Genomic DNA, 144,179 nt, shown 5'->3' on the forward strand with positions numbered 1-144,179 from the left:
GATGATGATTTATGGCGGAGGGCGGTAAACAGCTAGGTCATCAGCTCCCGGAACAGGAAGTCCATGAACGGCTGCAGATGGTCTTCAAGTAGCCGAACACTATAATTTACAGTCAATGATTGGTTCATTGGGACCTGAGGACTCAATCCATTCCAGAGTGTGCTCCCTGCCGCCGTTGGATAAGCAGCTGCAGCAGCAAGTCGTATAACCCTAGCTTACTTATTTGTTACATAGTTTAATTAATTTCTTTGCGTGTTTTTGGGTACTTGCATTGTTTAATTCGTATATTTCGGGCGTATTATAGTATTTGAGGGTTGTAGCATCGCGCCTTAGTACCTGAATAGTGCAAATTTGCGTAGTCGTCTGTCTTCTGTTTTTGTTGTGAACGGCCAGAGTCGGTTGGCCAGTCAGTGTGCTCCCTGCCGCCGTTGGATAAGCAGCTGCAGCAGCAAGTCGTATAACCCTAGCTTACTTATTTGTTACATAGTTCAATTAATTTCTTTGCGTGTTTTTGGGTACTTGCATTGTTTAATTCATATATTTCGGGCGTATTATAGTATTTGACAGTTGTAGCATCGCGCTTTAGTGTTTACTTCGTAGATTCTTATTCAAATTGCGTGTGAGTTTCGTATAGGAGGTGCAATTTCGAGTTTTAGTTACTGTAATCGTAAATTCAGCAGATTGTAGTGCAGTCGTTAGGCATTTGTACAGGTTAGTTGATACATTCTTTGCGTGTTCCGCTTGCGTTATCTAGGCACCGACTCGTGTTTCAGTAACTGTTGTTAAACATCGATTAGAATGGACAGGGACTGCGATTGCTGTGTTCGGATGAGGGCTGACTTGGCATCCCTTCGCTCACAGCTGCAATCGGCGCTGACTTCGGTCGCGCAGCTTGAGGCTGTTGCCAATGGGCACCACTGTGGGGAGCCGGACTCGGGTATCACGGGGATGTCAACCTCATCCCGTCTGTCCCCAGATCGGTCTGCCGCTGTGGTTGCCCCGGTTGCTGCCCGCAGTGGGGCTGAGCCCTCGCCTGTGGTTGATTGGGAGGTCGTTCCAAGGCGTGGCAGGCAGCGAAAGGCGTCCCCGGAAGCTGACCAGAAAGCCTCCCCGGTGCGTCTGACAAACCGGTTTCAGGCACTGTCTCTGGCTGAGCCAGATGCAGCTGCCTGCCCTGTTTCAGAGGATCATTCTCAGCCTTCAAGGTCCGGGCAATCGCAGAGGTTGGGCTTACTGGTAGTTGGGAGCTCCAATGTTAGGCGCGTAATGGGGCCCCTTAGGGATATGGCGGCTAAGGAGGGGAAGAAATCCAGTGTGCACTCCGTGTGCATTCCGGGAGGAGTCATTCCTGATGTCGAAAGGGTCCTTCCGGATGCCATGAAGAGCACAGGGTGCAGCCAGCTGCAGGTGGTGGCACATGTCGGCACTAATGACGTGTGTCGCTTTGGATCTGAGGAAATTCTCTCTGGATTCCAGCGGCTATCTGATTTGGTGAAGGCTGCCGGTCTTGCTTACGAGATGAAGGCAGAGCTCACCATCTGCAGCATCGTTGACAGAACCGACTGCGGACCTTTGGTGCAGAGCCGGGTGGAGGGTCTGAATCAGAGGCTCAGACGGTTTTGCGACCGTATTGGCTGCAGATTCCTTGACTTGCGCCATAGGGTGGTGGGGTTTCGGGTTCCGCTGAATAGGTCAGGAGTTCACTACACTCAGCTGGCGGCTACACGGGTAGCGGAGGCTGTGTGGCGTGGACTGGGCGGTTTTTTAGGTTAGAAGGCCTCGGGAAAGTGCGGGATGGGCTGCAATGTCAAAGGGTGCTTGGCAATTACAGGACGTGCTTGGATCAAGGAACAGTCGGAATTATAGTTGTAAATTGTTGTAGTTGCGCTGGAAAAGTCCCTGAGCTTCAAGCGCTAATAGAAAGCACAGAAGCTGATATCGTTATAGGTACAGAAAGCTGGCTAAAGCCTGAAATAAGTTCTGCAGAAATTTTTACGAAGTCTCAGACGGTGTTCAGGAAAGATAGATTAGGCAGAATTGGTGGTGGAGTGTTGGTGTCTGTCAGTAGTGGTTTATCTTGTAGTGAAGTCGAAGTAGATACTCTGTGCGAATTGGTGTGGGTGGAGGTTATATTTAACAGCCGAATTAAGTTAATAATTGGCTCCTTCTACCGACCCCCAGACTCCGATGATACATTTGCGGAACAGTTCAGAGAAAGTTTGAGTCTCGTAACAAATAAATACCCCACTCATACGGTTATAGTTGGTGGGGACTTCAACCTACCCTCGGTATGTTGGCAAAAATACTTGTTCAAAACCGGTGGTAGGCACAAAACGTCTTCCGAGATTGTCCTAAATGCATTCTCCGAAAATTATTTAGAGCAGTTAGTCCACGAACCCACGCGAATTGTAAATGGTTGCGAAAACACACTTGACCTCTTGGCCACAAACAATCCAGAGCTGATAGAGAGCATCATGACTGATACAGGGATTAGTGATCACAAGGTCATTGTAGCTAGGCTCAATACCATTTCTTCCAAATCCATCAGAAACAAACGCAAAATAATTTTATTTAAAAAAGCGGATAAAGTACCACTAGAAGCCTTCCTAAAAGACAATTTCCATTCCTTCCGAACTGACTATGCGAATGTAGACGAGATGTGGCTCAAATTCAAAGATATAGTAGCAACAGCAATTGAGATATTCATACCTCATAAATTGGTAAGAGATGGAACGGATCCCCCGTGGTACACAAAAAAGGTCCGAACGCTGTTGCAGAGGCAACGGAAAAAGCATGCGAAGTTCAGAAGAACGCGAAATCCTGAAGATGGGCTAAAATTTACAGACGCGCGAAATTTGGCACGTACTTCGATGCGAGATGCCTTTAATAGGTTCCACAACGAAACATTGTCTCGAAATTTGGTAGAAAATCCGAAGAAATTCTGGTCGTATGTAAAGTACACAAGCGGCAAGACGCAGTCAATACCTTCGCTGCGCAGTGCCGATGGTACTGTTATCGACGACTACGCCGCTAAAGCGGAGTTATTGAACGCAGTTTTCCGAAATTCCTTCACCAGGGAAGACGAATGGAATATTCCAGAATTTGAAACACGAACATCTGCTAGCATGAGTTTCTTAGAAGTAGATACCTTAGGGGTTGCGAAGCAACTCAAATCGCTTGATACGGGCAAGTCTTCAGGTCCAGATTGTATACCGATTAGGTTCCTTTCAGATTACGCTGATACTATAGCTCCCTACTTAGCACTCATATACAACCGCTCGCTCACCGATAGATCTGTACCTACAGATTGGAAAATTGCGCAGGTCGCACCAGTGTTCAAGAAGGGTAGTAGGAGTAATCCATTTAACTACAGACCTATATCATTGACGTCGGTTTGCAGTAGGGTTTTGGAGCATATACTGTATTCAAACATTATGAATCACCTCGAAGGGAACGATCTATTGACACGTAATCAGCATGGCTTCAGAAAACATCGCTCTTGTGCAACGCAGCTAGCTCTTTATTCGCACGAAGTAATGGCCGCTATCGACAGGGGATCTCAAGTTGATTCCGTATTTCTAGATTTCCGGAAAGCTTTTGACACCGTTCCTCACAAGCGACTTCTAATCAAGCTGCGGAGCTATGGGGTATCGTCTCAGTTGTGCGACTGGATTCGTGATTTCCTGTCAGGAAGGTCGCAGTTCGTAGTAATAGACGGCAAATCATCGAGTAAAACTGAAGTGATATCAGGTGTTCCCCAGGGAAGCGTCCTGGGACCTCTACTGTTCCTGATCTATATAAATGACCTGGGTGACAATCTGAGCAGTTCTCTTAGACTGTTCGCAGATGATGCTGTAATTTACCGTCTAGTAAGGTCATCCGAAGACCAGTATCAGCTGCAAAGCGATTTAGAAAAGATTGCTGTATGGTGTGTCAGGTGGCAGTTGACGCTAAATAACGAAAAGTGTGAGATGATCCACATGAGTTCCAAAAGAAATCCGTTGGAATTCGATTACTCGATAAATAGTACAATTCTCAAGGCTGTCAATTCAACTAAGTACTTGGGTGTTAAAATTACAAACAACTTCAGTTGGAAGGACCACATAGATAATATTGTCGGGAAGGCGAGCCAAAGGTTGCGTTTCATTGGCAGGACACTTAGAAGATGCAACAAGTCCACTAAAGAGACAGCTTACACTACACTCGTTCGTCCTCTGTTAGAATATTGCTGCGCGGTGTGGGATCCTTACCAGGTGGGATTGACGGAGGACATCGAGAGGGTGCAAAGAAGGGCAGCTCGTTTTGTATTATCGCGTTATAGGGGAGAGAGTGTGGCAGATATGATACACGAGTTGGGATGGAAGTCATTACAGCATAGACGTTTTTCGTCGCGGCGAGAGCTTTTTACGAAATTTCAGTCACCAACTTTCTCTTCCGAATGCGAAAATATTTTGTTGAGCCCAACCTACATAGGTAGGAATGATCATCAAAATAAAATAAGAGAAATCAGAGCTCGAACAGAAAGGTTTAGGTGTTCGTTTTTCCCGCTCGCTGTTCGGGAGTGGAATAGTAGAGAGATAGTATGATTGTGGTTCGATGAACCCTCTGCCAAGCACTTAAATGTGAATTGCAGAGTAGTCATGTAGATGTAGATGTAGATGTAGATAAAAACATTATGGAGCTACCATGAGCTTGCATAGTTCCTTGTTAAGAACTTGAGTCCACGGCTTCTTGGGGTCAGCTCGATATTCTAATCCTATCAACACTTAACAATTGAAATGATGACTTACCTGACCAGTGCACGGTTTTTCAGTCCTCTACAGTCCGACCGATATTGTCACGAGCCCACCGAAGGCACTCGCATAGCTCGTCTGCTGCCATAACACCAAATTTCGCCGCACTAACGGACATGTTTGTCCTACGTCGCACAATGATTTTTGCGGTTATTTTAAGCATTTCTGCTTGTCTCGTGACAGGGACAACTCTAAGCAAACGCCACTGCTTCCCCTCGTTAAGTAAAGGCCCTCGGCCACTGCGTCGTCTATGGTGAGAGGTAAGGCCTGAAATTTGGTATACTCGACATACTCGTGACACTGCAGACTTCGGAATACTGAATTCCCTAACGATTTCAGATATAGAATTTTCCATGCCCCTAGCTTCAACTACCATTCCGAATTCAAAGGCTGCGCTCATAAACAAGCCGGAAACCTTTTCACGGGACTCACCTGAGTACAAACGACAGCTCCACCAATGTATTGCCCTTTTATACCTTTCTATACGCTATACTGCCGCCATCTGTATATGTGCGTACCGCTGTTCCATGACTCCTATCACCTCAGCGAATCTCTTTTCTTGTATACAGCGCAAAGAGTTCTTCGATCACACAAGAACAACTGCAGATGGTTCTCTGCTTCCCAAGCTGCAGGTGTCGAGTGTCCCCGAATACATTAGAGGCATTCAGGCGCACCTGGCTGTAGCGCTTTGTGGTAACCCTCGCCCCCTCTCGGCGGTGTCGCTAAGAGGCCCTGAGAGCTGCGACGGGAGTGAATGGGCCGGGACTGCGCCACTGATTAATGACGCCCGAGGAGGCGATGCCGGGGCACAGTGTTTGGCGCCGCCTGCCCTCCTCTCTCCTGCTCCGGGGTCGCCAACCACCAGAGGGCCGCGCCCTGGGATCCACTCGGTGACTAATGGACGCGCCGGCGCCCGTTTTAATTGCCCACAGCCTCATCGGTCTCGCCCACTGCGCCCACCGGGCCCCTGTACTCCAGGCCCGTTAGCAGCTGTGCCCACATGCGTCTCTCATGTTGCAAACATCTCGATTACGTGAACAGCAAAGGAGCTATAACGAGGAGTACCTAAAGGCTATTAGGCAAAAGCGTAGGCTATACGACAAAAGAACTTTCTTACCCGAAGACTGGCGTCTTACTTCAGTACGGTTAAACTATTCAAATTATAGACGTAAAAGCTTAATGCTTCCCACCTTTGAAGATACAGAATTTTCATTCTCATTATCATCATCATCATCATCATCATCATCGCCTTCCTTTCAAGGATTAGGACTGTTGCCTGTTCCAAACTTGATACGAAAATTATTCCCAAGTCCTTCGAGGTCTCCCAATATCTCTTTTTCCACTCGGCTTGTAGTTCAAAATCTTCTGGGGTGTTCTGAGACTTAGCGTTCTCATCAAATGTTGTCTCCAATCCACACGGTATTTTTTATGTTTAATTTAATTTGAAAATATTTAATTCTATTCTAATATGTTCATTTCTAATCATGTCTCTTATTGTACTGCTGTCCGTCTTCCTTAGAAACTTCATGTCTGCTGTTTGAATCTCATCTTTTGGAAATTTGTGGTAAGGTCTTGTGAAACCAAACTGCAGAAGTCAACGGTCCCTAAGCTTATGCACTATTTAATCTAACTGAAACTAACTTAGACTAAGGAAAGCACACACACCCTTGCCCCCTCCGACAGGAGGAGCTGCATGGTCCGTGACTAGACGCCCATGGCCGCGCGGCTGAATTTCATTTTCACGTGTTTTTCTTCTTTTTATGCGGTAACCCAGCTTTCGCTTTCGTGGGATAACAGTGGAACTGCCATCATTCTACAGAATTTCATGATGGTCCGTTTTTGTTATTTATGGCCCAGTGTTATCGGTATCACAGACAGCTCGGAATTTTTCTTTTTATTTTCGGTATCAGACTCAAAATAAAAGCTTATAGCACAGTCTAAATAGGTGGTTTGGGTGACTTCTTCTAAAACTGACTTTTCCAAACGAATTTTTGATCCGACTGGATATTTTCCTTTGATTGCCTTTATTTCCGATTTATTGCTAGAAATTTTAAAGTTGTATTTATTGTGTATTTCGTTCAGCTCGTATGCTGATCGTTGGAGATCACCTTCGTTCCTTTGAATAATAATTATATCATCTGCAAACAGAAGCACATTCTGGCATTCCTCATTCGATATCTTAATTCCTTTGCTTCCTTTTCTTTTACATTTACGAAGAATGAATTCAGTGCAAATATTAAGAAGTGTACGCGATAGTCCACACACTTGTCTGACGTCTTAGTTAATAATCATTTTTTCTAATCGATTCCAGCCTGTGTGTATTACAATGCGTGTATTTTTGTCAAGACTTTTCACGGCTTCGTTAGGTGATAAGGGTAACCACAATCCAATCAGGCGTAGTCTTACATAGGCTATCACGAGTCACACAGTCAAAAGCCCTCTTAAGGTCGATAAAGGCTATTAGAATATCTGTATTAAAATTTCCTTTTTTTAAAGTAGAGAAGCATATTTTTTTTTTTTTGCATCAGCGACCTAACCTAGATCCGTTTTCTTCTCTAGAAGTAATAGCTTCTGTGGCATTTATTATGTTAGAGAACAGTTGGTAGCCAGTGTTCTGCAGACTGATGGCACGATAGTTTTTGCAGTCTTTACGCTTCCCGTTTTTTAAAGGAAAGATTACTTCTGTTGTCTATACCAAAGATAATGGATCTTGCACTTCTTCCATCATTCATCTATTGTCTGTACAAGTCTTACATCTATTGATATCCTTCCATATTTAATTAGTTCTGTTTTATTCTAACTGTTACAATAGCTTTTCTATTCATCATACCTTTCAAAGGTTCTTATTGCTTCTACTTAGTAAGTGGCTCTATTGTTTCCATGTAAGTACTTTCTCCAGTGTATTCTGTGTACACCATAAGCCAGTACACTGATTAATCCGTTGTTCTTTGGAAATTAAATTCTGTGAGGAGAATCCTCTTTCTCCTTGTTCAGCACTTTCATGGCTCTGTATGCACATTCCTGTCTACCGTGTACGTCAGTTCTAAGTGGCTTATGAATGTGCCCCAGGAGTCTACGAGTCTCGATGTACTTCGCGCATTATTCTTTTTTTCCATCGTCACTTGTTAAAAAAAAGGCTCTGAGCACTATGGGACTGTGGTCATCAGTCCCCTAGAACTTAGAACTATTTAAACCTAACTAACGTAAGGACATCACACACATCCATGCCCGAGGCAGCATTCGAACCTGCGACTATAGCAGTCGCGTGGTTCCGGACTGAGCACCTAGAAACGCGAGACCACCGCGCCCGGCCGTCACTTGTTATTTTGTATGTTTTACACCTCTCTGGGTCTTTTGTCTGTAGGAACTACAAATAAGCCTTTTGTTTTTGTTTAATGGATTGTTTAATTTCTGTATTCCAAATTCTGAGTCTCTTTTCCCCATCTGTTTTGTTCCTTTTCCGAAGGGCTTCTGAAGCTGCTTCGATGATGCAGATCTTAATATCACTCCATTCTATATCGATGTCATTATTGACAGGTAGTGTAGCAAGCTTTCCTACGAGTCTGCACTGATAAATTTTTGTAGTACAATATTCCGACAGAATCGCTGGGTATACACCACACGATTACTGTAGCCGAATGTGGCGACGACTAGGGCTGAGTCCCATACTTCCAAAGTTTTGGAGAGACACAACACTGTTACTTATGGCGTCCTTCAGCTCACTCCTGATAGTGTTTGAGGGAAGTCTAAGATCGCAGATCTCATGCGATAGAACCATGGCTCCATTTTTCAACACGATATTCCAGTCTACATATACTACGTGTCTCTATGAGCTGCTTGTATGATGCTGCACTACTTCCGTGGCCAGTTAAGTCCCCAGATCATTCCCAAGTAGAGCGTCTATGGAACCAGGTCTCAGTGACAATATTCGACATATCTAAGACCAGTTCAAGGGCCGGCTAGCTTGAGATGTGGATACAATGGTATTGTGTCACCTTCGTCAGCCAAATCAGCGCATGCATCCACACCACACGGAAGCAAGTTCATACTAATAGGTGGGCATATACCGCCACGTTCTTTGTAAATTTAGTTTGTTTTTCTAATCACTGAAATAACATCTCTTAATCTCTCAGTCCCTGAAGTTTTAATCCGTGTCCTCTCCTTCTTGTTGGTGCTTAACATTTCTTTCCGGAAGTGTAATTACTTCAGATAAAAATATTATTACTCTATAGACCTGCTATTGTGCAAACTGGCTGTTAGTTAATGTACGAGGGTTGGAACTTTAATAGTGGCAACTATTTATTTCACGTTCCCAGCGATGTTGTGGAAGTCGTAGGATACTCTTAGCGGTGCCAGTTGCGTTGACAGCTCGAGCGACGAGATCAATTGCCCCACGAATTTGTAGCAGTTCTGAAGCGAATATTGTGAAGTTTTTCCTTCAGTTTAGAAATCGAGTTGAACCCACAAGGGTTTAGGTCAGGGGAATGCAGTAGGTGGTATAGCACGTAGCAGCCCCATCAGTCAAACAAGTCAGTAACAGAGTGTATCGTATGTGCTTGGGAATTGTGCTGGAAAACGATGGTCAGGTCCTGCAGAGAGTGTCATCACTTCTGCCTCTAAGCTGTCCATTTTTGGAACACAATCTACGACCAGCTTAGAGATAGAAGTGATGACACTTTCTGCAGGACTTGACCGTCATTTTGCAGGACAGTTTGAGTATGACATACATAGTCGCCGTTCGCTGATGGGATTCTTACAGATCTAGTTCTATTATAAGAACATGCTCTCAGGAAATAGTTTCCAGTTAATCATTATTAAGTGCGACGACATTATCAGTTTATGGCATTGGTATTTAGTAAATGAGTACATCATACCGGCATCCCTTTTGAATGTTATTCCGAATAACGTAGGTTTCCGCTTCTTTACTTGGATTGGAGGACTTAGAATTACTTTTTACAGAGAACCCGACGTCGCTGATACTGCTTCTGCGAGGGACATAAACTTGAGCTTCACAGCAAAACAGATACAAATAATCCTACACAACGACTCTTTAAGAAAGTCCAACGACGGATTGTCTCAATCTCCGTAAAACTCAGATATACAAATGGCCAGACTGAGACATTTTCGAAGGTTTGGTACAAGTGGGGGGCTCTTGCACACCGTCTCACACACGTAGGCGGCGTCATCGCATTCTTCACAGTGATTACTTAACATCTGAGTCCTTTCACGCTCCTTGTATAGTTTACAGATTCTGGTAACATTGCTACACCCAAACACACACACACACACACACACACACACACACACACAAGCAGCCGTTGATCTGTCGTTGTGTATTTCAACTTTTAATCGTTTACGTACCTGCCGGTTGTGTCTACATGTAAGAATCATGCCTCATGTATGTGCTATTTTCCACTTAAAGTGTTCATCGATATTTACACGTAAGAACATCATTTTGTAACCTGTGAATTATTTCGTTGGTGTATTAATGTCATTAGAGGCACAATGTTTTTAACTGTAAAAAAAAAAAACCCTCACGAGCTATGTTTTCTTTAAAATTTGAAGCAAACTGTTTGTGCAAAACCAGTCCAGTAACTTTCACATTACGTCATTTGCTGTTTTCTCTTTTTACGCTTCTTTGCTCGGCTTCTTAACGATCACCTGCAATTCTACCTCCTGATGGAAATTTCTACATTGGCACCCGTCACCGACCTTATAGTACATCAGTTCAAAAAGACGTAAAGGTTAAGCAACAACTGTATTGCTTTCCATTCGTTTTGTGCCATATTATTTGTGTATTAGAGGTGAAAAACATTTAATGGGAACTGGACTTTAGGTCATTAGAGACGCACGACTTCAGTTCTGTTAGGAAGGCTGATGGAAGTGATGTGAGCCTTGCGGCATCTTGCTCCTCTTTCTACCGATAAAGAATTGAGACCCTCACCTATTCCTCGCTTCAGTCGGTACAAGAAATAACAGAAAGGGCTTACGACATCGGAAAGAACGCCACAAAAAAATCCTACTACACTACGAAATTCACAGAAAATCTGTTGTTCATGTTGTTAGGAATTGTGTCGCAATTGCAGACGTACCACTTCGGATAATCGATAGGTTTTCATTATAGTGAATGCTTCAGTAAGACACGAGATGACGGCAAGGTTGCGGCTTGGCTTAACACGACTGAAGGAAAAACCTCGGGGCAGTGTCGCAGCTAGAGAAGCCAAGCGGCAACACCCCAGCACAAAACAAGACGGAGGAGAGAGGGCGAAAGAGGGAGGGAGGCAAGGCAGAGACGGCGGTCTTGGTAGTGACGTCATCTGGAAGAAGACACTTTAATTAAACTGGGTGGCAGTGTGTGCGACTGCAGGCTACAGCCGAGCCCTGCCGGCACGCTAGTCATCTGGAACAGCCCCAGGAGTTTCGTATGAAATGTGCAACAGACGCAGCTAGACACTTTCCAGGGTTCTGCATCAGTTCAGAGACGACGTAGCCGTTGACCACAGAGAGACAGCTAGAGAAAATTTGGGACGTGTGTTTCATTAACAAGACATTTTTCCAGTTTGTGGCTGACTTAGGAGTCTATTGACAGGGTGCTGTGTGGTTTCTGAAATAAGAAAACAAATCTCATAAATTGGGAATAACAGATAGGAATTTCAGTTTCATTTTTTAAATGCATGAGTTTATCACCGTTATAAGTATTTTACGTCAGATAATTTCAGTAGGCGCAAAGGCAAATTTACGCTTACACACCCTTCTAACCAACAAAGACAAATGCACTACGCTCTCTCTCTCTCTCTCTCTCTCACACACACACACACACACACACACACACACACACACACAAACACACGAGTGGGCGCGTAGCATTGAGGAAACCGTGTATCAAATAATAATACGTCAGTGAGGGACCGTTGCCTAACGCTATAAATCGCTCCTATAGAAATCTTGAACGATTGTTCATAAATTCCTACAGGTTATGGGTCACGGATCGTCCGTAACAGACAGTCGTTCATATGAGCTAAAAAGGTCTTTTAATGTCGTAAGCTATTGATGGCAAAACGGTAAAGTCACATATTCAATTTACGGATTTTCTTTGTGAACTTGGACGTTCTTAAAAATTTACTTGAGGAGAATGACCATACTGCTACACTTTAGTAAAGGGATTTCCACAGAACTGGGTAAATATTACGTAAAGAGAGAGTAGCAGATGTTTCTACAGGTAGTTAATGCGCTCACGCAGGGTTGCAATGAATAATGAAGGCCCTGGCAAGTTGCCGCTTACCGCATCTTGGCCATATGTAGCACGCGTGCAACACCAGCCCACTCTGCTGCACTTCCTTATTGTATGCGAACCCAGCTCCACTTTCCAGCGGAGACGCTGCATGTGAGGCAGCACCCTTTCAAGATGGCTCGGCTAGCGGTCCATAAAGCAACATACATTGTTGCAGCTAAAGGAACAGCCACGGGGGCTGAAACCCGTAGTGGCTGTGGCTGGAGAACTTACTAGCGAGGGCGGAGGAGACCCGTCCAGCACAGAAATTTCCGCTAAGGGAATTTCTGTGGCGAATTAAAACTGAGTGGAGTCGCAGTGTTGGAACACTGATCTTGGCAAAGTGACACGGACAACGAAACGAGTTTTGGTCAGAAACGCGGTTTCAGAATTACACGAATTCTCTTAAAATTATAAAATTTAACGCAAGTATGAACCGTTGAAGCACTAAAAGGTACCACAAAGGTACCTGCTTTAATAACAAAGCACTTAAATTATACTGCTGAAATTTAATGAGCTATCTTGGTGCCAGAGAGTGTTTCATTTCTCTACTATTTTGGTACAAGCGAGACGCTGACATGCTGTTATTGTAACTACCGTTGTTGTAACTAACCAGCAAGGTGATACTGTATTGCCTGAGTAAAACATCAATATTCCCAAAACAACGTCCAACGCGTTTAGATAGTAAGGGCGTAATCATCCCAAGCTTCACTCCAATCAGTTAAATACAATCCGATCGAATGTGGCCGGCCGGAATGGCCGAGCGGTTCTAGGCGCTACAGTCTGGAACCGCGTGACCGCTACGGTCGCAGGTTCGAATCCTGCCTCGAGCATGGATATGTGTGATGTCCTTAGGTTGGTTAGTTTAAGTAGTTCTAAGTTCTAGGGGACTGATGACCTCATGAGTTAAGTCCCATAGTGCTCAGAGCCATTTGAACAATTTCGATCGAATGTGGTGAAAAATATCCATAATATGTCCCCGTCGAAGTAATTCCGGAGTACATCGAAAGACATCCAGCGGTAGTCGACGTAAAAAGACAGTTATAAGACAAAGGTGGCTGGTCAGTAGTTACTTAGGACTAACTCCAGGTCGCGGGTCTAATTCAGGTCTCTTTTGTCACCTTCCGAGTGTGCGGTGCCTCCTGCGTTGTGTTCTGTTTCCATACCTCCATTTTGGCAACGTGTATAAAAGGCACACTGACTTAGTAAACGTTAGACGCCATAAAAAAAGAAAAAGAAACAGATAGTAAAGGGTTTTGTAGTGGTCCAGTCGAAACTAGATAGAAAACTGCCAACACTTTTTTTAAAGATAGAGTAACTCTACAGGATGTGACAGTTCTCTATTTTTTCCTAATTTTATGTGATGGCGGTCGCGTAATTAGTAAAACGAAATTAGATACAAAGTTAGAAAGTAATGGACTAATAAGGCAATGAAATTCTAGATTATGGGGATTATTAAACAATAAAGACGTAAACTAGAGAATCAACGAATAAGTTCATCACCCTATAAAATGAAGATAGTGTTGATGTTGAGAAAAGCGGAAATTATTTAACAAAGGTATTTACAGAAACAAGAGAAAAATGTGTTAGTTTAAAAAAGGAAGGTACTGCCCAGTGGGTCAGAAAACTACTACACATAATGAATATGTAGAATTAAACACAAGTATGCGAAAAATATAGCAGAAACTTAAGTTGGTGAGGTTCAAATGAAACTAAAGCGAACATGGCTATATTTTCGCCAGTTGTCGCAGTAGCATCCATGAGAGATAAAACTGCACACATCTTGGATGGTTACTTCAAAATTCTGTATTCAAGAGATAATAAGCAACATTGATAGTTAATAATGGCCACAGTGACTCTCTGGAAGTAATACTTGGTAAGCCACTCGACATTTTAAGTAAGAAAAACTAATAGGGCTGGCGATGCTTCAATATAGACCTATAAAGCTGAAGCAATAGTCAGTTCCTCAAAACTGGATGAAAGCTGTAATTGTTTTATTTGTAAAGAAAGGTGGGAACACGTAAAACCTGTCTATCAATATCGTCAGCGTAAAGTACAACATATTCAGTAGCGTAATGTGCAACATATTCAGTAAAGCATTATAAACTGCATTCAGAACATCGTTGTACTTCAGCTAAGAAACGAGTTCGCTTTAGAACTGAATGCGGGTTAGTGGACCACTTGCCACCCCAAACTAGATTCTCAAACAGAGCAATGGAACTTACTTTTTCGAACATTATTGACTCAGGTTGAAGCCAATCTGTACTTAAATCGTTTGGAAAGCGAAGTAGGGATTCAACCCTTTGGTAGAACAGTGAAAAATACTCGCATCAGTAATGCAGCTCCCATTACAGACCGTAAGGGTATTATCTTATTCAGAGTCAGGAGTCAAGCAAAGAGATGGAGTATCACCAAAATTATGGTTGATAGCTCTGATGAGATCCGTCTGAATCTGATTCAGGGATATATACGCAAACAAATAAAGTGAAGCACCCAGTGGACATGGTCGGGAGTTAATGTAATTTTGTAGACATACACACGCATGTTATCTCAGGGCTCCTGTACTCGTTGATACTTTGATGCGGTTTTCCCTTATAGAATGACTGATTTACGAGGAAGGTTCATGCAGACTGGTGGAACTAAAATGAAGTCTCCTCAAGCTGTGAAAATGACACGATTGCCATCTAGCGGTGGATGGTAGAAACTCGTTTGGAATAGCGGTAGCTCGAGCGGTGCTCCATACCAATGTATCGTGGCAGACATTGCTCTGTGCCACCGTTACGTGGCGACGGATGTTTCTTACCGACGTTATGTGACAGAGGGTACTCCATACCAACACTGTGTGGAGGAGGGTGCTTCCTTCAAATTCAACGTGCAAGAGGGCGCTTCGTACTGATGCTGTGTAGGAGACGTTGTTTCGTAAAAATGTTGCATGGTGGAGGGAGCTTCCCCGGGCCAACTGGGATGCCCATCGGGAAAACATTGATACCCAGGTCGGACGCCACCCCCTCCCCTACCAGCACCCTGATGACATCATCATACATGCCGCTTCCTTTCTCCACCGGACTTTGTCGGAGGCTGTTGAGGCGCATGTCCCCACCAAAGCCATCCACCCTCACCTTCCTACCTTACCACCACAGGCCTTACTCCTCATCCACGAATCCCGTCGCGCTTATCAGTCCTTCCTCCGTACCCGGGACTGAGACACACTCCTCCGCCACCGGCAACTATTAGAAACTTGCTCGCTGCCAAAAACCGCCGGGCCTGGCGACAGACATGCACCTGTCTTAATGCTTCACTGCCTATCAACTCCTCCAAGTACTGGTCAGCCTTCCACCACCTTACTGGCACGAAACCTTCTCCCCACTGTCCTCTCCTAAACGATTACCACCCTTCCCCAGATGATCCCAGTAAGGGCAATCATTTTGCCTCCCACCTGTCTGACACCCTTTTTGTCCCTGACAATCTCCGGTTTGATTACTCCCTCTTTCCTAACACCCAGAACCAGACTACCACCTCTCTTCCCCCACTGGCTCCTAGCCTCTAGTACTTGGGGTTCACTCCACCATCCAATCTCAACACCCCATAGTTACCCACGTCATTGTCAACACACTATGCACCAAACGCAACACGGCTCCCAATCATGATCGTATTACATGTATTACATACCGCCACCTCAAAGAAGCCCCCCTCTCCTTCCTTACAGTCCTAGCCAACCTCTATAATGTTAGCCTCTCCGCCGGCTTCTACCTCGACCTGGGGAAGTCTTCCAGGTCCTTGTGCTTCCCAAACCCTCCAAACCCCATTCTGTCTCCTCCTCCTGTCGCCCTATCAGTCTCACGTCTGTCTTCAGCAAGGTCCTGGAGTCCGTCCTTACCTGCTGCATTGAACATCACCTCCACCAGCACCGCCTCCTTCACTTGACCCTATGTGGCTTCCATCCTTCCTTCTCTGCCGATGATCTCCTCCTCCACCTGACACACCTCCTTTCCACTCACCTCAATTCCCATCACTCCACCATCTTTGTGTCCCTAGACCTTGAATGTGCCTATGACCATGTATGGCATCTTGGCCTCCACTTCATACTCCGGACTTACGCCCTCCCCATCAACTATGTTCGCCTGATAGCCTCCTTCCTCTCTCACCACCCCTCCTATGTTACCATCCGCAACTCCAACTCTTACACCTTGTACTCCTCTGCAGGCATGCCCCAAGGCTCTGTCTTTTCCCCTCTCTTCAACCTCTTATACACAGTGGACATGACACAGCCCCCACCACCCATCCATCTCCTGCAATATGCTGATGACAATGCCTTCTTTGCTCCTGCCCCCTCTCTCCAAGATTCCGAGCATCTCCTCCAGTCCCACCTTGACCTGTACACCACATGGTGCAACCAATGGCTCTTTAAGATCAAGCCCTCCAAGAGCCAGGTAATCATTGTAGGCCACACAACCCCCTCCTTCCACCTCCTAGCTTTCTACTGTACCATCTATGACCGCCCCTTTGCCCTTACTCCCACCCTGAAGTACCTTAGCATCACCATCAAGCACCACCTTTCCTGGACCCCCCATCTCCTCACAGTCCACTCCAAGGCACATACCCATCTCCATCTCCTCAAACTCCTTTTCACTATCCTCCATACCTATAATTCCCTGATCCGCCCCATCCCATGTTTGATCGCTCCCTCCCCCCCCACCTACTACAAGTCCCTCCAAATCCTTGAACACCATGCATTCCACCCCCCTTGTGGATCCTTTATGATCTGATTCCCTTACCCCATCTCCTCCTGTTCCTAGAATGAATATGGATCCTATATGTTTCCCACAAACTGGATCCCTACCATTCTTTGGTTTCCCCCATCCTCTCCCACCCTAGCCCACTGCCGTGCCTGTACCACAGTGTCCCACCTGGTCTACATACCCTCACCCAAGGTGGCTTCCAACTGCCCCTCCCGGATGATGTCCTCTTGCCTTCCATCTACCCCTCCTACCGGATCTAATCCCTTCTCCTTCCCCTCAACCCTCCTCAGGGCTCCCTCTGCCCCCTTCCTTTCTTCTTCCTTTTCTCCTTTTCCCCTGCTGAACACCTTTCTCCTTTTCACCCCCTCCATCCTTCTAGCTCCTTTCCTACTCCCCTCATACCCCCACCTGGATTTTCCCCTACCGTCTCTTCCCCCCCCCCCTTTTCTTCCCCCCTTCACCTGGTTCTAGGTCTCCTTTGGTGCAGTGATTTTTAACGTTTTCATTGTGGTGTCAGTGTTACTCCAATGACGTGTCCAGTGCTATGTTCTACCAGCACCAACAGTGTCGCCAGCATCATTCATTTGTGTTTCCACTGGTCTTTCTTTGTTTTTTGTGTCGACTCACAGTGGTCATTCTTCGCATGTGCGTGTGGCTCTCGTCTATATTGTTTTTAAATCTACAGTTCATACTCATCTATTTTTTGTCCTTGTTTTTCTTCATCACTTTGTACCATTCTCTTCATGACTTTATACCATTCTCTGTTATATGCTCTTTTCTCATGTGACTATGTTGTTTGTGTAACTGTCTTGACTGAAGAGCGGCGTATTGTGCCACTGCCAACCCACCCCATTTTTGGGAGTGAAATAACAATAAAGAAAAAAAGAGGGAGCTTCTTACCTGAAATATTGGCAGTACTTTTTCATACTGATGTTGTATGGCAGAGGGTGCTTCGTACCAATACAGCATGTTAAAACATGCTTAGAACGAGTGTTGTGTGGCACAGGACACTTCATCCCACTGTAACATGTCTGAGGGTGCACACCACTGATGTTGGGTGGCTGAGGATGCTTCACATCGGTGCAATGTGTCATTGGGTGCTTTATACCAGATTTACTTGCCAGAGGATGCTACATAACACACTGCATGTCAGAGGATGTTTTTCTATCAAATTTGCTTGGCTCAGGCTGCTTCATGCTGATATTTCATGACAGAACGTGCTTTGTATAATGCTGCAGATGGAGGGTGGGTGCTCCGTATCGAATGTGCATGGTGAAAGGTAGTTCGTGCTTGTGTTGCATTACAGTGGGAGCCTTGTAGCGATTTTAAGTTGCAGAGGATGCCAGGTACCAACGTTGCCTGGCAGAGGGTGCTTCGTACTACAGAGGCTCCCTCTTACTAATTTTATGTAGCAGAGGGTCCCTCGTACCAATGTTGCGTGGCAGAGGGTGCTTTGTAGCTATGTTAATAGTAGAGGACGATTCGTGCATGACGAGAGTGCTTCTGACCATTATTGCGTTGCAGGGTTTCCTGCATACCAGCATTACGTTGCAGCCGTTACATCTCACAATTTGGAGAGACAGAAAGTGCTTTGTAGCGATTTTGTGTGATAGTGCTTTGCAACGGTACTTCAATGCAAAGGGTGCTTCAAACAAATAGTAAATGGTGGAGGTTTCCTCTGAACGATTTTTACGTAGCAATGGGTGCTTTATACCAATGCTTCTTGGCGAAATGTGTTTCTTAGCAATTTTACGTGACAGTGGGTGATTCATACCAACGTTGTGTGGCAGAGGGTGCTTTGTACGGATGTTACGTTGTAGAGAGTGCTTCGTGCCGGTTTTGCGTTGCTGAGTGTACTTGTTACCACTTCCACTTGACAGAGGGTATTGTGTGGTCTTGTTTCATGGCAGATAGGTACCTTGGCTATGGAGGCAGTTCGTTATTTTGGGTGTTCACGATAAGCAGAACACCCTGTCTGCTGATTTTTAATGTGGTAATTTGAATGTTGGGTTTTTTCGAAGTGATTAACAGGAATACCATGACAGCATAATATTCTTGATGTTATTTGATGTATTTAGAGTGCCCGAATAGGAGAAAGTGCATAATCTGTTGTACACTGTAGGATGGTTGCAGTGTGCTCTCCTTCGTCATTTTATCTTGAGTTTATTACGTTAAGTGAAATGTGTCTTCACTGCTAGTTACTCGCCAAATGAGCGGGCTGAGGGCGAAAATGCATCCTGTGTTCAGCAGTCTCGCCATCCAGGCCACTCAGATAATCGAGCCTGCTGACCAGTCTCCCTTCGGCCGGGTGGCTCTAACGTATGACTCTGGCGCATCGTTGTGCATCTGCTTCCGCAGTTTGGGTAGCTGTCGGCACCACAGTGATACAACGAACAGTTACAAACCGGTTACTTCAAGGACAAGTCCAGGTCAGAGGCCCTGTAGCCTACATTCCACTGACGCCAACCATTGCCATTTGCATCTTCTGTGGTTTCAAGCGAGAGCTCATAGGAGGGCAAGATGGAGGTCTCTTGTGTTTTCTGTTTAAAGCTGTTTCTGTCTCGGTGGCAGTGATGGCTGTGTGTTGATTAGAAGGAGACCAGCTGTGGGCCTGCAACCAATATGTCTTGGTGCTAGACAGACTGGACCTACACCTGGAGTTTCATATGACAGCAGGAGTGCTCTCGTGGCTATCGCACGGGTCCGACTGCAGATTTGTACGTCACTCTGGCGGTACGGCGTGTTGCGCTGCCATTCATAAAGAGCAGCCCCCCGCTGATGCAACCCATCAAACTCGTCGACGTGTTGCCTTGGCCTCCTTGTTCACCAGATCATGTCTCCAATGGAGCACATATGAGACGTCATCGGACAACACCAGCGTCATCCAAAACCAGCGTTAAGTGACCATGCAGTTACCGATCAAGGGCAACAGCCATGAAGCTCCATCCCACTAACTGACAACTGGCACCAGTACTACAAGAAGCATAGGTTTTCCTGCTTGCATTCAACAGTCTGGCGGTTACACCGGTTATTAAGGTACCAGCATTTCACATTTACACTGTCTCATCTCGCACTTACAATAAACTGTAATCTTGCAATGTTAATGACTTACATATCTTATCTAGGCAAATGTATTCCGAAAATTTCATAAATCGACATTAATTATGTTTTTAGAGTTGCTATTCTCTTCTTTGTGCAAGTATTCCTTGGTGGTCAACTTTCATTTATGATTATACTATGTAAATTATTGAATACAATTATTCTATCTACATTTGCGAAAAGGAGGAGGAGGAGATTAGTGTTTAACGTCCCGTCGACAACGAGATCATTAGAGACGGAGAGCAAGCTCGGGTGAGGGAAGGATGGGGAAGGAAATCGGCCGTGCCCTTTCAAAGGAACCATCCCGGCATTTGCTAACCACTGCGCCACCTCGCTCGGTCATTTGCGAAGATGTCCAATACTGTTAGAGTATGCAGTTGATGGTGAATCACTGAAAAGAGTTACAGCAACAATATACATAGGAATAAGAAAGTGGAATGGTGACATAAAACTGAGTGGCTCCATACTCTGTCGAGCAATAGCAATAGGTGGTAGTGCACGGCCTCCTATTTGTGAATATTAAATGCTGTTCAACCGTTGTTTAAACTATTGGCTATTAAAACTGCTACATGACGAAGATGACGTGGTACAGACGCGAAATTTAACCGACAGGAAGAAGATGCTCTGATATGCAAATGATTAGCTTTTCAGAGCATTCACACAAGGCTGGCGCCGGTGGCGACACCTACAACGTGCTGACATGAGGAAAGTTTCCAAGCGATTTCTCATACACAAACAGCAGTTGACCAGCGTTGCCTGGTGAAACGTTGTTGTCATGCCTCGTGTAAGGAAAAGAAATGCGTACCATCACGTTTCCGACTTTGATGAAGGTCGGATTGTAGCCTATCGCGATCCCGGTTTATCGTATCGCGACATTGCTGCTCGCGTTGGTCGAGATCCAATGACTCATAGCATAATATGGACTCGGTGGGTTCAGGAGGGTACTACGGAACGCAGTGTTGCATCCCAACGGCCTCGTATCACTATCAATCGAGATGACAGGCATCTTATCCGCATGGTTGTAACGGAACGTGCAGCCACGTCTCGATCCCTGAGTCAATAGATGTGCACGTTTGCAAGACAACAACCATCTCCACGAACAGTTCGACGACGTTTGTAGCAGCATGGACTATCAGCTCGGACACCGTGGCTGTGGTTACCCTTGATGCTGCATCACAGACAGGAGCGCCTGCGATGGTGTACTCAACGACGAACCTTTGTGCACGAATGGCCAAACGTAATTTCTTCGGATGAATCCAGGTTCTGTTTACAGCATCATGATGGTCGCATCCGTGTTTGGCGACAACGCGGTGAACGTACATTGGAAGCGTGTATTCGTTATCGCCATACTGGCGTATCACCCGGCGTGATGGTATGGGGTGCCACTGGATACACGTCTCGATCACCTCTTGTTCGCATTGACGGCATTTTGAACAGTGGACGTTACATTTCAGATGTGTTACGACCCGTGGCTCTACCCTTCATTCGATCCATGCGAAACCCTACATTTCAGCAGGATAATGCACGACCGCGTGTTGCAAGTCCTGTACGGGCCTTTCTGGATACAGAAAATTTTCGACTGCTGCCATGGCCAGCACATTCTCGAGATCTCTCACCAATTGAAAACATCTAGTCAGTGATGGCCGAGCAACTGGCTCGTCACAATACGACAGTCACTTCTCTAGATGAACTATGGTATCGTGTTGAGGCTGCATGGGCAGCTGTACCTGTACACGCCATCCAAGCTCTGTTTGACTCAATGCCCAGGCGTATCAAGGCCGTTATTATGGCCAGAGGCGGTTGTTCTCGGTACTGATGTCTCAGTATCTATGAACCCAAATGGCGTGAAAATGTAATCACATGTCAGTTCTAGTATAATATATCTGTCCAATAAATATCTGTTTGTCATCTGCATTTCTTCTTGGTGTAGCGATTTTAATGTCCAGTAGTGAAGTATCGCAAGTAACCATGTGATGTGAACAAGAGGCAGCCTTACTGAGCGCTGGCTCGGGCTGTTGCAGGGTACGGGTCGATCGCGCCGCGGACGGCGCTGGGCAAGGCGCTGACGATGGGCTACGCGGTGCTGGGCATCCCGCTGATGCTGGTCTACCTGTCGTCGGTGGGCGCGCTGCTGTCGCGCTGCGTGCGCGGCGCCCTGGCGCGGACACTCTGCTGCTGCCTGTGCTCCAACTGCGGCTACTGCTGCTACGACGAGGCGCGCATGCAGGAGAAGGAGCGCCGCATGCGCAAGAAGCGCATGCAGCAGATGGAGCTCATACAGGTGCGCGCCTACTCCGCTCGTTACTCTGCCCTATTCTTTTGTTCTATTCTTTCTCTCTCCCTCTCTGCCTTTCCTCCTTCCACCTGTCCTTGAACCCACGTTTCCAAAAGTCGCTACTCTCTATTAGCAATTTACATCGACTAAGCAGGTTGTCTAGGAAACAGGGTTCCTTTAGTCGAAAGCTGCTGAACATTCATTCAAGATCTTGACTGTATTGGCTCAAACTGCCTTACAGTAAAAAAATTCATGCCTTGGTACTCAAAAGATATATACTGATCAAACTTCAACTCAATTAATCAGTAAATGTATTAATCTTTAAAAACCAGAACACGCAGGACTAAGAACCAGCAGAAATAACATTAATGTAGAACAGAGTAATGTAGTCAAAGGGAACTATTAATCTACAGTTACATTTTAAAAGAGAAAAATTTCGTTTAGTTCGTTTGACATCAAACAATATAAGACATAACAACATTAAAACAATTCTCTATGAGTCCCCACCCGCAATACAGAGTTATTGAAGCAAATGCTAAACTGTTCAGCAGAAAATTTTATCAATAATAAACATCAATAGATGACAGTGTTAAAATCAGCTTTAACTAACTGTTTAGCAGTACATTACAGGATATAATACGAGTAAAAAGAACCTAACGTCTAGCCGCGCGGTCTAGGGAACCTTGCAAGGCCTGTGCGGCTTCCCACGTCGGAGGTTCGAGTCCTCCCTGGGGCAGGGGTGTGTGTGTGTTGTCCTTAGAGTAAGTAAGCAGGGTGTTAGTAGGGTGTAAGTAGGGTGTAAGTTTAAGGACCGAAGACCTCAGCAGTTTGATCCCGTAAGACCTTACCACAAATTTCCAATTTCATCACTTAGCGCAGAAGCAACTACTTGAATCGAGTGTAAGGTGAGATTAGCACTATCAATTAAAGCTTTGAAATGTCCACAAGGACTTAAATTCAGAGTCCAACGTGTCTAATTAGCTGCGACGCTAGCCCAGACTCCCAAAATTCAAAGTTGCAGTTCACCGTGGAAACAGGCATCCAAAGCTGCTACCAAACGCCTCGCACCTCACAGGACGTCCACACACTGTTTTTCATCAAAATGAGGCCTCTAATCCGGTTCGCGGTCCTCGCGCACACCGGTAGTCTTCACCGGCGTCCCGTGACTGCATACAGCCACTGCCCGCACCCGCCTTCCGCCTTCCGCGCCACCTCGCGGCCCACTCGCCAACCTCCCGGGTCTGTCCACCACCGTCTTTTGTCCTGCACTCTGCACAAGACCTTTACCTCGCCACGGAAAATGCTCCCTGCCGTAGTCCACCAGTCGTTGGTGTCGATGGCACCTGCGGTGAAATCGACAAGGACACATCAACAACTGTTCCAGTTAAGAATCAGCAAAATATAGCGGGAGGGAGGCTGTGCCATCCTGCCAATGTCGCCAACTGTAACTGAGCTCCAACTGTATTTTACTGATCTTTAATTGAAAGTTTTCTTTGCAGCAATCGGATGTCTCTAAGGGATGGTTGTCAAAGATAACAGGTTTCATACGATGTCTGACTGTCTATGCTGAAACTAGATCGTGTTTCTTTCCTGCACGATTATTAAAGTTGTTCAAATTTAGGTGAGAAAGTTGCTTAAAAGGATAATCATTCATAACATTTACTTCGTTTATTGAGTTCCTAAGTAACACAATACCTATACTCCATCAGTCTCATATGAACCGTTAAATGTAGGTCCAGTTTCATACTGAAGTTTGCCATTGCAGTACTGCTTTTCCAGATTTAATCTATCACGCTATATCAGTTCACATATGCCTTAGTAGGTGTTAAAAATATATAGTCCGCCAACAGATGTTACCGCCTAAGAACGTCGGTAAGGACTTATCCATTTATTTCGTGTGTAATTCCCGGCACCAACCGGAAATAAGCCTATTAATGACCCTCTGGATAAAAATTCTAGCTCAAGAATGCTAACATACCTTCGTTGATTACTAGTTTCTGCTCACTGTAGATCCATTTTCAGATGTTTTGCAGTTTTATAATGTCTCTTAGCCTGACTTGGTATGTTTAGCGATCTTCACCTAGAATTTTTAACCATACGTTTAACATAACAGATAGCCTGTCTTCCGATTTTACAATGTCAGTAACAACATAAATATATCAAGTCAGGCTAAGGGACACTGCAGAAAACAGTCAGAGACCTGAAGGTGGCGTGCCAGTGAGCTGAAACCACAAATCAATAAAGGAATTTTAGCAATATTTACCTAGGATCCTTATCCACACATTTTAACACAGCAGACCTCCTTTCTTCCGATTTGGCCGTGTCAGATAACAGTGTAATCACTGTTTATTTCCCTAACATATGAATGATAATTTCGAAACTCATGTATTACATACATCTGCCGATTTATCGTATACTTTTGGTGTGACTCGACTGCATACGATCGTTCCTCTCGAAAGCTGAGGAACGAGTGGCCTCGCAATTTATGAAAATATATCAATGGTAGTGCTTTGCACAGTTCAAGGAAATAGTAGGACAGTACACTCTGTCGAACGAAGGCGCAATCAGCTATGACTGTTCAAGAGAACCAGGGATGCGTAAGGCTACGATAGACTAATTCCTACGTTTCTCGATATTGGTACCCTTTATGAACTATACAGTCCTCTCTTTAGCAAACACTGCGTCTTCTGTCACAATTATAACCTCTTGGGATTGACTGGATTACTCCCACGTAGGAGGCCAAATATATAGTATAGAATTCATTAAGCAACATTCCAGTTATTTTATTTATTAGAATTTAGTTGCACGTAAGTGTTGCATTTCCTACTTGATCGCAATATGAGGTACGAGAATATAAACAGATTAACCCTTTAAATGCATACGGAGTATGTATCCGTCCACGGCATGCTTATTCTCAGTCAGTTTGACGGATGTATCCATCCAAAGCATTCTGTGGCTCGTAGCTAATGGTTATGACGAATTTCAGGGTGGGAGGCGTTATGATATAATTTTCTCATGTTTGATTGTACGTCTCGTCCGTCAAGATAACGTCTTCTCAGTCAGTTATAAGCTATGACGCTTTAGATTGTTTGTGGAAGTAAGGAGATAAATTATGGCAGTCTGTCCTGAAGATTAGGTAACTTTGTAGTCTGCCGGTCGTAAGCCTCGACTTAACTTGTCGGTTTAATGCCTGATCCCGGAGCGGAACAGCACTTGCCAGACGAAGACGAGTATCTGAAGGCGGATGCTGCACCTGGCTGAAACTGCTGCTAGGGTGGCCGCATCCCTCGCTATCTGAAACCAGAGGGTCGAAAAACTTGGCTTCTCCACCCTACCTAGCGTCCCTTAGCGGAAACAGTAATTGAGCAAAGAAACAGATAAATTTTGATGAAATGGAAGGAGTAGATTGCCAGCACGTTGCATGATGACAGATTCAAGAAGTATATTTGATGAACACAATCGCCAAAAGCCAAGGGTCGTTATGTGTTACAACAAGAATAGAATATGGGAGGTGCAGATGGAAGTGATTCCCAGGTTCAGAGCCATGTAAAGGTCAGGAGCAGACTTAGAAGTGTTATCAGAGGATTTTAGGCCATTAACTGGACGTTACATGCTTCTGTGCATACGTCTTGCGCAAAAAAAAAAAAAGTGGTGGCGAAAGAAGCAGATTGGAACGCATACTTAGACCCTTGGGAACACCTGGCCGTATCCTCTCCATGCCAAAGTTCATCAGTTGAATGCCCTGTTTGAACACCAAAAGCGACTCGATCTACAATCATGCATTTCCCATAAATTATGCCAAGCTCAATGATGAAAAGACCAACGTAATGGTGTGCAACATGTGCGAAAAGAGGTCTTCGAAATCAGACATCTTATGCCAAGTGCCTCTCTGATGAGCATCATGTTTTAAAATATTCCCCAAATTAAGCCTGTAAATATGTGCAAATAAAATTTTATTCTGTTCATGGATACGTACTATTCGATTTGAATCTAGTTTAGCTCTGGTCCGTAAACTAAAATCAACTGCGATGTGATTTAATAATTGAGTGATGAACGTGGCGACAAACTGCGCAATCTAGAGCTGGGAGAAATTGTCTAATGAGGCTGACGATCGCCCACAAAAAATATACACTTTAGGGCTTAAAAAGGCAATACTTAAAAATAGTTTCGACGTCGGACTGCGCTTGTTCGTGATATACGTCAGATGTTGGTAATATATCTTTGTATTAAGGTAAAGGTAGCCGTGGGAGTATGCGTCGGCTAATGAACCAGTGTTAACTAGATGCTCCTTTATGTCGCTGACATATTAGTTAATAGCTTATTATCTTCACAGTATTCTTTTGACGAATGTTAACGCTTAGCCAGTGATACAAACTGCCTAGCCACAAAAGTCCACCCCCTGATTAGAGTGTTTAGAAAGCAATACATCAGCAATTCTGAGTGACAAGGATTCGACAAGTCCTTGGTAGTTTTCTGGGGGTATGTGACACCAGACGTCTACGCAGAGGTTCCGTAATTGATGGGCTGGTGTTTTAAGATCGCGTAACTGGCGCCCGATAGCGTCTGAGTCGTGTTTCGTCCGGTTCAGTTCAGGTGAAATTGGTGGCCAAGACACCAACTTGAGTGCACTATCGTACAACTCAATCGCTGTAGCTCGAATTCGTCCTTGTGACATGGACAGTTATCATGCTGTAAGATGCAATCGCAGTGGAGGATGCAGGTGGTTCACAATAACGTTGACATAGTCAACAACTGTTTGGTATCTTCGCTTCCTACCACGGTGCCATGGAAACCCAGGTGAACGCCCCTCATAGCATAATATTGCGCCCACCGGCCAGCATTCGTGGCACAGTGCATGTTCTGAACAGGCTGAGCACGATCAACGACCTAATGTAACAAGAAACATGATTCATCTATTCAGGCGATACGTTTCCATTGAACCACTATCCAGTTTCCATGATCACAGATATCGATGTCGTTGAGTCAACAAGGAAAATAGTAATGGCCGTCTGATGCCGAGCCTCGTGTTTAACAATGTTCGCCGAACAGCGCGTCCTGAAAACTGGCGCCCGCATCCACATTGTAGTCTGTCGTCAGGTCTGCCACAGATCACCACCTGTCCTGCATTACACAGTGGACAAGCCACCGTCCTCCAGGTGTACATCCTGGGCCTTGTCGCCCACCTGAGGTTGCACAGACCTTTCAGCTTTATTCATAGACCCTCACGACAGTAGCATGCGAATAACCGACCAGCTTCGCTATTTCCCACATCCTTGTTCCCAGGCGTTGGGCCATTATAACCCATCTACCTGGCGTAACACGAAACGTTATGCATCTGACCAGGTTACCCGTTTGCATTGGTCCGCTGTCCAAATTCCGTGATTGTATGCCCACTGCAGTCGCAATTATCAAAAGTCGATTATGTTACTGAATGTCCCAGATTGTAGCCCATATCGTCGCTGGAATGACTGGCCAATTCGTCTCTGCTGCATTTACATACTTTCTTTACCTGCCACGTGGTCGCAACGCACCCGATGTCATTCAGTCTCGATGTGGACAAGTGGGCAACAATCCTAAGATCCGAGGGCATTAGTGTGTGTGCGTGTGTGTGTGTGTGTGTGTGTGTGTGTGTGTGTGTGTGTGTGCGCGCGCGATATGTTACTCGTAACAATGTAATTCCAGCCGATACTGTACTTCTACATTTACAATTGTACAAGTACTCTATAAACCATTCTGATGTACACTGAGGTAGCAAAAATTAAGGGATAACTTATATACTAATATCGTATCGCCCCTCCTTTCACCGGCGTATTACAGCATCGGAACGTTGCAGCGACTCAACAAGTCGTAGAAAATCCGCAGCAGGAATACTGAACAATGCTGCCTCTCTTTGAAGGGTTGACTCTGCAGATTTACATGCACGAACTGACGTCTCGATTACGTCATTTACGTTCGGTGGGATTCTTGTTGGGCAATCTGGGAAGCCAAACAGCTCGCACGTATTATCCAGAATGTTCTTAAAACCAATCGCGGACAGTCAACGCCCGATGAGATTGTTCATTGCCATTCTTAAAAATTCCATCGTTGTTTGGGAACATGAACTCCTATAATGGCTGCAAATGGTCCCCAAGTAGTCGAACAAAACCATTTTCAGTCAGTTATTGATTCAGCCTGGCTAGGGAACGTACACCATTCCATATAAACAAAGCCCACATCGTTATGGAGCCACCACCTGCTTGGACAGTACCTTGTTGACAACTTGGGTCCATGGATTCATTGGATCTGCACCACACTTCCACCTTACCGTCAACTCTTATCAATTGAAATCAGAACTCATCTGACCAGGACATCGTTTTCCAGTCTTCTAGGGTCCCAAAAATATGGTGACGAGCGCAGGAGAAGCGCTGCAGGCGATGTCGTGCTGTTAGCAAAGGCAATCGCGTCGGTCGTCTGTTGGCGTAGCCCATTAACACCAAATTTCACTGCACTGTCCTAACGGATGCGTTCGTCATACGTCTCACATTGATTTCTCGCAGTTTTGCTTGTCTGTTAGCACTGACAACTCTACGCAAACGCTGCTGCTCTCGGTCGTTAAGTGAATGTGCCGGTCACTGCGCTGTCCGTGTTGAGAGGTATTGGCAGAAGTTTGGTATCCTCGGCACCCTATAGACATTGTGGTTCTCAGAATACAGAATTACCTATCTATTTCAGAAACCGAATGTCGCTTGCATCTAGCCGTAAGTGCCATTCTGTGTTCAAAGTGAGTTAGTTCCCGACGTGCGGCCACAATCACGTCGCAAACCTTTTCACATGAATCACCTGAGTAGATATGAAAGCTCCGCCAGTGCACTGTCCTTTTACACCTTGTCTATGCGACAATACCATCATTTGCTAATGTGCATTTATCTATTCCATGACGTTTGTCAGCTTAGGGTATATGTCACAGGGTTCTTAGCATGGAACCAAATGTTAGGGTTACTTCTCATTCCAATTGCGTATGCAGCGCGGGATGAACTCTAATCACGTACAGAATGATTACTTAAATGCTTAAATGCCTCTGTAGGTGTTATAAGTAGCCTTATCTTCTCCTCATTATCCTCACGGTAACCTTGCGCAGCCGGCCAGAGTGGCTGTACGGTTCTAGGTGCTACAGTCTGGAGCCGCACGACCACTACGGTCGCAGGTTCGAATCCTGCCTCGGGCATGAATGTGTGTGATATCCTTAGGTTAGTTATGTTTAAGTAGTTCTAAGTTCTAGGGGACTGATGACCTCAGAAGTTAATTCGCAGAGTGCTCAGAGCCATTTGAATTTGAACCTTGCGCAGGGCATTGCAGTATGTTTCTACTTCTACGTAGTGGCCCTAGAAGGCCTAAGGGGCCGCCTGATTGCCGTGCCATCCTCAGGCTATGGTGTCATTGGATGCGAAATGGTGGTTCACGTGGTCAGCACACTGCATTACTGGTCGTTGTCTAGTTTTTTGACCTTGGAACCTTTACTGTTTGGTTAAGTACTCCTCATTTGGCATCACAAGGCTGAGAGCTGCTTATTGCAGTCTCCATACTAAAATGCAGAAATCCTGGGCTTTACCAAGAATCGAACCCGGATCCTCAGCTTGGCAGTCAGACTTGTCGATCGCTCAGATATGGAGATGGAGAGTGTCACTACATTAGCGATACGCAGACAAAAGCAAGCCCTACCAACATGTTCCAAAACGCTGCGTAGCGGATCATACCTTGGGTTCTAATGGAGATAGAGAGGTAGGGTCAAGGGTTTTGGATAGTCCTTGGGCTAGGGACGAATTGTATACCCGGCAGAATGAGAGTCTTTCTGTACGTATCCTACACTACAGGTCAAAATTTGATTATTACACACTTCCTCCAGCCTAGGCACATAGAGCTAATAGGTTGGTTATCTTTGCATTAGATGGGTACTGCAGTCGGCCTTAAGGTACGGTAACTTGCCAGTGAACCGCTGGAATAACAGTAATAATTTTCATAAAGTTTATGGGGATCTAACTACATAATGTGAACTCTGAATACAAAGAAATTTTAGGAAAATGAAAGTGTTTTGAGAATGAAGATTTTGTTATAAGAATAATCAGAATAGCTTCTATATATACTTTTTTATATTATCATTTACGTCAGTCAATAATTTAAAATTTTTGGCACCAGTCTATGGACTGATTAAATACTTTTCCCAGATGCTTAAAACTTTGTACACGCATTTATGACATTGTTATCTAAAAAATAGACTACAATCAAACGATTTCAATCAAGAGTTTTTATCCTATAAATTAGACAAACAAAATTAAGTTCTATCTTTTATAATTAATAAGGCTATAATTTTCCTCCTGGTGATATTAAGCTTGTTTCTGTAGTCTACTTTTCTCCAAATGGTAGCCAGAAATATCACAAAAATTTCAGACCTCTAGCTCAAATATTATTTTTTTTGCGTAAAATAAACATTTCGGAAAATACGATTTTTGGGAAATTCAGTTTAACGGTTACTCACCTCTGTTGTTCTTAAAGACGTCCACTAGCATAATATTTTTGGTTTATGTGTTCCTCCTCTTCTCTCTTCATTTTCGTGCCCCTCTTTGCCATTGTAGCCTCTTCAGTTGCCTCAAGAACCCATTTACCGAGCGGAAGTTTTCGTTTCACGGCTACTCCAGTTGCATAATATTTGTGTATTCGTCGGACATTTTTCGTTTTGCGGCTTCTCCATTTGCATATCTTTCTTGGTTTGTACTCCTCATCTAAATTTTTTGGTGCTCGTTACTGTTCTGATGTTTAGATGCCTTAATATGCGAAACCACTTGCTAGCTGTCCCAGTATAACGGGACAATTCCAAACAAGCGACAGCGAGAGAATCGCATAACTTAAACACATCGCGAACTCATAAATTACCCTAACTACTCGATGCTTTCACAATCTTCAATTTTTGACACCGCCAAGCGACCACCGACCTTAGTACGTGATATCAATTTCAACTTGATGCACGCTTACTTTCCCAGGGAAAAACGCTCTCAACGACGGAAATCCTAACCGATAAACGGATTAGAGGAACTCAGAGAAAAGCTGTTTTTCGTCTCATGTAACTACAAATTAACACTTTCCGTTAAATTCCTTCAATTGTACTGTGAAACCTCTTTTCTTTCCGCGTCTCACTTTACTTTCCTTCAATTGTACTGTGAAACCTTGTTTATTTCCGCGTCTCACGCTTCTGAGTCAACGCAAATAATAATGATGCCATGTGACATCCGACCGCAGCGGAAACATGGTCGTTGCTGCATACCGACATATATTTAAATTTGTTTTTAAAGATGTTCCCAATGTCCGAATCGATTCATTTAACTACCATTTAGTTCGCAAAACTCTATATATGGATTTAAGATGGAAAAAAAAATTGTAATGTTTGAAGCAGATTCACTAGCAATTGACCTTAAGGGGCCTACGAAGGCACCTTTAGATCATGGACGTTTCCGAATATAAACCAAAATAAGCATTTTTGAAAATTTTTACGCAGTCTCCAGTGGATATTTAAGTAACTAACCGCAGCAAATGTCTAAAATTTTAACGAGAATTCTCTAACCATTTGTCTAGAAGTATCCTCTTTCTGCTTTCGAGAATCATTATCCGTTATTGAGAAACACCCCAAAAACATGGTTTATGTGTACCATATCCGAGCAGCGGCATTTAAGATGCGTGCAATACGCACATAATACATAAATAAACTGACGGGTGTACTTCTGAATGAGTGAATGAATGATGCATTTCCGAAAACATAGCGGGTATAATTCCTCAAAATAACGCCTGAGGTTTAAAAAATGGCAGGTACTCAAATGATACATTTACGTGAGTTTTGCAGGTATAATTCGTCAAAATTATACCCGTTGGCGTCCAAAAATGTGTAATAAGAGATATACCCGTGATGAATTTGCGTATTTTGTGGGTAAATCCATAAAAATATTTCCTTAAGCATCAAAAAATTAAAGCTGACGGCTATACCCATGGTGAAGTTGAGTAAATTCTGTGGGTAAAATTCGACAAAATTGTGTACGTAGGCTTCAAAAGTTTTTAATATTACCGGGTACATCCGCCATGAACTCTATTAATTTCTTACGATATGACCGTTAATTACATCCGTAACGGGAAGTTTTAGTATTTTACCCGTAATGGAAAGTTTTTATGTGTAATAGCACTTTCATTAACAAGCGCTGTTGTGGTACCGAGGTAATCGATTTTTGGAAGTCAAGAAATCTGCATCTACCAGACTGCCTTCATCAACGACTTTTCAGGACGTCAATTGAGAAAAGGACAAGTACGAGCGGTGAATAAACACTGTCTATGTTTTTGAGGTCCATGACACTCACCATGCAAGAGCTTATGGTTCAGCTCAGAATATGAGGATGACCCGTGCTTTCTCTCAGTCAAGGACGTCTCTTTTTATTGAAGGGATTAGAGAGTATATTACAATCGAAGCTGTCTCAACTGAAACTTCTGTGTAGAATGTGCAGGAAACTCATCGAGGGTTGTTTAGTTTTATATCTTTGAGTTATGTTTGAACGTCACTGGCCCTAATATCTGTATCACGAGATACAGAAGTAACCTGGGGCAGTACTTCTGTATAATCTTTAATGAAGAAACTTCTCAAAACAGAACTTCACAATTCTAGTTTTGCTTTTAACCCTCAATATGACTTTCTTTCTTGACATTAACTTTGGTGCTACTGGCAGAGTTTACATTTGACCAGGATTTCATTGGTTTTGTGAGCGACCTTACGATAAGGTTATGCTACTGTACTCCCTGAACCAACCACGTACTGGCCGCTTACAAGGCAAATATGTTTCATTCAGCATCTCTCTATCCTTAATCCTATGCTTTTTTTACGCGTGTTATGCTGAAGACCAGAAGGGTCTTCCTTCGAATTTGCTTGCTGTATGGTAGTTGTTTACCACGGAAGGTGCCTTCCCACGTGAACTGTTCTGTTAGGTATGTATCTATCCAGTACATGGTCAACAAGTCGTTTCAACACGGGCCAACGTTATTCCACCTCCTCTTGTCAAGAGGTAAATGTTTGGAGTTTCTCTTCAACGTGTTCCAATATTGCCTCTTACTGATCACTTAACTTTTTTTTGCTGCCCTTTGTACTGTAGTAATCATTGTTGCTACAACTACCTCTCGGGCTGTCATAACAGTTTCATTATGAATATCCTCAATTAGGTCGTGTATATTTGTTGACATTTGGTCTAGTATATTTACCTCCAGAGTCGACTTCCGAATTATAGGTTGTTTTCGGAGGAAGCATTATTAATTTTTCGCAAGCTATCTTACTACGAGAGTCACATACAAATTTGTAACTATCCAAATCGACTTTTTTGGTGATGCAAGTCTTCTGCAAAGATTACTGTATGACTGAAGACGTTTTAGCGAACTAAGGTTTTCTATAAAGTTTTCAAGTATTTCTGGAGTTGGGTCTGGTGTTGGAGAGAAAGATCCAATCCACTCTTGATACAAAATCTAGCCCAGAACATCTCGCAAGTGGTTTCCTTTTCTGTACCGGTGGGTTTATGAACCTTGTTTACAGCGACAGTTATACTACCTTCATTTTCCATTACTTGCCTACATTTTGTGGATAAGGGAAGACTAGGCAGCGGGTTTCTCATAAGATATTACATTTAAATGTTGGTTGTGTGTGTGATGATCATGATATGCGCCATGTAAGAAGGAAAAGCGTCCACAGGTACGTGTTGGAATTGGACAAAGTCTTTCGTCGTTCCGCAATACTGTTGCTCGTTTTCGACGGATCTGCGACTTGAACCTTAAATGTAATCGGTGTAAAGCCTAGGGCATAGAGCATGAAAAGGGCAAGTCATTATTTAGTCACACACTACCTACATAATTTTTTGAAATTATTACAAGAATAATATTTAACTGTAATGTGTAGCATTTACTTCGACTCAGGATCATTGTGTTTCCCAAGAACGAACTAATGTGGAAGGACTGCTGACCTACTTTTTCCGGAGTGTGATCTTTGGAACAGCTACGTGAAATTCAAGTTTGTTGCTGTAGAAAAGAAGCTAAATTGAAAGAATTACTGTGATGTGAAATATGACGCAAAAAATATTTTATGTGAGTGAATTATGATTTATCGGCCATTGTTATTTCCAAGAGCATCTTTTAATTCTGGTGTTACGTGTGACTGGGAGACCACCATGGGTGACATTGCTTTATCTTTCTGCAAGCAGATACGAACTGCGATGAGAGATGTTCACGCAGTCACTGATGCACTAGTGAATGCAAAGATGCTTTTGCGCTGTCTGACAACAGTCTGGGCGGAGGGACTCCTTGCTTTCTACGAAATCTTGAGATTGTTGGAAGGTGCAATGGGTCGTCATTCGGTACGGCATAATTAGAGGTACCTGGATTACGACGCCGCGAAGCTTTCGAACGTGATCTTGCATGTTGCCTTGGGGAAGGATGGTGTGGACGAAACTACCAACTAAGAGCCAGTGTTGCAACACATATGCAACACCTTGAAATTTTTTAAAAAGAAGATCCCATTCTGCTTTCAACTTATATATACCATGAAAGAAACTGTGTGCCGGACCGAGACACGAAATCGGGACCTTTGCCTTTCGCGGGTAAGTGCTCTACCAACTGAGCTACCCAAGCACGACTCACGCCCTGTCCTCACAGCTTCACTTCTGCCAGTATCTCGTCTCCTATCTTCCAAACCTTACAGAAGCTCTCCTGCGAACCTTGCAGAAATAGCACTCCTGAAAGAAAGGATATTGCGGAGACATGGCTTAGCCACAGTCTTGGGGAGTGCTAGTTCTGCAAGATTCGCAGGAGAGGATCTGTAAGGTTTGGAAGGTAGAAGACGAGGTACTCGCAGGAGTGAAGCTGTGAGGACGGAGCGTGAGTCGTGCTTGGGTAGATCAGCTGATAGAGCACTTGCCCGCGAACGGCAAAGGTCCCGATTTCGAGTCTCGGTCCGGCACACAGTTTTAATCTGCCAGGAAGTTTCATATCAGCGCACACTCCGCTGCAGAGTGAAAATCTCATTCTGGTATATATACCACCTTTACAACGGTCTATTGTCTGGTGGTTAGATTCTAAGACGTAAAGGCGCATTTCGGGAAATGTTACATTCCTGCAGGCTGGTGCCACGATGCAGACTCTGCCTCTGTAACAGATTTCCTTCCTGATACGCCCTCAGCTCTAAAAAATATGTTAGCTACTGCAATGGAAGAAATTGCTAATGGGTTAACAGCAGACATACGTGAAAATTAATTGTGTAGAAAACAAATCTATTTCGCATGAATAATCTAACTATTAGAAGTGTAAAAGGTACAACAAAACTATTTCTGAAAAAATGTGTATATGCAGCTACTTTCCGTTTTTTAATTGTACTGTTATACTTGTACCTGTTTCCAAGAAAGGTCTGCAGCTGAAGTAATCAGCTGTGTTTCAGAGAATGAAAATTGTCATTATAAAATCAGTACTTCTGTTCTCACAATTTCTTTCTCTTGAACATTTTTAATTTTTGAAAACAAATGCATGGTTCTTCGTTTATTTTCCTTCATCTTCTCATTCGATTTACCAATAAGGAATTTCAGATACTGAAATCAAAAGTAATAAATGTAAAAAATTTTGTAATGAAACTGTAAGAAAATGTGTAGTGTAATTACATAAGATTACAAAAATTTTCTAACTAATAAAAGATATAGATTATCGGCTTTTAAAATGCATTTTGGATCATTAGGGTAAAATAAAAGTTCACAGTACTAGAAGAAAGTGGGGTGGCTCAGAGTCTAGCGCACTGGAGGACAACGTTTCAAACCTGCGTTCGACTATCCTGGTTTTAGTTCTCCGCAATTTCCCTAAACCGCTTTAGGCAAATGCTGGAATTGTTCCCGTGAAACAGCATGGTCGACTTCCTTCCATATTCTCCCCCAATTCAATGGGAGCGATGAGCTCGCTATTTGGTTCCCTCCCCCGACACAACCATCCAAAGACGGCTGATTGGAAACGTTCTGTACAAGACGCGTTACAACTGCTAGAGTCTTCATGGTCAATGAACAATTAATAATCACTAATTTGGCGCAGTAACATAGGTACCGCGTGATACAGAAAATCTCTTCAGAAAACGTGAACATATAATAGTCACTAAAATGATACCCTAATGCTTCAGCCTAGCTAGGAAATCCGGGTTCTCTCAGATACGCAGCCAATGAGGCAAGACACATATGGATCATATGTTGCGTACTCCAGAACATCGTTTCCGTGAACACTAACGGCACATCATAATGCAGCAACCTAAGCAATAGGCTGTCGCATGACATTACCTATTGGAAAGAGACGGAATACATGACGACCTTACTAGGGTTATGACACAGGCGCCTAACTATGGAAGAGCTTCATTAAAGAATCTATCGAGATTCGAGAAAGGAAATCACTGATCAGTCGTGATTGTGTCTACATCCTTAATAAGTCTTAATTTCATTAAGATAAGAAAGAAGATACTCCATAACGTACTGACTTGGAGAGCAAGCGTAGGAACAGCAAAGGTGCTGCCAATACGCTTAACTGGGCGCGAGCCTAGGATGGAACCGCAACGCCCCCTTAGTAGTCAGTTTATCAGCGCGTCTCATGATGACCACGTGGTCGTTTGCCGATTATATACGCCAGGCGAACACAGAAACCCGGTCGTTAACCCGTGGACTACTTGGTCATTAAGTACGACGAGAGGTGCTGCAGAATCAGATACCGTCATCTTATAATGATTAACTGTATTGATAACGGAGTACCAGCTCCAGAGAGTATTATAAGAGTAAAAGGAGTAGAATCATTGGTGCTTAAATTATATTTCCGGCATTTGGCTATGCAAACTTCTTTATTTTTTATTAGTATAATGATTTAGGCCTTGCGCCATTATCTAGCACGACAACTTTGGGTATAATTAAAGTTTGTTAAGTGATGGACCATGCTCTTGGTAGAGTGGCTTGCGTACCTCAGCGACACAGATAGCCATACCGTAATACAACCACAGCGGAGGGCCAGACAAACATGTGGTTTCTGAAGAGGGGCAGCTGCTTTATCAGTAATTGCAGGGTAACAGCCTGGATGATTGAGTGATCTGTCCTTGTAACATCAACCAAAATGGCTTTGATGTGCTGGTACCGCGAACGGCTGAAAGTAAAGGGGAACTAAAGCCGTGATTTTACCTGAGGGCATGCAGCTATACTACGAGGGCTATTCGGAAAGTAAGTAACGATAGTTCGCGAAATAGAAACAACAGTGCAAATCAAAACCGTTTATTTGCTACAATTAGGTATAACTTCCAGCAACTTATCTCCATAGCCGCCAAATCCAACTTAGACGTTTGGCGTAGCGTTATACTAACTTTCCAATACCCTCGTAATAGAAGACAGTCACCAGTGCTTTCCGCCTATTCTCTTCGCTGGCCTACAGCTCGTTGTCTGTGGCAAAATGTTGTCTTCGCTGCCAGCGGTTCATGTGAGCAGAGATGAAACTCAGCGGAAGAAATTTACGGACTGTATTGTGGGTAATTAAACATTTCCAACTGAAAACGATGTGCCGGCGGGGTGGCGGAGCGGTTCTAGGCGCTACAGACTGGAACAGCGAGACCGCTACGATCGCTGGTTCGAATCCTGCCTCGGGCATGGATGTGTGTGATGTCCTTAGGTTAATTAGGTTTGAGTAGTTCTAAGTTCTAGGGGACTGATGGCCTCATAAGTTAAGTCCTATAGTGCTCAGAGCAATTTTAACTTTTTTTTTTTTTTTTTTTTTTTTTTTGCAGGACATGTTCACTGTCCCTGCAGAATGCGGCTGAGAATTGCACGACAGTTATGTAATGTTGCCTGCATAGCTTCAGGCGAAATTTCTCACCAGGCCCACGTACTTGGCGGAAGACACTATTCTTCTAGGTATCTCTATGTGCTCCCTGTGTGCTGAGAACTACAAAGAACGGCGTAACCCGCTCAACGGGCATACTATAGAGACTGTTCAACGCACCTGTGCAGATCGTCATCGGATTTTCACTGTGGTTTCCATTTCGCGACCAATCGTTCCTTACTTTCCGAATAACTCTCGTAAAAGCAGTAGAATCATTGGTGCTTAAATTATACGAGGCATCAGTTGGTAGGACACATTGTGACACATCAAGGTGTCAGTAGTCCAGTCTGGTGGAAAGCTTGCCTGAGGAGGGGGGAGGGGGTGTTAGAAGTCTTAGAGGGAAACCAAGAGATGAATATAGTAAGCAGATCCAGAAGGAGGTTGCAGTAATTGCTCACAGACGAAGAGGCTTGCACAACACAGAGTAGCATGAAGAGCTGCATCCGATCAGTCTTCGGACTGACGACCGCAGCAACAACGAAATCTAATTATACGCAACTTTGTTGTCTTGATAATGGCTTAGAAATAATTAATGAATGAACCGGTAGTTACCCTCAAAAAATTACTTTTTACGATAGTACATATCAAACTGGACTTGAACATTTTTTAAGTGCTCTTCCTCAAAATGGACCTTTTTTGAGTATTCTTATATGATAATCCCTTTCATCAGTCACAAACTGAAAGCTTAGCGGTTTACTAGTTCTCAAACTGTACGAGTGTGAGACTACAACGAATGTTAGAGAAATAGAGGGATAGACTTCCTTCACACCTGTTCCTGAATATGTTCTAGAGAATAAATAAACATTGAAATTACAAGAACTTGGTCTGAATAATGTTGGACAATTTCAAGAATTTGGGTGGCACATCAGTATAAAAATGCACCTCCTACACTCACTCACAGATTATTCCCCTGAAAATGTGCAATCTTATAGAAAGGGGCATGGAGAACTCTTCTACCAGCACGTCAGGAGATGGATAAAAGGCATCAGGGAAGACGGAATGAGATTTTGATATCCGACTATTGTTGGGTGTTGAAGAGGAACAGGAAAAATGAAGTTTCTGTGAGGGTGTGATACGTTAGTAACGCCTAAAAAATTAAAGCACCGTTTACGAAAATTTAGACGTGAGTGGAAATTCCATAAAACAGTTATGCTTCAATTATTAAAATCTTTAAAATACGACATATTATTTTTGAAAAATCCAGACGTGCCTGAAATTTTAAGAATCAGCATTATAAAATGATTCTACAACGCCTATTTTTGAGAAATGACCAGAAAAAAGTTTTAAAATACAGGTTTAGATAATTAGGTTTGTGTAATCATGGAATATAGCGAAAATTTGAGTGTAAAGGTAAAAATAACAAACAATATCTTTTATTGTTAAGACTCTGTGAAACGTGAAACATTTTCAACATATTGTTGACCTACATAAGTCACTGAAACTATGTTATGAGGTTGTTGTCCTATCTTTAATTAATCTTTTCTAATTTTAACGACTGAGACGGTCCAATAAATGGCCTAGAATCCCCATCTGTTCATTGTTGTTGTATGGAAAATGGGATTCTGAATTAAAATTTTCTCGCAGTTTTCACACTAATTAATGACGTTAGGTATTTGAATAAATCACTAGTTGTATGCCACATTCGCAGATATGTGTCCGGAGAGCTTCTCATTAAATATTCTAAATTCGTTTTAGACCTTCCGTGTCACTATCAGAAATTAATTAATTTTAATTCTCGTGGTATACTGTGGTGTAACTTCGTTTTACTCATAAAACAAAAGTGATTTATACTCTTATGCATTGAGTTTCAGCAGACATGACAATGATAAGGTCGTTTATGCGAAAAGAAGGAGGCGTCGCAACGATTGAGACCCTGGATTGATATTCGATAGGACCGGCTTAAACTACTCCTACCTCCCACTTCCCCTGCCTTCCACCATTTTAGATTTTCAGTCGATGCCCTAAATCACTTGAAGGCTTTCAAATTAGCCTATTTAATCAGGGAGATGAATTAAGATGACACTTAGGAACCCAAAATACGAAAAACGTGAATTAATTACTTGCATGGAAAAAATCATAGTACAAGAAAACGAGTGAATTTTGATTCCAGTGTCTTCGAGACCTTTGTAGACTAAAAGCCTCAGTTATCGGGCATTAGGTGAAGATCCAGAAAATAAAATCCAAGATTTTGGCATTGAACTAGAAAAGTTTAGAAAGATAGAAAATCTGATAGAGGATGCATCATTTAGGACATCATGAAGAAACAACAAAAATCACACTATACGTCGAAAAAAGAATACACAATGCAAAATACTGACAGAAATTAAAAGAAAATATGAGATCACACTAAATACACTGCACGAAGTAAAAGAAGGTCTCTACAGTCATTTCGATGATTTGATATCCAGTACCAGACGCTCCTTTTAAAATATCTTCAAAGGAAACTAGATTTTACATACTCAGAAGATCTCACTTCGGACTTTGTGATGAACATTCGGAAGCCCCAATAGTCTTAAAGAAATTGCTGGTCCAGCCGGCCGGGGTGGCCCAGCCGTTCTAAGCGCTACAGTCGGTAACCGCATGATCGCTACGGTCGCAGGTTCGAACCCTGCCTCGGGCATGGATGTGTGTGACGTCCTTAGGTTAGTTAGGTTTAAGTGGTTCTAAGTTCTAGGCCACTGAGACCTCAGAAGTTAATTCCCATAGTGCTCAGAGCCCTTTCAACCATTTGAACCAAATTGCCGGTCCCTGATTAAATACGCGTAGATTTTTGGCATACTATCCGCGAACAAATTAAAACAACATTGTCATGGTTACACAATGGACTAATGAGTGGAAGGAACTGTGGTTTTAGTTCTAAAACAGCCAAACAGTGTATTCGTCAAAAACCTTAGACTCGTAACTCTGCTGAATGTGACTATATCACCACGGTACGTATACTAACTCAAAGACTCGGGAATGTAATGCATGTAGTAACTGGTCGTTAGGGAACTAGCATAGGCATGGATAGAAATTATACAGACAGTGTTTGGTCATAGGGACGTCATGGGAATATCAGATGTTCTCAAATTAGAAAGTGCCATAATGTCACAATACTTCAAAAGTCGTTTTACAGTGGAAATTATCCTTACTTATTCGTAATCCATGCAGGGGATGAGTTTTCACAACGCTTCAACAAATTAATACTGAAATTATTAAGCCAAGTTTCATCCTAAATCGTAATGAATGGACAGCTAACGAGAACATTTAACAAAAATAGTTCGTAAGATGATGATGATGCTCAATGTTTTGTTCGGTTTTCTTTTAGGGTGCAAAGACAACTAGAGGCAATAACTCTCCCTTCTCAGAAACGTAGAAAACGAAGGCGAAAAAGGACTTAAAAATAGACTACACGTCAATCCCAATCGACGGAAGGAACGACAACTAAGAACAGGGACTTGGAGAAAGGTCCATAAAATCCGACATAGATACAACGGATGTCCTGAACTATAGATTAAATGTCCTTCGCCATATTACTACGACGGATAAATATTAATACTCTGAAACAACAAGTAAGAGGAGTAAAAATATCTGCTCAAAATACTATATGTAGAGTGTATGCACATGACGTGGTTCTCGTGGTTACCAATGAACATGGTGCAGAGAAGGCCCTACAAATCACTGGCCGATACGAAAGGGCTTCAGGAACAAAGCTAAAAAAATCGAATTTAAGTCTCTTGACTATTGGACTTGGAATTCATATGCAAAACTCGGAACAGTTAAAAGCCGTCTGTCATATGAAAATATTAGATACCGATTACAGATCCAACGTAAAACCCACCATTGCTGCTAATTTCAAAATTATTCTTAAGTGTATGAGCAAATGTACAAGAGTATAATATGCGGAAACTCGACGAATTTCAGAGGGCATCCCTGCTAAATACTTACATCGTTGCATAAATCAAGTGCGTGATGCAAATGATAGCCATTCGTCTAGGATATCAGAAGTATGTCGGCCTTAGGCAACATTGTATCCCATGGTAATATATTCAAAGTTAAATTCGACACTAACTTTCCCTGCAGAATGCGCTGGAATAAAGCACTTGGATGTTAGTATGAATCATAAAGCGTTGTTTGTGTATATTTTGGAAATTATGGGAAAAAATCATTCAACAACTACGTATATCACTTACGTAACAAAATTATTTCGCTCAATGTGAACCCTCCTATAAACGTTTCACATACCCCAACCGTAATTCATCGTTTGAAAAAAAATTAATCGAATTCAGTTACGTATTGAGAAACATTCAGGAGAAGATTAAGGGAAATATATCTTAAATATATATGGAAAACAAAAATAAAAATGCGATAGAACTAAAATTTCCATCCTGTGACTGGAAAAATGCGTTATCGGAATCTACCACCAGACGTGAAGGTAACATGATACAAAAAAGTTCATACAAAAGTATCGACCAACTCAAGACTTCACGATGTCCACCTACAGAATCCCATCGTGTTCGTCTCGTAATTTAATCGACAGCGAAGATCACAAATTTGAGTGTAAAAAGTAACTGAAATTTTGTACGTTGTAGATAGATGTTAGCGAGTACAAAAAGAATAGTCCTAAATGTATTACACCAATAGATGTTGTAACCCAGATGATATTCCGTACAGCGTCACAAAAGGCAATGCTGTGAACTGGATCAAAGAGCATACTGAACACTACATTCTGACAGAATATAGTAAAAAAAAAGGATTTCTGGCTCATAATATAACGGAAACCCAAAACTATAAGGAAAAGTTTGCAGGTTTCTTAAAACCTACTATTATGAAACAAAAGAAAGTAACTCACTGACATCGACCAAAAATTTTTAATAACAGTTAATTTGGAAAGATTCAACAGTTATCCAAGAACATGACAGTTCATCGCCAATGGATGTACATTAAAAATTGATAACTTTATACACACAGATTCCGATTAAACGAACAGGAAGTGTATATCCAAAAATATCCATACATAAGTCTCAAATGTGATACGTTACAACGTTCACAACATCTCATAAACGGATTTTGTTCATGTGAAGCTGTGAAATACTTGGGTAGCTTTAGTTTGTTAAAGAAAGTTTTGGGAAGAAAACCATCTTTCTCCAGTTGGAAAATGCGCTCAGTTTGTATGACCTCGACGTCAATGGGAGGTTGAGACTATATGTTCAGCCTTAATCTTACGTCTCTGAAGGAGTGTAATGTCTGATATCTTTTAATTTTCAGCGACAGACTCATTCATATAAAGGCTAGATTAACTCTCAATTACAAAAAGCCTGTCAGAGCAGGCGCACGGATCTGATGATACAGCCCATGTTTCAGTGTTCCATTGTTCAAGAATGGAACATAACTTCACACACACGCCCAGTTTTTACAGAATATGATGATTTTTGATTAATATCTCTTAACTGTTCTTTTTTACCTTTATTGATAGAGCGGTGAATGAAGCTTTACCACAGTCAACGGACGCTTACTTCGAGTTGTATAAATAATATTCGTTTCGAGTGCACTTTTAATAGGAGTGCTGCTAAACTCTAGCAGCGGAAACTCTTTCCCTTTGTCTAATTAGCCATAACTTTTTAATACAGTGTAGTTTTAAACAGGCTCCACCATTCATCATAATGAGGCAGTGACACCGGAAATGATTCAGGCGCAAAAGTCACATGAACATTACATTCTGAGAAATAAATGTTAAATATCAGTTAAGAATGATTCTCTGAGAAAATTAATATATTTTCTTGCCAAGCTTAGCAGTCAAAATTTCTCTCCTAGTTCAGCGCAATCGTTTCACTGTCTCCATCTTATCAGCAGTGTATCAATTCCGGGGCTAGAAAGTCGCTAGGTGCCAGATAACATTAGGCGTACCCTAGGATTCCGTATTACGTCCTATACTCTTTTTATTGTGCAATAACGTGTCATCCATTCTGTTCACACCAAATGTATACTGGTTATCTCCAGTGCACCTAAGTGCAAAACAAATCAGTTTGAGAACAGCTAAGTAAAATTTCATTGGTGAACAGCGATATTATCAAAATTACCCACAATATACAGTTTACAGTTCATTCCATCTGCTAGCAGCCGGTGTCATTTTACAATTCAGAACAGGGAGAAGATCTTGTCAAGCAGAGATAATACGCAGACTACTTCGCAATTCAATTCCACAAAAAGTTGTTAAGGTGAATCATTACTTAAACAGCGGGTTAAAGGAATAATATGTGGAGATAGCAGTACCAATATATATTTCAGCCGTCAAGCAGAAGAACAAATTTGTTATGAACTGTGGAGTTTTTGAGCTTGAACGCGCTAGTTCTTCCTCAGTGGTGAGACTCATTACGCCAGCAGTAAGGACAGATACATACTAGAGACGCTTAAGAAAAGACTGCAATGCAAGAATCTGAAGAGGTTGTAATTACGCGTTATTCAATGGAACGGCTTGTTCTAATAATACAGGGATACGAAAGATGCTCCACACACAATAGCCGCACTGGTTCTACATACGCACAGACGGACCATCGGTGAGTTCGAATTCAAAATCGTTTAAGATCATGTCATCGTCCTTGCAGTCTCGCGTAGTGCGACCCACATCGATATTCAGACAAACTAAGCACCACAATATTAATTAATAAGCAATCTACATGAAAACGGCGAGCAAAACATAATTGCAGCATTTTAACGAGACCATAAGACAATCGGAAACCTCTTATATGGCCTAAAGAACATGTAGCACAACTATGACGCATATGGTTAGTCACATAATGAAATAATCATTAAATTGAACGATTAAGTGAACAGTCTGCATTATAATAATATGCAAAACGTATCAGTAGCATTCTGACGAGTATTACAGACAAGACCAAAACATTTATTCGCCATGCAGCCCATTTTGCTGACATGTGTTCCACGTGGTTCGTCATACAAGGAGAGTATAACCAAATTCAACAATTAAATCAGCAAACACATCTCTAGGATTTTAAAGAGAAAAGGAGACATTATGAGTGTACATATTCTGCCTGCACCACATCTAACTGAACTACAACCAACGTGGTTCATCTCACAAAGAGAGTAGCACCGGACTGAACAATCAGCTCAGCAGTATGTGTCATAATAAGCAAAATATATTCTGAATCGCATGAAAGAAACGAAAATAGCGTTGAAGGATTGATACAACAACCTGAGATACTGGCAGCAGACGTATCAACGTCTAATGGAGCAGACAGATTGTCAATGTACACGCTTAGCGTGATCGCTCGCATGTCTGCTTTCGCTTGCAGTAAACTAATATCCCAGCCAGACTGCTCGCGGTTCCCTCTCTACCTGTGTCGTTATATCACAGAGAGGTTCACAATTACCTTCATTGTCATGTTTGTCTGAATTAAGTCTTGCCAGCTTCTCTGCCCAACGACAGTGTTTGCAGAAAACAGAACCAGAGATACAGCACTCAGTTATTTTCAGCATGCTGTCGGGACTTTCAAAGCCAGCACAGAGACAATTCTAACTCAACGGACGACGGATCCTATCACCCTACCACTACTATTGTAATTTAGTCTGCTTTTACCTAAATAACAGAAAACCCTGTTCCTAAGTTGCTACATATAACCCTCTTACTAAATTTAATTTTATTTCCAAATAAAGTACACTATGTAAGGACAGTCCTGTTAATAGGAAAAGCTAATCAATAGCGTTACCCTTTTCACAGAATTTGACCGTTTTTTGTGTCTAATGGATAAGTAAATTAGATTATTCAGTTCTTTTCCTAACATCTTACCCAGCGGTTAGACAGAAACGCAATATGTGTAGTATAAGTATTATACTGAAGCTAGGATAACTCAGTTCCAGTTAATGGTTTAAAACATGTGCTAACGGTCGCCAGCCTATCCAACCAATGAAATAGTGAAGTGTTGGAAAAGCAGTAGTATGAATTTGGCCCACTTTCTTGCTACTTTTTAAGTTGCATCTTCGATTAAATATTACTCCACGTAAATAATGGTGGTGCAGACACTGGAATTTATTTTTGACTACTACACCGTCATAAACCCTCATAAATTACGTTTTTAAGAGAGAAGAAGCCCAATAAAATACTTCTGAAAGCTAAAAAAAAATGGCTTGAGGGGACCTCCAGAAAAGTATTTTTCATAGCCACCAAACTTAAATACTAATATACTTAGATACTAAAGCACGCACCTTTTATGCTGAATATTTAACTTAAAAGAAACCTCTTTCTTATTAGTATTTACTTTTAAAAGCTATTGCTATTTTAAATAACTCTATATATTCATTCAAGAAATACTGGTAACTTTGTTTGACTGTGACTGAATTTTACGTAAGCAATCTTTTACAACACTTTGCAATAGTTAAGGAAACTTTTAAAACAAGAATAGTTTGACTTTATTTCTTTGTACTGTACTAAGGCATGGACGTGTTATTACTATAACTATATTTTTCATTACCGTTTTCAGTGAAACAAATAAGACAACTTTTTACACAAAAATTATTTAAGAGATGCCTCTTTATATTAACTTGGTACTTCAAAAGTCTGTAAAACAGGATATTCGGATTAATCAACCACCAGGAAGGAACGCTATAAAGGTGTATGATTAAGATGATATAACAGGGTGAACTAGTTTATTTAAAGTTCAGGAATGATTATTCACAAATAACACACAGTTTAAATTAATGGTTCACGCTGTACAAAAGTAAAATACAAAAAAAGTTATTTGGTGACTGTAGGCTTGGGTGTGGGGAACAATTACAGTTGCTACACTACCCACTGTATGACATGTAAGTATGTTGCTGTATGGGCTCAGTTTCTCTTCTTGGCTTCGTTAAATTTTACACACAGTAGTACAACAACTCACACCCATGCCATAAGCCGTTTGCAGTCGACATCCGAGGAATTTTTGTGCAAATTTGGGGCAAAGCTACTCCTGTTCCACAAGGCTGTTGCCTCAATCACTGCTGCCCACAAACTGTGTGACTTACGCCCCGCACTGGCTCTAAGTATCGCACCATTTCACTCTTGCCACCTTTTCCAATCACCAGAGCAACTTTGGTTTTAAATGAAAGCGCACGGGCTTCTACGTAACACTTATTTCTTACATTTTTTCTGAGCGTGACCATTTTAACAATTGTCAAATTTACATCAACATGAACAGTTTGTACTCACAAATATATTTATATACAAAAGTCATCACAAAATTATTTAAGGTAATAGACAATTTACATTGTATATTACATAATTATTCACATACAATACAAATAACTTCAACCTTCACCATAACACACTTTGCTTTACATACACAGAAAATATAGTACCAATACACGAAAATTTTAAAACAAAAATTTCTAAAAAATTAGATGAACCATAAAGAAACAGTGTTATAACGCCATGCGCTTGAAATAAAGAAAAAAAAAACAAAGAAAAATAAAAAAGAAAACATTACTGTAATCTATCAGTGAATTTAAGTCTTTACATGTATTAAAATAATCAATACTGCATTCAGAAATCACTCTGACGTAATGAAATAGAAATCATTTGGTCTACTTTGGCAAGGAGATGTGGGTTTCTTCGGTGTGTCTGTGTACTTGTAAATCAAAGTAGTCATAACTAACGGAGTTTAAAGTTACAGAAATTATATATGTAGCAAACTGAAGTGATTTAAAGTTACTGATACGTTCGTGAACATGCTGTGTACACAATTCTGGAAATTAGAGCATGTATTGACTGAAAATAAGTGTATGTTAGTCCGAAATCATATACACCCTTTCGACTTCTGTCTAAACATCTACTTCCACCAGTTACTACTCACCTTACTTTCAGAGTGAACGATTAATACATACCGATATAAAAATAATACTAGGTGATAAAAATTACTGGTCACCGAAATGAAACACAGCATTAATCAATGGTGACTATAGTTTCAGGCCAAAGCTGTCTGCGAGAAGAATCTTCAAATTAGCAGTTATAATTCCAGCAACCTGTCCTGATTCAGTACTACGAGACTAGAAGCTGAGATATGGGCGCACTGTTCTGAGATTTAAAATACGAACTACAAAGACGAAAGCTGAACCACTTTATTTAGCTATAAGTAACCAGAGAAAAGAATATCGAATCGCATTTCATTGAGTTTATAATACAGCAATAATTTGGTAGCCATGCTGGTTTCATGAAATAATTACAGCATAATATTCGAAATTCTTCTACAATCGTTTGAAATACATGTTTTGTGATACGTGCATAGAAAACACGTGTCTTGCGCGCATGGAAGAAATTCGGATGGCTTACCTTCCGGCTGCTGCTGTTGTTGTTCCACGCTCTGGCTGTATTTCACGGATTTCTCAAGATATTCCTGACTGGAGACGGACACGTTCATGTTGGTCGTCAGTCAACTCGACACAATCTGTTGCGCAGCAGCGGCATGGACCGCTGCAGGGGCGCCTGTATTGTTGAGAGCAGCGTCATTTTACTCGAAGAATATATGCGGCATCTTATAAGAGCACAGTTTAGGAAATTATCCATCAATGATAGCAGGAGCGTAAGTATGCTGGGACGAAGGCGAGCATGAATTGGTTCTGAAAAGAAAGAAAGGAGGAAAAAAATTGAATGGGAAGAATACGTGGAAAAATTAGTAAGAGAGAAGTATTTTGCTATGTTTAAATAATGAAAAATTATATCGGAAATCATTCTGACGTAAGGAATGTGAATCATTTAACTCCTTTGTCGATTAACTGAAAATACCGAACAAAAGAGACCAGATATGAGATAATCTTTCGGACAAAGCTAGGGTGGAGAATCTGTGATATGTGGCGTACACAAAAATGAGCAAAAAACAATCAAGTAACAATTTAAATTTAGTCGTTATAGGCGCTGTAGAATCTAAGGGGCAAAGCAAGGAACAGCTTAGAACATCTACAACAACTTTGGTCATAGCATGCTACGATGGTTAGATTTATAAAACATTTGTGTAAGTTTTTTCAACTAACGTTAAAGGCACCAAATACAACACGCTGTACTGGCAGATAAGACACAGTGTGGCTAATTAATGAGAGATTCGTTCACATTCCTTCAGAGTGAGAAATACGAAGACGTGCTAAAAAGCAGTGCCTCCGAATTTTTTATGTGAGAACTCTTGAATCTTTTTAAATAAAATGAACGTTATGAACATTCTAAACCTCTATTCTTCATATTTATATATTTGAAGCCCTTTGCCGCTAGAGGTTTCCGAACTGTAGCTTGTAACACGGCGGTGTGTAATGTAACTATGACAGTGTGAGATATATAGCGTGCTGTAATCGAGTATCGAATTCGAATAGTTTGTCCGCACATGGAGCACCCTTTCCTTCAGTATAACAGGGCCAGGCCACACACGAGCACTGCGACATCTTCAAATTTCGACGCCCTTGGTTCAGTGTCGTCGACTATCCTTCATATTGTCCCGACTTAGCCCATCTCATCATCATCTGTTTCAAAAAGTTAAAGAACGCCTCCAACGACTTCACTTCGATAGTGATAAAGCGATCCAGATAGAGTGTGGTTGTTACTCCGCCAAGAAATTTGAATATTGTACTGTGTCGGCATCAAAGGGCGCGTATATCATTGGGAGAAACATGTTCTTCAACAGGATGACTATGCTCAGAAATATAAATATGTAGCCACGAAGAGTGAAGATGTAGAATGCCAATAATGTTTGTTTTGTTTAAGAAAGCTTTAAGAATTTTCACAGCTGTAGCTGACCGTGTCGTTTAACTTCAGAATGGTTCAAATGGCTCTGAGCACTATGCGACTTAACTTCTGAAGACATCAGTCGGCTAGAACCTAACTAACCTAAGGACATCACACATCCATGCCCGAGGCACGATTCTTACCTGCGACCGTACCGGTCGCTCGGTTCCACCAGACTGCAGCGCCCGGAACCGCACGACCACTCCGGCCGGCGTCGCTTAACTCTACTCCCCCAGGCACCGGTGACAGTAGTTCTGAATGCAACCCATACACGTGAAACAATACTGCAAGCAACAACAAATTCCAGGGCACATGATTGTTTCCTGTGTCAAGTCATCCAAATGTTGTCTTTGCGCCGGCCGGGGTGGCCGAGCGGTTCTAGGCGCTTCAGTATGGAACCGGGCGACCGCTACGGTTGCAGGTACGAATCCTGCCTCGGGAATGGATGTGTGTGACGTCCTTAGGTTAGTCAGGTTTTAGTAGTTCTATGTTCTATGGGACTGATGACCTCATATGTTAAGTCCTATAGTGCTCACAGCCATTTAAACCATTTTCTTTTTGGATGGACTGACTCTCCTGTTATCCCGACATAAATCCCACGGAGCACCCATGGGACGGCTTGGGCAGACAAACTGCAGCACCACCGACCATCCAACAGTTCTCAACAGCGCTGCTGGAGGTTGGAACGCGCTGCCACAAATACCCGTTACCAACCTTTTGGGCAGCATGGCAGTATGTTGTAGAGCATGCACTGCCGTCCATGGTTCTCATGTGCTCTATTAAGAACTACTGGCCACCTTTTGTTGTGTCCAAGGCACTAACATGCAACTGTTGTCTTTGGTTAAAAGCCAGTGATCTCGTAGAGGATGGTAGAAGAACCGTACAGTGTGACTGGCGGTGATTTTCCATCCGAGTTTTGCGGACGCTAAGAAAACCGTCTTTGGACTGTCTTAAAGAGTCGTCGTGTAGGACTCTTTCTAAATGTTTGCCGAGAAGGTCTTGAAGTTTGTGTCCCTGGCAGTAGCAGTATCAGCGCCGTCGCGTTCTCTGTAAAGTGTCATTCCGAATGACGTTCAAAAGGGATGTCACTATGATGTATTTATTTGCTGACAACCAAACTGATAATATCGTGACACTTCATAATGATAAAATGAAAACTAACAATTTCCTGAGAGCATGTTCTTACGATGGAACTAGATAGGAATGCATCCTGTCAGCGAGTAGCGACTATGGCGCGCAGCCTGTGTCTCGTGATATTTCGTAGCCATTCATACATTTTCGTTAGCTTAACATTCTTCGTGTATTTATGACGTTGATCGTTTTCTGACGTTTTAATATTGTTTTACGAAGTCTTCCCACAGTATCTGCACTGGAAAAGTGACTTTTACTGACATATATTTATTAAGTAAGATTACTTGCTTCACGCCAGAATAACTCTGTTTTCGCTAAGTACGAGGGGCGTTTGAATAGTCCGTGCAAAAATGAAAACTACTTACACGTTTGGGGTAAACCTTTTCTCTTTGTCGACAGTCTCTGCTTTTAGACTTATACACTTCGTCCAATGCTGTTCTAACTTGTTGATCCCTTCCGAATAATAGGATTTGTCGAAGTCTGCTAAATAGTTTGAATAAAATCTTTGTCCCGCCAGCCACTTCTTCAAATAGGGGACCAATAGTAGACCGAGGGAGCCAAGTCTGGAGAAAAGAGGGGATGTGAAACGAGTTGGAAAACTATTTTCATTAATTTTGTGACCACAGCTGCTGACCTGTGTGCTGGTGCATTGTGGTGATGGAAAATTACTTTTTTGCGGTCCAATTGCCAATGTTTTCTTCGCAGCTCGGTTTTCAAACGGTCCAATAAAGGTGAATAATATACACCTGTAATAGGTTTACCCTTTTCGATGAATCTTATCCCTTGCGAATACCACAAGGCAGTCGCCATAACCTTTCCGGTCAAAAGAATGATCTTCGCGTTTTTGGTGCAGATTCTGCTGTGGTAACCCATTGTTTAGACTGTTCTTTGGTATTGTAATGTATCCATGTTTCATCCACAGTGACCAAAAGGTGCTTCAAGTCCTGCAGATTCTTCCTGAACAGCTGCAAACCATCTTTGCAACACTTCGCACGATTCCGTTTTTGGTCAAGCTTGAGTAGTAGTGGAAGCCATCTTGCGGATAGCTTTCTCATGTCCAAATGGTTATGGAAGATATTATGTACCTGTTTATTCGATGTGCCCACACCACTACCAGTCTCACTCACCTTACCTCTTCTGTCATACATCACCATGTCTTGGATTTTATCAATGACTTCTGGAGTTGTAACATCCAAAGGGCGTCCAGAACGTTCAGCATCACTTGTGCGCATGTGGCCACTCTGAATATTTTGAAACCTCTTTTAAACTGTTCTAATCGTAGATGCAGAGTCACCGTAATGTTTATCAATCTTGTCTTTAGTCTCCTGAGGCGTTTTGGCTTTCATAAAGTAATGTTTAATCACCACATGAAATTCTTTTTCTTCCAGTTTTTGACAGTCGCTCTACATCCTTCATTCACACGAATGCCAGACACAAAGAAATAAACCAATATGGCTGAAACTTGGTGTGCATTCTTTCCAAAGATGCTACTAACTAAACATGACCTAGATACGCGCCGGTGGTGCCATCTCTTGGACTTTGCACATACTTTTCAAAAACCTCTCGTACCTCACTGCTGACGTAACAGGCGCTGTCATGTATAAATACAGTGCCTCACACCGCAGTACATTGGCGTAGTCATATGGCGCACCTGCTCTTGCAGTCAGTGTGGGAACTGAGATATTACTCCCTACTGTGTGCGTTCTGCAGTACCACTTCACTCACTGAATGCTACATGATATTTGCAGACATGATACAAAGCTGTAAAACTGGGGAATATGGAACTAAAACGTAGCTTGACAAGGAGAGAAGCCTTGTAGCTACTGTAGCACGCCTTTCAATGTATGGCAATGACACATCATGCTAAAGTAATTTTCACACACTTTTTTTTCACAAAAACCAAGAATGCTCAGATCCCTACGTAACTGTCCCGTAGAAAACGAGCTGCTGAAATTAGGCCCGCACAAAAGGCAGGAAGACTTCAGTTTAACGTCTCGCCCACAATTATCTCCTCAAAGGCGGATCACGGAATAAGGAAGTATGGGGGAAAGAGATCTACCGTTGCCTTCTAAGGAAGCATCCCGGCATTCGGCTGAATCGATTTAGGGTACTTAGAGAAAATCTAAATCACGATGGCCCGTCTAAGTTATAACTGTATCCCTCCGGAATGCGAGTAGAGTGCCATAACCACTCCGACACGTCGCGTCGGGGTGGCAGAGAGGCGGTGAGGCACACAATCTTAACACGCTCCATTCGCGAACGGGGCGAGAATAGAATTTTACGTACGATTCAGTAAAAAGGTATCACCTGCCACGCAGTTTACAGTGGATAGCAGATCAAAGATGAAGCTGAACGAGTGTAACTTTATATATATGGAAAAGACAAAGAAATATTGATTTTTCTAAATTAACTGACCATTCGACACATACAAGAACGACGAAATATTCATTTCAGTAAATTAGTTAGGTAGGTGTATACGTTCTTGGAGTTATTCTATAATTTTAACAAACATAACAACTACACATAACAGGAACTTTAGTCATCAAAAATATACTCCACTTCACTACTTACAGCAGTAATTTGTAGTTTCCGTAACAACAAAAATCAAGTGGTTTTGAGGCGAAGAACTCGTAAAGCCACGTTCGGACCGCATTTTCATCCGGAAAGGAAGTTACTTGTAAGCTGTTCGATAGAGAGCAAAGAAGGAGAAAATCTGAGGGCCCAAGATCAGGGGAAATAGGTGCGTGCGGAATGACTTCCCAACACAGCTCCTATATCGTGTTTGTTGTCGGTCTAGCGGAATGCAGGTGAGCGTTGGCGTGCAGTAGAATCACTTGTCTTCCTGGTCGTAGCTCTTGGACTGGGTCTGCAAGACGACTCAGCTGTTGTCAATAAACGTCAACAGTGGCTTACACCTCAGAGAAGCAATTCGCACTACACCACACCTTGTCTGTCCCACCAGGTGCGTAACATTATCTTTTTTGAATGCGCGCAGGTCTTGTAAGGAGAATTGCGGCTCTGTTTGGGTTCGACCATTCCTTTCCTTTCCTTATGATAGCATATAAACTCAATTTCTCGTCACCAGTAACGACACAGGACACGAATGGCCAGTGTTGTTCACGAGCCAATTAGTGGCAAGAAAGCAGAGATGTATATACACTCCTGGAAATGGAAAAAAGAACACATTGACACCGGTGTGTCAGACCCACCATACTTGCTCCGGACACTGCGAGAGGGCTGAACAAGCAATGAACACACGCACGGCACAGCGGACACACCAGGAACCGCGGTGTTGGCCGTCGAATGGCGCTAGCTGCGCAGCATTTGTGCACCGCCGCCGTCAGTGTCAGCCAGTTTGCCGTGGCATACGGAGCTCCATCGCAGTCTTTAACACTGGTAGCATGCCGCGACAGCGTGGACGTGAACCGTATGTGCAGTTGACGGACTTTGAGCGAGGGCGTATAGTGGGCATGCGGGAGGCCGGGTGGACGTACCGCCGAATTGCTCAACACGTGGGGCATGAGGTCTCCACAGTACATCGATGTTGTCGCCAGTGGTCGGCGGAAGGTGCACGTGCCCGTCGACCTGGGACCGGACCGCAGCGACGCACGGATGCACGCCAAGACCGTAGGATCCTACGCAGTGCCGTAGGGGACCGCACCGCCACTTCCCAGCAAATTAGGGACACTGTTGCTCCCGGGGTATCGGCGAGGACCATTCGCAACCGTCTCCATGAAGCTGGGCTACGGTCCCGCACACCGTTAGGCCGTCTTCCGCTCACGCCCCAACATCGTGCAGCCCGCCTCCAGTGGTGTCGCGACAGGCGTGAATGGAGGGACGAATGGAGACGTGTCGTCTTCAGCGATAAGAGTCGCTTCTGCCTTGGTGCCAATGATGGTCGTATGCGTGTTTGGCGCCGTGCAGGTGAGCGTCACAATCAGGACTGCATACGACCGAGGCACACAGGGCCAACACCCGGCATCATGGTGTGGGAAGCGATCTCCTACACTGGCCGTACACCTCTGGTGATCGTCGAGGGGACACTGATTAGTGCACGATACATCCAAACCGTCATCGAACCCATCGTTCTACCATTCCTAGACCGGCAAGGGAACTTGCTGTTCCAACAGGACAATGCACGTCCGCATGTATCCCGTGCCACCCAACGTGCTCTAGAAGCTGTAAGTCAACTACCCTGGCCAGCAAGATCTCCGGATCTGTCCCCCATTGAGCAGGTTTGGGACTGGATGAAGTGTCGTCTCACGCGGTCTGCACGTCCAGCACGAAGGCTGGTCCAACTGAGGCGCCAGGTGGAAATGGCATGGCAAGCCGTTCCACAGGACTACGTCCAGCATCTCTACGATCGTCTCCATGGGAGAATAGCAGCCTGCATTGCTGCGAAAGGTGGATATACACTGTACTAGTGCCGACATTGTGCATGCTCTGTTGCCTGTGTCTATGTGCCTGTGGTTCTGTCAGTGTGATCATGTGTGTGTATCTGACCCCAGGAATGTGTCAATAAAGTTTACCCTTCCTGGGACAATGAATTCACGGTGTTCTTATTTCAATTTCCAGGAGTGTATATGCTCAGCCGATGAATTTTGTGATTTTAGGTTAGAGCATGCACCCGATTTATGAACCTTCCCCCATTGAAGGCAAATGATACACGATGGTTGAATGATCACAGTTTATCACATTTGCCAGTTCTCAAGTACTAGGACGTGGATCGTTGGAGAGCAATGCATCTAAACAATCTTCAACTTACCCCGAAAATCTTCCTGAATGAAAGTCTCTAATTTCAAAGCGATCGTCCTTAAAAAGAGATAATCGTTTTCTTACCGTGCTCTTCCCAATGGTATTTTCCGCATACACGGCATAAATGTTTCCGGCTGCCTCCGCTGCCGTGTCACCCTTCCATTGAACTCAGAGGAAGAATATGACGGAAATTTTCTAATTTCTCCACTTAGCAATCCATTTTCTAGCGTCCATACCTCCACTCACAGTCTCAAAAAGACAATATATCAATATGTAAACTCAAACAGCAATATTACAAATAAAATATGACAATCGATAAACAGATGTATAGCAACCATAATTCGAAAATGAAAAACAAAAATGCTACGAACTTATTGCACTATTAGTTTTATGGGCATTAAGCCATGATACAGGGAAAGTCTCTTCCCTAAGAGTTTCGTTTCACAATGGTAGAGATAACATCGAAGGCTATAACGATTTCGACAGTAGTTTTAAACTTAAACAAGCTCAGCAAATCGAAGTATTATTTTAAGCTCGCATTTCTCGCGCCGTTTTGTATTACTAAACTTATATAGTCGGGAATAGTTAGTGCTGTTAGAACTGAAGTGACACAAGTTGCGAGCCTCTGTGTTACATACGTAGTGGCGACTAAAGACATGATATAGCTATAGGCACGTATACAAATGGCTCTAGTATGGCGTACACATGGATTAAAAGGGGCAGTGTGTTGCCGGAGCTGTCATTTGTGCACAGGTGATTCAGGATTTCGACGTGATTGTGCTCGCCCGACGGCAATTAACAGACTTTGAATGCGGGATGGTAGTTGCAACTAGACGCACGCGAATTCCATTTCGGAAAACATTACGGAATTCAATATTCCGAGAACCACAGTGTCAGGAGTTTGACGAAAATAACGAATATCGGGCATTGCCACTCACCATGGACAACGCAGTGGCCGACGGCTTTCAGTTAGTAGTGGCGTAGTTGTCAGTCCTAACAGACAAGTAATGATGCGTGAAATAATCGCAGAGACCAATGAGTGACGTACGGTGAACGTTTCCGTTAGGGCAGTGCGGCGAAATTTGGCGTCAATGCCAGGAGATTACCGACGCGATTGTCTTTGCTAACAACAGGACATCGACTGTATCGCCTGTCCTGGGGTCCTATTCTGTATACTTCATACCGATCACTGCAGTAGGTTAGCCTCGGTAGTGACGTCATATTTTGTACTTTATCGGAAGTTACTATTCAGGGACCTGTTACCAGTTGGTCCTCCTGCCGATTTTTCGACAACTATACCGAAAGGTTACGGATTTCTGTATGGCCCTCTTGGACGCTTCGGTGTGATTTGTTTGCACCTAGCACCTGTTAGTTCAAACATATTGAACGGTTTTAACGTCAGATGTATTGATTGTGTTACTGAAGGATCACACACATGTGTCCAGGTGGAAAGTTAGTTCATAACAGACTGTTTTCCTTCGTTATAAATGGTTGAAATGGTTCTGAGCACTATGCAACTTAACTTCTGAGGTCATCAGTCGCCTAGAACTTAGAACTTACCTAAGGACATCACACACATCCATGCCCTGCGACCGAAGCGGTTGCTCGGTTCCAGACTGCAGCGCCTAGAACCGCACGGCCACTCCGGCCGCCCTTTCGTTAGAAATATGATTTGTATTGTTATTACTGTGAATGACCATAATATAAAAAAAACAGTCTCGCTCAATATTCTCAGAAAATACCTGTTATTTTTACGTAATTATGATTTTAAAATATCATTAAATTTCAATCGGTTGGCTCTGCTTACGTGTATCACACGAGTGTTAGCTGAAATTACTAGTTACTTCGTGTGCTTTTTTCCGCTAATGGTTTACTTATTAATTATCTAAACGCATTTAAAACTTTTAAGTAACAATGCAAACGAATATTGTGAAGTCTGATAGAACATACATCCCAAACATTCCATGCATTTACGGCTTTCGCACGCATCAAATGGTTCAAATGGCTCTGAGCACTATGGGACTCAACTTCTGACGTCATCAGTCTCCTAGAAAGAACTACTTAAACCTAACTAACCTAGGGACATCACACACATCTATGGCCGAGGCAGGATTCGAACCTGCGAACGTAGCGGTCTCGCGGCCCCAGACTGTAGCGCCCAGAACCGCTCGGCCACTCCGGCTGGAATGCCCGCATCATTCGGCAACGAAGTCAGCCTGAGTCTCTCTCCAATGGAATTATGTTAATTAAAGCGTTGCAAGCTAGCGAGTTGTGTTAGTACAGTGAGTAAGGCAACAAGTTGCCGTGTCAAAGTATGTGCACTTGCGTACAGCTGGGTCGCAAAGTATTTTTTTTTTCCTCTTTGTGTTTGTACACATTCTGAAACTTCACTAATCGTCAAAGTTAAGCATTTGTGTGATACATTCGTTGTTATTTACACGCAAGAGCACGGTTTCTCAGTAATCAATATCTTCGATTTCGTGACTTTCATTTGCTTAAGAAATGAAATATGAAATTGCTGTGTGTGAAACAGTAGGCAGTGACTATTTTTTCTTGTTAGAAATAATTCATAATTTTTCTTCTGAATACGTAGCGATTTCCGACTGTAGTCAGAGAGGAATCCAAGAGCACGTGTGGGCAAGCGTTGTCATGGAGAATGTGTCTACGCCCTTGCTGAACATTCATCGTCAGTTCTGAATTTCCCGTTTCAGTTTATTCAGAGTCTCACAGTACCTGACAGCGTTAATTGTGGTCCCAGTGGGCATAAAGTCGATCAACAATATCCCTTTCCGATGCCAAAAAGCGGTTGTCATGACTTTACCGGCAGACTGCGTTTGTTTGAATTTCCGCGGCTTTGGCGAAGGATGCCGCCATTGGCGCGATTGTTGCTGGATCTAAGGTGTAAAGTGGTATGCCGATGTTTCATCACCCGTGACAATTGAGTCCAGAAAGTTGTCCTGTTCGGGTGCAAGGCTGTGAAGAAATGCGCGGGAAGCATCAACTTGTTGCCGCATGTGGTCCTCAGTCAGCATGTATGGCACCCATTTTGCGCACGCCTTTCGATAGTTCAATGTTTCCGTTAAAATTCTGTGAATGGTGCTTCGGGAAACCTCAGGAACCAAATTGCAGACATCATCCAGGGAGATCCGCCGATCTTCACGCATACTTCACTGTCCTCTCAGAAATTGACGGTCTCCCGCTCCATTGTTCGTCTTGAATTTCGGTCCGACAAGCTGCAAACTCTTTACATCACTTACGAACTTTTTTGACATCCATGCACGACTCACCATACACTTCCGTGAATTGGCGATGGATTTCAATCGGTGCAGTGCCCTTTGCGTTCAGAAACCGAGTAACTCCGCGCAATTCGGACTTGGCGGTAACATCAAACGGGAACTCCATTTTCAACGGCTGCCAAGCCAAGACTGAGCGCCTCAGTGCGGCGTGCGCATGTTACACGCAGCGCGTGAAGCACTCTTCATAACAGTGTGACCAACTGCCACACAAACGGCGTTCTGTACTTTTAAAAAAATACGAGACCTTACATTGGGGATATTCTCGTACAACGAATTTCTATAGCTGCACTCGCCACGCGGTCTCGAGAAGGTGTCTTTTTTTAACTTAGTTTTTATGAACCAAATACGGAAGTAGACTATTTTATCATTTGTATCTCTAGGAGCGAGCTACAACCATATTCTGCGCATGTTCTTATTCTTTGGCACTCTCTTATACAATTTTTCGTATTTGTGGAGGTGTGTTCCATCTATGCAACTAACTGAAGGCAGTTTGTTTATTTCCATACGTGTTTCACTTCTTTAATTTATAAAACATCTTCACGAATAAAAGAAGCGAAGCTATTATAACAAACTGCCTTCAATTACTTGAAGAGACAGAACGTACCTACATGAATTTTGAAGCAACTAAGGAACGACGGAAAACAGAAAAAATTACGAATTTTTCGGTGTTTCTATAGATGTACAATGTGGTACTACATTCCACTCCTAACACATATTCTGAACCGTAAATTCCAAAATAAGACGTCAATGTAAATGAGAATAAAGTGACATAATGTGACATTTATGACTGTTTCCAGAACACAGTCAATGTTTTATCGTTATCATGCATTCACAGAAGCATGTGGTCGCGAAATTTGAACAGTATTACGCACTCTGACAACACCTTTCGGTACCGTGAAGAATAGCATGCCTGTGTCGTCTGTTAGCCGCTTCGGGCTCATGCCGCTATGGCACTGCAGTGCGCATGTGCGAATCTGAGGCAGATTGCTTTTGATTGGTTGGGTCGAGAACTGACAACAGCCTTTCGGTTCGCTAGTACCATTCGGCATCGCTTCAGAAATACACACAAAATAATATTGGGGCTCTCCAACGAAAACAAGACCATTCGGTGCGCTCACATACCGAACCGATCGGCAAAATGGCGGAAAGATACAGAATAGGGCCCTCGGCTTGTGGCTATTTCAGTTAGGCCGTAGACAGCTTGAAAACCGTGGCCTAATAAAATGGGTCCCGATTTCCACTGTTAAGAGGTGATGGTAAGGTTCGAGTGTGGCGCAGACCCAACGAAGCCATGGACTAAAGTCGTTAACAAGCCTCTATGGAAGTTTGGGTGACTCCACAACAGTGTGAGCTGTGTTTAGATGGAATGGACTGGGCACCTGGTCCAAGTTAATCGACCATTGGCTGGAAATAGTTAAGTTCGGCTACTTGGAGAACATTTGCAGCCATTCATGGACTTAAAGTTACCAAACAACGATGGAATTTTTTATATATGACAACGAGCCATCTCACTGGGCCACTGTTGTTTGCAATTGCTTTGAAGAAAATTCTGGTCGATTCGAGCGAATGATTAGACTACCCAGGCTCTGAACACCTAATAATGCACTTTGTATCTCCTGTTAGCACTGTTACTTTTATTATTATTATTATTATTATTATTATTATTATTAGCGCCAGCAGCAGTAACAACAATAATGTTGATGCAATTAGCTTTTAGTCAGCACTCTTACATTATCATTAGAGTGACTGAGATTTCGTTTCTAGTCATTCTTTCTGTAGCTACCATTTAAGTACTATTTATCGCATTAAAATTATTCTTTTACTTAAAGCAAATATGATCAAAAACTTACCGTGTACTGCCTGATGAAAAGTATCTAGCTACCCTTACTTAATGCGTAACGAAACATCGAATGTCACAAGAGGCAGAACCGCCTGTACAAAGAGAGGTGTGGTTGGGTTTGTGAAGTGAAAATGCAAAGGAACAACCCCAGTTAAACCAAAATCAGGAAAACCTCTTGTACTGACGAGCAGGAAACGTCGAACATTGCGGAGACTGATTTTAAAATACTGTAGGAAAGTCAGGGGGATGACTCAGTTGTGGGGTCTGAAGAGCTACCACAAGTCTACCTAGACAAGTGACTTTGTACAAGGAGTTATCAGGAATGGGTTACTGTTATCGAACAGCTCCTCATAACCAACACATTTCTGTATTCAGCGTTAAGCGACGCTCGAGGCAGAGCACAGAGTGACCCTACTTAAACGTGGATGATTGGTAACGATTGATTTACAGTGATGATCCACGCTGTATGTCGTGTAAATGTAGTGGAAAGGTTTGTGTTCGGCCTGCACATCGTTACCTGACATCACTTGTAGTGCCAATTGTGAAGTATACGATAGGTAGTGCTGCGGTATGGGGGTGTTTTTCGTGGTTACATCCTGGTCCTCTGTGCATAAGAAAATGTTTAGACCGGAATGTTATAAACATTTTTACGGCCTTGTGTACTGCGTACTGTAGAGGAACATTCGGAGGCGATGATTATATCAGCGTAAGAATGCATCCTCTCAGCAGCATTCCTGAGGCGATGGTTTGTGTACAATAAAATTCCTGAAACGACGTGGATTGCCCAGGGTCTCGAGTGAAACACCTTTCCGATGGGTTGGAATGTCAACTCCGCCTCAGTTCCCATCGTGCAACGTCACTACCTTGTTTGGTTTCGGCTCTTCAGGAAGGATGGACTACCATTCCTCCACAGACATTGAGACACCTCACCGAAAGTGTCTCCAGCGGAGATCAATGCGTCAGTAAAAGCTGAGGTTGGACACACCCCACGTTAGTATCCACTGGTACCTGTCCAGATACTTTTCGTGAATTAGTGTATGTGTAATACCCTGGTCGGATATAAGGGATGGCGTGCAGAATCTGTTAAGATCAGGTTAAATAAATATTAAAAAATAGTGCTCAGTCATTGTAGTAAGGTTGCAGTACATCGGAACTTCGTAAATGCCAGCGAATGCAACATTTACAGATCAGTTCACGTACGAAGATGGCTACAAGGAGTTACCGTTTGAAACTCAAGGCTAAGTACCTACACCATTTCAGAGAGAGGAATTTGAAAAGTTATACGAGTAAACACGATTGTTACAGGCAAAGGGAAAACTGTGTGACAGTTCCAGCACGAGTATCGTACACACAGCTAGACACGTACACCAGCATAATTGTTTATTTACGACCAATCCAAGCACAGACAGGACTGAGACGGCAACACAGGTTGGGATCTGAGATATTCATGTGCGGTTGTCGATGGCCGTGGGCGATGGCGGTTGGTGCTAGTTTTGTGGCTGAATTAAGCATGGGGTCGAGCCATAAACTGGAGGCCGTTAAGTATGCAACAGCCTCCGCCTGACGTGACTCCTTAAGTAAACAATACTGGCGAGTAAACTTCTGCAAGCATAGGAATGCGAAATGTTGCCGGGGTAGTTGCGTGGTGACGAAACAGGGTTTTGTGCAGATACGTTCTGATTGTCAGCGTCCACCGTCGACAATGACAAGAAACCCGTGAGTGGTTTGACAACTGAAATGTATTTGAGGCGTAATAGCATTCTAGCAAAGAAGTAGTTATGTGAAGACACTCTTATGGGACATGCTTCAATGTGTTTCTAGTACCTTCACCATTTAGTGGCTGCTCTGAGAGACTGAATAGCTTTGGTACGGTTGTTACAGCTGACAATGTTGTCGAAACAGTCTCTAACGCCTAATCATGTACTGCAAAACACTGAGACTGAAGTCTTGCATCATGAGATATGCAACGTGTAAAAGCAGTAGCACGAGACTTAGAAGGTGATTTACCTTTCATAAATTTAGCTCAAGTACTGTAGGAGAAATAACAGAGATTAGTGTCCATTTATGGAGAGTCTGTGTGATACGATACTGAGTTCCACAGATGAGCGGCTAGGTCGTCGTGTCACTCTGAGATACGGGACTCTGGTTCAGAAAGAAATGATAAAGAAGTTATAAGCAAAATGAGAAAATATCTAATCAACCGTTTGTCTGCAGTCAATTAGAAGCGTCCCAGTTGCAACAATTCTGAAATAATTCGTTTGCCTGTACGACTTGCACAAGGTGAAGCAGTTGTTTGAAGTGGAATTCTGCAGCTTATACACGAGCGAGACAATGTTATCCAAAGAACTCAAACCATCAAACACGACACGTAAGGTAGCGAGAAATTTAACATGCGGTTCTGCTTCGGTCTCGGAAGCTATCTCGTACACAAGGCTTCTGAAACAAAGCCAAGCTTGTATATCCGTGGCATTTGAGGCTTGTCCACAGAACATAGGAACTGCTAACTGAAGAAAGGGAACAAATCCTCCTTTACAAATTTTACAGGAGAGCAAATATTTGCTTTACACAAAAACTGGGAATCAAAATTGATCAACTTTTTTTGTAAATATACGTTGTTGTATGGTGATTTAGATTATGCAATTTCTGTTCAATTTCGTATTAATGGTAGGTAAAAACCTTTTTTCAGCTAGACATGTTTCGCTTTTGCAGTGCAAAAAAATATAAATTAAATGTCTTTTAGTTTGGGGATACAATTTTATTTCACATATTTTCCTGAAAGCAAATACATTTTAAGCACCATTACTCTAGAATAAGGTCATGGACTTCAACATTGTCTTCAGTTTCCTTCCACACTCCATCCCTCACGCTCTCTCTCTCTCTCTCTCTCTCTCTCTCTCTCTCTCTCTCTCTCTCTCTCTCTCTGTGTGTGTGTGTGTGTTTGTGTGTGTGTGTGTGACTTCGTTCCCTCTTTGTGGTCGGATATGCCAATACTTCATTCCAAAATTTCATCTTTTCCTCTCGAAGTAAAGTTAAACTTTTATTACCACCTCTAACATGTTTATGGATAGTTTGGATTAGCAGGCAAGTTGCTTGTAAAGTTGCAGATTTGTCTGAGTATGCCTTGAATAAAAGCTATAAACTCACAGACCGTTGACGGTTATCTTTCATTGAATTCCTTGTGGTGTATTTTTGTTTAAACTAAATTCATGATACTTTGATAGAGCAACAAGCCATATTTACTGCCCTTGAACACATTTTCCGTAAAATCGTTAGTAAGGCGGCTTTCTTGTAGCATTTTAGCGAACAAGTATTGTAATCTATATTAATGAGAGCAAGAGTAAATCTGTCTTTCTGCTACGAAGAATCGAATTTGAAGTTCACCACCACACTAACAATGTAATGTCGTTCCTTTTTCCTAACGTTGCACCTGATGATACCAAAATACCTATCATCGGGCACGAAGTAAGCAGTCAAATAAAGCTATTGCCACAGGCGCTTTACTGATTGTGGTACAAGCTGCAGTAACTAAAGCGACTACCGAATTGGGCATCTTTGTTACAGTATCACGAATTCTGAAAATTTTGGAATTGTTTCCTTGCTGCAGTTAGCTATTCATGTACTTTGGCGGGTTCATGCAGATTAAAAGATCCCGTGATTTAGCCAAGCGAAAAATCATTGCAACAGTCCACCAGGAATCGTGAACAGGGCTGCAGCCTAAAATCATCTTGGTTGCTAATTCATACTGGTGGTCGGGCCAACTTCCTGCAGGGTGTGACCCATCGCTCGCCTTGAACATCCCTCACTGGGGGCGCCGGCAGATCTCAGGTGGCATTAGTCATCAAGTAAGCAGTACGGATTCGCCTATGGTAACAAAGGTCAAATATTAAAAGAAAAACGTCTGCACCCTTTTCCACTGATCCTGTCACTCATCCAGAACATACTCTGTGAGGACCACCAGGCGTTTCCAGAGAATATATATGAAACATAATACACAACCACAAAAGCCAACCACAAAGGCAGCGTGCAGTGGCACCTGAAAAGTCGGTAGTTTATCACATACACAGTCCAAAATAAACCTGAAGCACCCACAAGGGAAGCAGAAAACGGAACTTCACGGAGTGAGACAGAATATGATTTTATAAAATCGAGTCGAATTTGCAAAGAAGTTAGCCATATGGGCCCACTTATCAGAGTGACGTTGTACTCTCTGTGGCCTCGATGCAAGGACTGATTCTGTTGGGAAGGAGTTTAAGAAGCCATTATGTCCTCTCTTGAGATAAGACGACGTACAACATTTGTAACTGGTCAGGCAGGGTAGCGCAGAATGGCGATACATTGCTGAACACAACGCGGTGCTATTTGGCAGCTGTCCATGCTGCTTGGTCACGTCCCCTCAAACTAAGCAGTTTGTGTTGTGGCCGGCAATTCTCTAGTCCAGTTATCGCCACTATCCAAAAAATTGTGTAGGATAACACAGAAGGTTTCACTAAGTCATTTACCTGTTGTCGGATAGCAGGCCCAGATATTAAGCGGTGACGATGCGCTCACTGCACAATATGGCAGTTATTCGTTGCGTTAGTCGGACGTGGTTGACCGGAACTTTGACGAAGAGTATGCTTGCACCGCGTTCCCATGCCTTCGGCCACATAGGGCCATTGTCACATTCGAATGCCCCACAGTTGTGGATATTGCACCAATTGACAAGCCAGTGAAATGGGACCCAAAATGAAGCCCCTTTCAGACACTGTCACGTGCTGATAGCGCTGTCTCAGACGAGTACAAGGCATCTCCAGTTCCTTAACAATGATCACTGAACATCTGTCGCTGTTCACACCTCTTATATAGCCCACCAGGGCTTATAACAACTGTAATACCCTCAGGTGGCTATAGCATCGGTCACACAAAATTTTAACTAATCATTCGAAAGGTGATTAAAAACTAAAGTTTCACAGCCTTCAGTGAAACATGTACATTTTGCTTGATTCAAGAAATACAGCTACCTGATAGTGCATACATTGGGTTATTTTACGACATGGTCTCGACATCGGTTTAGGCACTTGTTGCTTCTTAGGATTAATCTGAGTATACTCTCATACCAAAAATTCTATCCCTGTGTCTTCATCCACCAAGTCGCAAAGTGTTTCATCTCTTCGTGTCCAATGAATCGTCGGCCTGCTAGGTGCTTCTACAAGTGAAAAAAGGGCTAATGTCTCTTGTAGCGGGAACCAGCCAGTAGGAAAGTTTTCGATTATAATCAGGCAAAACTGATCCTACAGGTGGGTTGTCCTCTTGGCTACGTCGCGCGTTGCCGTGAAGGAAGATGACGCCCATATTGAGAAGTCGTGGCCGTATCCTCATGATAGCTTCGGGCAATTGTGTCAACATGTCCCAGTATCGGTCAGCGGTTATTGTGTTCCATTTTTCCAAACACCCCACGAGTATGACAACGCTCTCTGTCTAAACATTGTGGTACTCTCATTCCCAGCAGATGGCATCACATTAAACATCTTCGTCTTTGGAAGGTATGGGTGTATCTACTTCGTTGATGACCGCTTACTGCTGAGGGTATGGTACTGAAACCACGTTACCTCACCCACAACAATGCTGTAGATAATGTTCTTTTCTGTATATAACCCTTGATAAAGTTACATATTTACCTGTATGCTATTCTTCTTGTGCTAGTTGGACGGATTGCGTGGAACTCACCAGAACCAACTTTACGCTACTGCACAATATTGTGAACATGGCTTCGAAAGCTTCCGAACGACATTTGCCGTCATTTGCTTTAACTTAATCCTCCTTTTGTCCTGGATCAGCTGCTCCACGCCAACCGTGTTCAGAACTGTTGATCCCGTGCTAGGTCGGCCATTGCGATCCTCGTCTGTGACGTCCGCTGTACCGGCCGCAAACCTTCGACATCATTTTGAAACACGCTGGCGAGACGTTCCAGCCTCTCCGTAAACTTCTACCAGCTACCAGTGAATTTCAACAGGGCCACAAAAATCGAGTAAGGGAATGGAATTCTTCCCGAGAACAATTTTCGAACCGTGTCGCCATCTGCATTTGCCTCCAAGTAGCGCTATAGGTGGTGTGTGGCTCAAACACTGCTCAGTTACCGATCTCATGTATCATAATTAGCACACGCTGCGAATATCTCTATAACAGACGAAAGTTCATTTATATTGGCCTTGTACCAGTTTTCGGTCACCCCTCGTTCACGGCAGTACGACCTCACCTTTAGAATGGTACCTGTTCGACGCCTGTACATGCGCAGTAGCAAGAGAGTGCCGTGTGGCTGTTGCAGCAGCAGCAGCAGCAGCAGCAGCTGGAGCCGTTCTACGTGCGCTCGTCGTCATCGGTGACGGCGTTCACCACATCGGCCAGCAGCACGCACAACAACCTGCACTCTCCCGCCCGCGACGGCGACCTGGTCAAGGGCCCGCACCACGACTACGGCGCGGGACTCGACGCCACTCTAGACGGGCCCACCGACGTGAGTACCCGGTTCACTCCGGCATGCTCAAGCTCCGTCTCTGCGCTGCTCTCTAGACCCTGCCGGTCCAGCCGCAGTGCCGCCACGGTCTCTCTAATGTAAACGATTGGCCCCAGACGACGTCATTCGTTCAGGCGGAAGACTGTAGCGCTACACTATGTGATCAAAAGGATCCGGCCACCCTCAAAAACACACATTTTCATATTAGGTGCATCGTGCTGCCGCCTACTGCCAGGTACTCCTTATCAGCGAGATCAGCAGTCCTTATCGTGAGGGAGCAGAATGGAGCGCTCAGCGGAACTCACGGACTTCGAACGTGGTCAGGCGATTAGGTGTCACTTGTCAATTCTTTTAATGAAACAGCCGAGATAATTTTAACCTATGACTTTTCTGGAGACTAGAAATCTACTCTGTAGGAATCAGCATGGGTTTCGAAAAAGATGGTCGTGTGAAACCCAACTCGCACTATTCATCCACGAGACTCAGAGGGCCATAAACACGGGTTCACAGGTAGAAGCCGTGTTTCTTGACTACCACAAGGCGTTCGATACAGCTCCCCACAGTCGTTTAATGAACAAAGTAAAAGCATATGGACTATCAGACCAATTGTGTGATTGGATTGAAGAGTTCCTAGATAACTGAACGCATCATGCCATTCTCAATGGAGAGAAGTCTTTCGAAGTAAGAGTGATTTCAGGTGTGCCGCAGGGGAGTGTCATAGGACCGTTGCTATTCACAATATACATAAATGACCTTGTGGATGACATGGGAAGTTCACTGAGGCTTTTTGCAAATGATGCTGTGGTGTATCGAGAGGTTGTAACAATGGATAATTGTACTGAAATGCAGGAGGATCTGCAGCGAATTGACGCATGGTGCAGGGAATGGCAATTGAATCTCAATGTAGACAAGTGTAATGTGCTGCGAATACGTAGAAAGGTAGATCCCTTATCATTTAGCTACAAAATAACAGGTCAGCAACTGGAAGCAGTTAATTCCATAAATTATCTGGGAGTACGCATTAGGAGTGATTTAAAATGGAATGATCATATAAAGTTGATCGCCGGTAAAGCAGATGCCAGACTGAGATTCATTGGAAGAATCCTAAGGAAATGCAATCCGAAAACAAAGGAGGTAGGTTACAGTACACTTGTTCGCCCACTGCTTGAATACTGTTCAGCAGTGTGGGATCCGTACCAGATAGGGTTGATAGAAGAGATAGAGAAGATCCAACAGAGAGGAGCGTGCTTCGTTACAGGATCATTTAGTAATCGCGAAAGCGTTACGGAGATGGTAGATAAACTCGAGTGGAAGACTCTGCAGGAGAGATGCTCAGTAGCTCGGTACGGGCTTTTGTTAAAGTTTCGAGAACACACCTTCACCGAAGAGTCAAGCAGTATATTGCTCCCTCCTACGTATAGCTCGCGAAGAGACCATGAGGATAAAATCAGAGAGATTAGAGCCCACACAGAAGCATACCGACAATCCTTCTTTCCACGAACAATATGAGACTGGAATAGAAGGGAGAACTGATAGAGGTACTCAAGGTACCCTCCGCCACACACCGTCAGGTGGCTTGCGGAGTATGGCTGTAGATGTAGATGTAGATGCCATACGACTGCACGCGAGATTTCCAAACACTTCAACATCCCTAGGTCCACTGTTTCCGATGTTATGAAGTGGAAACGTGAAGGGACACGCACAGCACAAAAACGTACAGGCCGACCTCGTGTGTTGACTGACAGAGACCGCTGAGAGTTGAAGACGGTCGCAATGTGTAATAGGCAGATATCTATCTAGACCACCATACAGGAATTCCAGATTGCATGAGGATCCACTGAAAGTTCTATGACAGTCAGCCGGGAGATGAGAAATCTTGGATTTTATGGTCGAGCGGCTGCTAAGAAGCCACGCATCACGCCGGTAAATGCCAAACGACGACTTGCTTGGTGTAAGGAGCGTTAACATTGGACGATTGAACAGTTGAAAAACGTTGTGTGGAGTGGCGAATCACGCTACCCAATGTGGTGGTCTGATGGCAGTGTGTGGGTATGGCGAATGCTCGGTGAACGTTGTCTGCTTGCGTATGTAGTGCCAACAGTAAAATTAGAAGGCGGTGGTGTTACGGCGTGCTCATGTTTTCATGGTAGGGCTTGCACCCCTTGTTCTCTTGCCTGGGAAGATCAGAGAACATGCCTACATTGAACTTTTAAGCATCTTCTAGCGTCCCACTGTTGAAGAGCAATTCGGGGATAGCAGTTATATCTTTCAACACGATCCAACACCTGTTAATAATGCATGATCTGTAGCCGAGTGGTTACAGAACAATAACATCCCGGTAATGGACTGGCCTGCACAGAGTCCTGACCTGACTTCTATAGAACACCTTTCAGATGTTTTGGAACGCCGACATCGTTCCAGGCCTCACCGACCGACATCGATACCTCTACTCAGTGCAGCACTCGGTAAAGTTTGCGCTGCCATTCCCCAAGAAATTTTCCAGCGCTTTTTTGATCGTATGCCTGCGAGAATGGAAGCTGTCATCAAGGCTAAGGGTGGGCTAACACCATATTGAATTTCTGCATTACCGATGGAGGGTGCTATGTACTTAAGTTCTTTTCAGCAAGGTGTCCTGATACTTTTGATCACATAATATGCGATAGTGGCATTATGTAATGAACTAGCTGTCAAACTTGATATCTACAATTGTCAGATAGTGAAAAACCTATTATAATATAAATAAAAAAAGCACTCCGTCTTCAGGCCACGAGTGGCCTACCTGGACCATCCGACCGTCTTGTCATCCTCGGTGGAGGATTTGGATAGGAGGGGCGTGGGGTCAGCACACCGCTCTCCCGCTCGTAAGATGGTATTCTTAACCGAAGCCGCTACTCTTCGGTCGAGTAGCTCCGCAATTGGCATCACGAGGCTGAGTGTACCCCGACAAATGCAACAGCGCATGGCGGCCTGGATGGTCACCCATCCAAGTGCCGACCACGCCCGACAGCACTTAACTGCGGTGATATCACGGGAATCGGTGTATTCACTGCGGCAAGGCCGTTACCATATTATAATATACATGTAACAGAAAGTTATAGAACTACTTTAAAACGTTGCGGAAAAAGATATTACGATAATAAAGTACTCAGAGTTGACATACGTTCGTCAATAACCTCAGAACATGTAGTGATGAAGGCAGTAAAGCCGAAATAAGCTTATATACTAAAATAAAATATCAATCAGCACACTGTTTTCAAATCCCTGCACAATACCCTACTGTAATGAATGCAGCTTCACCAATACTCGGTCAGAATAATCTTTCGCGCTGCCATTCTTCTTCGATACTCTGATAATCTCTAACCCGTCTGCCGCTACGACCTTGTATGGTTATTAATACCATAGCATAGTTCATTGAATTTCATCCAAGTGAAGAATACTTTATTACGATCATTAACGATTTTGACATTGTAATATCTCTTAAGTCTCCGGTACTAATAAACGATATTTCATTGAAAGCTCTCATTCTCAGTTTACCCTTTATATTATAAACGGCAATCAAGTGATCAACGAACACCCTCCACAATGGGAGAATGGAACGGTTTCAGTCAAAACTAACTACCATCCGATTTAAGACATTTACCGCACTGTGAAACCTGATCATCAATTCCTGTTTCATAGAAATCAGTTGGCCGTTGACATATCCACAACCGCTTTCACTCTTGCACTTCTTCGTCCAACTGAAACCGACGCCCACACTTGTCGCTTTCATGTCACCGAAGACGTGAAAATTACGCAGTGAAATGTACGGTCTGTAAGAAGGATTTTGTAGTATTTCGCAACAAATTCGCTGAATTGGAGCTTTCGTCCGAGTGACAGTACGTGGGCAGACGTTATAGTGCAACATAATGATTCTTTTCAGCGGAATGCCTGGGCGATTTGATTATAAGGGACGTCTCAGTTACTGCAGTGTCTTCATAGCGCTGCGCATTGATTGCCGTTCGCACTCGAGGAAATCGACGACCAGAGGGCCTCTGCAGTCGCACAAGTACATCATCGTGACCTTAGCTATGGCTGCCATTGGTCGGGGACCAGTGGGATGTCTCCACTGTTAGCTTTGCCATTTGCCCTCTTGCTGTGGGAATGCTGTTGGGCGGAATCATCCTGTTGCACGATAGCCGCCACCGTCAAGCCGCCAATCGGACGGAGGCTAGGATTCAGTTACTTGGTTGGGGAACAGCGCAGCATACTCCGCAGAATCTTCCACCGTGTACTTATCACATCTTTGGTGACCTGAAGAAAGACATCCGTTGTGTCAGTTGGATGAAGTGCAACAGTGGGGACGGTTATGGATCCGTTAGTGACAGACCGCATTCTACGAAACGGGTATCGACCGTCTCGTTTCCCCGTGGTGTAAGCATCTTAAACCGGGTAGTGATTACTTTTGACTGTAACCATTTCATGGTGCCGTTTTGGCGGGTGTTATGTTTTCGTTTGACTGGCCATCATACAGCAACAGTGCCTTACCTTTCTTCTTGATTATATCATCAAAGTCAGCCGCCGTCGTTCCCTGATACACTGATAATGGATAAGCCATCTAGGTTCACCAGTGCGAATAGTATAATCCCCAATCGAGTGTGATGAAGATACACCATGTATTTTTGGCCAAACATTTCAACAAAGTCGTCTCTTAACAACAAATAATACTGAGCTAGTAAAGAGCATCAAAACGAATACAGGGATTAGAAAAGAGAGGGCTGTCGTAACGAGACTGAAAACCTTAGATCCCAAATCCTAAAATAAACGAAAAATAAACCTGTTCGAAAAAGCACATAAAAATTTGCTTGACGCCTTCCTGAGAGACAATCTCTACTCTTTCCTAATTAACAATGTAAGTCTACTCATATGTGACTTAAATTCAAATTAAAAAAAAATCGTATCGACAGGAGTTGAGAGACCTACGCCAAATTAATTAACAAACGACGGAGCTGATCCCCCTTGGTACGCAAAACGAGTTAGAACTCTGTTGCACAAACAACGAAAAAAAGCAGGCAAAATTTAAAAGTATGCAAAATCCACAAGATTGGCGATATTTTACGGAAGCTCGAAATTTAGCGCGAACTTCAATGCGAATGGTTACAATACTTTTCGTAACGAGACTTTGTCTCGAAATCTCATAGAAAATCCAAAGAGATTCAGGTCGTGTGTAAAGTATCCTAGCGGCAAGAGACAGCGCTACCTCCACGGCATAAGTGGCAATACTACCGATGAAATCGTCACTATGACACGGATATTAAACTTAATCTTCCCAATTCTTTCATCAAAGAAGACGAATTTAATATTCCAGAATTCGGATCAAGAACAACTGCCAACATCATTAACTTAGAATTAGATATCGGAGTAGTGAAGCAACTTAAATCACTTAATAAAAGCAAGTGTTCCAGTACAGGCTGTATACTAATTAGATTCCTTTCAGAGCATGCTGACGCAATAGTTCCATACTTAAAAATTGCATACAACCACTCGCTTTACGAAAGATTCGTACCAAAAGACTGGAAAGTTGCACAGGTCGTACCACTATTTAACAAAGCCAAAAGGAATAATCCACTAAATTACAGGCCCATATAATTGACTTCGATATGCAGCAGAATTTTGAAACTTGTATTATGAACTACCCCGAAGAGAACTGTTGACACACGGGCAACATGGATTTAGAAAACATTGTCCTTGTGAAACACAATTAGCTGTTTACTCACACTTAGTGTTGAATGATATTCTCAAGGAATTTCAAATTAATTCTGTATTTTTAGATTTCCGGAAGGATTTTGACACTGTTCCTCATAAACGGCTTGTAATCAAATTGCATGCTTATAGAATACCGTCTCAGTTATGCGACTGGATTCGTGATTTTTGTCAGAGAGGTCACAGTTTGGGTATACGACGGAAAGTCATCAAGTAAAACAGAATTGATTTGTGGCGTTCTAGGCCCTTTGTTATTCCTTATCTGTACAAACGGTTTAGACGTCAATGTGGGCAGCAGTCCAAGTTTGTTCCATGCTGTCGTTAATCAACTAGTAACCTGATCCCGAAGATCAAATCACATTGCAGAACTATCTAGGAAAGGTATCTGCATGATGATGAAATCGGCAAATGACCCTAAATAAGGAAAAGTGTGAGGTCTTCCACGTGAGTGCCAGACGGAGTCCGCGAAACTTCACTTACACTATAAATCAGTCAAATACAAAGGGTCTAAAATAAAGTAAAAACTTAGCAATCACAATTACGAATAACTTAAATTGGAAAGAACACATAGAAGACAAGGTGTGGGAGGCGAACCTGAGACTGATATTTATTGGCAGAACACTTATAAGATGCAACTAAATAGACCGCCTACACTAGGCTAGTCCATAATCTCTTGGGGTGCTGCAGCACGGTGTGGGATTAAAAGGGGTGCATCGAGAAAATTTAAAGAAGATTACCATGTTTTGTATTATCGAGAAGCAGGCCAGAGAAGTTCACGGACATGATACAGTATTTAGGGTGGATATTCTTAAATCAAGGGCCTTTCTCGTTGCGACGGGATCTTCTCATGAAATTTCAGTCAACAACTTTCTCCTCCGAATGCGAAAATACTTTGTTGACCCCAAACTGCATAGAGAGAAATGATGATCACAATAAAATAACGGAAATCAGAGCTTGTATGGAATGCTGCAGGTGTCCGTTTTTTTTTTCGAGCATTGCTCGAGAGCGGAATAATACAGCATTCTTGTGAAGGTTAGATGAACCCTCTGGCAGGTACTTAAGCGACATTGTTCGAGAAATTCATTGAATTTTGATATTTTCTGTGTTCTACTCGATAGTGTCCTTTGGCTTTTCCTGAACATTTTGGTATATAAAACATTAACATCAGACAATTGTTAGACCTTCAAATAATATTTTGAATGTTGACATGTGACTGTTGAATATCGCGGCTACGCGTATACTGTCACAGTTTGGCAGACATATCTTGGGAACTACTCAGTCTCGAAGGCTGTGAATTGCTTTGTTTTGTGCGTACTGCTTCGCCTCAGAAGTGGCACTACGAATCAACAAATCAGTCCTTTATTTATGATAGTAGTTTTCGTTGAAAGTAGTGTGATTACCGGCTATTTTTTTTAGTAAGCTAACTTCTATTGCCTTTACAGGAATATTTTGATAAGCCCACTAGCTGTAACTGTGACAATTCAGAGAAGAAGAAAAGAGCTGTGTGGAGCACATTCTTTTAATCGAATATCAACCGATGAAAAGCCATATCATGCTTTGTGTCCACCTCCACCAAACACCTGGTGTAACTATAGGCAAGCTTGAATTTTCTGCCACCCAGCATGACTTTACACATAAACATTGTCTTCCTTTGGCAGTAATGGAGGCAATCAAACCTATTTACAGATTTGACAAATCGTGAGCTACATGGGAAGGCCCAGAATGTGAATGAGTCCTCCAAAAATATTGTATGGTGCTGTGTACCTAAAAATGTATTTGTTGGCCTTATGACTCTAAAGTTAGCAGCGTATGTATGATGCTGTAATAACTTTTAATGGTTGGAACTATGAAATAATTAAGATTCTGGAGAAGTTAGGTGTAGGATTTGGACAGAACACAGCTAAAGGACTGCGGGAACTGGATGAGCTTCGTGTACGTGAAGCAGTGTTAGCTGTTCAGCAAATGACAAAAGAAGCAAGAAAGAAAAGCACTGAGTTCTTGTGACACTGAAGAAGACACAGACCATGGGCCAGCGCAATTTTAGTGCATAAAAGACGCAGAAATGTAAGTCAGTATAAGACTTTACAATAAAAATATTTTTAACCTCAATATCTCTGAACTACAGTTTCTGCAATAAATAACCCGCTATCTAAAAAAGTGCTGATGTTAGAGACATGAAATTGTCACAGCATGCCAAGCGTTAGGTTCAACAATACAATATTACTAATAATTCTAGTTCAGTGTATCTAGAAAGGTGCAGTCAATAATTATGGAAAATTGTAAGTTTCCAAATTATAGGTCACAAAATCCGATAATTTAACATCGTTGGCGGCATGGGACATATAATGTCACCTTAAATGTGATTTGAAGAGTATCCATGTAGACGTATCTACAGATGTCATCATCGTCATCAGCAAATATATGACGTACAGTTTCGTCTACCGAGCTACTCTTCTTAATTAAATATGTTGGTCACCATCTATCTGTGTCTTCATGCAATCCTGAAGTCCATCTACGTACAGCAGCCGTTGTCTACTATTGATAAGCAAATGGCTCCCATGGCTAATGTTGTCAGGGCAGTTATCTAGAAAATATTGACTTACGAACTAGTGGTTTAAAAAATTAGGGGTGCTAAGATCTAAAGATTCTACAAGAACAGAACATAATATATCCCGAACAATTTTTTTTTACACTGATACAACTATAGTGAAAAGTACTGTTTCATTTATAAAAATATCAACATTAGACTGATTGCAAGACGCCGTCTCTAGATAACAAACCCTTTTGTCGTTTCTCTTAATCGTGTCAACGCGGCCGACAAGGAAACAAATCGTTGTCCACGAAATACCTAACGGAATTTTGACGCAATGGATCGTCTGATAAAAAATAAAGCCCTCGTAACTTAGTTATGTGTGACTGTTATTACTAAACCAAAACATTAGTGTTTGGGATACATTATCTGTCTATTGAATTGATAGTTTTGGTACAGTTTATACTCAATTTTGCTTACTGTTTGCGAGTACACAAACGCAGGAATCATGTATAAATGTTATTAATCCAATACAAGCAAATCAAAAGAAAATATATGTAGTTAACACGAAGGCAATGTAACTGAATCTTAGGTCTGCTTGACAAGCCCACAAGAAATGTCTAAGGCAAGAGTGACGATCAAATGAAATGTTGCTCCCCCCCTCCCCCCCCGAGCTGCATAATCACTTAGGTGGAAAATAATTACTCTTACCGTACTGGGAAATAAAGCACTTGTTCCACACGCAAGTATCGAAACGCGCTCAGTCATGGATAAGCTCAAGGCCACAAGACCAGAAATCGAGTCGCATTAACTAACCAAGTTTAAAATTAATGGATTGAAATTTGGAAGCCCACAAGACCGGAAATCTAGTCACAGTGACTAATTAAGTTTAAAGATAATGAATCGATATTTGCTGACCATGTGATAGCCTAAGTGACATGCTATTCTCACGAGAATCTACGGCTGCGATCGACTAGACCTGCGTCCACTGCAGCCTGATGGCAGAAAAAACCCATCAGAAATAGAGTGGCAAGCTGATTCTCGAATACAAGCCCACAGCTCTCGTCTCCACTGAGTCTCCCTCCTCTTCCCCTCAACAAATGTGATCATTAAAAATTTTCATCCCTCTCTTCGCCACAGAGTCTCTCGCTGTTTTCTGCGCAAACTCCACTCCACCTTTGAGAAGCCATGGCTGAACATTGTCCAATAAAACTCTTAGAAACTGAGCTCATACATCCCTCCTAGCAGATATCTTTTACACCACCAAATGAGGTGCTCTCCTGCATCGTGCTGGAAAAATTTGCTGCTTGCATGGCTTAGAGACTCGATGGCGCGAGTGCAGCTTTCCCTCACTGTCCTTTACTAGGATGGCTGTCTCGGAAGGCCTGCCAGCGAAACGCACTATCAAGAAGTTTTTTTAACTTGGATACAGCAGTTTGTAAAAGAATTTATTTTGAATTGACCGGATGCATAGCACTGTTCCCAAAATGAACTTTTTAGAAAGTCACTCCTGCCATGCTGGCTGCAACACGCCATTCCAAAGACATGGAGCTGCACGAGACTGCCCGGCACCACAGTGCCAAAGCGGCGTCCCTTACAGAGACCACCTGTGGAAGTGGTTAACCAATGCCCTCCACTGGGATGGGACCCGCGTAAGGCCGCTATCATACACTGATACCTGCCGAGCAGGATTGCCCGAACCCGTTCTCCTGCGTATGGGCGATGGGTAAACCCATCCAGTAACGACCTGACCATTGCGCGCTGACTCACGCGGCGAACCACACACCAACCCATCTTACTGTGGGTAGGTGCTTTACAGACTCCAACTGCTTGCTCTGAGTAGGGGCTGGCAGGTAACCGTCGGGCTAGCAGGTAGAGGTCTGAAATAGACACACCAGGAATAACAACCCGATCGCTACAAAATCGCCCATGCACAGATGAACGGGTAAGGCACACCGGCGTGGTAGAGAGGGTAGAGGGGATTGGCCGACTAATCGGCCTGCGTATGGACGGAAATTCTGGCAATGGACGGCGCTGTAAGCGTCTTGACGGGAATGAGGTTGGCTACCAATGACAAATACAGTGCTCTATGACTCTATGAAAGCTGTAATTTGAGTTGCGCATCACCCCATGTGTATTGTTCAATGTGCTTGACTGTTCGGCTGTCAACAGTCATGGCACTGATAGTTAACTAAGCCTATCCACCATGGCAGGGTCGAATTTCATCGGATGGGAAAAATCGGATTTTAATTCGACTGGTGACTAACACGGCGTAAAAAGCAATAAAGCATCTGGATGTCACTGTCGTGAGGCTGGATCTAGACACGTTCAGTATGCAGTCCATCGTTTTCTGCCACAAGTTGGAATCGAGAAACAATAAGTTCCAGAACAGATCGGAGTGTCTCGGGAGTCACGTTCAGAGTGCGATGAGCACTGCATGCCTTCCATTCAGCTCAGTTCGTAATTTGAGAACTCAACACAGCCAGAAGTCACACAGCCGGAAGGCCACGCTGTAGGGAAAGGACGGCTGATAAGTCTACCATTTCCGAACTGCCTGTGCAGCAGCCACTTCACTGGCTGCGCATTTCGTGGACAAGCGCCATATTGTATGAAAATGATCCTAGCCACACATACACGCTGTTGGAAGGATGGAATGACGTTGATACGCAAAATATTCGCAGAACGCTCAACAGTGAGGGTTCTGGTAACCATACCCGCAGGACCCATCTCCTCGAAAAAATACGGCTCTATGATAAACAACGGCGCAAACCCGCACCACACAGTCAACTTTGCAGAATAAAATGGCGTTGACTGATGTGTGTGCGAATTTTCAGTTGCCCACCTTCTGCAGTTCTGCGTACTGACAAGTCCTTGGATATGGAAATAGGCTTCGTCTGGACACAGAGCGTTCCATGGCCATTCATTGACATCTTCCACTGCCAGCAAGAAATTCCAGAGATAACGTTTGTCTTGCCAGTGCTTCAGCAGAAAGCAACTCCTGAAAATGGATGATTTTGTGTGGATACCAATGAATTGTTGGTTGTTTTGGGGGAGGCGACCAAACGGCAGGGTCATCGGTCTCGTCGGATTACGGGAGGATGGGTTAGGAAGTCGGCCGTGTCCTTTTCAAAGGAAGCATCCCGGCATTTGCCTGAAGAGATTTTTAGAGAAATCACGGAAAAGCTAAAAGAGGATGGCCGGACGCGGGATTGAACAGTGAAGGATGTTTCGTAGGATATTATGCACCGTTCTCGCAGGCATGTTCGACCTTTAGACTATCCTCGTGGTTTGAGGAGTCTTGTCACGGTCCGCCCGGTTACCCCCGTCGGAGGTTCAAGTCCTCTCTCGGGCATAGGTGTGTGTGTTGTCCTTAGGGTAAGTTAGTTTAAGCTAGACTACCACCAATTTTTCCGACCTTCAGAAAATTCCGCGTGCTCGGTATGTTTGCACATCACTGCTCCACAGTCCTGCAATGCTGTGAGCACCTCGTCGACAGAAGTTAGATCAACTGCTTTCTTCTCTCTGCTACAATGCACTTCAAACCTATCTTTTGGAATTTTTGAATCGGTTTTCAAAGGAATCTCGCCATCGCTCTCTCCCTCCCCCCCCCCCCCCCCACCCTCCCATGAGATGTAGATTGTCCAGTGGACAGCCCATCAAAATCTGAACACAGATCAAGCATGAAAACAGAAATAACGTGTACTGAAGTTTGAAAAAAGAAGCAAAATCGAAACAGGGAACGTTCGAGGCCCAAGATGTGCAACTTCGAGTGAAGGTGAATAGAGTCGGCGTCGTGGTTGTGCGGTCAAGGTGTTGGACTATACATCGGGAAATCCGTGTTTAAATTTCCTTCGTGCTCTATTACTATTTTTTTTCGCAAATTTCCGTCAAGTCACTGACGTCTGTGTTCTACTTCTGTAGTCTTGACAATTGTCGTACAATACACTGAACAGCATATGAGTCATGTGGTAAGAATATATTACCGTCGCAAGTAAATAGTGGATGAATAGTGAAAGCAGGCGAGCTACCGTATAGACCTCTCACAGAGATAACAACAAACGGTTATGAACTATGTTACAACTAAGTTATTCAAGTTCCAATGCGGAACGCAAGAGTCGTAAAATGTAGTACTTGTGTTGAATAAATAGGATTTGCATTCATCTGCCGGTCCCTTCCTTACCCCTTGCAAACGGACGTTAAACCACGATACTGACACGTCAGTGACGGAACGGACAATTTATAATTTACTGAAAATACAAAATTTGGAACGAGGGTGATTTGAAGACGGATATCGCTCTGCCCTTCTCAGTCGAACACCGTGACCACATGACCACGACGCCGTGACTATTTATGTTTACTCGATTTAGCGCATCTTGAGCATGGAGTGTTCACTGTTTGATTTTACATCTTTTTTCACAGTTGAGTACACCTTATTCCAGTTTTCATGCTTGACGTGTGTTCGGTTTCTGGTGGGCCGTCCACTGCGACATTTTATCACTAAATTCGAGGAGAGTGTTCAAAAATGTTAAATGTGTGTGTAATCTTATGGGACATTACTGCTAAGGTTATCACTTCCTACGCTTACACATTACTTAACCTAAATTATCCAAAGGACAAACACACACATCCATGGTCGAGACAGGACTCGAATCTCCGCCGGGACCAGCCGCACAGTCCATGACTGCTGCGTGCGAAACAGCTCGACTAATCCCGCGCGGCTGACGGGAGTGCGATCTGGAGTTTTCCTCGTTATCAGACATCAGACCAATGCCTTTTTCCGGAACGTCTGCTGGGTTACTGGCGCACAGTCACCGTTCTTGCAAAAAGAGCTTGACCAGCAGCTCGCGATCTTTCGAGGAGACAATCATGCTGGGCACCTCCAACGCCAACTGAGTAACAGCCACTGGTTGTGCGTTTGTGTATATTCTGACGCCTACAGCGCTATCTATTGGTCAAATGGTCGCTATTTTTTTTTATTCCATGGCCTTTCGCTCTGCGACAATAACGCGTTGTTAAAATTTGACGCCATTCTGAGCACTGGTTCTCTTTTTGCAGCGTTTTGTAACTGGAAATTTAATTGCGGACACCCTTTACCTAACTAGCATGTAGCTTCATTGAAATTGATTGATTTACTGTGTTTCGAAGTAGATACATATTCTATAAATTTATTTCTGGTTGTATTTCCACTGACAAAATGAATTGAGAACTTCGACAGGAGTTGTGAACACAACTAAAGGTCACTCTCATCCCGATATTGTTCCTCACTACAGCCGAAAACAGGTGTTTCAGCTCGACGGGCGGTTGTCGGCATGTAATGGAAGTAATGGAAGTGCTAAGAGCAGTCACGGCCAGTCAGAGTGCTAGAGGGGGGCAGAGATTGAAAAATTGTTAAAAAACCAGCTGCCTGCCGGTAATAATTGAACAGTGTGACGCGCCTGAGTCTTTTTCGAAGCCTGCAGTCCTGGCCTGAGGACACGCATTTGGTTCCTGTCGCACCGTATATTAATTTGCTTGCTTACCACCACCAACGCGTCCGGGAAAGCAGTTAAGAACAGCAGTCTGTTCGCCCATTTTTGAAGTGAATGCGTATTACACTTCGAATTATTAGCAGTGCCCAGAAATCTCGACGTGTTGGGTTCCGCGTGTATTTTGCAAGGGACGGATAAAAAATCGGAACATCGCCCGTAAAAAAGGACACCTGGCAACACTATTAATTGTTTCTTACAGTTTGAAGACGGGCGACGGCGGGGTTCTACAACCGGTTTAGACCACAGGAAACGTTTTATGCTCCACGATCCCAAAGGATACTCAGCAGACTGTCCATAGGTAAGATAATAGCTTACGGTATGACGAATGCAGTAACTTACAAGTAGTACTAACTTTCTGGTAACTTCTATTTAAAATTTAAAATCATCGTACCACGGATAAATGAACACTGACATAAATGTTTAAACCGACTGCATAATTAAAGGAAACATGAGAACCACATTCAACTTCATGAGTATATAATACGTAGTTACTGGTGCTTTGTTTTCAATCGAAACGCTGCAGTGTGTTAGAGTGAGGCGATGTACCCTTAGGTAGCACACATGGTAAGTATGCATAAGTTTACAAACATCGTCCGATCGGTACACGAACATTCTCAGTAGCACAATAACATCTCATACCTGCAAGAAACACTGGGGTGATTCAACACTTTTCTTCTGTGTGCAATAGTTTGCCATCAGTTCGCACATTTACGAATAGAATTTAAATATTTTCTTATCTAAACTTCGAGTGCAGACTACGTTACAGCAAATTCCACATCGTCGGTATTATTGAAACTAAATTTTATTAGACTTCACCTCCACATATCAGATGGAACTAAAATAATACGTTAAAAAAATTTGACTGAAGCAGTCCTCTCAAGGGCCTCGAAACCGCGCGAGGGCGAGGAGCTGCTGACGTAAAAGCGTGGCATTCCACGTTCCATTACACTGTGGAGCACGAAATGAAGAATCTGACATTTCTCATTTTTGCCTCTTGGGTCGAATCGTGGCCAATGAAATGCGACATCGTTTTTACCTCACAAGAAGGACCGAGGAACCGCCACAACGTATTGAATTAAACTATGTATTTGGTAGGTTTTCTTTATCAGAATGTAAGCTGTTTGTAACCATCAATAAATTGTGGATCTCTCAAAAACGCCTCATTGTACCCACCATTTCGTATAATAAAAGGACTTGCAACTACATACTGGTAATTAAGGGCTTTTTGTACCTGATGTTTTTAATTTTAATTCTTGCGTGCTACGAAAGTTTACCCTTGGCTACAGTACAACGATGATACAAACTCGTGTAATTTGTAGTAGTTAAATATTAAATAATGAGAGTTCTAGATGCAGTCTTCTGATAGTATTTGCTATACAGGGTAAAGCGAAATTCGCGCTCTCGAGCCCTGCAGTTCGACCTCTCACATGCCAGCAATAGAAAAATGTCTCTCACAAAATTTCGTCGGGCGAATACATCCGGCATAAAAAGGACGTTAAACAGCGTCAATCTGTCAACACTGTAGCTACATGTGTGGTAACTACTACTGTCTGTACACCGTAGGCGTTCTATACAGTTGGTGTAGTGCATAGAGTTTTTGGTTAGCATGCAGGAGGTCATTAGTTCGATTCTGGGATGAGACATACGTTTCTTATTTGGTAGATGTAATGCAGGTGGTACGGTACCTGGCATCTTTATCGTCAATAGCGATTGCAGCTTGTCCTCTAGAAAATACTTCTACTTACATACTACAACCATATAAATGGAAGATTGGTCAGCTTGAAAGAAGTTCTTTCCACGTCATGGGCGTGAATTTATTCTCACCACTTCGTCTGCTAGATGCGAAACCTGTTTTCTTTACCTTCCTCGAATGTTCCCAGAGATTAGTACCAACTATTATTCTTGCCTCGTTCAGGTGCATTACACTTCGTTAGGGCCTTACGTTACCAGTGGAACTAACAGGGTACTTTGTGAATAATGTCCAAACTCGGTTACTATTTGTGTGTGTTATCACCATGGTGTCACTAATTACGCCTTCCAACATTGAGTCTAGTAACCGTGTGCTGTTTAGTACGTATCTCAATGCATTATTATTGTTATTATTATTATTCTATCGATGGGTTCAAAAATGACTCTGAGCACTATGGGACTTAACTTCTGAGGTCATCACTCCCCTAGAACTTAGAACTACTTAAACCTAACTAACCTAAGGACACCACACACCTCTATGCCCGAGGTCGGATTCGAACCTGCGACCGTGGTGGTCGCGCGGTTCCAGACTGTAGCGCCTAGAACCGCTCTACCACTCCGGCCGGCTCCATCGATGCGATTGTGGAAACATTACGTCTATAACCGTTTGGGAAACAGTGTAATTTGAAACCGAACATTTTACAATTACCTGTGTCGGGATGAATCACACAGAACGATATCTGTCAGTGGGCTAATGCGCTTTATGTGGAACAGCGCGCAGGACTGACGGCGTCTTTATACTCAACGCATTGTTTGCCAGACAGGGACTAGTTGCGAGCGGAGTAACGTGACTGACACCAACGTACAGACGTACACGTATCGAATTTTTCATTGTAAACCTCCAAATCAGTGTTACAGACGTATGGCTTGCACAAACGATGAACGTGTGGATATGATTCTGGTCCTTAATGCATCTGATAACCGGTCTGGTGTTGCCGCTCGTGATTGGGCTGCTTGATATCTTCGTCGACGCCATACAGATAAAAATGTGTTTCGTCCTCTGGAGCTGCGCCTTTGGGAGACAGGTTCCCTCCTTCCACCATCGCATAGCAGAAATCGTCCACGGACTCGCCGTACTACAGTTACTAAGGAAGCTATTCTGGAGGTCATACACTTAGTAGCGTAGCAAGGCAGCTGGTGTCTTGCAAAGCACAGTCGTTAACGGGCTGTACGAGCATGGGCTGCACCCCTATCATTACGCTTTGACGTAACACGTGCATCCCACAGATCGCCAGCAGCGGATGCAACTTTGCGAATGGTTCCAACAACACCAGGATACCAACGATGACTACGTAAACACCTAATATGGTCGGATGAAGAACCATTCACTCGTGAGGGTATCTTCAGTATGCACGATGCCCACCATTGGTGTGAGGTTAACCCGCACGTCACCCGCGACCATGGATATCAAGTTCGCTGTGGTACCAACGTCTGGGCTGGAATATTGGGCGACAGGTGTTTGGGCCCCTATATGTTGCCAGACCGGCTGACTCCACGAAGATATCATGCATTCCTCTCAAACTATCTGCCTGATGCGCTGGAAGATGTTCTGCTACATGTTCGGCGGAGGATATGGCTCCAACATGATGGTACACCTCCCCGCTCTGGAATTAATGTGCCACGGTATTTGCACAAAAAATTTCCAGGGAAATGGCTCCGACGTGAAGGTCCATTTGTATGGACACCGCATTCACCTGACCTAAGTCCCCTGGATTTGTTCCTGTGGGACACCTGAAGGAGCACAAGTACTCTACTCCGCCGACGAATGTGGAAGAACTGGTAGCGCGTGATCATACTGCTCTTGTTACTGTGGACGCAGCTTTGCTGTGTCGCGTCCAGAGCTGTACGATCCGGCGAGTTGCGCAGTGTTTGGAAGTGCAGGGGGGTCGCTTTGAGCATCTGTTGTTCTGAGGAAAACGTGTTCTGTTGTGAAGGTAATCTGGTCACTTATATGGACATTATTATTGTCATTGGTTGCTAATGTGCGACATCTGAGCTCTCATATTAAATGTATTATAAATGACAAGTAGATGTTGTGTTATTGTACTGTGCTGTCATCTTTAGCAACTCGAAATTGATATTGTATTTGTAGTTATTCTGTCCTACAAGACGTCATTGGTTTCAACTGTCTCTTTCTTATGTGTCTAACCATGTGTTTATTACGTTCAGTTTTACAAAATGCTGTAAATTTAGGATACATGTGACCTAAGAAACGGTGTGTATTACAGTATGAAATGTCAGAATGAAATTAGCAAACAAAAAAAACCTCCCTAACCAGGGGTAGAACCTTCGATCTCCTGTACGCTAACCCAAAACTCTATCCACATCTCCACCAACTGTAAAGGACGACAGAGGTAGTTACCACACATGTGGTTACAGTGTTGCCAGATTTCCACTGTTTAACTTAATTTTTCTACCGGATATATTCGCCGGAGGACATTTTGTGAAAGATTTTTTTATCCCTGGCATGTGAGAAGTCGCGCTGCGAAGCCCAAGTGCGCGAATTTCGCTTCACCCTGTATATTCAGGTATATCTGCCGGTCTGAGGCCGTACCTCAATTGACAGCTTAGTGAGATATAGAAAGTTCGTTTCCGCCTCGTCCCATTTTTTTTTCATCATTGTTTTCTGAAACTCTCTTGGTCCTTTTTTATTAATTTGATACAATTATTAACTACTATAGTCGAAGTTATTTGTTATAAATACTGTATTTGGTGCAGTTGTTTCTGCAAAGTCCTACAACTGGTAAGTCTCTCCTCGGTCCAGAAATTTCAACGTAACTGACACTTTATGTCGGAAACGAAACACAAGCTACGTGCAGGAAGTTCTCGCTATCACGCAACTTTGCGTAGAATACATATACCTATCACTTGGTTTTATGAGCTACCTCATGTTTATATTTTGTAGGTAAATATCATTTTCAATGATGCTGAGCGGCTTACAAAAATCTCCTTTTCCACTCAAACGAAATTATTTAAAGAAATCTCTATCTTGATATATATCTGCTAAATACGTTGTTCCGAGTCACGGCAGGTAATAGAACATCGAGAATATCGATATTATGAACGCTCAAACTAATATTAGACTTAATTCTTTATTATATTGAATTTAAAATCGTAAATGAGGAGAGGATTCAATTAACTAATTACTTCTATTACTGTGTAGGTCAAATCGTTGTACAGTATTTTTGACCAAGCCATCCACGAGTCTTCGGTACTTCCTTAGTTTTTGTTCTACAGTCGCTAACAGAGTTAATGTTCGTCAGTTGTCGTAAAGAAATTGTGTGAATTTCACTCCAGACGCCACGGACTGCCGCTGAGGGCGCTAAGGTCAAAAATCACAACGTGGAGTACGTTCCGTGGCATGTAACAGGTCGCTCCAGAGCTTACAAGAACCACGACGGACACCACACCCGGCGTGCTCCACGATGAACGTACGAATGTATGAGTATGCCTTTAGTGTCGGTGAGCAGGGACCGCCATGCTACGATAATCGCGCGATCATAAGGTGGCCCTGCTTGTGAGACAGGGTTGTTGTTGCAGACTGCAGTAAAACTGTATATGGGACAAGGGAAATAGTTGTTAGTTTGGATGCAGATGTGTCCCAGATGATGGCCCTGCTCTGCTGTAGCTGCCGGTTGCGCTTCTTCTGGACGTGCGTGCGTGCGTGTGCGCAGGCGCGCAGCGGGTCGTCGTCGCCGGTGCAGGCGTCGCAGCGGGCGCACTGCGGCAGCATCCTGGCGCCCGTGGCGCTCTGCCTGCTGCTGATGGTGTGCTACATCTGCGCCGGCGCCGCCGTGCTCAACCGCCTCGAGCACTGGTCCTTCCTGGACGGCTCCTACTTCTGCTTCATGAGCCTCAGCACCATCGGCTTCGGCGACCTCCTCCCCGGCGTCTCGCCGCCGCGGGCCGCCAACATCACAGCCTACGGTGGGTACACGTCTCCATTCCTTCATCTACCAAGGCAGTGTTAGCATGGGAAGAAAACAGACTGTGTGACAGGGGTATACTACAGTCGTCAGCTGGTACTCAGACTATAAGCGGTTACCACATTTTTGAGTAATTTGTCTCATCTGTGTTATTTAAACAATTGCAAAATGCGAATTTAGGATTATAACAGCGGTGACATGCAGCGCGCTCATTGGTACGGCATAGGAGCTGGCGAGTCGGACACATCTTGCGTGTCTGTCTCATGCACATTTCATGTGTGCTCTACATTGATGAGCCGGAACATTATGAACACCTGCTTAATATCTTGTTTGGCCATCTTTGGAACGAAATACACCACAGCATGTGCGTACAGGCATCTGACAGTTTGTTGGTAGTATTGTGCAGGTATGTGGCATTAGATGTCTACGCACAGGTCATGCAATTCGCGTAAATAATGGGTCACTGATCTGTGTACGCGTTGACGGCACCCGGCAGCGACCTACATGGGTTTCACAGAATTTACTTCATACGAATTTGGCCACCGACACGTCAAGGTGAATTCAGTCTAATGCTCCTCAAACTACCACTGAACGCTTCTGGCTCCGAGATATGGGCAGTTATACTGCTTAAAAATCACACTGTCGTCGGGGGAAACATAAAGCACGAAGGGATAAAGGTGGGTCGCAGCTGTCAGAAGGTCTTCGTTTACTAGCACAGGTCTCATGCAAACACAGGAGAATGTCTCCCACAGCCTGCGTGCGTGGCGCGCTGCGCTCTTCTAGCCGCCGTTCATCTCAGTAGCGCTGTTAGTGGAAACGACAATTGACCTAGTGTAGCAAATCTGTGATCCACCAGAAGAGCCGATACGATCCCATTGATCGACGGTTCGATCCCAATAGTCCCGTGCCTACTCCAAAATTAACTGACGAACTCTTTGGGTCAACCCGTGTACACGTGGGGGTGATCTTCCGCGGAGCTCCATGTCCATCCATGCACGATGAACGATGTGCTCCAAAACACTTGTACGTGGACCAGGATTATGATCTTTCAGAAAAGCTGCCAGAGATCACCATCTACCCTACTTTACAGAGCAGACAAGCCTCCGAACCCGAAGTTTGTGAAGAGTCGTGGACGTTCAAAAGATTGCCTAGGGATCACTGTACACGTGAAGTCGGATTTTACAGACCCTGTTGAATGCATAAAAATCATTCATGTCCTCCACCGGCGCATGTGTGGAATACCATGCACCTCAGTTCTTGAAAACTGCTACCTGAACCCACACATAACAAATCGTCAAGAAACACCAATAAATTCGAAATACGTGGTGTCATTTTGTTAGGCCTAAAACTTTGCTTCCGCCGTTTCACAACAGACGTCAATAGTGGCACGTGGGGTGCAGGTGGTAGGTCATAGGTGTAATACAATAAGGTTAGGCATATGTAAACATAATCCCATAGAAATATTAGTCTATTTGTGATTCCATCAAAAGGTTATTCTCGATTACGTACGTCAACTTACGTACCCATTTCTCCGCATTTGTGGGTATTTTTAATTTTCTGCTTTAACATGACGAAATCTGTGGCTGTGTGTCTTAAAATCCTGGGGAAGACCAATGGTGAGGGAACTATTAGAGGAAGAACGTCCAGAGAATGTTTTCAACGCCTTAATAACGGTGATTTTGATGTCGAAGACCGGCTTGCTGGGGGAAGACAGAACGTTTTCGTAGCTACTGAAACAGACGAAGACAGTCACAGGACATCATTGCTGAAAGCCATTAATGCGTTCAAGCCCAGCGCTGAGACACAAACGGCCACAATACAGCGATAGACACGTAAAGGTAATCTTGCAGCAGGCCAGTGCTCGACCACATGTCGCAAAACCCGTCAAAATGTGCATGGAAACGTTGAAATGAGAAATCCTATCCGTCCCGCCGTATTATCCGTACGTTGCTCTCTCGGATTACCTCCTTTTTCGATCAGCGGGATACACTCTGGATGACCAGCACTTTCGATCATATGAACAAGTGCAAAATTGAATCGATTCGTGGATCTCCACGAAATACGCCCACTTCTTCCGCCAAGGGATTCGTATGCTATTCGAAAGATGGAAGATAGTAGTGGTCAGCGAGGTGCAATACTATGAATCTTAATTTTTTGGTACGTTTTTCACAGTAAAGCCCCGAACTTCGAGAAAAAAACGGCGGGAGAAAAGTTGTAGACATAGTACGTAACGTAAAAACATACGAGCGATGACTATTCTGGTAACTTTATTATGAACCTGAGAGGGTTCAAAACTTAAAAATTCTTTCAGCTGGAGACCATATAGATTCCTGAGGGAAAACCACAATTGTAGTCGGCAATTACAAACGTTACTGCAGGGTAAATTTCGAACAGTGATCCATATTTGGAAGGACCCCTGATTGTAAAAGCTAAAGAATTAAACTTGAAACTCATCTACAGGGCGAGCTAAGCGGCAGTGCTCGATCTCACCAAACCACGTTGGTCCGCATTCACTGCGTCCCATCTCGACTCATGATTCGGAAGAACCCCACGACCCCGTACTGCATGGCGGGAAACCGTGTGCTCTCTACTCTGTCTTAGGTAAAGCCTTACGACTATAGCTTGCCAAACTAGAGAGCGCAAATTTTAATCCCGTATTTGCTCTAATAGGGTGTCACATCCGTCACAGTTTTGTCGAATACACATACTAAGTTGATTAACTGACTGTGAGCTACTTGATCACTCGTGTGTGTCGCCCTTGGTGGAAGTGCGTAAGCATTTAATATCTCAATGGGGTTAAAATGTCAGCCACTTTGTGGACCTTGATTTTTTTGTGCGTGAATGTCTTCATTCTTGAAGTCTCACTGTATCAGACCGTGATTGAATGAGCTTCACAAAAGTATCTTCCCTTCTCGTTGTTCACATGTGCTGTTATTTAAGTAATTGAGTTAACTACCTTTTCCGAATCTAATCAACTGAAAGTCATACCACACTTACCACTGAACGCAGATGACACAACACAAATCCACCGTTGGTGACATGGTAAAGGTTCTAAATATAATTGGTTTTCCATTTGAGCATCGCACCCTGCAGAGATATCGTCAAATGCGCATCTACGCTATGTGAACGAGCGCTTTGATTTCTTGTGCAATGGGATGCATCTCGAAGATGGTGGGCTAACTACACACTTGTGACATTCGCCAGAGATGTAGTTGATTTTATTGAAAAATATATTTTTTTTAAGGTGGTAGATGTCGCAAAATGGCGCAAGCCAAGCCCCATTTTTGCCTGCGGAGGTTGTCTCGAGTGCGTTCAAATGATAAAGCTGGAATAAATGTATCGATATATTGGTCTCGCACGGTTTATCGCCAGTGGAAATTCATTCATTGTTGATAAAGAAAAATGGCTCTGAGCACTATGGGACTTAACTGCTGTGGGCATCAGTCCCTTAGAACTTAGAACTACTTGAACCTAACTAACCTAAGGACATCAGAAACATCCATGCCCGAGGCAGGATTCGAACCTGCGACCGTAGCGGTCACGCAGTTCCAGACTGTAGCGCCTAGAACGGCTCGGCCACTCCGGCCGGCCTGTTGATAAAGACCTCTTCTTAATTTTCAGTAGTTAATAAATGGATGAGTAGCTTCAATGAGACCGTACCTCATTTGAGTGACGTGAACGAAGACCGAGATCTGCAGATACCATTGATAATAGCGAGGAAACCCTCAACATAACATAAGATGATAGAGTGTTTCAGATATGAGCAGAAGCAGGTCCCAGCTGCATATGGGCGAAAATGATTCTACATGAAGAATTGAGGTTGAGAAATATTTGTGCTTCCTGTTGATTGTATTTGTCGAATGTTAACGAAAATAAATAAGAGGAGGAATCCGGACTGTTTTGAAAGAATACTATTGATTATTCGCGTCGGATTCCTCGTTGGAGAATACGTGGGTTTACCATTCCATACCAAAAATTAAACAGCAGTCACTGGCAGTGACGGAAGCCTGTTGCTTTGACCTAAATAAGCCGACGTCTCTTTCATCTGCCAAATGGATGACAAGTCTTTTCAGGGGTTATCGAATCTCTTACGCGAGATGAAAAATAATTGTCTCAACACAATGACTTCCCGAGAAGATGGATGAAAACATGCACAAAAAAGAGGACTTGATTACGGTGCACTTACTCCCCAAGGGCCTTTGGCAGTAGGAAACGTGGCGGATTTGACTGTGAACTACTGAAACATCCGTACTTATAACGGAACGTCCAAAGCCCGTCCGAGGAGTTTTCACATTGTCGCTGTCAAGTATTGGTTGAAAGTAGAGCAGTAGCGGAGGCTGCCATGTGCATGGATGTCGCAATGTCTGAAGCTACGGTCTGATGAACAACTCACCTTCCCTCGACAAAACGTTGTGTACAAGGTTAAGTACAACGTAGTAGGAAGTGAATGCTGTACTTGTATGATGATTTGAGGTTACACGTGATCACTATTCCTCCAATAGCTCGTCAAAGATAGCGAAAACGATTTCTTCCTCGAACTTGAAGCGAACTACGTACTTTCAGGTCTAGGGCCACCACAATGGTGTCATTACGAACATTGAGAATCGAGGCAGAGTGAAATTCTATGAAATAAACACAATAGATTCCAGGATATACGTTATTATTTTTCGCCAGTTCATTTGCTGTAATAGATAAGTTAGCTACTCTAGAAGAGTTGGCTAAATTCTGGTGCTAAATCTTTTTACAGATACACTACTTCAAAAATCACTCTTACGTTTAGAATTTTCCATGAATCCACGCATCACCGTTTGTTGTATGATCCAATCTCCCAATATTTCACTTCACACGAATTTGGGAAGGAATCCAACTGTCTCTGCTACGTTTTGAATGTTATAATCATCCACTTGATGATTCGGAAACACTAAAGACCCTAGAAATGAGCTAGTGCATCTCAAGTTGTATTAACGCCCTTACATTTCGTAGACAAAGGTGAAACTAATACTCGATGAATGTCACAGGGCACATTAGAACAGAACGTGTCTGCTCGCAAACTTGCTGAATGGAAGAAAACTAGCTTCGGTTCCACATCCAATTTTGTTACAAGTTTTAGGTACTGTATGTGCCATATATCTTAAGATTAACTTCTATGCGTCCTACACCCCTTACAACATCTTGTTCACGAAGTATAATCTGGTTCATCGATCGTCATTACCGTCTGGGCCATACCATTAACATCAGGTGCACATCCGAGGTAGGAGACAGGAGTTGTGGGAGACAACGTAGCCTCTCGCCGAAGAACGTATCAAGAGTGAAAATACCATTTGTTCACATAAAACGGTTTCACTACTGTTGTGTTCTCTGCATTCTTCTGTATGCCCTAGACTTGCTCCAGATGCCACATCACGAAAAGAACGTTTCAAGCATGAATAACGGGATGGTGCAGGATCGTCAAGCTTGAGGTCTAAGTGTCACTCGTCATGTTTCATTTATTTGACGCTGAGTTTATGATAGAGGCATAGTGCATGTGAGGTTTTGTTGTATCAATAAAACAAATTTTAGGAATGGAAGGAAGACTTCGCAACTATACAGAAACGCAGAAAAGTAAGTAAGCTCGTTGATCCTCTAGATTTACGTTAGATTGCTATGAACCTATTCCATGTCATTATAATACACACAACGATTTCTGAGATTTCAAAAATGCAGCTAAAAGAATGTTGTCCAGCTGGCGTGTAATGTCTCATGCAATATAATGGAAGTGATTCGTACTCATCCATCTCAAACAGCTGTTAAAAATTCTTAATTTCAAACAGAAGAATGGAAAAATGTCATTGTATTCGAGAAAGACGATGACTGGTGTAGTCTATGCCGTACTCCATCTGACAGACTTTCTTGTAGGAACTTAGAATCAGTCAGTTTCTTGTATAGTTCCTTGAACATTCTTAATAATATATTTATTTTTCAAATTTCATTACTTTTGTAGTGACAATGTTAGCAACATGATCTTGAGGTATCAGAATACGTTCCCAGTATTTTTGGTTTCAGAAAAGTTACATGCATTAAGAGATAGGTTACTCTTTGATTCTCTTGACAAATGAGAAACCTGACACATCATTTGATATTTCAACTCTTCATTTAACTAAAGAGGTTTTCATTTTTAAGTAAACTAATGTCCAACTTTCTAGATGAGCTTTTGAAATAACTGAAAATTCCGAAAACATGGAAGAATTATAGAAAGAAACATTCTGTGTTTGTCTTTAGGTAATTTCCATTTGCTCCCCTGAAGGTTAGCCCACATGTATGGGCTTCAGCACTCACTATCATAACATGGGTGCTTCTATATCTTAATTACTAGTATTTATGGTTTGAAAGTGACATCACAGTAATATATGGTTGCCTTAATGTCTTCCATATGTTAAGTCATAACTAAAAATGTCATACACAGCTTATCAAATCGCTATTGCACTTCCTTAAAGGTGTCTGAAACCATAGGATTATAGTAGACTTTTAAATAGTAGAAGGTTATTAAATAAAAATCTTAATATGAGCATTTCCACAGCAAACTGTGCATGTAAAAACAGACACCCCCGCGCCCCCTCCCCACCACACATGACATCGCTAAGCTAAACCAATATCTCACCTTTAAACATTTTTCCACACTTATACCGCTATCACCACCATCGGGATACGACAGGAACAATAACGACATTGTTATCATTATTGCAAACAAGCAAATATGTGGGATGATATCTTCCATGGCCTTCTCTGGCTATGCTAAGCTGATGTCACCCACACAGACATCACTTTGTTGATAGTCAGGCAGCCACTACTACCACTGTCACTGCTATGCGCGTTACACAGCCATCAGCCACCACATCCATCACGTCTGCCCTTGTTGGTTTTATTAGGACGACTGGCCGAATTCTGGGAGAGTAGGGACAGCCAAGGGCTACTGCAGTAACAGGCCATTACGCCCACACAGTGGCAGTGGGAATTATACATAATTGTTCCAATCGGCCATGCAGGCCTCTATAGGGACCAGCCCCACACCAGCATCTGAAACAGACACTAATACTTTGGGATTAATCTAAAATGTGTAACAGAACTAAGTCAAGAAATTGCTTCCATCTTAGCGGTATCTAATGTACACTCATTATTCAGTATCTGATCAAAAGTATCGAGACAACTACCAGCGGACATTAATAAAGGTTGTACCTACTGGTCAAATTGCACACTGTATTCAAAACAAATAAATTATTATGGGTGGTAGGAAGAAAAAGTGGTGGAAAAACATTATTTTATAAACAAATTCGTTACTTACCCATGGGTTTTATGACCCAGGGTCAGTCTTAGAGTTGTTGAGACATATGAATATACAATTCACAGACAGATGTCTCACATTTGCAGTAAATGAGATTTCATGGAAGAATGACAACATAGTTCTTGCAAAACTCTGTTGGGTAATTTTAGGGAACAGGTATTCAAGATACACTACATGATAATTCTGCCTTCACCATCGTATATCTCGCATAGAGGCCATAGGAATAAGATAAGCATGATTGTAGTGCATGCATATAATCACTATTCTGCGTGTAGATCAGAAAAACGACTAAAATCTTTACTAAGCGGCCTCCATCATGTAAAGTGATCTGAAGTATATATGTGGAGGTACATGGGGTAAAAAGTGGTTTTGATGCTTTTGCGTCTGCATTTCCTAACAGTATTGCACACAGAACAATGGGGAATCTAAAGACTTATATGTTTAAAACACACATTTCATATTTTCCCTACATTATTCAAAAGTGGAATGACTTTGATTTTTAATTTTTCGTAGCATAGTGCATATCATTTGCCTATAGCAGTAACTTAGAAGTAATTTCCTTAATAGGGACTATCTCAAGTCTATTCAAGACATCGGCAGATTTTTTAAACACCTGTAGAGTAACAAGATGCGGAATGTCATATCCATCAAATGCCAATAATGTATAACCATGCTTTTCAAAAGCAAATGCAAGTAAGTATTATGTAATATATTTGGCATCAAATACACACCGATATACATCATTTACACTAAGCCTATTAACCTCTTAATGTACTGTACTATGTTTCCCTATGTTCTTGCCATTGATAAATATTCCATTAAAACTACAGTCATTGTGACAAACAGCATCAGCAACGTTCTTCTTCCTGATGATTAATGCAACTACTTATTGTTGTTAGCACTTGCTTTCCTGTAACTGTTACATCTCAATACTAACGAATGACATAGAGTGCACTAACCAATCATTGTTTTTCTATAGTAGTAAACTCCTTCCAAACTACAAACCTGCCAGGTACCTATGACTCCTGCATAACAATGACAGCAAAGAACCGATATACATTACAAAAGCTCATTGACACTTGATAGCAGCTATTGTGCTGGGCAGTTGCAATGCTTGTGTTTTATAGGCGGTCAGCAGGGGCAAGAATGGTGGCAGCAGCAATACTGGCCTTATCTCTTTAATGTGTTGTGTATATGGTCGGCGTCAGCATGGCACAGATGGAGTAGACCACAGAAGATACCCACCCACACTTTTGCCCATTTATGATAAAGATGCATTATTGTTCTTTTCCTAACCCAGTGGTGATGGTAGTATCACAAGTCTAAGAAAACGTTAAATGTGGGATATTAGTGTACTTTAGTGATGTCTTTTGCGCATTAGTCGTGGGTGTGTGTATGTGCATGACTTTTATGCGTTAGTCGTGTGTGTTTTTGTGTGTGCGTGTGTGTGTGTGTGTGTGTGTGTGTGTGTGTGTGTGTGTGTGTGTGTGTGTGTGTGCGTATTTTCTTTAACGTACATACTTGTTTGAACAAACGCTCCTACATATATTTGTTTATTACTTCGTGCCATTATTCACAAGTCTAGTATAACAGCGTCAGAATCGTCTATGGCAACCTGATAGTGATATCACAGTGTGTACGTAAGTTTTTTGGTTATAAAGTATGGTAATTAATGTAAGGATACATATCAATGTATCTATATTTGTTTTTGACACCAATTTTTGACTAAATAACATTAACTAAGATAAAGAAAGAACTGTCTTATTACAACGTTCATAAATTACATTAATTGCAATAAGGTGTGCCATAAATTATTACTGTTAGGATAATTAAACCTCTGGCAAACATGCAGGCTGTTCTCTTATTCATTAGGCAATGGGATGATGCACAATTGAATGCCCCGCCTCTTTCAGTGACCTATTTCGCCTAGAGAGGTAGAAAGTGGTGGTTGCAGGGGAGATGGGAGAGGGTAGGGGTTATTTGTTAACATAAGGATATCTTGCAAATAATGGTGACAGGTCTCACACATACTGTACCCCACTACTGACCTTTGTTGGCAAAAGTAGTGCCAAGTGAAATATTAACAATGGTTAGTGTACGTCACTGACTGGTGTCATGTTAACTATGAGGCTATAAATTTTTTGATAGTTTGTTTACTATTACAGATCTCGAATAAATTGCATGGCAACTCCAAATTTCAGTTTTCCAACTGGCAGAATCTCAAATTCTTTATTTCTCGAAGTAATGTAAGTTCTTACGAGTTATGTACAAACTCAATTGTTGTGCTGCAATATTACAAATGTCTCACGATATCTATACAGAGAATATGACGCCATAATGAAGTTCAGTCAGTCAATAAACAGAGCTCTGTCAGATTCTTAAGTGCCAACAGTAATTTTGAATACATACCATGATATGATTAACACAGAGACTTATATGTTTTGTGGATCATCTGTTGTTGCTTACTAATTTTTGACTCTGCCTAATGGTGTAGTTTATTTAAAAATAGGGTAGTGGCATGACGTCTACCCAAAACATGCTGTGTTTTTAAACAATATAAATCACACATGTGGAAAACTGGTATATTATTTTCGCTGTAGTATTATGTTTAAAGTGATGTACTAACGGTGATCTAAAGGAATAATTATCATTATGTCATTATAAAATTATACAGTGAGAGTCTGAAACGAATATAGAAAACGAAAGGGCTGGTAGAGTGGCCCATAAGAAGCATATTTTACAAAGCAGTCCACGTGCTCATGCCTTAGCGAACGGCAGTAGGCGTCATTGAACAGTGCTGCACGACGCCAAGAGAGTAGGCACACAAAATACCATCCGAACCGTTATAGTAGCTAGTCTGCATTGCAACGATGTCAACGTATTTCTGACATAAAGCTAAAGGGACGTCGGGTTAAAGTTTTATGATCTTTATTTGCAAACGCTGTAGTCGACATAGTTGTGGATGTTCCAGGAGGGGCAACACTACGGGTTTTCCGTCTCTTACAGGAACGTGAACGCATTGCGTTTGGCTGTGCAAATACCTGTTTGATAGTGCGGAGTATGGTTCGCCCTCCGTCATTTTGTCATTAAACGCGGACCCTCTTGTGTTTGTTACTGTGTGGAGCGGACAGAAAATGGAGTGGTATTCTTGGGGCGGCGGATGGAACTGCTCAGGCTGCCCAACATGTTTATGTTCCGCGGTTTCCGTGTAGTTGAGTGCCAGATCTAAGTACATTTACTACCATCCACAGCACCTTACGACAGACACGTTTACCTGAGGTACATTATCCGCTAGCACGTTCTCGGAATGGCTCATGTGCATTTAAGGCCCACTTCGAAGCCTGTTGTATTCATTTAGTGTTAGAAGTGCGAAGGCCTGACGGGCATGGTAGTCAGCTCACAGAGCGTTACCAGAGCTTCAGGAGGACGCGTTAGCACTGCTGGAAACACACTCTCAACAAGCTTCAGACATTTTGCACGAGAAATCGATGTAAGCCAATCCAAAATTTGGCATGTGTGACGTGAAGCTGATTTACATCCCTACCGCCTCCAGAAGCTTCACTCCCCTAACCCATACGATTTTCCATATTGAACTGAATTCTGCCAGTGGTTTGTGCAACCAGACTTTCTAAACCATATAATTTTTACATACGAGGCGTAGTTTACACGAGATCATATGTTCAACAACCACAGTCAACACCTTTGGACACGGGAAAGGTCTGCATGCAGCCTTAGTTCGTGGTCACCAAGATCGCTTGGGCGTCAACATTTGGGCTGGCTTCTTATGTGATAATCTGTTCTGTCTGTACATGTTCCCCTCGCGAGTGAACGCAGCAGATACTTATTCTTCTTACGAGAAGCTTTTGCAGAGATGGAACATTTTTCACTGAACGTGCGACAACGAATGTGGTACCAACACGATGGTACTCCTCCGCACGTGCGTTTGGATGAAACCGTTGGTGAGAACTGAATATGGCACAGTTGGCTTGTGGCATGGTCTGCACTACCCTCCGACTCTACAACCATTGGTTTCTTCTTCTGGGATGACCTGAAATCTGTGGTCTATGAAACTCCCATTGAGACTGAAGAAGAGCTGATAGCGCGCATTATGGCAACCTCCGATGCAATTTCGACGTTTCCAGGAGTGTTTCAAAGAGTGAGACAGTCACTACATCATCGTTGCACGGCGTTCATTCATGCACGAGGGAGCTATTTCGAGCACTTTTTGCAACTGTTTTCAAATAAAGGTTATAAAGCTTCACCCCGATTTCTCGCTTATCTTTATGCCACAAATATGTTGAAACCGATGCGATGCAGACCTGATACCGTGACAGCTCGGATGGCATGTTTTGTGCCTACCCTCTTGTCGGCCTACGACGTCTAGTCCCGTAAGTTAAGGGATCAATCGAGGGCGCGATGCCTTGCAGGACGGACCGAGGTGAGCGCCGCCTTGGCAGTGAAGGAGTTGGCCGATCGCTGTCCGGTGGGCATTGCCCGCCGTCGGCCCCATCGGCCCCTCAACGTACAATGGCGGACGGACACCGGCTTACAACGAGCCGGTCATCGGACCGATACACGAAGGTGCAGCCTTCACGGAAATAAAGGAGCGCCAAGGCTCCGCTTTAGGGAGGTCATCCATCGCCTCTAAGACAAAGGTCGCGGTCGGTAAACCGGCATGCGGAATCAAGCAAAATCGTTACACTAGAGTCCAGAAGACTCCGTGATGAACTTGCTAAAGGACTCGCCACCAGACGTGAAAAAATGCCACATACTACTGATAACGGAGAGGACATCACACTTAACACAACGGAATAGCCAGAGTTGCCAAATTCGTCAGATTCTGAGCCACCGAACATGTCTCGACAACGACGTTACTCAACCACTAAATCAGGATAAGGCCCAAGAGTTTCAATTTGTTGTCCATCAACGATCAGGAAGAAAACGCAAAAATCCTCATTAAGCCGATGACATCGCGAAACGACAGCACCCTGTGCCCACAAATGCGCACCAATACAGTCTGACGATAATCAACTGTAGGTATCAACAGAACAGAGCGTAATTGGAACGAACAACAAGGCAAGCCTGCTAGTATCACTAGCGAGGATACCACGTACTATTGGCAATATCTGCACCTGAACGGTGAACTGAAAAACATGTCGAAGGACCAGTCAGGGTGATTTATGAGGGCGATACAATCAAGTATCACTTCTCAACATTGGCTGACCAGAAGAACGGCATGCAGTTTTTCAGGGATTTGAAAATTCCGTTTCTTACACACCCATTGCCAGCCGACAAGTCTCTCAGACTAGTGATCAAGTACCTTGCCGCAGAAATCACAGAAAAGGAGATAGCACTAGCTCTATACAACATTGGTTTCCAGTTAGCCTCAGTCCATGAATTTTAATCGGGAGGCGAGAAAACCAGCATACTAATACCACAGCCAGACTATTACTATGTGACCCTGAAAGCAGGTTCAGCCAGCGTGTCAGCATATAACGTGAAACATATTCTCGACACCAAAATTGTAACCTTTCAATGCCTATATAACGTAAAGGGCGTTTGCAGTAAGAAAGCCGAATTCGAGGATTTTTAAGATCGACGTTCTATTCCTGGCGTAAACGCAACTCTGCCCTACCCAATCTTTCTACTTCAACATGGTGGGCTCCTGGATGAACAGAGCAAACGGGCGAGCGGCTGGCACGGCCATATATCAGGCGATCAGTCACACACGTTTCTCTCGCACTGCCACAATTTACAGCTCTGAAAGCAATTGCAGTTAATATTTTCACTAGTTTTGGCATCGTTTGATTGGTTGCGGCGTATCTTAGACTTCAGAAGCCGTTTATTGAGGATGACCTTCTCCTGCTTTTTGTTCCACATGACTGAATATGCTCTCTGCGGACATCAGCACCAAGCACTTCGCGTGGAATTTGGGCTTTACCAACGGTTGCTGGAGCCAGCTGTACAGCTTGGAGGAGTGACTCGAAGTCATCACATTTCGGCCAGACAACCCAACTCAACTCCTACACAATTCAGACCAAAGACCTGACGTGTTGGACATAGCTACAGCGAAAAATCTAAGACTCAATTTGCGCCTTCATATCAGTAACCATATGACGTCCGACCACAATCCAGCGGTCGGTATCATCACACAGGCGCTGGAACATCTACGCCCACCAGTACAACAGACCAGGAACTGGAACAGTATCAGACATTCCTTAGCAGCAATGTTTGACCCACAACTGGTGTATTAACAACAGTCTTCATGGAGGAGGCTGTCTCTCCATAGAAAACTTTTCTGTGATGGTCAACTGACCGTAAACGATAGCAATATTAACTTTAAATAAATCCCATTGACAGTGTTTCTTAAATTTAGGATGTACCACAGTTGACATGGTCCTTTAACATTTATAACAGTACCGTTAACATTACATTTACATTGTTCTCTGCCTCGTTCTGCAGCCCTTCCAATGTCAGCCTTGGGATATAAGATGAGAGTTCTCGATTGTGATTGGACACAGACATTTGGTTTGTTTATGTGACAGTTTGTCCGTAGCTCCCTTCCCTTCTCTCTCAGTTTCAATGTGCCACAAATACCGATGTATTAACTAAAATGGCAATAAAACACGCTCATGGTGCATCTCAAATTAATTTAGAAAATGTGAGGGCTGATAGAATGGGTCATAAGAAGCATATTTCACATAACAAGCAATGTGTTTATTTTTTTAATAGTGTCACAGAAGTATACCACCTCGTGGCTGGACTTCCTGTATGTGAAGTGTGAAGATGTAATTTTCTCTTAATTTCCGCGAGAGAAGGGTAGTTTACACTAGGTCCTTTGCCCTTCCTAAGGTGTGGGTTACTTCATGCATTAAGTTAATGTTACATATTGTTCCAGTTGACTTAATATTTCTATCACACAACTTCACATTACTTTTTTCTCCTGTTTTTGTTTATAAACATACATGACTTGTTCTGTCATTGAGGTACCTCGAGGATGGCGCGGTAAACTCTGATACGATGCCGCCTTTCAGGGGTGATGGACCCCACATAATCAAGATGTCCCATAGTACGCCTTAGTACTTCATTGATAACGAGCTGTTCTTGTGTGGATGATACGTTTAATTCCCTGAAGGTCTCTATGTCCACTTCCTAATGGAGTCCCTGACCCTCCCCCATTTAAGTGCTCCAAGTATTAACTGCAGGCATCGGTTTCGAAGGGTTTGCAGCGGTTTGAGATTGCTGTTATGGGTGATCCTGCAGAAATAGCATCGATATTGCTGTAACGGGTGATCCCCCAGGAATAACATCCTTATAAGGTTGACTGCAGGATCGTTGCTCTGTAGAGTTTTAGTTTGGTCCTCATGTACAGATGTTGACAGCAGTGGATATATTTGGTGAAACAGGTGCATAGTACTGTTGCGTTTTCCCTGAACGTTGTCCTTGAAGAGAAGTTTCCGGTCCAATATCACTCCCAGGTATTTTACCTGATTTGCCCAAAGGAGTGGGATATTGTGCAGTGTGAGATGGTCTGTGGTCTCTACATTCAGAGTATTGCGGTTCGCTGCTGTCCGTAACTGAATAAGTGTAAGCTGACGTTGGAGGCGCCGTGTCACTGCAGTGATTCTGTGGTTGCTGATGACGGTCACTGTATCGTCCGAAAATTGTGCAACGACGACTCCTGTACGTAACAGCAGGTCATTCACGGGCGAGATGAATAGAATCGGGGACAGAAGAGAGCCTTGAGGGATTCCCAGCGGCAGTTGTTGAATACTGGACTGCTCCTCATCAATTCGGATGAATCAGCGCCTATCTTCAAGAAACCATTGTGCAGTAGTCTTCGATGATGGAGATGTCATGCAGGTTGGGAAGGAGATTCTGTTTCCATAATTTATCATATGCCATTTTAGCATCGAGAAATACTGTCGCTGTATAGTTCTCATGGTCATCTGCTACTCATCAGCGATGTCCTCATGCGTGAAGACATCTACTGCTGCGTATGTAGTGCAAAACATTCTGCCTTACTCAGTAGCCCCATTCATCCCCGAGTTGAGAGCAACCGTCTTATATTCTCCCTTTTCTTGGCGGAATTAAACGGGCTTGTAACGTAACTCCCGAGCGAGACGTTTAAGTTTTCGGAGGTTCTCAGGGTTACTATACCGTTGCCAGTGTTTTCACTCGCTGTTTTTAAGGTTCTTTAAGTCCTGGAGCAGTCACAACTGTGCACCGCTCAATTGTGACCCTAGCCTGACGCTATGCTCTTTGGATCATTACCGTCTGTGGAGAGACAGCCTCCTCCATGAAGACTGTTGTTAATACACCAGTTGTTGGTCGAACATTGCTGCTAAGGAATGTCTGATAGTGTTCCCAGTTCCTGGTCTGTTGTACTGGTGGGCGTAGATGTTCCAGCGCCAATGTGATGATACCGACCACTGGATTGTGGTCGGACGTCATATGGTTACTGATATGAAGGCGCCAATGGAGTCTTAGATTTTTCACTGTAGCTATGTCCAACACGTCAAGTCTGTGGTCTGAATTGTGTAGGAGTTCAGTTGGGTTGTCTGGCCGAAATGTGATGACTTCGAGTCACTCCTCCAAGCTGTACAGCTGGCTTCAGCAACGGTTGATACAGCCCAAACTCCACGCGAAGTGCTTGGTGCTGATGTCCCCAGAGAGCATATTCAGTCATGTGGAACAAATAGCAGAAGAAGGTCATCCTCAATAAACGGCTTCTGAAGGCTAAGATACGCCGCAACCAATCAAACAATGCCAAAACTAGTGAAAATATTAACTGCAATTGCTTTCAGAGCTGTAAATTGTGGCAGTGCGAGAGAAACGTGTGTGACTGATCGCCTGATATATGGCCGTGCCAGCCGCTCGCCCGTTTGCTCTGTTCATCCAGTAGCCCACCATGTTGAAGTAGAAAGATTGGGTAGGGCAGAGTTGCGTTTACGCCTGGAATAAAATGTCGATCTTAAAAAGCCTTGAATTCGGCTTTCTTACTGCAAACGCCCTTAACGTTGAATATACGGATTGAAAGGTTACCACTTTGGGTAGGGCAGAGTTGCGTTTACGCCAGGAATAGAATGTCGATCATAAAAATCCTTGAATTCGGCTTTCTTACTGCAAACGCCCTTAACGTTGAATATACGGATTAAAAGGTTACAATTTTGGTGTCGAGAATATGTTTGACGTTATATGCTGACACGCTGGCTGAACCTGCTTGCAGGGTCACATAGTAGTAATCTGGCTGTGGTATTAGTATGCTGGTTTTATCGCCTCCCGATTTAAATTCATGGACTGAGGCTTACTGGAAACCAATGTTGTAAAGAGCTAGTGCTATCTCCTTTTCTGTGATTTCTGCGGTAAGGTACTTGATCACAACTCTGAGAGACTTGTCGGCTGGCAATGGGTGTGTAAGAAACGGAATTTTCAAATCCCTGAAAAACTGCATGCCATTCTTCTGGTAAGCCAGTGGTGAGAAGTGATACTTGATTGTATCGCCCTTATAAATCACCCTTATTGGTCCTTCGACATGTTTTTCAGATCACCGTTCAGGTGCAGATACTGCCATTAGTAATGGATATTACTTTTCAAACAGGGGCAACGGATTTCCACGTAATATCGAATTTGACTAGTAATGTACTGAGCAGAGGTCTCCTTCCAACGTGTCTGATTTCATTCGATATTACTCCGAAGTTCACATCGTCGCTGTCTGGAGCATTGCCTGCTTATGGTGTACCGCTCTCGCTTCCCGCGCGCACGGTCTCGGGTTTGAATTCTGACGGGGTCAGGGATTTTCTCTGCGTCGAGATGACTAGGTGTTGCGTGTCCTTCTTCGTCATTGACTCGCAAGTTGCAGAAGTGGCGTCAACTAAAAAGGATTTGCAATACGGCGGCCGAATTCCCCCGTCATGTGGCCACCTGGCCAACAACGCCACAGGGTCATATTTATTTTTCTCAAGGTTAAAATAAAAGTTTTCTAGGTACCGTACCAAGTCATATTACAAATAGCTATCACCGCTGAAACCGATGTTTCGGCCTTGATAGCGATGGCTCTCTTCTGGGGCTAGCCAATTACTTTTACACTGAGACTGTTTTCACAGTCGGCATATGATTAGCGCTCTAATTCTGTAGAAGTTTTGTCTAAAATATGAACTGCTTCTATTTATAAATCCATGTGATCTTTCATTACACTGCATGTCTGGCGGATGTAGAAAAACAGTGCTGTACCGGTAACTGTGCACACGACAGGCGGACGCGACGCCAACGGCACCATCTGGTTCTGCTCCATCTACATCCTGACGGGCATGGCGCTGACGGCCATGTGCTTCAACATCCTGCACGACGAGATCGTGCACCGGCTGCGGCACCACATGGGGCAGATAGCGCGGGAGGCAGCGGCGGCGGTGGTGGGCGGCGGCGGCGGCGCCGGTCGCAGCCCGGGCGCGGGCGCGGAGGACGGCGGGGGCGGAGGCCCGGGGGCGGCGGCTGCCGTCAACGGCGCCACGCCCTCCTGACACGCGCAGCTCCACCGGCCCACCTACCGCCGAAACCTCACGCAGGTATCGTAAAAAAGATTACTACAGGTGCAAAAATATGAAAAGCAAGGTATCGACACCAAGACGTATCAGTACGTGCATTTGATAAAATGGTTCTATCATCTCCAACGTGTCCATCTCTGTATGTAAAGTGTATCTATGATGGATAAAGGTATAGGAGTAACACAAATTATGAACAGAGTAATATAGTCTTTAAAGAAGCAATAGTTTTACCAACGGAGAAATACTCCTACTGGAGGATAGTAAATTCGAATTGATTTATTTATTATTTATTTATTGTTTATTTACTGTTCTGTGTGACTAAATTAAGGAGAAGTCTCCACGGTCATTGAACGAGTCAATATACGAAATTATAACACGATAATAGAAATAGATAAAATGAAATATAAGAAACATTTTCAGGCAACAAGTCGTAAGTTTAAATAAAGAAAATCAACAATGTAACACTGGATTTTGCTTTAATTTTTCAGCTCTTCCAGGAGCTCCTCGACAGAATAGAAGGAGGGAGCCATGTGGAAACTCTTCAGTTTACACTTAAAAGTGTTTGGGCTACTGCTAAGATTTTGGAGTTCTTGTGGTAGCTTATTGAAAATGGATGCAGCAGAATACTGCACTCCTTTCTGCAGAAGAGTCAAGGAAGTGCTTTCCACATGCAGATTTGGTTTCTGCCTAGTATTAACTGAGTGAAAGCTGCTAACTCTTGGGAATAAGCTAATATTGCTAACAACAAACGACATTAATGAAAATGTATACTGTGAGGGCAATGTCAGAATTCCCAGACTATTGAATGGGGTCGACAAGAAGTTCTCGAACGTACACAACATATAGCTCGAACAGCCCGTTTTTGAGCCAAAAATCACAGGAATTACCAGAAAAATAATACCATACGACATAAGCATATGAAAATATGCGCAGTAGACTACTTTCCGGTTGAACTGTCACTTATTTCAAATACTGTTCTAATGGTGAATAAAGCAGCATTTAGTTTCTGTACAAGATCCTGAACATGGGCTTTCCACAATAGTTATTATGTATCAGAATGCCTAGGAACTTGAACTGTCCCGTCTCGCTTATAATATGTTTCTATTTATTTAGTATGAAAGACTATGACTGATTGCTGGGATGCCAGCTGCCTCATTCTATCTTAGTGGCCACCTTTAAAAATTTTCTGAAACGTTTTTGCATGTGAACATGTTTGCTGTTTTTGTAACACACAAGTCACCTAAAATACCTCAATCTTTCCTATTAACTCACTCACATCCACTAGTCCATCGCTGTAAGTCGCTCAAATCAATCTACTTCCAGTTACCTCTTCTCACTCACTCATTCAGCTCAATTCATTGTCATAATCTCTTTGCGTGTCTGTGTCACTTCCTCGTGTAACATAACCATGGTATTCTTCGTCTGGCCCTAACACTACTGCCTCCTTCCGCTGTCACTGTCTTCCTCTTGCTCTCTCTCACCGATAGTATATCACTCCTTCCTTCCTACTCCTGCCATCTCCTCTCCCTGTCACTATGTCTCGCTTCCTCGTTGTCATTGCCACGGCCTCTGTCATTATCACGGCTCTCTCCCACTTCCACTTTCTCCTTCGCTTTATCGGCCTCCAATATTCTTTTCCTACCACTGTTCTGTCAGTGTCAGCTATGTTTCACTGCCACTGTGTCCCTCTCTTTCTCTCTCACTAATGTCTCCTTTGCTCTTTCTACACTGAAGAGGCAAAGAAACTGGTACACCTACCCAATATCGTGTAGGGCCCCAGCGAGCACGCAGAAGTGGCGCAGCACGACCTGCCATGGACACGAATAATGTCTGATGTAGTGCCGGAAGTAACTGACGCCATGAATCCTACAGGCCTGTCTACAAATCCGTAAAAGGCCGAGGTAGTAGAGATCTGTTCCAAACAGCAAGTTGCTGAGCATCCGAAATATGGTCAATGCCGTTCCTGTCTGGGGCGTCTGGTGGCCAGCGGAAGTGTTTAAATTCAGAAGAGTGTTCCTGGAACCACTCTGTAGTAATTCTGGACGTGTGGGGTGTCCCTTTGCCCTGCTGGAATTGCCCAAGTCCGTCGCAATGCGCAATAGACATGAATGGATGCCGGTGATCAAACAGGATGCATGCGTACGTGTAACCTGTTAGAGCCGTGTCTTGACGTACCAGCGGTCCCATATCACCCCAACTGCACACGCCCAACATAATTACAGAGCCTCCAGCAGCTTGAACAGTCCTCTGCAGACATACAGGGTCTATGGGTTCATGAGGTTATCTCCATATCCGTACACGTCCATCAGTTTGATACAATTTGAAACTAGACTCTTCCGACCAGGCAACATTTTTCGTCATCAACAGTCCAATGTCTGTGTTGGCGAGCCCAGGCTAGGCGTAAATCTTTGTTTCGTGCAGTCATCAAGGTTACATGAGTGGGATTTCGGCTCGAACGCCCATGTAGATGATGTTTCGTTGAATGGTTCGCACGCTGACACTTGTTGATGAGTCAACAGTAATATCTGCTTCAATTTGCAGAAGGGTTGCACTTCTTTCACGTTGAGTGATTGTCTTCAGTCGTCGTTGTTCCCGTTCTTGCAGGATCTTTTTCGGCTGTAGCGACGGCGGCGATTTGATGTTTTACCGGATTCCTGATGTTCACTGCACACTCGTGAAATGGTCGTACGGGAAAGTCCCCACTTCATCGCTACTTTGGAGATGCTGTGTTTCATCGCTCATGGGCCGACCATAACACCACGTTCAAACTCACTTAAATCTTGTTAACCAGCCATTATATCAGCAGTAACTCATCTAACAACTGCGCCAGACACTTGTTGTCTTATATGGCCGTTGCCAACCGCAGCGCCGTATTTTACCTGTTTATATATCTCTATATTTGAATACGCATTTCTATACCAGTTTCTTTGTCGCTTCAGTGTATAACACAACAACTATCTACTATCTTCCAGTATTGATTACTTTTCATTCTCTTTGCCACTGCCGCGTTCTTTTTCGCTCTCAGTATAAAAATGCGCGAATATGATTGCATGGCAAAGCTTTTACGGAAATTTTTATAGGTGCAGAGGCACGTAGAATGAAGTTGCTGGTAACCTATTGTTCGAAGTTTTTAAAACAAGAACCTATTAGAGTTTTTTGTCCTCCGATAGAAGTATTTTTCGGCTGGTTGACTTATTTTCCCGATTGTAGTGGGGCATGTTATTCATATGAAAAGAAATGTATTGGTCTGAAAAATTTAGATAATTTATTTCTGTGAAACTGAAATAACACCAAACTAATCTTAGCCCCAGACCATATTTTATGAGCAGGAAAATTTTGCATCTGCTTCAGTAGTACAACATGGGATTCGCACATGATAGAGGAGAAGCTTTACAGCATATTTCTCTGTGCTACGTCACTTTATAAACATCAAGTATTCGCATCACACAGAATTTTATGGGAGTATTTTACGTGTACAGGTAGGGTATATTTAAACCTTGTATCGCGCAAACAGATAAAAATATGAAGGAAATTTTTTAAGGTTATTCGCGATCGGTGTCTGAACAATACATCGTAACAAGTGCAGTTATTTATTGTTCAGAGCTGTCTTGGAATTCTCGGCTAAGTTGCAGTCTGCCGCTGACGACGAAAATATAGTAAAAAAAAATTCTTCGGGTTTTCCGAAGAACTGCCCACGGAGTAACGTAGCCTCCGTAAGTCCCATCAAGCCTAAAGTAGAATACATCAAATTCAAAAAGAATTATTTGCCTAAACAGGATGGGAGGATATGTGTAACATTCACACTTTGACCCTGTACTGTAGCATTGTGACACTACGATGAGGTGACGATACGTACATATATTCATATACAGATGACTGTAGTTTCAAAAATGTGTGTGAAATGTTATAGGACTTAACTGCTAAGTTCTTCAGTCCCTACACTTACACACTACTTAACCTAAACTATTTCAAGGACAAACACGCAAACCCATGCCAGAGGAAGAAATCGAACCTCCGCCGGGACCAGCCGCACAGTCCATGACTGCAGGGCCCAAAACCGCTTGCCTAATGCCGCGCGGCCTCTGTACTTTCGCGTAGACAGGGTTCAAAATTGCAGTGCATTGGAGGACCCGTCATTTGTACTCAGATAATCCATGGGAAAAATGTTTGAACGTGATTATGGCCGCACGATGGATGTTGACAGACTTTGAACGTGGAACAGTAGTTAGAACTACAGGCATGAGACATTCCATATCAGAAATCGTTACGGAATTCAGTATTCCGAGATATACAGTGTCAAGAGTGTGCTGAGAGTACCAGATTTCACCCATTTCCTGTCACCACAGACAACGCAGTGGCCAACGACCTTCTCCTAACGACCGAGAGCAGCAATGCCTGCGTAGAACTATCAGTGCTAATAAACGAGCAGCACTGCTTGATATAACGGGAGAAATCAATGTGGGACAAACGACGGCGAAATTTATCTTTAATGGGTTATGGGAGCAGACGACCGACTTCAGTGCCTTCACTGACGGCACATAGCCTGCAACCGTCTCCTAGGCTCGTGACCATATCGATTGGATCCGAGACGACTGGAAAACCGCGGCCTAGTAAAGTGAGTCCCGATTCCAGTTGGTAAGAGCTGCTGGTGGTGTTCGAGTGTGGCGCAGACCCCACTTGGCCATGGACCCAAGTTGTCAGCAGCAAGGCACTATGCAAGCTGATGGGGCTCCATAATGGGGTGGTCCATCTTTATATGGAACTGACTGGGTGTTTCCGTTCAATTGAACCCATAATTGACTGGAAATGGTCGTATTCGGCTACTTGGAGACCATTTGCAGCCATTCATAGACTTCATGTCTCCAGAGAACTATGAAATTTTTGTGGCTGACAATGTGCCCCCTCGCTGGGACACAGTTGTTCGCGATCGGTTTGAAGAACATTCAGGACAGTTTGAGAGAATGATTTGGTCTCAGAGATAGCCAGACTTGAATCCCATCGAACAGTTACAGGACATAACCGATAGGACAGTTCGTGGACAATCTTCTGCACTGGCAGCACTTTTCCAATTATGGGCCTCTATAATGGCAGCATGGTTCAGTTTTTCTGTAGGGCTGTCAACGATTTGTTGAGTTTATGCCACGTCGATTGACTGTCCTACTCCAGGCAAATGGAGGTCCGACATGATATTAGGAGGTATCCCATGACTTTCGTTACCTTAGTGTAAGGCGATCCTTCTGTTGGGTATGTTAACAGTCCCTAGCCAAGGGGCTATCCAGATTCCTTGACCCTGTCTTTTTTACCGCCAACAGAACATGAGGGCAGGCCGGGGTGGCCGAGCGGTTCTACGCGCTACAGTCTGGAACCGCGTGACCGCTACGGTCGCAGGTTCGAATCCTGCCTCTGGCATGGATGTGTGTGATGTCCTTAGGTTAGTTAGGTTTAAGTAGTTCTAAGTTCTAGGGGACCGATGACCTTAGAAATTAAGTTCTATAGTACTCAGAACCATTTGAACCATTTGCGAACATGAGGTACGAGCACCAGAAACTCCCGCTTTTATGCTCGGCCATTTGGAACATATTGCCAAGCATGCTGTGGCATGCATATCGGTATTCATCACATATCAGATTTTTTACGCAATTTTTTCCCATTCCAGACTGAGTGGCTGGTGCAACAAGCGTTCTGAATTTTTTCAACCTTGAGAAGAGCCTGGACTGGAAATTTATCTAATTTGTCACTCTTTTGGAATTATCTGACTGACTATTAAACAAGAAAACATTCATTGTGCTGTTGCAGTTGTTGTTACGACCGTGCTTGATACGAAAATAGGACGGAGGTTTCCGACTTATGCAAGACACTTATGCAAGCACTTTTTGTGCTATCTTCAGTGGGTTATTTTCTAAATGAAATTGTTGTCACATATTAACATTTAGCGAAACTTTTGGTACATAATACCTATTAGTGTGAATGAATGATTATTGTGAAATATTATACATCATTTGCTCATAGTTCACAGTTACAATATGCTGAACGACGTGCTGCGCCGTGTGTTATTTATAATATTATGTCAAAGTTCTATTTATGGCTTAATTGGCAATAAGAGTTGGTGTACGCATTAGTTTGCATAATTTACATGATACTTTTGGACCTTTTTTTATACTTATTCTGCTACGCAATCTACAACTTCTCATCTGCAAATAGCATAACGTAATTTTTATTTTTCTCTTTATTACCCATTTACAAACGGAAATGAGATTATATCACGTATTTGTGTGTAAGTTATGGTTTTTGATATTGTGGTGCTTTCTCATATGCTGCTGGCGAAGTGAAAAGGTTGATTTCGTGACCTATGGTAGCTTTACACTGCACTTTCTGCGATTTTTCAAACTATTCCATTTCCTATAAGGAAACATCCCATTCAGAACAAAGAGGGCTTGGTTCTATCTTACACGACCACACGAATAATTAAACTAAAACATACGAGGGTTAGAACTGAAATAGAGGCAAGTATTTATTCACAACCGATACAAAAGAGTTACTAGTTCGCGCATGTTACTGTTCTTCAAAGTAGTCACCAGCGTTGTGTAGAACCCGTTGCCAGAGATGTGGAAGGCATAGTATACTGTAAGGAGAGCCATTTCTGTTGATGGTGCGAATGGAGCTGTCTACTGCCAGTAAAATCTCTGTAACAGTTCCCAAGCGAATTCCACGATGTCGTTCCTTCATCTTTGGAATCAAATCAACGTCACAAAGACTTAAGTCCGGAGAGTATGGTGGATGGTACAGCACTTCCCATTCTCATCGATCGAACGGAGCAGCCACAGCTTGCGCTGTATGCGCCCGCGCATTGTCGTGCAAAATGATGGGTGGGTTGCACAGAAAGTGTCGGCACTTCTTTCGCAAAGCTGGTCGCAGGTGATCCTCCAAAAACGAACAGTAATACTGTGCTTTGAGGGTCTGCCTTGGAGGAATGTAATGCCTTAGGATAGCACCATCTCATTCGTACACGAGTATCACCATAGCTTTCACCACACTGCGGCTCTGACGCACTTTCGACTTTCGCGGAGACCCATAATTACGCCATTTGTTGGATTGGCGTTTCAGTTTTGGCTCATACGATGTGGCCCATGCCTCATCCAGTGTTACGATACGGCATAAGAAAGCCTCTCCTTCGCACTCATAGCGCTCAAAGTGCGTCTGAGCAGCGTCGTAACGCATCCATTTATGTATTTCTTCAATTGATGCGGAAACCATCATGATACAATTTTTTCGCATGCTAAGGCGTTCCTTGAGAATGCGAAGCACAGTAATATGTGGTTTCGTGGGTGAACTCACGAATCGTATGGCGCCGATCACTGTCCACTAACGCAGCAACACCACGCACTTCTTCTTCAGACGCGAGGACGACGTGCCCGTTTCATGCCGGCCACAGTTTGCCGACCTTCGTTGAAGGCTTTTTTTACCCAACGTGCCACTGTTCTGTACGGCAATGCTGATTCCTCGCACGCCTCTAGGATACCTTGATGACAGTGTTGTGCTGTATGACCTCTGCCACATTCAAACCTGATCCAACTCCGTTGTCCCTGTTTCGAAACATAGTGACACCGTTAGATTAGACCGCTCGCTTACAAGTGACTGCGCGTATGCACGCCGGTGACGTGGGACGGCGAGTCCATTTGCTCGGAGATAAGGTACGTACGTCAACCACGTCTGCTATCAGCGACGATAGTAGATTCCATTGCACAGTGCCTCCACAGCATTGTTGCCACTATTTAAGTTCCAAGCTACGTATACTAAAACGAACGCAAAAGTGACTGGATATAAAACCGCTTCCGTCATAGCGTCACACGGAATGAGAGGCGGACCTAATTAAAAGAAAGTTATTACGACAATAAGTTCCTAAAAACCGAACGTTACTATAGCCACACCATCAGATTGCGCCATAGCAGCACAGCGTAGGACCATGCTTACAAACGTACAAAGGCGCTATCAGCTGTGCATGGGATAATAGGTCCATTTACACTAGAAAACGCAGACAGCGCTATTATGGCAAAGGGAATCAGGTGCCTCGCAAACCAGCCATAAGGCGCGTACACGAACATAAAGCAAAGTAAAACAAATAGAATATAATGTATTTATGCAAAACATAAGAAAGATATAACATATTGTAAGCATACAGCTTATAAAAAGCCAAATATAGGGTAAAGTTGCTCAAATGGTTCAAATGGCTCTGAGCACAATAGGACTTAATATCTGAGATCATCAGTCCCCTAGAGAATTAGAACTACTTAAACTTAACTAACCTAAGGATATAACATACAGCCATGCCCGAAGCAGGATTCGAACCTGCGACCGTAGTAGTCGCGCGGTTCTAGACTGAAGCGCCTAGAAGCGCTCGGCCACCTAGCTTAAAGTTGCTCAAGTTGTAAGCCTTAATAGGGAAGTACGGTATATTGTACGGTAATTAAAATAGCATTATTTTTTTGCCTACACTGAACCTTTATTTTTTTAGCTATTAACTAGCTTCCACAAATGTACAAAAATCCAATGTCAAAATGAGATTTGAAGCTTTTTCAAATCTCAACCTTCGGTAAGATTAAGGCATCCTGTTTCTTAATCCGTGCCCCCTGTAACCTAAATCGTTCTTAGGATAAAAATTCTGTTTACGCGTGATGAAATTATGTGTAGGAAACAAAATATCATCGTTAACAAAATCGAGTGCTCAAATCTGATAACGAAAATCATTTGGTCTGAACATAGATATCACAGAAATATTTCTTACTGATAATTTCCACGCCTGCGCATCGATCATAAATCCAACCTTTTACGTTCATACACTGAACCACGTCTTCTTCTTGGTCTTCCTTACACAGCTGACATAACCAATTCAGTCTATCCCTTATTTTTTGTATTTTTTAAATTTCTCATCTATCCGTCTTTTTTTATAGGTTTGAGTACGAGTTTTCTTTCATTTTATGGGCCTTTTCTTTTGCTTCTATCCTCTTTGTAATGATTTGACGTTAATTCTGTTGTTGGGTTATGTCGTTTCGTATTTTTGTTGATAACTGTTGTTGTATACGGGATAGGACATAAAGTGTACAAGTAAGACTTCGTATGTTGACTGTTAATTTCGGCAACTATTGCAGTAAAGTTTTCGGGTCCACATTCTTGAGACATTTTAGAGCGTCCATAGCGATCATTAAGCGGTGTTGCTACGTTACGTGGGCTTCCAGAATTTCGAGTTGTTACTTCAGTTCCGCCGATTCTTGGTCAGATTCATCAACAATATGTACATTATTACCTACAAAGTCCTCTTCTTGAAGACATTCCTATGAAATGACCACAAGACTGTTGCCTTAAAACCCGTTAGTACTATGTCCACGCAAACTGACCTGGGATGTGCCCTATTCAGGACTGTGCAATATTAGCTGTTTCTGCAATAATGTCAACATGTGAACGTAGTCTCGAAAGTACGGCTTCATTTTTATACGTTTAAAGACCAATCTGTCCCGTGAATGTAGACGATGAGTCGTGTGAACAGGAGAGATTCAATGATTACACCATGATCACAAGCCACCTGAATTGCCTCTAAACTTTTGATGTCTGTACGGCGTCCATCAACCAAAAGCAAAATTTGTTTATAGTCACTTTTTACTACTTCCGTACACTGTATGAAATTTTTTAGCCATCGGACGAACAATCCTGACGTCATCTATCCGTTTCTTTAGGATCCAAGTGCTATGTTTGTGGGAGTTCCTCTTTTTAAGACATCATTAATAGTGCTGCATCGGAGGTATGAATTCGCCTTCTGAACTCATTGCACATACACGTTGGGTTGTAGTCCTCCTCCTCCTCTTGTGACTGCCCCCACGTGGAGTTTGCCTTTTCGGACAACTATTTGACACGGATTGTGAACTGTGGATAATACTGTTTCACCCAGTACTGTTGCATCCAGTATTTCGTCAGCAGCAAGCTTACGTTCATCTAATACTTCCCCGTATTTATCGAATAATTCATTAATACACTCTTTATGAAACCCCTTCCTTCGTGCCGTCGATATTACTTATGGAACTCGTATGGACAAAAGAGATAATTTTTCATTAGCCAGTACTACTATTTTCCTATTTTCCGGCTACCTTTTTTTCTATATTGAAGTTATGGGGTTGATAATATTTATTAGAAAGCTGTAGGTGAGGTTCCTTAATTCAGTAATGATTATTTTAAAGAAATGGGCTCTAGATCAATTATATGTTGTTCTAATTCATCTTTAGTCTCTGTTGTCAGAGCCTTAATCTTCCAAATCGTGACGTTCTCTTTATACGTTTCAAATGACGGCGCAGTGTAGCTATGGGTATATGTTTTACTGCTTCATTAAATTCAATTTCACCATTCCGATGTTTCTATAATGCTTCTTTCATATACTTCTGCTTCCTCTTATTGCAAGCTCTCTTCGTAATACTGATCACCTGAAACAAACAATTTTGTTGTGGCGATGAAATTTGCTGACTTCTATGTCATACAAGTAGGTTAACGAATTCCCCGCGGTTACGATTTAGGCAGTAAGATCTCTATCGTTTCAAACCATCACTACATGCAGAACCTCGACACAAAACAATTACTTTATCATCATATTCTACTCTGAATTTGGTTACAAATGAGCGAGTAAAATTACTAAAAACTGTCAAACAAACTTTTTATTTTATTTAATATTTCTTTTTTATTTCACGACAGCCAGTGCTCCAATCACTGGTTTTTGCTTACTTACGCGACTGTTTAGTTCAATTTTACACTATATGATTTCGCAATTTGTAAACAAGGGACCGGATATTATTAAAGTATGACCTAGGTAGTGGTATGACTAACGGAACTTTACCCTATTTTAAGACGCTGATAGACGAGCAGTACATGAAGGTAAAGAGATGGTAACATGACTTGTAGCGAACCAAGAACATATGTGGCGTCTGTTCTTTCCGACACGTCTGAAAGTACAGACACAGGACGCACAAGGCAAGACAACCATTGATCTCTTCAGTGCGGATGCACATCAGGCCGGAACTCTTACGGGAGTCGGCGGAATGACGCGATTAATGAAGATATGGGCATGGGACAGTATGTTAGCAGTGTGTAGATAAAATGAGAATTTGGGCCTGACGGTAGGTGTGCTATGGTAGTCTGTCAAGTTGACATGACATCTGTGTCCGGATGGTTAAGTGTTCATAGCATCTACCTAGCAATCAGCAGACACGGGTTCGAATGCTGGTCCGGCACGAATTTTCAACTTTCGCCGTTGATTCCAGTCAATGACCGCTCGGAGTCAGTCGGTAATTCCTTGTGTCTGAATCTAATATATTTTCTTTCATTTACTCCATCTCTCATTCTGTATCACTCTGTGAAGGCTGTGTTTTGTATACAGGTACTTTTGCGAAAGTTCTAATATATGTTTCAGTTTATTCATTTGCGAATCGCATGTGATAGGACTATGTCCCTCCCTATAATTATTCTTAATGGATTTTTCGTTACGAAGTCATCCCGCTACACTCCTGTAATTTATATGAACATTTTGTGCGCTAGCAGAAGCTCAGGAATTACAGAACAAATTATTACGTAACGACTGAAGGGCACATGAATCTACATTTTATAGCTGACACCATCTATGTTATCATCTATTTCTGTAATAATTAATGTTCTGTACCCGATCCTATAATCTTGTTAAGTAAGTATTTTTACCCTGCTGTTATGTTGGGGAGTTCTCATAAATGCTTTTTCATGTGTTTCCAGAAGAATTCACACTTTTGAAGTAGATCAGGCATCCACTTCTTTATTATAAATATTATCGAAACACTGCCACATTTCAACTCCCTAAGCCCCACATGGTCTGCGATTTCAGTAATTCTTACTCTCCAGTTGTTATGAACAACAATAAACGAACATGTAAGTCTAATTGTGAAGATAAGTGGATTCCAATGTCCGGCTCTAAGCACTATGGGACTTAACATCTAAGGTCATCTGTCCTCTATACCTAGAAATACTTAAACCAAACTAACCTAAGGACGTAACACACATCCATGCCCGAGGCAGGATTCGAACCAGCGACCGTAGAAGTGCGGTTCCGGACTGAAGCGCCTAGAACAGTTCTACCACAGCGGCCGGCCAATGTTCCGGTTTTCCCACAGTCCATATCTCACTGGCAGAAAATGCTGTGCTCCCGAAGTACATTATCAGAAGTTTCTTCCTCGCAATAAGACCATGTTTGATACCAGTAGACTTCTCTTGGCCATTAGTTTCCTCTTCTCCAGCGCTGGCCTACTTTTTATATCCCCTTGCTCCATTCATAGTGCGTTATTTGTCTAGCTAGGTAGCAGAATTCGTTAATTTCATCTATTTCGTGATCAACACTTTTGATGCTAAGTTTCCGGCCGTTCTAATTTCCGTGCTACTAATTACTTTCATATCTCTACGTTTTACTCTCATTCCTCATTCTGTATTCGTTACACTGCTCATTCCATTGATCAGACGTTGTAATTCTTCTTCACTTTCATTGAGGATACCAATGTTAACAGTGAATCAGCGAATCGTAACATTGATATATCTTCACTCTGAAATTTCACACCACTCTTTACCATTTATTTTTTTTTTGCCGTCATAGCTTTTTCGACGTAGAGACTGAACAGCAGGGGCGACAAACTACATCCCTCTCTTATGCATTTTTTAATCCGTGCAATTCATTCTTGTTGTTCCATTCTTACGCTTTCTCCAGGTCGACAAATCCTACGAACATGTCTTGGCTTTTCTCTGTATACATCCACCGCATAGTTCATATCTTTGATTACAGCTGTGTGAAGGTTCGATCATAACTTACTTGACACAGATCAGACTGCTTAAAACTTTGACAGTGGTTCAAATGGCTCTGAGCCCTATGGGACTTAACAGCTGTGGTCATCAGTCCCCTGGAACTTAGAACTACTTAAACCTAACTAACATAAGGACATCTCACACATCCATGCCCAAGTAAGGATTCGAACCTGCGACCGTAGTAGTCGCGCGGTTCCGGACTGCGCGCTTAGAACCACGAAACCACAGCGGCCGGCCTTTGACAGTGACTAGAAATTGAGGGATTGGTACTGTTATAAAATCATAGTGGCAAACAACAAAAAAGTCGAAAAAACTGTTACAAGGTTTGTACCTTACGGGATGGGCGAAATATTAAAATTTGCTTCATACCAGTAATTATTCAGATGCTATCAGAACTTGATATGAATCCCTTTCCTTTGTTATTCTTCTTCTTCACTTCTTGATGAGAACATATGCGAGAGACAAATTGCTATGTTAGGTAGTAGAACAGTCTGTTTGAACAATTTCAAAAAGTATTGTGACAGAGACATTTTTTGGGATTGCGAAGTGAGTGAGGACAATTGTTTCATTTTAACATGCGCTCGTATGAAACTGGAAAATTTCAGTTCTAGTGGTTAGCGTGAGTGGCGTATGGTGTAATTTTGTCCTCCGCCTACAGGTGACAGCCCAGAAACCAGTTGCAAGTTTCATGGAATGCAGATAACCAGTGGATGCATCTAAACCGAGCACCCGTGTCATTGCATCTCTGCTGTCTCGTTAGCGTCGCGATCGTTTACGCGACAGAGGCTACAACTGCGCCCAATTTCAGAGACAGGAGAGCTGTGTGACTTATTCATGTTGGCCTCTATTTGCAGGAGACGCTGTGCAGCGGCGGGACGCCCACGTCGCTGTTCGCTCCGGGGGCGGACTTGGTGGAGGCAGGGTCGGTGGCGCCGCCGCCGCTGCTGCTGGAGGTGACGCCGACGCTGGCGGCGCGCGCTCACCAGCCGCCGCCTCCACTGGCACCCGTGCCGCCCCCGCTGGCACCAGTGCCGCCCCCCGTGCTGCCGCCCCCGCACCAGCAGCCGCCGCCTCCCCCGCCTCTCCCGCCCCCGATGCCGCCGTCGGTGCCAGCGGACCCTGCCCCGACACCTGTCACCAGCACGCAGCAGCAGCAGCAGCAGCAGCAGCAGACCACTCAGCAGCAACATCAGCAGGTTTCTCAACAGCAGCAGCTGCAGCAGCCGGCGCCCGTGCTGGGGGGAGTGTACACAGTGCGCGAGGAGGACGAGTCGCAGGCGGACACTGCGGAAATGTGAGGGCGACCTGACGGCTGGGCGGTCACGCAGATGTAAGTCACAACTGGGCAGGGGGCCGGAGACAATGTGACCTCGCTTATGGCCACTGACTGCACCGTGCTACTCAAGCCGCGAGTGTGACCTCTTACCCAGGGCACCTCGGCGATTACGAGGCTCTCCTGACCAGAACCAATCCCAAGTGTATAATCGTGCTCAAGCGACCGTGCAGCCGTCGACGAAAGACTGAAACAATCACATTTCCCCATGACTCATTTATATAACGAGTGGATGAGACTGAAATGTGTAGCAATTGTAATAGGTGTACGACATAATTAACTCTCGCACACAAACTAGTGAAAGTATACGTCGAATTGTAAACTTTAGATACGATACCTGAGGTTCATTCGGCGTAAGTGAGTATCTTCATACTTCGAGGCGACCAGCCTGGTTCATAATGTGATTTTTATGTACGATGTTCCCACGAATGATGTAGTTTGGTTTGACGTCAAGCCCCGAGCCCACTTTGAACCATTAGTCACAGCACATTAATGAAGACAACTAGGCTTGCCATCGAATTATCGTGGAGAGAATCGTCAAACGTACTCTAAAAACATACCACTGTACTCAACATAGTTCTATAAATACTGATTATGGATTTTAAAAGGAAAAGACATATTCTGTGAAACTGAAATAAGTCCTCGTTCTTTTAAGAGGAAGAGAGTAACTAGTCTCGATTCCTCAAGTAATCTCAATTAATCACATGCAAGACAGAGGACAACTTTTCACACTGTATCTGTGTTACAAGCAACAGTGGTAGTCATCGGAATGTGGTGACACGGTGGCTAGGACTAAGATTCTAGGAAAGAATCTATGACCTAATTGATGAAAAAAAATGATGAGACATAAATAACATTCTCGATTCAATACTATAGGCTCGACCATTAACACCGTTCTTAATTTGTTGCATAAAGGAGACAACTACAGAAAAGTAATTTCTCACAGCAATCACTAGATTTAAGAATATCATTAAGCTGCAGTATCGAACTGTCGGTTGTGTTCACAACACCAGAACTGAACGACGCCAAGCAGTGCGTTTATAAAGAAAGAGAAAGTATTATATGTTAACTCACTTGATTACAAGAGAGGACTTCTGACTGCAAACAAAAGTAGTTACTACAAGATGTTGCCAACGCAGTTTGGAAAATATTTCTCGTTTTTCTGAAGAGGTAAACAATAATGCATTATTCTAGAACTGCCATCTGAAGCTATCCCTATGTCACTCTCATAGCCTTCTTGGAAACGAGAACAGATTATCGAAACGGACAGTAGGAATATTTTGTCACTCGCCCTCAGCTGTATGCTCCTCTAGCTAAGAACGTGCTCAAAGGAACATACAGTCCTCAACAAGCAATGACATGCAATAGACGCTACTTCTTCCTCTCCCCTTAAGACTCCAAACATATGCACAACTGAATGGTGAATATCTGTAGGTCGGGTTTAATTCAACAAATGGGCAACTAATGTTACACAGAGTTGTCGCAGTTGCCAATGGGATACAAGTGGGCAATGTTTAATCGATCTGGAGTAAATTGTGAAGAAGGGGGACAATGTTTCCTCCCGATCCTGCAGTGTCGCAGAATACGTCTTAAAGGTCATTTGCGCAACTAGAGGAGGAAACGAGGTTGAAATGCAATGAAACGAAATGTAACTTACGGCTAGCGCCGATGTGATGTGCTACACAGTTGTAATGGGAGAGACTGCACCTACATAAATTTGGGAAATAAATGATGGACATCTTCAATCTCAGATGATTTTTGGTTCAGTACTCTGGTACGCTGGTACTCGTAGTTCAAAAAATAAGCAATCTTGCATTTAATCGTATTATCTAAGTTTCTGTCAACAGCTAACACATATTAAGTTCTACAGTACATTACATAAAGCTATTAACTGAGGATTTATCCATGTATCGAAATGACGTACTCACGGGCAGTTTCGAAAATTAAGGAAAAGAAAATATTTCCTGAGTTGAGCATGTAAGACGTACACACGACACCAACAATTTAACCCTCCTACCACCAAAAATTTTTCGTATGACCGTGAACCACTGGGGTCATAATGATCTCAAGTAATTTACAAGGCGTATATTGGCAGCATTTTAATTAACTAACATAAGAACGTGTTACAGCTGTCACCGTAACAGTCTTCATTCCGTTTCGGAAACGTTACATGCAAAAAAGAAAGTTTAGGTTCATATTTACCCCAGTGGTAGTCAGTCAAAGAAAACTGTAATTGAATTATAATGTGTTGTAAATGTAAAACTGAACGAAATATCATTGGACGCAACTGACTCAGAGGGCATAATTCGTATATTTTGAAAACGGTGGATTTCAAAAGAAAGGAGACGTGTACTCCCAAAGGGATTATGGGGGCATATTGACCCCAGTGGTGTTAGAAAGGGTACGACAAAAGTTGAGGTATAGAAACCCACAATGGATAAAAAAAAATAGATAGAAATAATATTTTCATAGTGGCAGGTTTTTCGCGTAACAACAGTCCCACACAAGAATCATATTCTAGTTTCGTAAATGATGAATGCAAGGAACAAACAAAAAATTGAATTGTGGTCAAATTGACCTCAGTGATCCTCTGTGCAAAGACGATGAATAAATTGTAATGTGTTGTAAATATGAAAATGAACGTCATTGGGTACATATGATTCAGAGAGAAAAACTCATAAATTTTCAAGATAATATTATTGAAAACAATGGAGGTATATATTTCCAATGTGCGGTGGGGTCATATTGATCCCAGTGGTACTCAGAGGGTTACACAACAGGGCGTCACACTAAAATCAGTATATCTCAGCATTATGCAACGTAATGCAAACGAAGTACTTGTGTTACCATCATAGATGAGCAAAGAGCACCTACTACGTACATAAATTCGTTTAAAATTGTAGGAATGGGGTTAAAATCAAATTATTTTTTAAGCTAATGATAGAGCTAATCACCATAAAAACTTTCTGTGAGCGGCAGACAAAGTGTCGCAGTAATCCACTTTCTTACCACCGGTACACGTTTCCTGCAGGTGTAGTGACGGAGCTCCCAGTTCACATAACCTATTGCCGTTTATGTTGCAAACTGTAATTTTGCTATCGAGGACAGACGATACCATGCGTTTTATTTCGAACGAGGTACTGGACGTACATCTGGAAAAATGTTAAATTTTCTCTTATAGTAAGGCTATGGCTACTACGTAAAGAGAACGTTGCCATAGACATTACCTCACCGTTACTAGGGCACGGTAACGGCAAGGAGCTGAGAACTAAGAACAAATTCAGATCGCCATTCTTGTTTCAATGAAAACAGAACCTGTAGACAAGTGTAAGAAGGAGAAGTAAGTCATAAATACTAAAAACGGTAACATCGTAAGCTACGTTCTCTGAATGTATTAGTCCCCATTTCAGAAGTGATGACGAAACTACAACTGAGACGTGATTTAGACAACGTAACAGTTGTTCATTGAGCATGCTCAGTTCCTCCATCTCAGACGTATAAGACTTGTACACAAAAAAACTCAATCAAATGGGAGATACGTTTACTTTCATTCGAGGGAATTGCAGATAATTATTCGCAATGGACATTATCAGTTTCGACCTCAAGTTGATAAGGTGACGCGACAGTCGTGTTATTGGGACATGAAAGGTGTGATAGAGTGCGTGTCAACAGCGTTCAAACAGTTCAAGCAGAACGGTCAGGTAGTACATGCCCTCTAGAAGCTCTGTGGAGATTATTATCAACAAGGGCAGTGAAACTGACACGCAATGTCCAATCATTTTAATTTCTAACTCTGGGTTTACATGTATGAAACCAATAATCATTGTAATATAATGCGACGAAAGTAAATGCCTGAATGCCGAACTGCTGATTATACTAATCATTATATATTTCATGTGTACTACTTTTCCTATCGAACGAGATGTGGTCGCGTATTTTCGGCGGTGTTTTATTTCAGTCAACGAATATGTCACTCAGGTCTTTACATCTCAGCATCTTCTGAAATTTTCCAGTTTCATACGAGCGTATGTTAAAATAAAACAATTGTCCTCACTCACTTCGCAATCCCAAAAAATGTCTCTGTCACAATACTTTTTGAAACTGTTCATACATACTGTTCTACCACCTAACATAGCAATTTGTCTCTCGCATATGTTCGCAGCAAGAGGTGAAGAAGAAGAATAACAAAGGAAAGGGATTCATATCAGGTTCTGATAGCATCTGAATAATTACTGGTATGAAGCAAATTTTAATATTTCGCCCATCCCGTAAGGTACAAACCTTGTAACAGTTTTTTCGACATTTTTGTTGTTTGCCACTATGATTTTATAACAGTACCAATCCCTCAATTTCTCCGTATCAACGACACTTAGTATCCAATGTAATACAAGACTGCGTATTTCTATCTTTACCATCGTATATGGTCTTCCTTCCCCTGATATCTCAAACATTGTCTAAACAGGATGTTTCAGTAAGTTACCCTGAATTTCGTACTGAATTACATAAGAGTCTTACACAAACATCTTTACCATACAAGATCATAACTCTAGACATCATTGTTAATCTGCAAATTTAATTTTTTAACTGCACTCAGTGGCTACATAATGCAAAATGTTCATGAGCCTTAACGAATCTAAAATATACAGTTTATGTTTTTTACCGACATTTATTGACCGTGTTCGAGATTGGGAGGTAAAAGCATCTAAGTGGTACAACGTTACTTAGTACTAAGAGTCTTTTTAGCGAGGATACAATTCGCAACATGATGTGAATTCAGTTAACTGATTAAACAACGTGTGGATCACGTCTGCCATCAGATAGTACGCTTCCCCTCTCGTATCAGCCCAGCACCAGTAATTGAGTTCCAAGACGATGGACAACAAATTACACTTGCTAATGACAGTAAAAACTGTTGGAAATCTCATCTCTGGTTCTCACGCTTAGCATAAAGCCGTTTTAGATAGTATATTAGTTAATGGAGATTAATGTACCTGCCAGTGGGATTCCCAACTACACTAACAGTCCGAAGCTACGTGGTATCATGCTATCCATCCCAACCCTGTGGAATTATAGGTTCTCTTCTTCCACCATCGTTCACAGAGTCGGGAAAGCTCGGTTAGGAGGCTCCCTCGACCACCACTATTCGTGTTAGCCATATTTTCCTGTGTTTAGCCATTAGGCACACTGTAGTTCCATAATCTAACCATTTTTGTCACGTACAGGGTGAAAATTATTTAAATAGACAAACTCTGGACGGGTCATTGGGACCATCCAAACATTCTTTCTGATACGTTTTTCTGTGAGGACCAAAAATTTCACGAGTTTTAATTCCGTCTTATCAAAAGACAACAACATTAACACAACACAGTTTCTTCATTCAGTTACAATAGCGGTTCACAAATGCCTTGCAAAAAGACGCTACACCGGTGGGTCATGTTCTGTCTAACACAGTCAAAGACTGCAGGAGTGTCTTTAATTCCTACTGCTGCTGCTCCTATCTGGGCAATCAGATTCCCTGCTGATTCAACAGAGGTGTCGAATCATGGTAGCGAGTAGGCCATGGTACAGGACCGCTGCTGGCAATACCCTTTTCTGGAAACTTTCGGTTGAAGAATGCCTCGATTCTGCAATGTGTTGGCGCTCCGTCACGATTTAACAACATGCGCTGTCTTGTACCGAGTACCACGTTATCCAGCAACTCTGGCAATGCTCTGGCGAGGATATTATTATAATGTCTGTCATTTAATGGCCGAGGTAGGAGATATGGCCTTGTTAGTAATTCGGCAACTACATCGGCTCTCACACCCACGTAGAACCGCAACTGATATGCGCGAGTAAATGTGGCATGTGTATTAACCTCACTCAGGACATGTAAACTGTTGATGCTGAAGACCCCATTACTCTTGAACGTTGCTTCATCTGCAAACAGCACAGACGATAAATGTGTAGGATGCATCTGACACTATTCCAAATACCACTGCGAAAACTGTGCTCCAAGTGAATAATCATCTGGTTGCAGGATGGGCACCCGCTGTGAGTGAAATGGGCTAATAACTGTTCATGAAGGACGTTTCATATATTTGTTTGATTCGTACTCATGTTATGCGCAATTGTACGAGTGCTGAGAGCGATTACACCCTCTACCGAATTATTTAATGCTCACTGATAATTATGACAACAGTGAAAAGTGCTTGTTTTGGTTGCCCACGCAGCCTCCCACAGTTTGTCGGTTTAAAATATTTTCAGCCTGTATATAGTTTGAAACAGCCTCTGCAACAACCGCCTATGGGTGATGGATCATGTGTTACAGACGAGATGTTCACAGACGATTTCCAGCGGCGCCAAACGACGTTTAGTATTCGACGGACCTAGGACGACGAGATTTCACCGAGCTAGCAGAATGCACTGACCAGGTGTACTGCATAATACCTAACCCACTAAACTGATAGAGGGGTTTTCAACATGACAACCAAAAGAGCGAATGCCTACACGAAGAAAAAGATATTTCTGAAGTGAATCAGGAACTTAAATTTTGTCTTTGACCCCGAGAAGATGACTATATGACATGAAACATACATCTTATACGTACATTGCGGTATGCCTACTATTTGTCAAGGACAAAACCCAGACTAAATAGCTTTTCTCTAGCAAAAGCTTTTCTGCACCCTTAGAGTTTTCTTTCACCCTTTGACGTAAGTCACAAAGACTTTCAAACACATATATTTGCTGGCAGAATGTGTTGTACGTGGTCATACTCTTAGATTGCAGCAGCTCACTGCAGGTGAATATGTATTGCATATGCGGTTCACGCCCACACGTAGTGTTCGGAGACAATAAAGTTCTCTCATTGATGTAGTGGATGACCAGCTTATATACTGCACCCACTGTTTTCTATAATCGAATTTGTCATCATGGAGCAACATCTTGCTAACATTGATCACTTTCTATCCTTCCGAAGACTCCACACGCCAAAGATTCCCGAAAATTATACTAGTGAAACATTGCAGATCTTCCGTTAGTCCCAAAATATTCCATTCCATAGAAAAAATAGAAAGTCTTTTGAGCACCAATACTTGAACATTGCACCTTTGTCATACTCACGTTACCTAGGTATCAGTGCTAATGTATTTTTTTTTTTTTCACTTCAGGGAATGCTAAGAGATTGTACGCCGATGCTGATCCCCCTAACTTACTGGAGTGTAAGGGGGGATGGGGGGGGATTATCGCTACCATCTCGCAGGGAGTACTTAAGCTTAGCCCAAGTGTTTCCGGGAGCAAGCATTCTTGTGGTCGGTGCGGCGCGGCTGGTGTTTGGGGAGCTTCGCTAATATCGTCGTTGCGGAGCAGGTGAGTCCGCTGGTACACGCCATTATGCGCAAAGTTGGGCCGCAATCTCTGGCCGCGCCCGTGTCGGCTCCCCACGGGAACACTGGAGGACGCAAGCGCCGTTTCTGGGCTCGGGACTGCTGTCTAGTGTGCTGGCCACTTGTATTCTGCATTTGTATTAGGCGTGGCCGGCAAAGAATACCGCCGAGTGTTAATTTTGCTGAAATCACGTGTACAGTACGTCCACGATATCAGGGGCCTCTCGCCGTTTAATATGCAGAGACGGTGACAGAAAGATACAATTATTCATAAAGTCGAAAAACAACTTTAAAAATTATGGGGTACGTAGTATCGCATTACGTCTCTTTTTGTTTCATTTAACAGTTTTAAATTTTATTTGTTCAGTTTCTGTCATAGGTACGTTCAAAAATCTTTAGCTTATGTCAGTGGTATCGGACTAAGCTGCTAATGTAACCTTCAAAAAAAATGTTGTTCTCTGGTCTGCAGTCCGAATACTGCTTTGATGCAACTCTCCATTTTACTCTATCCTGTGAAAGCCTCTTCATCTCTGGATAACTACTACAACTTACGTCTTTCTGAATCTGCTTACTGTACTCGTCTGTTGGTCTCCCTCTAGGATATTTACCCTTCACACTTCTCTATAATACTAAATTTGTACCCCTTGATGTTTCAGAATGTGTACTATCAAACGATCCCTTCTTCTATCCAGGTTATGCCACAAATATCATTTCTTTCCAATTCTATTCTGTACCAGTTATACGATCTACTCATCCAATCTTCAGCACTCTTCCGTAACACTACATTTCGAAAGCTTCTATTCTCTTCTCATCTAAATTGTTTATCGTACATAAATAACTTCCAAGTCCTTCACCCCACGTGAATATTTTAGAAAAGACTTCCTGATACTTAGATCTATATTCGATGTCAACAAATTGGTTTTCATCAGAAACGCTTTTCTTGCCATTGCAACTATACATTTTATATCCCCTCTACTTCGGCCATCGTCCTTTATTTTACTGCCCAAATAGTTATACTCATCTACAGCTTTAAGTGTCTCGTTTCGAAATCAAATTCCCTCAGCACCACCTTATTTAATTCAGCTACGTTTCAATATCGTGGTCTTGCTTTTATTGATGTTAATCTTACATTCATCTTTCAACACATTGTCCATTCCTTTCAACAGCCCTTCCAAGTCCTTTAGTACTTCTGTCAGAATTACAATTTCATATGCAAACTTCCGAGTTTTTACTTCTTCTCCCCGAACTTAAATTCCTATCCCAAATTATTCTTAAATTTGTACATTCCATAAAATTAGAGAACTCTCATTAGTATAATTAACCTTACATACCTTCATTGTAAATGTTAACGTACATTTCTGCAGGGCTCACACGTACAATAGCCGTAACTGCTGTTGTTGCGTAGACAGAACAGTAATACTTATTCAGGATCCAGTAAAATCTCAGAGATAGGAAGATCCACGTCGTCATCGTGTCTTAGTAAATTCATTAGAGGTCACTAGTGATTATAAGTGATATTCGTGCACGCTGCACAGCTCTGCATCCTTCATGTTCTGCTATTCATTAAATAGTATTAATCCAGGGATAAATTAGACGAGACCAAATGCAATCTGCTAAACAGTTACAATGTAACAATGAAAACTGTCAAATATCAGGAATTATTAATGTCCAGCGTCATAATGTGATGTATCATTTTAGGTTGCTGTAAGTTGTGATCAAAACCTAATTCTAATATATAAAAATATAAATATGGCACATAGTCAGTAATGAATACACAAACGTGTTACAATACACCGTGATAATGGCACGTTATTTTTGTGTACGCGATAATATACTTACATTCATTATTTAAAAAATACATTAAAATTGACAAAACTGCGGTATAAAAAATTACAATGTAAAAACGCATAGTTCATTTCATCTATAGAAGGATAATAGTTCACCATACCCGTATCAGATCCATTCACAAAAATGTAGGTTAGTTAATTTCCTTTGCGAAAAGGGTAAAGTCATATATATATATATATATATATATATATATATATATATATATATATATATAAAGACTGCAAATTGTTACTTTGCCCTTTTCAAAAACGAAATTTAGTGCAAGCTACACTTTCGTGGCTGCATACGTTTCATTTGTGGTGAATATAAGAAATAAAGAGTACAGCTTTATATTACAGTTTTCTGTGTCGCAATTATTTTAAATTAAAAAATATTTAATAGTAAATATACATCTGTTATCCCATCCACAAAAGCGTAATGTGCCACTAGCATGGCGCATTGTAACAAATCAGTCTACTCCTTAATGACTAAGTCCCATATTCGTATTTTTGTGTTTTATACTTACGTATTGATCACGATATGGCGTCTTACGTTTAGTGCTTTATGACTTTTGACACTTTTAATTGTTGTTGTTGTTGTGGTCTTCTGTCCTGAGACTGGTTTGATGCAGTTCTCCATGCTTCTCTATCCTGTGTAAGCTCCTTCATCTCCCAGTACCTACTGCAACCTACATCCTTCTGAATCTGTTGAGTGTATTCATCTCTTGGTCTCCCTCTACAATTTTTACCCTCCACGCTGCCCTCCAGTACCAAATTGGTGTTCCCTTGATGCCTCAGAATATGTCCTACGAACCGACCCCTTGTTCTAGTCAAGTTGTGCCACAAACTTCTCTTCTCACCAATCGTATTCAATACTTCCTCGTTAGTTATGTGATCTACCCACCTAATCTCCAGCATTCTTCTGTAGCACTACATTTCGAAAGCTTTTATTCTCTTCTTGTCCAAACTATTTGTCGTCCATGTTTCACTTCCATACATTGCTACACCCCATACAAATACTTTCAGAAACAACTTCCTGACACTTAAATCTATAGTCGATGTTAACAAATTCCTCTTCCTCAGAAATGCTTTCCTTGCCATTGCCAGTCTACATTTTATATCCTCTCTGCATCGACCATCATCAGTTATTTTGCTCCCCAAATAGCAAAACTCCTTTACTACTTTAAGTGTCTCATTTCCTAATCTAATTCCCTCAGCAGCACTCGACTTAATTTGTCTACATTCCATTATCCTCGTTTTGCTTTTGTTGATGTTCATCTTGTATCCTCATTTCAAGACACTGTCCATTCCGTTCAGCTGCTCTTCCAAGTCCTTTGCTGTCTCTGACAGAATTACAATGTCATCGGCAAACCTCAGAGTTTTTATTTCTTATCCAAAGATTTTAATACCTCCTCCGCATTTCATTATTACGTTATAGTTGTTTATCATATTGTATTAGGTACCGTCGAATTTATACTATTTAATGAATATTGGATGATTACCACTGTAAAAGCATGAAACATGTAAGGCTTTGATGCGCGTAAGTACATCATATATACCCACTAGCGGCCTCTAGTGTACTTCCACATATTCACAACATGGACCTTCAGTACACTTTTGGAGCTTCCTTACGTTTCTTTTTTTTTTGTGAAGTAACTGAATCCTGAAGAGGCATGGTATTCTGTCCAGGCAGAAACACCAGTTGTGGCTATTGTCTGTGTGTCCACTGATGGAAGGGAATGTAATGTTCATTACACTAAAGAGTGTTGTCTAATTTTCTGGAATGTAAAATATTTTAAATAGTAGAGTGTTTGTAGCCTATGGCTTGAGAGTGGACAATGCACTCGGATATTAGTGACCACAAGAGATTTTGAGATCGAGCAGTGACAGAAACTGAAAAACATAATGTATTTCTTTTTTTTCCTGTGGTTCAATGCCTGTGGCTTTAGTCCCATATAACTTTTTTTGTTTGTGATTAACAACAGTGTCGTATTATTATCACAAATATTTACTGTTTACGTCGGTCTTCAGTAGGTGGGATTCTGCGTACTTACAATATGTTCTGAATTAATAAAGAACAAAGACATGAGATATATGTTTCATTGACCTTGTTTACTGGTGATTTGTTTCAAGCTGAGAATTAGTAAACGTTCTGAGTATGCACTGTTTCAAAGCTTCTTTGTATGTATTATTGTAAAGTACGTCACATTATTTTCGTGTAAGTTATGCTTCATGTAATGGCGGGTATTAGTTAATGGCAATGCTAGTTACAAAAGAGCGTCTGCCTGCTCGTAATGATAAAATGGAACTCAACTTGTCTGGTATTGTGTTTGCCTTCAGAAATAGGGAGACATAAAAACACACAGAGAGTAAAATAAATCTTTGCTGTACTTCATCCTAGTTGGTTAAATGTATTTAACATTTCGTATCGATGTGAATCTTGGTACGTTGCAGGCAAAAAATATAACTTAGAGACAACTATGCTGAAAATCGGCCTCTGCACTATTGTGCGTTTTTGCTCTCATGTAGTCAGATTCCACTCCACTTTACGCCGGACTGTAACACAGAAGTGGAGGTTTTTCCTGCCCTTTTCCTTTGTAACGTCGGCACAGATGAAAATCACAGTAAGACAAACCCGGCGGTGAAGATGGCCACAAACCTTTTCTTATTGTGTATTCTACTGTGAACGATTCATAATTCAAAAGACCGATTTACGAGACTTGTGACATTAGCAAGCCTTCAAGCCTTTAACGTTGCTTCAGGTGAAGGAGGGAAGTTGTCGAAAATCTGAAGATAAGCGTCTTTTTGTACAGCGTTTGCAAGGAACACCGTGCTGATAATTCGACTACCACAAAGGCAACACCAGTCTCCGATTCTTTTTTTAGTGCGTAGAAGAATTTGCTGCAGAATAAAAATGTTTTCGTTGGACTATTTCACCTATTTACATGGAGCCGAGTTTGAAACTAGGCTCCATCATTCATAAAACACAGCTTCGGTTTAGATTCACCATCTATAATGTCTTTTCAAGCAAGTATTCCCTATACTTAACTCTCGTTCCTTTGGTAATTAATTACTGGGTACCAGTTCCGTTGTTGGCAGTAACGCCCCGGCCCGTGAAACGAGATAAAGTTTCAAATATTTGGACGTAGGTACAAAAGGACTGCATGAAAGTTTAACACTCAGTTGTTGCGTAAAGCGCTAGATAAAATTTTTCCCGACGATCAGTAATTTTCTACAAAATGTATACAACTGCCTCCACTGTTTTAATTAAAGGAACTTGTGATTTACATCAGAATTAGAGACGTCGCACTTGTATTGCAGCTTTGTTATCTATTCCAAAATACTACACTTCCTTTTTGCTGGAATACTAATGTTTGAGAGCATCTGGTGAAAAATTTAACGAGGCTTCTCAAATTAAAAAGTACGAATATAAACTTCAGTTATATAATCCCATGTATTCACGCAATACGTAACACGTAACCTATGGAGCAAAAAAACAAGAACAACACAGTGAGCGGCCGTGGCTTACAGCTCCCAGGAATAAGTCGGTAGAGCATTAGTTTGTCGTATCAACGGCCCCTCACTCGAGTTCTGGTCATGCTAGTGTTTGTACTATAGTATGTGTAAAACTTTTATATGGGACAACATGTTCGTGACGTGTATAAGAACTGTTCGGAGTTCATAGCAATCTTCTATTGGCAGTCCACTTTTACTTTGTTTATTTGAAAGCAGCACACGTATACACTACATTTTTAGTTTCACAGAATGAACACACACATTCGGAACAGAACAATAAACAAGCAAATGCTTCTCTTATTTGTAGTATTGTTGTTGTTGTTATTACTGCTCTTAATGCTTCTGCTCATGTGATGTAATTTTTCTTCAGTCTTCTGTACCGATTGTTTATGTTTATTCTGTGAAACTACAAATGTACTCTACAGGTATGCTGCTTTCAAGTGAACGAGCTGACTGCCAACAGAATATCACTATTTACTCCCAGGAACACATTGCCCCATGTAAAAGTTTCACACGTACCACAGTACACAGTCTGGTGCGGTCAAAGCTCGAACCCAAGACCCCTGGTGAAACTAATTTACGTGCTACCGAGGGCGTTGTATGTGACAAATCCTTAAAAATATCTTCTTCATGTGCTACGTAGGTGCTACTCATTACTTTCTTTTACGCATCTGGAAGACAGCACATAGCACAAACTATATCGGAGTTATGATTGATACTGTGTCGATGTACATCGCTTGGTACCGATTTGACTGTCTGACATTCGGAGGTTTCAGTCTCAAAGAATGAAGAAGAGGCCCCTGAGTATTTTGGGGCAACAACGAACAACTAAACGTGTTGGTATTTACCGGGTCATTAACGTGATGGAATGTGCGGCGAGCGAGACACAGCAACACCACAACGTGTTGCTTTCGGAGTGAACACCATATTGTCTGGGACGTCGTACTGACAACACAATAATGTAGCGCTGTTTTTACTTTCAACCTTATTTCAGCTTCCGACAAGCGAGCTTTTCATCAGTCAAAGATTTCATCAGTCAAAGACTTCGTCAGCCCAAAAGTGCTGAAAATAAACTCACAAATGCGGACTTCCGCAGCTTAAAAACTATGACACTATCTTTCACGGATGAAGGAGTTGATCACGAAATTGGAGGAGGTGAGGACTATCGGATTTAGCCCTATATACAAAATAGCATATTACGAGCGAGCCTGTAAATCACTTAAAATTATTTTATGATCTTAGAATGTCTGCAGTAACGACTTCTCTTGTGTCGACTGAATTACATAATTACAATCAAAAAATAGGGCAGAGCTCGTCCCTTTATCTCTGTCGAAAACGGATATCAGGGGCAATTCGTAATCTTTAAGCCCATTATGAGATCTGTCGATTCTATCACTAGCTCCTATAATGCTGTGAGAGGTATTTTTCCACCGGCTAACGTCTTGTGATAACTAATTCGATTTATTGCTTTCTTCCCTTCTTTTCACTTAGCAGTTAGTTATTTCCCGCAAGGTACCTCTAAATGAAATTCTTTGTTCTGAATAAAACACTGTCGTTGTGTAAAAAATGCTCATTATTTCCTCCTTGTCGGCTGCAATGTATTTACGTTCATTCTATGAACGTCAGTTCTTATTAGATTATTAAGAAGATACGATTACAACAAGACTGAGTCATTATAGAAAGATTGCCGACAGATACGGTATTTTCTCATCAAGGGAAGATGGAGCTGATTCGGAACAACAAGGTCTTGATTATTCATACTATTTTCATGTGTACGACAGGCTTTTCATTTCCAGAGTACAGGGATTTCCATCGAACTAATAGATACGACAATATGATACGGTAATAATGTCCGTTCTTATCTTCTGTTGTTTCGTAAAACTAGGTGGTTTAAATAAACACGTTTTCAACGAAAAGGGGCTTACAGTGATACAAGTCGTGCTACAGATAGAGTGAAACTTCTACAAAAAATGGATGTGATAAGGACAAAGGCCTTGGATGCCACCACACACAGTCAACTACTATCACACATACAGCTCGTGAAGCTTCATTGTTCCTCAGACTTTTGATGCGCAATAAGCGTCCTCTCTCTTACCAGATATCCTTCTTTCCGTAAAGTAGACCGATTATTGAGTTGGGATATCTTTTGATAGCCTATTATTTCTCTATACATCTGGATAAGGACGAAGCTTAGCTGTGATCGGAAGAGAAAACTGGGAAAAAGCCTGAGAATGTTCTTTTCTGCCGAGTTTCTTGAGCAGAAGTGATGACCTTCATTCATTACCTTCATTTGTGTTATTGTACTTAACGAGAAGTGATCAACTTAGGTATGGTAAACTTTTGTTGTGGTAGCCGTAGGAATTAAACGTCGAGCGGAACGTAGCAGTCTGGGTTACAGTACGGAGGAGTCGCATGAGTTGTAGTTCTGAGATTTCTTTGAAACTGTCGTTAGCGCTAGCGCAGTCAAATTGCTCAGAACGTTTGCGTGTCGTATGCGCAGCGGAGGTTTTTTCTTTTTCGTCAAGACTCGGCACTTTACCGCTAAAGTTCCTTTTTTATCTGTACAAGCATCCAGGAAGGGCTCATTTCCGTATGCGTACTTATATAGAGATATACGTGAAGTTTATTATGGTCTTATGCCCTAAGACGGTTTGCTGCCAAACTGCGGAAAACAGCGGGCAACTCTGCCGTAACAGCCCCCAGCGTCGATAGCAGCAAAACTGAGACAATACTGGACGTCAGCTGAATCACGGCGGGTGTCAGGCTAGTGGAGGGAAAACATCTCTGTTTCCCTTAGGGCTACACGGCATTCCAATTTCTTTGCCTTGACCCTTTCTCTTCTTTTCCGTTTCCCTCTGCCGTTATAGCTGCAAGCTAAGTCTCTTCGCGTGGAAGAAGTGTCCTCCAGTAAAGCAAACGTTGAGGCAATATTGACGATAGGAGAAAACGGCAGTCGCGATACAGGGGGAGAGAGGGGGGAGGGAGCAGGAGACAGAAGACGGGAAAAGAGAGGGAGTGGATGACGTAGAACATGCGTATGTTCCAGTCGGGAACTTTTGGTGGTTCTGTCTCTTACAACTGCTACCACCATAATGCGGAGAAAGATGAGGGAAGGAATAAGGCTGTTCTGCGATTGTATACAAAATAATCCCAATTTTCCTGGAAGTAGAAAAAATAGGAAATATTACAACGAATAGCAATAGATGGGCAACCTAAATACATTAATTGTTGCTTACGGCATTGTGGTACAGAGTTTATGTTTGTAAACAATATAGACTGCATTATCTGGAAACCTTAAACTTCGGACATTTGTGTATGATGTAGTACTTTGTGTGAACATGATTACACAATAACATTTCTAGCCATTCCAGTAAGGACACTAGATGTAAAATGGACCCATAATGGATATTCTTTAATAGGTCGTTAACGTTCCAGTATATGAAAAAGAAAGGGATTATTGCAAGTGATTTTGTACAAAGGCGGCATGGCTACTCTTAGTAAGGATGACATTGACTCATCTCTTGAAAAGAGTGTACGTTTCCCTTTCGTCATGCGATTTTTAACTGACGAAAACGTCTTTGACTTAATTACGAGCAGATTGCCTATTAGGTACCGCTCGAAATACCAACTTGTTTTGTACGACTTCAGCCCTTCTTTCAAAGTCAACAAGCTGAGGCAACAGTTAAGACACCAATTTTGCATTACGGGTGATCCAACTCTAGGTTTTCCGCAGTTTTCCTAAATAATTTACGACGAGTGTGGAAACATCACGGATAATATATGGAACTTCTTGTCAAATCTGTACTTATGTTCGTTCCTAACGACATCATGGGCAGTGAGAGACAAAGCCCTCATATTCCATTTTTCTTAATTTCTCATTTCATTAGCTACTGAATGCGACTCAATCATTTATAACATAGTAAGGTTAGATAAATATTCTTATTATGCTTAACACGTGAAACGTTTACCTGAAAGCATGGAAGAAAAACTTATTAGCAGTAACGCCATCTTTTAGGTACATACAATAACAATTTGAATGTTAAAATAAGCGTGATTTCCACAACAGGTGTGTACAGTGTGGGAGCTTAATTACTTGCTATTTCTGTCACTTCAGCCGGCAGCTCTGTCTTTCCAACAGCTGTCTTTAGAATTTTTTTTCATATACGAAGGGCTATCCCATTTTTCCAAAACGTTGGTCGTCGCCCTCATTTTCTTATAATTGTATTAATATTAAACCTAGTTTTTATCAGCAGTCTTTTTCTTTCCTCATCAAATACTCATATCACAGTGATGGCTTTCGTTGTAATTTTTATATAGTAGTTTATTTCATGTAAATATAATTTTATAATTCCTTATCTCTTCATCCCTAAGTCCTCGTAATACTGGGAGCTGACATGTAGATCTAACACAGTTCATTGTAGCGCTTTTAGTTTACTTTCTTATTCGAAATGTAATTCGGTGACAACCTATTGCTGACATTTTGCTATTCTTCGATTTCGCATTGCTAAGTATTTGACCAACAGCTTGTTTTGTTCAGAAAGTTGGATTACCTGCTGTTTCATCAACTAAATAAGTTCTTGATGAGTTATGGATAATACTAGTGGAGCCAGTGTACGAGTCATTTCCTTCTTCTCCGGCAGTATCTACCCCATAAAGGAAACGAAACAGAGTACTAAGATTTTTAAGCTCTAAATGAAGGAAGAATGTACTGAGGAAATGTGTTCCAAGGTAGTGTGCTAAAGAGACACCCAGCACTTACTAAAGTTTCCTCTCAGTATTTGATACAATAGGCAATTACATCGCCCTGTGGGTAATTAGTGAAATAAGAAAGTTCAGGTTGTGTTGAGTGATGGTTTAAGTATTTCGAATAGACGGGGCGCATACAGTAGCAATAGGCCTATATGAACCGTAAGTGACACACACCGGATAAGAAGAGAACAAGATGATAAAGTTATAGGGAAGGTTTCACAGAGCTTATTGATGGCAAATGACTGAATTCTTTTAAAAACACTTTTCCGGGGTCTGGAGCATATCAATATATTTAGTTACATCGTAGATCATTGCACATTTTCAGAGCTGTAGTATTTTCAAGTTATAATTATAGTCTGTTAGTTTCAAACAGTTAGAATGATTTGATACATTGTCCATGAAACCTGAGGCAGTAGAAATGCCCTAATAAAATTTTAATTAAAAATATTCTAGAGCGTGTAAAATAATTTGATTTTATTTAAAAGGGAAGGAGGTTTGATCTATGTGAGATCATCTTTGAACCAGTTATTCCGTGATGGTATGGAACAGGAACCGCTCTGGGAAGGCGTGAAGATCAACTTCTCCAAACGGTCAACACATTTTTAATTGTAATATATGTTAAATATTTCCTTTACTAGTCCTTGTGCAGAGGTATCACATTCAGTTATCTGATATGTAGTAGATTCAATTTAAATGAAGCCATTTAATATCATAAACAAGTCTCACAACACATAAAACTTAGTTTCATGGAGAAATAAAACATTACACGCTTTATTTTGTATGCTGTGATCTACGATGACATTTTAAAAATATCTAGTGGTGACGCTGACAAATATGAATTATGGAGCATAATTTGCTTTGTTTATTGTTCATTGAGACTGTACTAAACTCTATCAATACACATTACATTATAATTTCATGCCTTAAATCAATACAACAAATGTTTCCCTAATGTAGTTTGACGATCCTCTTGAGGTGGCAATGATTGGCAGAAGGAAATTGAGGGCATTATATGCCGTTCAGACCAGATTAATCCCATTAAAAATAATTTTTGTTGAGACATTCTACTGCACTGTTTAAACAGTCCATATTTGTTCAATTAAATTTGGTGTTTTCTTTTCGCAAATGACTGGATTAGTAATTCTTCTGAAGGTGACATCGTAAAATAATACATACAGAAGATCGTACTCAAACGTCACTAAACACTACACATCATCTGAATAATTCTGTACTGAACTGGTCTCCCGCTAATGACTGTAAAATGATGCTGACATTTCTAACGAAAAAGCTAACCCTTACATATATATGAAAACCTCTAATTGGGACTTAATGTTCCTCGTTGTTACTATCACCTAAACGGAAATTTTGACAGAGTAGTTTTATGGTAGTTGCTGGTTTGATACCACTTACGATTTAAAAAATCCAAACTATGTGGTTTGTACTGAACTGAAAGACGCTGTAGCCTTCAATAGGCCTTGTAAAGACTGGGATTATGTTGTTAGTGAAAACAAGTATTTATGTCACAAACATTTTTGTACACAATTGGATTGGTGTATGTCTTGTATATAATACTGATACTTTTAATTTTAGACTATTGTTGTTAGTGTACATTTCTTTCTTTTTGTGTGCATGAATGCTGTATGATGGATTTAACACTGATGACAGAGACAGAAATCTTCGTGAGACGAACTGCCTTTCATGATATTGTAAGCAGTGTTGTGGTTACGTGTGTGATAACTATCACTGATCGTGATGTATTACTGGGGAATTACATGAATTTCTGTAAATATATAGCCTGAATGATCTTAGTGTGGAAGACAATCATGGAAGACGCTGCATGGAATGTGTATGTTGTAATACTATTTTTCATTCATTCGAGGTATGTGATTCCTATGTACTACAATAATCATGGAAACATTTTGAATTTGTTTTTCTTTTATTTCCTTCATGATAAAATACGTATTTTGCGATACCTGCATATTCATCTGTACCTAAACTGTGTTATTTTTGTGTTTGAAGGACAAATTCTTTTTTATCATAAGTTTCATTTAAAAAGTTAATATTTTCAAGTTTCAAGTAATATTACATGCATTAGTGTTTAAACATTAACAAATTACTTTCTTGCTGCTGTCGACATTGGTAATTGACAGTCTCAAGCCGCGTCTACATATTTCAGTCCCTTGAAAAAAGTTATGTTTTTTATACTGACTTCTAAGAGCTTAATGTCTACCCGATACCACAGAATTTGATTCCTAATTCCTTCTCACAATTGGCAGCAGAGGTCAAGACAAGGTAAGAGTTAACTTTAATTTTTCTATTAGTAGGTTTTACAAAGCTGACGGATTCCGATTCAGTGTCATGTATCGACACAGTTTGTATCGTTAAGCCGAGATATTTTGTATGCTTCAACAATAGTTCTTTGTCACGAAAATTGACGGTAGTTACTTTTACGTCTGCAATACCGACTTTACGTCTGCAATACCAATTGCCGACGGTGGTTATGACAGGTGCCATATAGGTGGGCAATATGACTGCTCAAACAAGACAATGAGATTAAATGACAAACTCGTCTATTACAGGCAATCCAACATCAATTTTTCCCGAAAATATTGTAGACCGCACGAAACTGCCAATTGAAAGATTCACAGATCCTCTTCCTACACGAATTATATTCCGTACGACTACCCATGGAATCCTCCCTTGCATGGCAGAGTATGGTCAACGCCCCTATCACTACTTGTCAGGTCTCCGACATACAGCTTTTTTCCCTGGCCCAAGTGTCTCTATAGTCCATCTTTGATTGGAAGCAGTACTGCAGATAATTGCTTTTTGTACCTTCCTATTGAGGACTTGTTACCATTGCGTTCATCAGAAAAATGAGACCCATGGCTTATCACTCTTTGCAGTCTAACATTCAAGTTTAACACACTAAGGCCGCTTGCAGAGTACACCTGGGACACTAAATTGTGTTTCGTAGCGGGTATCGCAAGATAATGATCAGCGTTATTACAAACTCATGTTAAAGCAGGTTCTCCATACATAATGTTCCACTATATTTCTGCTGTACCAGACGAATATGATTGAGAAGTACGGCGCTCTGCTTTTATGACAGTAGGTGGTGATAATACAATCTCTAATTTATTCTCTCAGTTTAATTTATCATAAGGATGCCATTTTCAGTTTTCGACCATCAAGCATCGTCAGAGTGTATCCTACACCTGACGCTAAAACCTGACCCAGTTCGACCAGAGCGGCGTTGGTATCGGTGACTGTGGAGACAGCGGAGTTGCTGAGGGTGGAAGACAAAGGGAAGGTACAAAAGAATTGATTTTACAGCCCAGATGTCAGTGACTAATATGATCAACTGAACGCTTTTAACTTTCTTCTAACTCCAACTAACGTCACCACTGGTTGAAAACATTTAAAACACTCAAAAAATAAAAAGATTTGAGGAATGATTTAAAGACTTGAGTGCAAATGCATCCAGTGATCCCTAATAAGTAATGTTTACAGCAAAATGAAATTCTGACCTCGGTGGAAAGTAAATTACAATACAAACAGCATGTTCAATGGGCACAACAGTTTCAACAATAACCACAGGTTACTTATAACAAACCAGGTTGATATCAGAATTAGGAACTACTATGCACCCTACTACCTGTAAGGGCTACTACGAATTAATAAGCGCAGTAGCGACCGCTCACTAAACTACAGAGAAGCTGAAGGCTAATTTTGAGCACTCAAGCGATTTAGTTAGTTTTAATGATTACAGAGTCACTTACAACAAAAGCAGTAGCGTTTATCGTATATCACTTACAAATATCGCTTGATAATTCACTTATGCTAAATAACACTAGCTGTAGCTTGATCTAGGCTTTTACTTTTCACCGGGGAGTCAGGCCTTTTAAAACTAGACAGCCATTACCCTCGTCAACACTTACCGTAGAAGACGGGCATACGGCGATGGCCTTGCTAGCAGTCAGCGCATTACAGCTAATTTACCACTGATATACAATTTTGGTAAACATTTTTGGAACAATGATCAATAAAGTATTATATTTTAACTAAAGTTCAGTCTTGATCACAACACTTTTGTCTCAATAACATAGGTGACTGGTTTTGGTTATATTTATATAACCATCTTCAGACCTGTGAATTAATTTTAGAAAATATTAGAGACCAATCTTAAAACAAAATTAAAAGCGCCTAATGACGGCAAAACTTTAACAAGATAAAATAAAACTTATTTCACCCATGACTTCTTTGGAGGATGGTAGGCGGAGATCTCCTCAGCTGCTACGATGCAAAAAATGGTTATGAGTGCTGAGCTTGAGCTTAAATGTGCAGAAGCTCCGCCTACTTCCTCTCACACTACTTCACAACTGCCCATCAGCGTTCTTAATATGACGCTATCGTCAAAGTATAAAAGTACGAAATACACTAATAACATAAAATTGATTCATTTAAAATGTCAGATTAAAAGATGGTATTGGTCTCTACTATTTTCTAAAATTAATTCACAGGTCAGAAGATTGTTATATAAATATAACCGAAACCGGTCACCTAGTTATTGAGACATGTGTTGTGATCAAGGCTGAACTTTAGTTAAAATATGCCACTGATATAACGGGATACACTGTAGGTCTAGGCTCTTGCGATTAACAGCTCAAGCAACACACAGAGCGAAGCGGATGAATCGCAATAACGAAGCACGATGTTCCTTACAACCAGTCTTGAACACTTGACAAAAATCAACTCGTAATGGCAAAACACTACGAAAATACTGAAGCGAGACACTTATCAAGAAGGCCAAAGCTTGAGAGACGGACAGTACGTGCACTAAGCACGTCCAACGAGATTGTAAAAAGTACATGAAACACGGCCGCCTTGTTTAAGACTCTCTCCGTCACGGGTTTCGTAAGCTACATGTCCACCCATGTACACATACGCTAAACCAAGACCAGCAGATCGTTACCTCCCGAATGACAAGCAGGCTTCATTCCCTGACAATAAACTCACTAAGAGAAACATATAATGACTGATATAGGTAACCAGTTCTGGATTTAAATGAGATTTCACAATCTAAAATACCTGCTTGAACAGTTTGCTATATGACATTACATGGATTACGGATGCATGTGTTATGGTTCAGCAATGCAAAATAGACTAGAGAAACACAATAAGTGCCAGTGTAAGGCTATCAGAGTCCGCACTATAGCATTCAGATCGACACAAAGTAACGCTTTGCTTGTGAATGTAAATGAAATTCCATTAGAAATACACAGGAAGTGCATCACAGTCAGATTCCTCTTCAAAAGTTTTCAATTAATAGATGACAACTTATTGCTAAAGATTAGAAATCAAAAGATTTCAGCTCATAAACGACTATTTATTGGTAGAGATTAGAGATCTCACTACGAAGTGTCATTCAGACAGGTATTGGATTAAGAAGGAACTATTACGATTAGCAGAATTTTACTTCGATACTTCGTCTTTCTGTGAATACGATGACGCTTTGAAAAATACAAGTCGCTTCAGAAGGCCCTACGCTGACACCTTAGAGAAACTGAATATCAAGGCCTGCCTTTCAGTCAGCCAATGTTCACTGAATGATAAAATTTTAACAGACGACCTAGCAACATGGCCATCATCATAAGAGATCTAATCAGATTGGTCTTACCAAAACAAAGGAACGGGAAAGGCGTTAATGGATGGCAAGACGAAACGAGGAGCTAAATTTATGCTCCCGATAGTTCCGTGCATACTCACTGCAGAACTCATATGATTTTATACTGACTTAAATGGACAAAGAAAGTGTAAGGATCAGCAATCATAATTATTCCAGACTCACGGTCTGCATTCATGGTGCTAAGATGCTAAACGCCACAAGTTTTTTAGTATATCGGATTATAAAAGCAGTGCAGAAGCTTCACAACGTAAATAAGAGGACCATCATGTAATGAGTGAAAGCGCAGAACAGAATAAAATGAAATGAAAAAGTAGATAAATTAGATACTCTGGCCAAAGAAGATGTATGCACTGGTTCAGTGACGAATCAGCCGATGATATTCTTCATACAATAAGGACTATCATTAGGGAGCCATGGAATAAAAGTATGCAATAATTTCATGACATTAAAGGGAGACACTACGGCGCAGTGGTGCCTTATCTTCCGTAACGTCTTTGGTACCAAAATTCCAGATACAAGAGAAACTTTATAGTGACAATGGCACGACTCCACTTCAGTCTCTGGAGATTCCGGCAACATCTTCACCGTCAGAACATGGTCACGTCTTCATCGTGTGAACGCGGCAGAGAGGAATACGTTAGTCACATTTGCCTCAGATGTCACAGTACTTTTCAAGAAACTACGGAACTATTACAACCTCTCGATAAAAGTTGCCTACAAAAATTAAAACTTTTTAGCAACATAAAACACAAAATGTAAACCTCCTATACTATTTTTAACGGAGAGTGAAATAAGAATATAGAAAGAGAGGAGTTTTTGACATTGTGATATAGTAAATATATTGATTTACTTAGATTATTTACGTAAGTTCAATTTAAATGAATTTAATAGATAATACCTGTTTTTATGATGTAAGGCTGGCTGTGTGGGTGATGCCCAAAAATAGTTAATATATTTCAAAAGCTGATAGCACTCAAAAGAAAACCGATGAAGTGATAGTAACTGATGCCCCAGTCACTTTGCACTCGGAAAAAGCCCTACGTGTCCCGAACCATCAACCACAAGTCGTTGCAGAAACCTTACAAAACAAACCAGGATCAATTTCCCAAGATGTGATGGCACAACCGACCAAGACCGCATAAGTTGACCGAACTCATCGCAAAACCACTTTACTTCCACCCTAGGCCTACAGCAGGGAGCAAACAGTAAATTTCAGCTGGTGGAATATGACCAACACCAGCCGGTGCTTCAACAATACCGAAGCTGTCCGAATACGAGGCTACTGAATAGTATGGAACCTACCCTCCTCATACACATGACGGACCGATGGCAACCTGTTACATCAACATCTACCTAACACCACTTCTCGCCTCAGTGATTAAATGAGGAAGATAACTATCACCACAACCGCCGGAGGAGGTCCTCAATGCTAGCCAGTTCCGCTGAACTACACGTCACTAGAGTAAAGACTGCGTCTCCGGTCGTTCGAAACAGAGCACCGAGTCCAATAGACGGAGATATTTTAAAATCCTCGAAAGCAAGGACCACGTCGCTCAATATTATAAACAAACTTCACTCATTTATTTAACGTGTTTTTATGTTTCTCCTTTATACAACAGAAGCTATGCGGTGGATCATATTTAGTGCTGATAGTCACCAGTAAGAAACGTAAAGGTAAAATCGAGTTCCTCTTATAATTTATATGAGCGATACAGTACTGCAAAAGTGTAACATCTGAATAGCTTTGGTACTCTGATTTTCCAAAGTAACTTCATAGAACTACACACATTTTTAATGTTCATTTTGTACTATACTACAGAAAAGAGAGAAATCTTCTTGTACTACACTACAGAAAACAGAAAAATCCTTAACTCTGGCAAAACTGCTTCAGTCTATGTGGTACCAGAACTAACGTGGCGTGTGTGCGTAAGAGTAGGGCAGGAAATATTACGTAAATGGAGAAATTGGTGTGGAGAGGGTTTCAGAAAGAAAGAAATGTATAGATCAGCGTACTTCCTCTGTGTCCTCGTTGCCACTGTAGAGCCTTGTACCATAACAATCAAGGGAGAGGATGTTTGGTAGCCGGTATCCTCTCTCTACAACACAGTTGCACACGTGTATTAAAAAGGTTCTTTATTTACTTAAACAGGAAGCTACTTGCTTT

At 42.4% G+C, this 144,179-nt stretch overlaps 1 protein-coding gene across 1 annotated transcript; it reads left to right on the top strand.

The window, feature by feature from the left end:
* Positions 1-5,690: 5,690 nt before the first annotated feature.
* On the top strand, positions 5,691-118,836 carry LOC126285157 (uncharacterized). Its single transcript, XM_049984469.1, has 8 exons — positions 5,691-5,775; positions 21,923-22,182; positions 67,170-67,352; positions 86,573-86,788; positions 102,292-102,312; positions 104,360-104,554; positions 118,393-118,491; positions 118,747-118,836. The coding sequence occupies exons 1-8, from the start codon at positions 5,691-5,693 to the stop codon at positions 118,834-118,836; spliced, it is 1,149 nt and encodes a 382-aa protein (XP_049840426.1).
* The last annotated feature ends 25,343 nt before the right edge of the window (positions 118,837-144,179 follow it).

This window comes from Schistocerca gregaria, chromosome 8, assembly GCF_023897955.1.
Source record: "Schistocerca gregaria isolate iqSchGreg1 chromosome 8, iqSchGreg1.2, whole genome shotgun sequence".
Classification (NCBI taxonomy): domain Eukaryota; kingdom Metazoa; phylum Arthropoda; class Insecta; order Orthoptera; family Acrididae; genus Schistocerca; species Schistocerca gregaria.

Excerpts from the sequence above, each read along its gene's own strand:
- LOC126285157 (XM_049984469.1), top strand. The coding sequence starts at position 5,691 with ATGGACGCGCCGGCGCCCGTTTTAATTGCCCACAGCCTCATCGGTCTC. Across the intron at positions 102,313-104,359 it reads GTTACTATACCGTTGCCAGT|AAAAACAGTGCTGTACCGGT; the intron begins GTTTTCACTCGC and ends TGGCGGATGTAG. Across the intron at positions 118,492-118,746 it reads CGCCGCCGCTGCTGCTGGAG|CAGCAGCTGCAGCAGCCGGC; the intron begins GTGACGCCGACG and ends GTTTCTCAACAG.